Genomic DNA, 144,179 nt, shown 5'->3' with positions numbered 1-144,179 from the left:
CTTACTTCTCTGCCTCTCACTCATCCTGCTCTGGCCGCACTGGCCTCTTTACTAATTGGGGACCGTGCCAGACATGCTCCTGCCCCAGGACATTTGCACTGCCCATTCCTTCCACCTGGAGCATTCTCCCAGATAAACCCACAGTTTGGGAGGCCAGTGTGGCTGAAGTACAGCTGGTGAGGAGGGATATGGCACAGAAGGAAGTCAGAGAGGAACCCAGAGAAGCCAGATTATATAGCTGGGGAGAGAGGAGGTTAAAACTTTACAGAAATGGTTTTGCTCATCACAAAGATTGGGGGGAGGGGTGCTACAGCATTGAGTGCATGAGAACCTAGCACGCCAGACCCCTTGCTACGTGCAGACAGCCCCTCACACAGAGTTATCTCCCAAACACCAAGGTGAAAACCTAGTGACAATGTTTGGAGCCTAGAATCTAATTTTAGTTCCTATTTAACACCAAAGGTTTTTATCTTTTGCACAGTTTTATTAAATACTGAACTTTCTAGGATGGCTGCCTGTGTCTAAATCAAGGGGAAGTCATGCTCTATTCTGCTAGGCTCTTTAGCAGGAGTTAGTCACTTTTGGGGCGACTACACCACCAAAAGCCATGCCCCGGGGGGAGCTCGAGTTACTGAAAGAGCATTTATCTGCATCTGCAGCCTCACATTCACAGAATCCACCTGCCAGTGTGCGAACTCTGACACCCTCCCTGTGTCTTGCAGGAAGAGTTGGGCTGGAGTATTTACATCCTCAGATAACTGCTATTTTATTATAAATTAGTTTCCTTTTAATTCTCCTCCAGGGTATAGTTAGGGCATTATATGACTTACATGGATTTATTTAAATTACATGTATAGATAGGTTGTATTATCTATGAACTACATTTCAGCACAGTGTAAGGATTATTTCAATGTGTGCAAGATTTTATTTTATTTTTTTAAAAGATTTTATTTATTTATTTGACAGAGACAGCCAGTGAGAGAGGGAACACAAGCAGGGGGAGTGGGAGAGGAAGAAGCAGGCTCCCAGCGGAAGAGCCTGATGTGGGGCTCGATCCCAGAACGCTGGGATCACGCCCTGAGCCGAAGGCAGACGCTTAACGACTGCACCACCCAGGCGCCCCATAGATTTTAAAAAGAAAAAGAAGAAAAGGAGGCCAGGCCTGAAATGTCCAAGTGCCCTGGATGGAGAACCTTGCAGGACACAGGAAGGGACTGGAGCTGTTCCTTAGCCAATCTGGGAGCCCTGGATGGGCCCTGTAGGGAGCCAAGGGCAGAAGCAGGGACACCATGTAGGGAACGTCAGCCTTCCAGGAGAAATAACAGGAACAGAGGCGGAGGAGGTGATGAGACGTGGAGCTAAGGGCTTTGCTCATGGATCGGATGTGGGATGTGGGAGAAAACCCCAAGGTGTGACTCTGAGTTGCTGCAGGAAAGAAAAGTGGGTAATTTCTGAGATGGGGAAACCTGAGTCTTCGTATGGGGGTCAGTATGTGCCCAAGGAGTAGAAAAAGTCTGGCTAACCCTGGGAGCCGACCCCCACCCTGCCACCCTATCCCTGCTACCCAACAAACCACCCTGACTTCACCCCTGCCAGCTGCTGGTCACACTGAGGAGCAAGCTTGAGATTTAGAGTCCAACACTGCTTCAAGTCCTGGCTCCGGCACTGACATGCTGTGTGACTCAGAGAAAGTCACTTAACTTCTCTGAGACTTGGTTTCTTCGCCCTGAAGAATAAGGTTGATAATAAGACCTTCCTTGGGGTGTTGTGGAGACAAACTAGATGTGGGCAAAGAGGGGCACCTCGAAGCAACGATCTCCTTTACCACTCGCTGCTCCATTGTTCTCCATCTTCTCTGCTTCCTTGCACCCCTTAAGCTGTCTTCGAGAATTTAAGGGACATTCAGGCCAAGTCTCTGCACGTTTTTAACTGGTTATCTGCTCCCTGCTCCTTTCCTAAAGATGTCTTTTAAAAAGGCACAGGTGTGCACACACACACAAAAGAATAAAAAGGGACGCGAAGAGAATTAAGAAGAGAAAACAATATAAACGGAGCCCAAGAATGAACAGAGTTTCCTTGCCTGAGCATTGCACTGGGCATGAACTCCCCAACAGATGGGTCAGGACAGGGAAGTCTACTATCGCTAACCAGCTAACCAGTCCAACGCCAAGGAGCTTAAAGCACCCCTTGTTATTCTTCACAGATGGATGGGTCAGCTGGACGGCTCTGCTGCTCTGGGCTGGGCTCACTCATGCATCTGGGGTCAGATGGCATGTTACCGGTAGGGTCCTGAGATGACCTCGACTGGGACACCACGGCCCATGAGGTCTCCCATTCTCCAGCTGGCCAGCCTGGTCTTGTTCACGTGGCGGTGTCGTGATCTCAATTCTTCGACTGTATGGAGACTTGTGTAAGGCCAAGCACACAGTCTAAGACCCAAGAGAATGGAAGATACAAGTCCTCTTGGAACGCCTCTTCCTCTAAGATTGCCATTGGCACTGGCTTGCCACCACACCTGCCACACATCCTTGACCAAAGCAGGTCACGAGGCCAGAGCAGATTTAAGAGGCGGGAAATAGACCCCACCTCTTCCTGGGAGGAGTAAAGGGTTGTCGCCATTTTTGCAATTTACCACGATGACTGATCGCGTCGCTGTAATGATCAGAGAGGAAGAAATATGGCAGTTTGGGGAGCCAGATCGTTCCCCCTGACCAATTCAGAGGAATGGTCCCAAGGGGCAGATGCCACATTGACTTCATTCTCTTCCGAGCGGAGATCATCTATCGAGTACTTATTACGTGCCGGACCTGCACACATCCGTGTGCTTGGAAAAATACAGGCGGCACAGCGTGGCTCTCATGAAGGTCTCAGCGGGTATGTGTAGGAACAGGTATCTCATGGCCTTTGGGGTTTGATCTTTTTGCTTTGCTTCTGTGATAGGTGAGAATCAACTTTCCTCCTGTGTGAATAATATAAAAATCTCCTTTTGAAATAGGTCCATCTAAGGCTTTCAAAGATAGGTGAATGCACAGAAAAAAAAATAATTAAATAAACAAATTGTTATTAAAACAGACTGAACAATCTGTATAAAAATGACTGTATAGGGGCGCCTGGGTGGCACAGTCGTTAAGCGTCTGCCTTCGGCTCAGGGCATGATCCCGGCGTTCTGGGATGGGGCCCCACATCAGGCTCCTCCGCTGGGAGCCTGCTTCTTCCTCTCCCACTCCCCCTGCTGTGTTCCCTCTCTCGCTGGCTGTCTCTCTCTGTGTCAAGTAAATAAATAAAATCTTTAAAAAAATGACTGTATAAATAATAATTAGTACTAAATAACTACAGTACAGATAGTAAGTATGTGGTCGTAGAAAAACTCATGAAGATTCAGGTAAAGGACTGAAATCAGAGAAACACATGAAAGCCTCTCTTCATCCCAGAGATAGAACTACCGTGATTTCCATTCCACAGATGGGGAAACTGAGGTCAGATGGGGCCCACAGGGGCTGAGATCCAAGATGCTGCCAGATGCACGGCTCTGCCTGGAAAGACCCTGGCTGAGAGCTCTCGTGTGGCTTGTGATAGGACGTGCGACACACAGCAGAGGTCTGTGGCAGCATCTGTTACCTAATGAGACCCCTGGGACTTCCCGGGTGTCCCCCTTGCCCCCCTTCCCCCAGCCATTCCTGGCTTCTAAGCGTAACAGGACTGCAGACCAGGGTCCCAGCAAGACACACTCTCAGAATTTGAATCAAATGGAATCTGAACCAGAAAGTTCCCTGGAGACGGGAATGAGGCACGGGGCCAGAATCTGCAGGAGGGGAAGGTGAACACATGACACATGCACACAGAAGGCACTTGGCCCCCGAGGGGCTGAGCACACACAGAGGCGCTGGAGAAATCAGGAGAAATAGCAGGCTTGTGGGAAAGGAGACAGGAGAACTTAGCCCTGCCTGCTGTCACTGAGCCTCCAAGCCTCCCATGGGGGCAGTTCTGGGGGCGGAGGGACCTCGCCCAGGGCAGAAGTGGTTAGAGGGATGTGGCAAAGCTCTTTCTGACCCCACACCCCCGGCTCCGGGCCTCACAGGCATCCAGCTGCTCATTGAGCACCACCCCCCCCGCCCCGCTTTCATAGCTCTTGGAAGTTCTTCCTGACGTCTAGCTGTTTTTCTCTCCTTTCTTCAAATAGGTTCTGGCCAAGGAGGAAAGGAGACCAGCGTCTTACGGTGCCCCACCTTGCCGAAGTACCCCCTAAGCAAGAGCCCACACAGAGTGCCCCATGATGCCCCCAAAACTAACAGGTAGCCAGGGAGAGCCTGATGTGTGTGGGGGGGGTGGAGCCAGGAGGCCAGTGGGAAGGCGGTTTCTGCCTCAGTGGGCCAGACCCTTATTCTGTTCGTTCATGTATTTATTCATGTCCCGTTCATTCACTTGGGGGCACAGCCCTGGTTCCACCTTTGAGGAGTTAGGGGAAACCTGGGTTCACTTCCCAACCCCACCCAGCATGGTGGTGGCTCTGGGGACAGAGAAGAACAGAGCTGAGTGAGGCCGGAGGGTCAAGAGCCTGGGCTTGAAGCTGGACCCTGCCTTCCCGGGCTGTATGGCCTGGGCAAACGCCACGACATCCAGTGCCTTGGTTTCCTCACCTACGAGAGAACAGTCATCCATTCCACCTCACAGAGGGTATTTGAGGATTAAAGGTGATGATCGGAGTAAAGTGCTTAGAAAACATCCGGCTCAGGGTCGGCTCTGGAAAACAAGGGAGCTGCTCCTCGTGTGTACTGCTGCTTCCACTTCCCCTCCCACGTCCCCAGGCTGCCCAGGCCCCTCTTCACTCAGTTCATGCCCCAGGACCCTTGCTCAGGCTTTCTCCATCCACCTGGAGTGCCTCCCAATGCCGCCCCTCAATCCAGCCTGGGCCAGCCCACTGCCCACCTCCTCCAGGCAGCTCTGGGCACAGCCAGAGCCTGCCCCACCATCCAGGCAGCCAGGTTCGGGCATTCACAGTGGCTGCCCCTTACCACTTTGGGGGGGGGGGCGCTCATCTCCTCTGCCAAGTGGTGAAGTGCTCTTTAGTTAAAGCTAATCCTTCCCTTTTTTTCATGGCCGTGCCCAGGTGTGCTTTCTGGATGTCGGATGGGATTTGCTCCAGGAAACAGCTCCTCTAGGGCAGTGGCTCTCACGCGGGTGTGATTTTGCCCCCCCCCCCCCCCCCCCCCCCCGCCGTAAAGACTTATCCGGCTCGAAATGTCCTCAGTGCAGAGGGAAGAAGCCATGCTTTGAGGAGACACCTGTTCCTTGGGGAGCTTGAGCTCTGCGGTTCCGGCTAATTTGGTTCTGAGGACAGCACAGATCACGGCTGGCCGGCGGCCCCCCTTTGCAGCCTCCAGCACCCGGACCTGCGTCCGCACCCGCAGCGGAGCCCTCACACACCCCGCCCCTCGTCCGCGCATCCGTGAGTCCCTGTGGATTTGTATGAAGCAATTGACCTGTGACTAAGGCCAGCTGAGCTCGCCTTGCTCCCGCCGGGCAGGGACAATATACCATTAACGGGGGGGGGGGGGGGCTGCAGGGGGGGAGGGCGGGAAACAGGGCGGGGCCAGAGCCGTCCTGGGAGGGGAGGGGGGGCGTCCCCGGCACTAATTGTTATAATTAAGACAACACGAACGTAAGGACCTCCATCTAGATGCCCAGTCCGTGAGCATAATTCTTTACTCGCAACCCTGATGAGAGGCCCCCTCCTGCCAATGTCGGTGGTATCGCCGATTATTCTGGCGTCACAGATGCAGAAACTGAGGCTAAGAGAAATCCGGGGATTTGCCCACGTCACCCAGCTGGTAGATGGGGAAGCAGAGGCAGGAACCCAGATTATCTGAAGTATGGTTCTCACTAATTTCCTACTCCAAGCGAAGTGCAGGGGAAGTACCAGATGGGGAGTTGGTAACCTCAGGGAGTCCCAGCCCCCTGAAGAACCTGCTGGAACCCACGGCCACGCCCCTCCTGCCAGCGTTGCTGCTTACTTACCACGGGTCTCCAGCCACCACTGATTGGACAAGGAGAGGAGCTGAAGATGAGTCAATCAGAACCTCTCTCCAAGGAACTGGACATTCGGACAGAAAGTGTGCCATCCGATAGTGGTGAGCCGGGTCTTTGGGGAGCTGCACCCTGGTCTGACCTGGTGCTCAAAGCCAAGGGCATTCGGAAGTGAGGGAAGCCCTGCATACTTCGAGAGGATTCAGTCTAGGTCGAGACAGGGAGTCCCTGACCTACCATGTAGCCCTGGAGGAAGAGATGGTCTCTGCACCCACTGGTCCTCCGAGCGCCTTAGTCCCTGCGTCTTCATTCCAAAGGAGTCCCCGAATCTGAGTTCGATGATGGTTTTGCTCTCTGCATCTAAATCTGAAGTTGGCAAGCTTTTCCCATAAAAGGCCTGATAATCAATGTTTTGCGTTTTGAGGGCTACACAGACTGCACCCCAACAGCTGGACTCTACCTCTGCACCAGGAAAGCAGTGTAGACAAAAGGAGATGAAGGGGTAGGACTGGGTCCCGTAACGCTTGAAATACTGTAATACACAGAAGAAACTGACCGCTGATTCAAATAAACCCTCTTTCCCCCAAGTCCCCAGCAGGAATAAGTTCGAGACGCCCCCAACGGTCACTTCTTTGTGTTTACACCTATAGCGAGTGCCTCGCTGACTCACTTCTCTCCGCTGTGGGTGCTTCCAGGGAGAGCCTCTCAGATAAAGCCCGGACACCAGAATCCTGCTCTCAGGATCTCCTGAACCAAACCAAGACACTCAGGAGTCAGGGATGCTTCTCTCTTTCTCTCTCACCCCACACCCCAACTGGGGGCAGACTGGCCTCTCTTTCAAAATATGCAGGGGATCCAGCTACTTCTCACCACTGCACTGCCTTCCCCGTGCCCGAAGCCACAGCCATCTCTGGGGCCCTCACACTCCTTTCTCCACACACAGGAACCAAACACAACCAAATCAACCAAGTTCTGTCCCTGTTCGAAACCCTCTTGGAGCTTCGCACTTAGAATAAAAAACCAAGTCCTTCACTGGGTCTGTAAGGCCTTACAGGACCTGACACTTGACCCCTCCTCTGCTCTCTTCTTGAAACAAGCCCCCTTTCACTGACTCTGCTCCATCACTGTGGCCTCTTGGCTGTTTTTTGAACACTGCTTACGTGGCCATGCCTCAGGGCCTTTGCACTGGCTGTGACGCTTGCTTAGACCACTGTTCCCGGAAAGATCTACACGGCTCCTCCTCTCAGTACATTCAAGCCTCGATTCACATTTGACATGATTAGTGAGGTCTTCACTGTCTATTCTCCTTAGAATAGATCCCTTCTTCTCTACCCCCTCCTTCCCGTCCATCCCCTCGTCCTGCTGTCTTGCTATCTATCCTGCTACTGACGGTATTATACATTCATCTGCTTATATGATTTTTGTTTGGTCTTCCCCAAATAGAATGTCATCCGCTTTGACCTGTGCCTGGCATCTGCTAGTGATTTAATAGGTGTTGATGAGGGAAGCAAAACAGGCGTTAGGCTGCCTGGCTTCAGAGCTTGGCTCTGTCATGTAACAGCTGTCTGACCTGGAACGAACACTTTTCCCTTCCCACGTCTCAGATTCCCATCTATAGAGTAGATATAAATAAGAAAACCATAATAATAATACCTATCTGATGAGACTGTCGTGGGGATCAGGTGAGATAATCCACGTACAGGTGTGCTGTGCTTTGGGATGACCGAGGGGCCTCAATTCTTCCATCTGTGAAATGAGGTTGTGGCAAGAATTAAATGAGATGATAAATATAAACATAGAGGGCTTGGCACGTAGCCCTCTATAAAGAATTAGTGATTTTTTTTTTATAGATACGCACACCAACACATCCATGTGTCCAGTCCACGGACTATTATCCGTTTCCGCCTTCCCGGACCCGGGTCCCCCAGGACCTGGAATTACCAGGAGCCTGAGACCTTGAAGTTGAAGGCTGAGGAAGGACGGCTCCGGATGAGTCTCTTCCACACTCATTGTGTCCGAGCTGATGCCAGCACATTCTTGCTGGGAGTTTTCTCTTCCTGCACACCCTGCAGCCCCAGGTCGCCGGGAGACAGGCAGCCTGGCGTCCCTGGAAAGCAGCCGCACACAGGCCTCAGAGCCCCAGCCGCCCCCCTCCGGAGCCCAGACCACCAGGCTGAGCAGCCCCCCGCCTCGCTGTGATGTTGCTCCTTATTAGGCATCATTAGGCACACAGTAATTATAATAATTATGTGCACCGCTTAGGCGACCATCCTCGGTAACAACCACTGCTATTCAGAAGTCATCATTGCTGCATCGAGACTTAAAATGAAGGCTAATTTGATGTCAGGGGCTCCCCCCTCCAACTCCCGGCCCCCCATCCCCAAAATGCCCCCATGACCACCGGCCATCCTTGATTAATCTGCAGAACCCGAAACAAAAGATTCGGTCCACAGGAGAGGGTGCCTGGGCCTCCGGATTAAGAGGAAACATGTGAACCCTTGGAGGACAACTCACAGGGTGTCGGATCATTTAAAAAGGATTGGAGGGCACAGGGTGGCTGAAGAACCGGGGCTGGGCGTCAGGAGATGGGGTCCGAATCCTGGTTACGTCAAGGGCTTGCTGTACTTTGGGGCAGGTCCCCTCCTTCCCCGTCTGTGCGGTTGGAGGGGTTCACTTCCAGAAGTGCTGGGCGGTGGGGGCTTTCCTTCGAGTGACAGGTTATAGGAGAGCAGCAGAGATGCTTTGATGAAGCCCCTGCCCTATCCCCCCTCTCCAGCACCTCTGTGAGCCCTCGAGTTTCCTGGTTGTGCCTCAAGTTCAGCCCCACATGGGATTCACTGGGGAGACTTTAAAACAGCCGATACATGAGTCCTACTCCAGAAACCAGAAACTTCTGGTTTCATCGGTCCAGGATGCAGCCTGGACACCAGGATTTGTTTCACATTTCCCAGGGTGGTGCTAAAGAGTAGCCATATTTGAAAAGGGCTTTTCTATGGGCTTCTCTCTGAACATTGAAAGGGTCTAAGATTCTGCCCAGCCAGGTGCAACGGCTTCTTCTTTCTGGGCCTCAGTTTCCCCATTTTCCAAAATGAAAACAGTGAAAGCCATGGCTTCCAAGGACCTCCCAGTTCTCTGTTTCCTTTGGACTGGAATCACTCCAGAGCTTGGCACGCCGACAGTGTCGGAAGCATGAGCGAAAGCAAGGCTGCAGATACCCTTTTTCTCTCTGCCAAATGAGGTTTGTATCCGCTCCTATGTGTGCAGGCCTGGCCCCAGTGCTACAGAATAAAAAGCATAAGAGGAAGACAACGAACTGCTCTTTGTCCTCAAAGTACTTTAGGAACCAACAGGGAACCATTTATTGGAAATAAAAGGGTTTAAGAGCAATACACGCACTCACATGCACACAGAAGCCGCCAACATTCAACTTTGCCAAAGGGAAATGGTTCTTGTTACTGTTGTGTTCAAATCCAGCCTTTTTCCAGGTGGGTTGGGCAGAACACTAATCCCATGGAAAGATGCTCAGTGAAACTACGGACATGCCGGAGAACACCAGTTCCTGCCTTTTGGAGAGTTACAGGGCAAGCGAGCAGAGTAACCGTAATCCTGTCATAAATAATCCCTGCGATCCATAACCCTGTCTTACTCCGTTGAACTCCCAAGCCTCTTTGATCACAGAACTCCACCGGGAGTCTTTGGAACTAGTGCTCGACTGAGCACAGGTTGGAACAGACGAAGGTGCAGATACAGACCCCTCGTTAATGAGGTCTAGGGAATCAGAGGTCTAACTTGGAGCAGATTTAGCAGAACCCTGGTGAAATGGCCCCGAGTCTGTTGACTTCAGCTTCAGGAAAGACAACGTTCTAAAGTTGTCCTGCAAGAAATGAAGCTGATTCTTGGGTGCGTTTCAGGGAACAGGGGGACAGCACACACCAGCAAAGCCCTGTCCACGTGGATGCAAAATGTGCATTCAGCAGGAAAAGAAGGTGACCCAGATGGGATTCAAGCAGAAGCTCCTACTCTATCCCCTTGAGAAGGGATGGGGAGTTGACAGCTTTTGTTTTGCTTTGATAGGTCAATTATTTGCAGTGCATTCTTTTATTGTCTTTATTATATTCTAGGTTTTAAAAGAAGACTCTCCGGACAAGGAATGGGCTGGACATCAGTAGCCCCTCGTGAAGAGGAAGCCCTCGAGGCAACAGTGGCTGCCAAGGACCCCAAAGCACCTAGACTCCTCACTTCTCCACTCTGGGTAGCCACCACCTATCTGAAGTCATTCCTGGGTTGATGAAATCGTGGAGGGCTTCACAGAACCAGTGTCAGTGAGTAAGGTATTTGCAAATGGTGGTATTTCTCTCTAAAAGGCAATCCCCTAGCTGGTTCCTTGGACGAATGCATCTATGCAACAGGATTCTTCTAGAATGTGATTACCCTTCTGACCTCTGGCAAAGGGGAACAGAATGACCCTCTCTCACCATGAAGCCCCATCTTCCAAGTGCTGCCAACCTGGGAATAAGCCACATACCAACTCAATGGAGCCAGGAGGAAAAATAGCAGATAATTCTTATATAAACCCACCACATAGCAGGCACTGTTTGAAGCACTTTACATGTTATTACCTCATTTAATCCTCAATATAACCCTATGGGTTGGAAACTGCTATTATCCCCATTTTGCAGATGATGAAACTGAGGCAGGGGAAATTAAGCAAGTTGCTCTGACCACACAGCTGGAAAGTAGTAAGGAATACACTGTAGAAGTCTTTTCTCACGTTCTTCCCTTTGACACTTTACCAGCCCGAACTCCTCCAGGTTTTCAAGGAAGGGTAGTAGAGTAGAGGGGATTGCTTAAAAGCTGGGCCCAGAAATTTCTGTTGGGATCCCCTGAAGATCTTTGGCCGATTGATGTGTTATGCACATGCAGAGCAAGATTCCGCAAGGTTAGTTGGGAGCTGCTGCTGAAGGTTGATTGCTGAATAACAGAGGTTATGCTATATAGGGAGTTCTGGTCCAGTCAGAATGAAAAGACCCTCACTGAGCACCTCAGGCATTCAACTAACAGGAAAAAAAAGAAAGTTTATGCATTAAAAGAAAGGACGATAACCTAGAGTGAGGGTAATGTCCTCAGACTAAAGACAAAAACTTAATAAACCTACTTCTCCAAAAAAAAATACAATCCAGCCCAGTAGACTCAAGAGAATTCACCAGTAATTAACCTGTCTGCCAGAACAAAGATCAACACCACTTAAAAGAAGACAGAAATATCCAGAATATCTAGAATATGATAAAAAAAATTCCTAAACATGCAAAAACAAACAAACAACAAAACTCAAGAAGAGGTTACTCAATATCAAGGAGGAAAGGAGATAATAGAAACAGACTTGAGAAGTTCACAAGTTGAAATTAACAACCGAGGACTTTAAAACAGCATTCACGAACATGTTAAAGAACTTTAAAGGCAAACATGAACATGGTGAATGAAAAAATGGATACTTTCAAATACAAAGCACAAAAAAGAACCAAATGGAAAGTCTGGAACTGACAAGCATCATCACTGAAATAAAATATTTTCTAGATGGCCTTAAAATCGGATTGGAGGTACCAGGAAAAAGCCAGTGAACTTGAAGACAGATCAGTAGAAATTACCCAATTCTAAGAACAGAGAGGGAGAAAAGACAAAAAATTTACAAAGCCTCAGCAACCGTGGCACAATATTAAACGATCTAAGTACTACTGGAGTCCCAGAGGGATGAGAGAAAGAGAATGGAAGCGGAAAAAGATATTTGAAGGCATATTTCCATAATTTGATGAAAAGCATCCGCTGAGAGACCAAGTTGCTCATCAGACACCAAGATAACTGTGATAAATATTTAAAAAAACCACTTGTAGGCATTTCATAGTCAAAATGCTAAAAAAAAAGGGGGGGCACCTGGGTGGCTCAGCCATTAAACATCTGCCTTCGGCTCAGGTCATGATGCCAGGGTCCTGGGATTGAGCCCCACATCGGGCTCCCTGCTTGACAGGAAGCCTGCTTCTCCCTCTCCCACTCCCCTTGCTTGTGTTCCCTCTCTTGCTGTCTCTCTGTCAACTAAATAAATAAAATCTTTTTTTAAAAATGCTAAAAAAAAAAAAAGTAAAAGATGTATCTAAAAACTAGTCAGAGAAAAAGACGCAATATATACAAGGGAATAATGATATAAAAACGATGGATTATCTCATCAGAAAATATGGAGATGAGAGAAAAAAAAAAGAATGATGTCTTTAAGATGCTGAAAGGCGGGGGGGGGGGGGGGGTAACAATCCAGAATTATATATCTAGCAAAAATACCCTTTAAAAACGAAGGTGAGAAGACATCTTTAGGTAAAACAAAAGTTTACAAAATTAATTGCCAGCAGCCCTAGAAACCCCACAAAGGAATGCTTTTAGACATTCTTTAGGCTAAGGGCTAATTAAGTAAGACAGCAACTCAGATCTGGAAAAAGAAATGAAGAGGACTGGAAATGGTAAACATGTGAATAACTACAAGAGATTACTTTTTTCTTCTCTTTGGCTTTGTAACAGACAATTGGCTATTCAGAGAGAAAATGATAACAGTATTTTGTGGAGTTTATAACATATGTAGAAGATAGGTAGATAAGAGCAAATTAAGCTCCAAATAAGTAGAAGGTAGGAAATAATAGAAATGAGAAGTTTGTGAAATAGAAAACAAATAATAAAGCAAAACAAAAGGGTGGCACTTTGAAAAGATTAATAATAAAATTGATAAAATCTAGCAAGAATGATTAAGGAAAAAAAAGATAAAACAGAAAGAACTAATATCAAGAGTGAAAAGGCAACATTACTACAGATCCTACTGACATTAAAAGACTAATAAGGGAATAAACAACCATACAAAATAAATTTGACAACTTACGTGAAATGAAAACATTTCTTTAAAAACAAAAGTCATCCAGGTGCTTGGTGGCTCAGTTTGTTAAGCATCTGCCTTCAGCTCAGGTCATGATCCCAGAGTTCTGGGGTCAAGTCCCACATAGGACTACCTTCTCAGCAGGGAGTCTGCTGCTCTGCCCCTCCCCTGGCTCATGCACATTCTCTCTCTCTCTCTCTCTCTCTCTCTCTCTCTCCCCTCCCTCTCTCTCAAATAAACAAAATCATTTTTAAAAATAATTAAAAAATTAAAACAAAACTCATCCAAATGGACACAAAATGAAATAGAAAAAATGTGAACAGCCTATTACCTATTAAATAAATTAAATTCATTACCAAAACCTTCCCACAAAGAAAACTCTAAGCCTAGATGGTGTCAATGAAAAATGCTATTAAACATTTGGGGGAGGGGGGATGCCAATATAAGACAAAATCTGCCAGAATATATAGGTAGAGGAAAAACTTCTCCACATGTTTTATGAGGTCAAGATTATTGTAATATCAAAACCAGACATAAAAGGAGTGACGTTACTGAAAATGGTGGAGTAGGGAATTCCAAAATTCCATCCTTCCACTAAAGCAACAATTAAGGGGGCAAAAATCACCAGAATCAACTTTCTCAGAATTCTGAAATCCAAAACTTAGCAGAGGAATGCTTAATGAAGAGGCAGATTGCTAAATTTTGATAAGAGAAATTATGGCAGTTTCACTTACCAACCTACTACCCCCCAGTCACCAACTTAGCAGTGGACATGGGGACACCAGCCCACATTCTGATGTGGCTTTCTGGTACCAGAAAGGGAAATACAGACTATGTTTTCAAAGAATTGTTGTTATGTGTGTTGACCTATCCTGTGACTCCCTGAGGAATCAGTTCAAGGGCTCACCTTTGTTATGTCCAACTCAAAACGTTCTCAGGGTGGCACCATCAAAAACACTTAAAGGCAAATACATTCCATGCAGTCATCTAGGGCAAAGGATACCAACAGGGAAGATGGCAGACAAACCAAACAGCCTGGGAACAAAAAGGTTGAGGGAAGATATACATGGGGGAATAAAAGCTTTATACTGGGGCATTTAGAAGGTTACACATATGTCCAGGGCTGGATGCATGTTAGAAAACACCTGATAAGACTCCAAGCTTTTAATTCTGGCTGACGTTTAAGCTCCATAGAAGCCTGAAGTGAAAGCTACAGCAGAGTTAGAAATGAACAGAGAGAGAGGAAAAGACTTGACCAGGGTATGAAGAAATGCCCCCACACAGAGCCAATCTGTGAAGACAGGAAGAAGTTTGGTTTGGGGTGTGTGTGTGTGTGTGTGTGTGTGTGTGTGTGTGTGTGTGTTTATTCCAGGCATTTAAGGAACTCTTTGTCAAATCACTACCTGACTACTAATCTCACAGAACAAAGATTTCAGGGACCACAGGGGACAAGGAGTATAATCTTTATAGAAATAGTTTAGAAAAGTTACTAAACAAACAGCTACAACACAAGCAGCAACAATAAACTCAAGAGAACAGGAGGGACTGATTTCCAGAGGTACGCATTTTAATGTTCAAAATGTCCAGTTTCAACAACAACAAAATATGTGTGCAAAGAAACAAGAATGTTTGGCTGATTGATAGAAAAAAAGAAGAAAAAATTCATAGAATTTCTCCCTGAGGAAGAAAAGACACGGCCTTAATAGACAAAGACTTTAAATCAACTGTCTTAAATATGCTCAAAGAGCTAAAGAAATCCAAGAGAATAATTTTTAACATATCAACAAAGAGATTAAAATTATTGAAAAAAGGAACCAAACAGAAATTCTGAAGTTGAAAAGTACAACTGAAAGGAAAAATTCACTAGAGGGATTCAACAACAGGTTTGAGCAGGTAAAAGAAAAACACAGTGAACTTGAAGATCGGTCTATTGAGATTATCCAGTCTGCGGGGCAGAAAGGAAAAAGAACGAAGAAAAATGACACGGACTAAGACTACTGTAGGTCACCACCAAGCACACCAACATACACATAATGGGGGTTTCAGAAAAAGAAAGAAAGGAAGGAATAGGAAGAACATTTGAAGAAATAATGGCCCAAAACTTCTCAAACTTGATGACGCTACCTGAATCTACACATCCGAGAATCTTAATAAACCCCAAGTAAGATAGACTCCAAAAGATCCACCAACACATATTATAATCAAACTGTCAAAAGACTAAAAGACTTGAAAGCAGTAAGAAAGAAGGGACTTATCACATACAAAAGTCTTCGACAAGATTAGCAGATTTCTTTCCGAAACCATGGAGGTTAGAAAGCAGTGGGATAACATATTTAAAGTGCTGAAGAATAAAAAACCTGTCAACCAAGAATTCTCTATCTGGCAAAGGGTACCTTTCAAAAATGAAATAGCAATTGAGATATTCTCAGATAAACAAAAGTTACTGGAGTTTGTCATTTATAAACCCGACTTACAAGAAATCCTAAACGGATTTCTTCAGGTTGAAATGAAAGGACACTAGACAGTAACTTGAAGCCATTTGAAAAAAATAAAGAACACCAGTAAAGGTAACTACATAGGAAAATATAAAAGCCAATATTATTGTATATTTAGCTCGTGCTTCTTCTTTTTCTTTTTCTTTCCTATATGACTTAAAAGATAAATGTATAAAACAATAGCTATAAATTTATGGTAACAGGCACATGATGCATAAAGATATATTTCTGACAATAATAGAGTACAGGAGGGAGGTGATGGAGCTGTGTAAGAGCGGAGGTTTGTACACCATTGAAGCTGGGGCAGTATCTGTTCAAGTTAGACTGTTAATCGCAATCCCCATGGTAACCACTAAGAAAATAACTGCAAAATTTACAGAAAAGGCAATGAGAAGGAAATCAAAGGTATACACTAAGAAAAAAAAAAACAGGAAGGAAAGCATTAAGGAGGAATTGAGGAACACACAAAAATCAAATAGCAAGTTGGTGGAAGTAAGTCCTTCCTTATCAGTAATCACTGTAAATGTAAATGGATTAAATCTTCCTATTAAAAAGAAGAGATTGACATAATCAATTAAGAAAACATGATCCAACTCTATGCTGTGTACATGACACTGATTTTAGATCAAAGGCTCAAATAGGTGAAAGTGAAAGGATGAAAATCATGCAAATAATAACCAAACAAGAGCTGAGATGACTAAACTAGTATCAGACAAAATAGACTTCAAGTCAAAAATTTTTACATGAGACAAAAAAGGCCATTATATATTAGTAAAAAGCTCCATCCATTAAGAAGAATGAAACAACAAATCTGTAACAAAGGAGAAGTGGAAAACCCACAACCATCTCACAGTGAATCAACACACTCAAATAACTAATAAATCAAAGAGTAAATCACAGAGAGATTAGAAAATATCCCGACACGCGTGAAAATAAAAACACAGCATACAAAAAATTATGGGATGTGGCAAAAGCAGCCTGGAGAGAAATGTGTAGGTTTCAATGCCCACATTTTCTTTTCTTTTCTTTTTTTTAAGGGGTTGGGGGAAGAGGGAGAAAGAATCTTAAGCAAACTACACACCCAGTTCATGAGCCCAATGTGGGGTTCAATCTCACAATGCTGAGCTAGCTGAAGAAAGAAAATAATAAAAATTAGAGTCAGCAAAATTAAATAGGAAATAAAAATGCAATAGAATCAGTAAGAACAAAAGTTGGTTCTTTGAAAAGATAACAAAATTGACAAACTTTCAGTTAGAATGACAGAAAAAAGAGAGAAAAGATATAAATAATTTAGATTAAAAATGAAAATTGGACATTACTACTGAAATTATGACTTACAGAAATAAAAAGAATTAAAAGAGGATGCTATGAATAATCGCATATCAACAAATCTAGATGAAATGTGTAAATCTTTAGAAACATACAAAATATCTAAACTGACTCAAGAGGAAATAGAAATCTCAGTAGACTTATGACAAATAAAGATAATGAATCAGTAATTAGAATCTCTGGACAAAGAAAAGTCTAACACCAAATAGATTCACTATTTGTAAAGTATACAAAACAAAGAAGAATTAATAACAAATCTTCTTAAATTCTTTCAAAAATGTGAAGAAGGAATACTTCCTTATGCATTTTATGAAGTCAGTGTTACCCTGATACGAAAGCTAGAAAAAACAATCCAAGAAACTGTAGACTAATACACCTTATGAACATAGATGCAAAAATCCTTAACAAAACACTAGCAAATGAAACCCATCAGTACATTTAAAGGATTATACACCATGACCATGTGAAATTTAACACAGAAATGCAAGAATGATTCAATCTTTAAAAAACAATGGATATAATGCACCTTATTGATAGAATGATACAGAAAAGAGTATTTGACACACTCCAACACACTTTCAGGATACAAACTAGCATGAGAAGGGAACTTCTTCAACATGGTAAATGGCATTTATGAAAAACCCACAGCCAACATCACAATCAATGGTGAAAGACAGAGCTTTTCCCCTAAGGAACAAGATAAGGATTCTGCTTTCACCACTTCTATTCAACACTGAAACAGTTCTAGCCAGTGCAATTAGGCAAGAAAAAGAAATGAAGTGTTCAAAATTGGAAAGAAGAAGTAAAACTATATCTACCTACAGATGAGATGAACTTATATATGGAAAACCCTAAAGAATCCACAAAAAAGACACTTTAATGCATCAAAGAACACTAGAAAGAGAGTGAAAAAGATAACCTACAAAATAAAAGAAAATATTTACAAATTATATATCTGATAAGGATCTGGTTTCCAATATCGATTATCTTACAATTCAACAACCAAGAGATAAACAGCCCAATTCCAATGTTTGATATTTCTCCAAAGATCTGAAAATTACCAATAATCACATGAAGTTAGGCTCAGTGCCATTAGCCTAAGGAAAATGCAAATCAAAATCACAAAAGAGAGCCCTGCACATCTACTAGCTTGACTAGAATTTTTTTTGTAACTGGACAATAACAAGTGGTGGGGTTGGTGTAAAGAATTCGGAGCCTTCACACATCACTGGTGAGAACGTAATGAGGGCCACTTTGAAAGCCACGGGGCAGTTCCTCAGCAAGTGAAACCTCAAATAACCATATGATGCAGAAATTTCATTCCTAAGTATATACTCAGAGGATCGAAAACAGGTTTTCATACAAAAGCTTGTACCTGTATGTTCATAGCAGCGCTATTCATGATAGCCAAAGTGTAGAAATAGCCAAATGTCCATTAACTAATGAATGGATAAACAAAATAGAGCATATTCCTACAATACTGGATATCCATACAATATGGATATTACTCAGCCATAACACAGAATGAAGTACTTAGTCACACTACAATATAGATGAACTTTGAAAATGTTATGCTAAGTAGGAAAAGAGAGGCACAAAATGTCATGAGTTGTGTAATTGATTTATATGAAATATCCAGAATAGGCAAATCCCTAGAGATGTAAAAGAGACTACTGGTTGTCAGGGGCCAGGGGGCAGGAGGGCATAGGAAGTGGCTCTTTAATGGATATGAATTTTCTTTGGGGGCAATTAAAATACTTTGGAACTGGATCATTGTGATGGTCACACAACCTTGTGTATGTACAAAGTGCCACTGAATTGTGTGCTTCAAAATGGTTAAAATGGTGAAATTTATGTTATGCATATTTTAACAGTTAAAAAAATAAGATGCCACCAGAAAACCCACAGACACAGATATTACAATAAAAGAAAAATACGCAATATTACACTCTCCTTCTTATACACTGAAATAATTAACAGATGCTAGCAAATGGAATTCAGCAATATTTTAAAAGAACAATACATCATGGCCAAAAAGTAAGACTTATCTCTGTTTGCTAGATTGATTTAATATTTAAAAGGCATACCACATTAACAAAATAAAGGAGAAAAACCATAGATTCACAAGAAGCACTTGACAAGATTTAATAACACTCAAGAGCTTTGCAGCAAACTAGCAAACTACAAAAATGAAGTAATGTCCTCTGGTAAAGGGAAACATTGAAAAAACTCTACAACATGCATCATACTTAATAGTGAAGTATTGAATTCTTCGTCCCTGAGATCAAGAATAAGGCAAATATGTCTGCTCTCAGTTTTTCTATTCGACATTTTATTGGAGATCCTAGTCAGTGCAATAGGGTAAGAAAAAGAATTGGAGAGCATACATATTGGAAACAAAAAGCCGCACTTATTTACAGATTGCATAATTGTTCATATAGAGATATCCTGAGGAAGCTATGAAAAACTCCATTAGAAGGGATAAGGGAGGGGTGCCTGGGTGGCACAGCGGTTAAGCGTCTGCCTTCAGCTCAGGGCGTGATTCCGGCGTTACGGGATCGAGCCCCACATCAGGCTCCTCCGTTATGAGCCTGCTTCTTCCTCTCCCACACCCCCTGCTTGTGTTCCCTCTCTCGCTGGCTGTCTCTCTCTCTGTCGAATGAATAAATAAAATCTTTTAAAAAAAAAATAGTTCCTTTAAAAAAAAAAAAGAAGGGATAAGGGAATTTAGTAAGGCTGAAGATGTAGATCAATATATAAAAACCAATTATATTTTTATATAGTAGCAAATAAAACACTGCAGTTGTAAAATAAAAATTTTAAATCGTATTTTTGCAATAATGTAAAAACATGATACAATTAGAAATAAATGTAACAAAATATGGACAAAAACTCTGAAATGAAAAAAGCAAAATTGTTGAGAGAAATGAAAGGAGACCTAAATAAATGGAGAGATACAGCACGTTCTGGTGTGGAAAAATCAATATTGATCAGATGTCTGTCATCTCCAAATTAATGCAAAGATCCAACATGATAGCAATCAAAATTATAGGCAGTTTATTTTTGTATAAATGCATGAGTTGATTCAGAAATTAAATGGAAATTCAAAAGACCTCGAGTGGCCTAAACGACCTTGAGGAAAAAGGATCAAAATTGAGAAACTCATACTATTTCAAGGTTTACTATAAATCTGCAATAATCAAGACAATATGGTCATGAAAAGCATATCCAAATAGATCAATAGAACAGACTAGAGAGCACAGAAATGGACTCACAGATATACCATCCTTTGATTCTTAATAAAGTTATCAAGGCAACTCAATGAAGAAAGGAAAATGTTTTCAACAAATAGTGCTGAGACAATTGGATAAACATATAGGATAAACCAAACTTCAAACCCTACCTCACACCATACACAAAAACTCAGAACATGGTCCTAAATGTAAAAGCAAAACTATAAAAATGTAGAAGAAAGCATAGGAGAATATCTTCACTAACTTGGGGTAGGCAAAGTTTTCTTAGAAAAGACCCAGAAAGTAATAGCATTAGAAGAAAGGAATAATAACTTAAACTCCATCGCATAAAAAATCTGGTCATCAAAAGGCATCACTAAGAATATCAATAGGCAATCATGGACTGGGAAACAATATTTGGAAAGGATCCCTGATGAAGGACTGGTAGCCATGATACACAAAGAACTACAACTCAATAATAAAAATACAAACAATTCCGTAAATAACAGACTCGGGATTTGAATAGATACTCTGCAAAAGATCATATAGGAATAGCCAATATGCACAGAAAGAAATGCTTAACATCACTGACTTACAGGGAAATACAAACTAAAAGCACAATGAGATACCACTACACACCCATTACAACGGCTAAAATTAAAGAATGACAACATCAAATATTGGCAAAAATCTGAAACAATTAGAAGTGTCACACCTTATTGGTGGGGAGCGTAAATCGGTACAACCATTCTAGATGAATGTCTGAAGTAAGCATACACTACCCCATAACCAAGAAATTCCACTCCAGGGGAGTGTTTAACCAAGATAGATGAAGATACACACGCCCCCAAAATCCATATACAAGAATGTTCATAGACGTTTCAGTCATAATAGCCCCAAATCAGAAACCATCTAAATGTCCATTAACAGGTGAATTATAAACATATTGTGGGATACGTAGCAAGTAAAGCCAAGAAAATGTCATGAAACATGCATGGATTCAAACAAAATGCTGGGCCAAGAAAGCCAGAACAAAAGACTGCATATATAGGTGATGGCATTTATATGAAGTTCAGAAGCAGGCAAAACCAATCTGTGTTGCTAAGAATGAAAACTGTGACTCCTATGGGGGGGGGGGAGCAAAAGGGATTAACGGGGAGGGGGCATCAGGAAATTTTCCGAGGTGATGTTCTGTCTTGATTGGGGTATTAGTTACACTCTTGTCAAAATTCATCAAGTCGTAGACTTCAGAGCTATGCATTCCAGTATCTGAAATGTCATCTCCAAGTTTTAGAAGCATTGATCAAACACACATGCACCCCAGGGGTATAAGCTGCTACAGAGAGAGAGTAAAATACAGTCATCTGGGGGCGCCTGGGTGGCTCAGGCTGAGCACCCGACTCTTCGTTTTGGCTCATGTCACGATCTCCTGGGTGGTGAGAGGGAGCCCCATGTCAACTCCATGCCCGGCAGGGAGTCTGCTTGAGATTCCCTCTCTCCCTCTCCCTCTGCCCCTCCCCTGTTCTCTCCTTCTCTCTCTCTAAAATAAATAAATCTTAAAAAACTAAAATAAATAATATATAGCCATCTGTGCATTATTTTATCTTATTCATGTCTTGTGCTGGAACTGGCACACATTAGCTTCCAAGAGTCAATTATTGAATTTTGCCCCCCAAATGTGAGCAGATTGTTAAACACAGTCATGATTACAATGAAATTAATATAATTTATAATGAAAAATGTATACGAAATTAAATATGTTAAAATATAAACTATATTATATATATTACATGTAAATTAAAAACAAATTAATACTCAGAATTTATCACTTCGAATGATTTTACTGTTGTCTGTGCTTTTGAGGTTATTTACGTCTGTTGCAGCTTTATGGTGGAAATACTATACACGTGTGCCACTGGGCATCGCTTCCCAAGTCATGTTGGTAGCTTGAAATTGGCCATGGTGGGAGTACTTATACCATGGGAATCGGCAAACACTACAAAGCAGGGGCCAATCTGTCCTTTTGCTGATTGTCTAAGCTTAAGGAACTGAGGAAGAAAATGTTGATAATGCACATTAAATTTAAAAGCGTACCGTATCTGCAGCCTCTATATTTCTAGTAGCACAAAACACCGAGGACATACTCTTCAAATATTCAAAAACTGTTACTCATCGCAGCAAGAAGTCACTCATAACACTGACAAAGGAGTAAAGTTTTGATACACATTTTAGTTGTTTCAGCTTTCCAGAACTACACTTGTCAATTGCAAGCATGGGTTATTTATGCATGGGAGAGTTTGGTAAAAACCAACAAAAGCATCCTGGGAGAATCAATTGTCTATCTGGAATTTACAATACAAGGTACCATATGCTCTATTATTATTTGTGAATTGTGTGCTGCAGTCCTTCATAAAATTTTATTTTACATACGTATGCAGATACACACACACACACACAATTGTTTTCATCAAGCTAGTTGTTGAACGCCAGTTACTGATCTCATTTGGTCTCAACACAAATATGTCAGATGGAAATATTGTATCTTTTTCAAGGAAAGAAAAAAGAGGCTCAGAAAAGTTAAGTAACTTGCTCAAGGTCAGAGGTGAGGGTCTCCAAAGCCTGGACTTGTATCCATCACACAGTAAGACCACTCTGCTGAGAAACAGAGTTCATAATCTCTTAAAGCCGTGGCATTCCATTGCTAGAAAGATCTCAGAAATCACATTAGTCAATGTCTCCCTCATTCCCATTTTATAGCTGGGAAAACTGAGTCTCAGAGAGGGGAGAGTCTCGGCCAAAGTAGATGACCCCTTGGTGGCACAGCTGAACATGTCCGGCCCTGGTAGACAGGCAGGGAGAGGTTCAGTGTCCTCCTTCCCTCCCAGCCCACTAGCTCCCAAGCACGGGCCACGCGGCCTGGCACAGAGGGACACTGGAGTCATATTTCACAGTGAAGTCAGAATGAGTCTTACTGCACAGACTCGGGTTAGCAACGAATCAATCCAAATCAAATCAGACTCCTCCTCCTAACCACCATCCACGAGGCCTGGCCAGAAAATCAGTCTCAACCATTCTTTTTTTTTTTTTTTAATGTTTTTTTATTATATTATGTTAGTCACCATACAGTACATCCCTGGTTTTTGATGTAAAGTTCGATGATTCATTAGTTGTGTATAACACCCAGTGCACCATGCAACACGTGCCCTCCTTACTACCCATCACCAGTCTATCCCATTCCCCCCCCTCCCCTCTGAGGCCCTCAGTTTGTTTCTCATAGTCCATAGTCTCTCATGTTTCATTACCCCTTCTGATTACCCCCCCTTTCTTTATCCCTTTCTTCCCCTACCGATCTTCCCAGTTCTTATGTTCCATAGATGAGAGAAATCATATGATAATTGTCTTTCTCTGCTTGACTTATTTCACTTAGCATTATCTCCTCCAGTGCCGTCCATGTTGCAGCAAGTGTTGAGAACTCGTTTTGATAGCTGAGTAATATTCCATTGTATATATGGACCACAGCTTCTTAATCCAGTCATCTGTGGAAGGGCATCTCGGTTCCTTCCACAATTTAGTTATTGTGGACAATGCTGCTATGAACATTGGGGTGCATATGGCCCTTCTCTTCACTACGTCTGTCTCTTTGGGGTAAACACCCAGTAGTGCAATGGCTGGGTCATAGGGTAGCTCAATTTTTAACTTTTTAAGGGACCTCCACACTGTTTTCCAGAGTGGCTGTACCAACTTGCATTCCCACCAACAATGTAGGAGGGACAGTCTCAACCATTCTTGATGCTTGGCACCCGGAAAATGGGGAGAGGCATCCTGTCGTCCCCTCCTCCTCCTAGTTTCCCTGTGGCTTCATTGTGAGCCACTCCGGTGCCCATCCTTCAATGAGCCACCATTCCCAGGCCACCGGGTTTCCCAGGAAAGCTGGAAGTTCCCAGACACGTGGCCAGGCACGTATGCCCACGTTCCCACACCGCTAGACAGTCCCGGAAATTCACACACTGGCACAGACACAGAGAGACACACCTGGCGGCCCCACTCACACTGATGCATGCAGCCAGCACACTAGAGATACACCACGCACATCCCAGACACACACCTACAGACACGCACTGCTACACCCGGACCCATGCACAAACGTACTGATGTCTATACCGCATGCTCACACACAGATTTTTGCGGAAGTCCCCGTTCTGATATGTACACTCATAAGCAAAGAGACACACCTAGGGACTCAGACGCACGTCCTTAGCCAGACATCAAAGACATACACCCTCACCCCGGCCACAAGACTGACACAGGCGCGCACACTCCACAAGCAGACAGACCTACACAGAGAGGCATTCACTAGACAGCACAAAAACGCACACCCACGGGCTCAGCCCCACCAGCCCTGCGCACCAATGCAGACGTGCTTGCACACCCAGTCTTGAGCACCACACGCGCGGAGAAGCAGCGTGCTCGGCCACGCACGTGCGCGAGCGCGGGCGCGCACACACAGACACACACACACAGACACACACACACACACACACACACACACACACACCCCCAGGCAGCAGCGGGAGCCGCCGTTCCCGGGCCCATGCTGCCACACAGTGGAGACGCGGCGTCCTCCCGGGCGCCCCCTCCCGCCCACCCCACCAGGCCGGGCGGTCACGTGGGTGAGAAGACAAAAATATGGATGGGGCCGGGGAGGTGGGCAGCGAGGAAGGGAAGGGGCAGAAGATGAAATAATAATACTGCGGGTTTGTTCATTTCGGTGATAATTAGCGGTGCCTTCCCGCCGCCTCACCGGCCGCTCCCGGCTGATCCCCTGTGATGGATGCCTGGTGGTGCTGAATGCAAATTAGCATAATTTCATTACCGAGGGACCCGTGAAAAGGTTCAATTATAGAGCAATCTCATTAATACCAGGGCTTGTTAAACTAATAGAAAGAGACAGGCCCCGCAGCTCGGAGAGGTACACATGTGCTCAGAATGCAATTAATGCTGGAACCCCTGGTACCTGGGCCACACCTGGCTCCCTAGGACCTGCCCCCGGCGCCCTGCAGACTCGTACTCCCAAAGGACGGGGGCCCTGACCTCGGTGGTCCAGAGCCTGATAAGCAGACGCCCCTCGGAGAAGCAGAGCGTCTGGGCGGAATCAGCCTTTACTAATTATCTAAGTCCGAGGTTACAGATGGGGAGACTGAGGCCCACAGAGGGGAAGTGACTTCTTTTTTTTTTTTTTTTAATTTTATTTATTTATTCGACAGAGATAGAGACAGCCAGCGAGAGAGGGAACACAAGCAGGGGGAGTGGGAGAGGAAGAAGCAGACTCCCAGCGGAGGAGCCTGACGCGGGGCTCGATCCCATAACGCCGGGATCACGCCCTGAGCCAGAGGCAGACGCTTAACCACTGTGCCACCCAGGCGCCCCGGCAAGTGACTTCTTTAAGGTCAGTGGCACGAAAGAGGTGGGATGGCAGCAGGAAAGACATGCAGGAGGAGGGAGGTGATGCTTATCCCTGTGTCAGGTGCTGGCCCCATGACACCTCTCAGGAGCCTCCTACACTGTGACTCCGTTTCTCCACTATTGCAGAGGCCAGTGGGTCCACTTAGCATCGTTTCCTGTCCTTTGACAGAAGAGGGCTCCCTCAAGGCACACTGCAAGTTGAAGCCTTGGCCCGTTGGAGGAAGCAGAACCTTAGTTCCAGCCCCCCACTCCCCCTCCAGCCAACCCCGCCCACCCCCAACACCCCAGTCTAAAAACTAGAGAATTTTGAAGGCACAGCTCGCACTGAGAGAACGTTTCCTTCCGCCCTAGACCCTCAGGGACTGAATCAAGAGGCTGGCACCTTCTGTCTTTGGCACAAGATTTCTTAGGATATCATACTCAGCTTCTTATCTGACTTCAGCAAAAAGGGGTCATGCTTGGTGTTCAATCTTACCCCCCCCCCCCCCCCCCCCGCAAAGAACCCTTCGCAATGACTTCATGCCACAGCTTCCTTCCCAGCCCCGGGATTGTACACACACTGAGTTGGGTCATATGAATTTGCTGTATTTTTTATCACCTCTGTAATATTTGATTTTTCTGCAATTGTAAGGAAAACAACACAAGTCCCAAAATACCCCCAAGCTGGAGAATGACTCACCCTGTATATTACTGAACACATAAAAATATGCAGTGACTCAGAAGGGCCCAGCAGAAGCAACAACCCCCACAAAAGGCCCATTGTTCATATTTTAAAGGTAAGGGGTGGGTGCTAAGCAGTTGCCAAACTCAGAGAGCAGGTCCAGGCTCTGGCTTCTGACACTTGTCGTTCACCCGTCTGTCCTGGGTGTGTTTTGGTTCTCTCTTTTTCTACTGACATAATGAAGCCAGATAATTTCATAATCAGAGAAAGCCCCCTGCAAACCCTCATTTGTTTCTAAGTGCTGATAGGGGAGGCACAGGACCCCAAGAAGCTGAATGTCCCCAGGAAGGCTGCAGGACTCCTGGCTAGGCTGACACCCCCACTCCTCGCAGGGGACTATGGCAGAGCTGGGACCAAGGGAAAGAACGCAAGAGGAAGACCGGAGTGATAGGAAAAGGACCCCAAGACCCAGGATCCTATGACATCTGTGACCCACGGGTCCCTGCAGACATGAGCTTGGAACATCAGGAGGGGGTGTCCGTGGAGCTGCAGGGGAGCCTCGCCTAACCAAGAAGGGCTTTGGGAGCGCAGGAGGTATGGCCCAGCATTGGGGGACCAAAAAACAGGGGGAGGTAGAGTCCTCAAAGTCGGAAAGGGAACTAGCGGAAGCTCTGAGCATGAATAAGGGGAGGCCGTGGTGAGCGGAGGCGGTGCGAGTGCGAGGGGAATCCTCATCTATCACAGCAGAAAGTCAATAGATAACGTCAAAAACCGACCAATCGGGAAATCGTGGCAGACGCGCATTATTCAGAGATCGGGCTGTGGTCAGGGAGCCGGGCGGCTCTGGGGAGCAGGCAAGGAGGCCGCGCTTTGCATGGGAAGCCACGCGGCACCATTTTATTGTTTTAAATACCTTTTTTTTTTTTTAAGATTTTTTTAAAAATTTATTTATGTGACAGAGAGACAGCCAGCGAGAAAGGGAACACACAAGCAGGGGGAGTGGGAGAGGAAGAAGCAGGCTCCCAGCGGAAGAACCTGATGTGGGGCTCAATCCCAGAACGCCGGGATCACGCCCCAAGCCGAAGGCAGATGCTTTAGGACTGCGCTACCCAGGCGCCCCTAAATACCTTCTTAAGGAGCTGTTGTTGATGCCCCTAATCGGCCTCGGCTTTACCCAGCCCCACCGCCCGGAACGGTTTTAGTCACCTCTGAGCACACCCCTGAGAAGGGTGTGCCCTGTGTGCACGCGCGTGCACCTGGGCCCTGCATCTCCCAATCCCCCACTCTCCGGGGGAGAAAAGGACCCCGCGTCTCTCCCATCTGGGCCCCGGGTTTTCTTATCTGCATATCTGGAAGCCTGGGTGAGGGCCTTTCCCTTCTGACATCTGAGATTTCGAGAGGATGAAGTTTAAAGCTAAAAGACCCATATTCTAGCCCCGGTTCTGCCACTTCCTAGCTGTGTGACCTTGACCGAGTCACTTGCCCTGTCTGCTTCAGCGTTCCTCCTCTCTAAAATAAATAGGCTAAGGACAGGGACACCACGGGGACCCAGCGGAGGACAATAGGCATCAGCGTGGCCCGTCCGCTAAGCAGCTGTGGGAATCCGTGCGGTCCCTGCGGTCAGAGCCTCCGTTCTCAGGCTCCCTTGCCTGGAACGGCACGTCTTTGCTTCCCCACTGTGCCTCCCTTTCCCTCCCCACCTCTTTCCCCCCAATCTCCCCCCCCCCACACACACACACAAGGCGACCCCTGGAGAGAAGTAGATTAAAAGCCTGAACTATGGTGAGGAGCAAGGTTAGGCAGGGAGATGGCCAGGAGAGGATGGGCAGACGGATGGTGGGAAAGCGGCAGCAAGTGCGACACCAGGTTAGGCAGAACTCTTTGGGCTGAGTCCCAGAACACAATTCAAACTGGCTCAAGCGAAAAAGAGCATTTACGGGCTCACTGAACTGAGAGCCCAATCCCACCTTCAGGCACAGCTGGATCCAGAAGTTTCACGTCCTCAAGAACCTGTCTCTCTCTGCAGGTCTCAGTTCTGCTCGCCTCTGTGTCCGTTAAAATATCAAGCAGGTTTGTTCCAAACGACCGGCAGCACGTCCTCTCTCCAGCTTCAGCTTCTGATTTAGGAAAACCCTCTCTCCCAGTGCCATTCACCAACTCCCGCAAAGGAAATCTGACTGGTCCTTCTTGAATCACATGCCCAGTTCTGGACCAATCACTGCTTCCAGGCAGGTGAGGTCTCCTGATTGGCCAGCTGGAGTGACGTGACCTGCCTTGAGTCAGCAAGGCAGGATCTTTGATTGGCTGTCCAAGCAGAATCACGTGGAAGAGGGAAAAGGCAGCCCCCAAAGAGAGAAAGGGGAGGGGGCAGTGAGGGGCCTAAAGGCCACTTCCGGTGCTAAGGTTCTTAACCTGGGGGTGAGGTTTGGGGAAAGAGGGTAAGGCCATCACTGATGCTCCAACAAGACTCTTCCCACCACCCTGTCCTCCGCTGACCGAGGGGCTGCCGCTCTTTCTGCCCTTGACCCAAGGGTGCAAGAGGAGTCCAGCCGGCTTGGTTATTGAACATGATCTGCTAGATGCTTTAGCTGCATGGTCTCGTCTGATCCTTATTCCAACTCTGACTTAACCCTATTTTGCAGGTAAGGAAAATGAATTCTGTACACTAACTTCCCCAAAGCCCTGAAGTCAACTTCTTTAAGTGGTCTCTCTCAGTGCCTCCGTTTCTTCATCTGTGAAAGGGGCTCAGACTTGGGGCAGAAGAAAAAAAGGGATGAAAGCCATAAAGGAAGACAGAGACCCAGAGAGAGAGCACCACACAGTACCTGGATGGACACCCAGCCCTGCTGCCATCCCCAGAGCACAGCGAGGCAGGTGTCTCCCAGCTGAGCAGGGGAGGGAGGAAACTCAAGGTTGGATCTCAACAGCCCTGCTCACTGTGCCTTCCCCACTGGCCCACTGCCCAGCTGGCCTTCAGCAGGTCCCTGTGGGGGAACTCTAGGGGTCTAAAGCTCTTTTCTTTAACCAGACAGAGGAGAAGATAGCGGGGAGAGGGGAGTTGCTTGGAGATAAAGACAAGACTTCAGGCCAGCCAACTCCAAGCAGCTGCTGTCCCTTCCGCTAATTCAGTCCTGCAGAATGGAAAAGCCTTTTCTGCCATCCTCCCTGCTCTCACACCTCCCATAGCTCCCCAGTCTCCAGCAGAAATCTGCATGTCCCAGCTGACTTCAGGCCCTCCCCACCTTTCCCCAACATCCCATCAACCCCCTCTCCTCCAGGCAAAAGAACCCACACTCCCCTGTCACCACCAGACGGCTGGCCTCCACGCCTCTGCTTAGCCTGTGCCCCAAACATAGAACATCCTTCCCCCCAGCACTACTGCTGTGGACCTAGCCATCCTTCAAAGCCTGGCTCAAGTGTGGGGCCGCCAGGGTGACCCAGTGCTCTCACCCCAGACCCTCCCAGCAGGTTTTCTTCCCTCTACTTCCCAAGCGCAGCTTCCAGCGTCCATTCTACCTCTTCGGAAGTCCGGTCCCCAAACCTGTCTATTGCCTGAGCTCTCTCGAGTTCCCCATCTGTGCCTCAGTTTCTCCTGAAGTCACATTTCAGTTTCCATCTGTAAATGTGAATGATGAGAGTATATGTCACGGGGTGCTTGTGATGATTAAAATGACATAATGCAGGGAAAATGCTTAGAATGCAACCCAGCGCTTTGTAAGAATTCAATAAATACTACCACTACCGGTATTATTATTATTATTATCATTATTATTATTACCGTCATTGCTACTACTGCTAACTAAGAGGGTTTGGCAGACCGGGTTTTCCAAAATATTTTCAGTCCCATGTGCTTTTGAAGAACCTTGTCACTTCCTATCAAAGGATGGGGACAGAGAAGTGATGTCATGTGGCTGTTACAACGAGATCACAAAAATGATATGGCTCCTCTGTCTCTCTCTCCCTCCCTTCTCTCCTCTCCTCCCTCTCTCTTTCCCTGCCCCCCCCCCCCACTGTTCTCTCTCTCCTCACTCACCCTTGGGACGCAGGCACCATGCTGTAAGGAAGCCCAGGTCACCTGGGGGACCATGGTGGGGGGGGGGTCCCAGCTGACTGCCCCCAGAAGGTCTCTGCCAACAGACCACATCCACCAGCAGACACGTGTAAGTGAGCCTTCCAATGAGTCTGCTCCGCAGCAGAATGATGGCCCCCAAAGAGCTCCACATGCTAATCCCTGGAACCTGTGAAGACGTTCCATCGCATGGCATGAAGGGCTGCAGGTGGGGCTCAGGGCGCGAGCTTTAAACGGAGGGCAGCCTGGACTACACAGGCTGGCCCGCTGCGACCACGTGCGCCTGTACAAGCCAAGAACTTTCCCCCATGGCCAGAGAGAGGGCAGAGAGAGACAGCAGGGGAAGAGGCAGGAGAGAGTGCAAGCATGGGGCTGGCTCTGGAAACACAGGAACAGAGCTACGAGCCAAGGAATGCAGGCTGGCCCTGGAAGCTGAGGAGCCCAGCAGGGAAAGGGGACCGCCGTCCTGGAATCGCAGGGAACTGAATTCTGCCAACGACCTGGTTAAGCAAGAAAATAGACTCTCCCCTGCGGTCTCCCAAGACGATCACGGACAGCACTGCGGGTCCCTGGATTTCAGCCTCGTGACACTGTAAGCACGGATCCAGCCTCGCCCAGGGGACTTCCGACCTGTAAGAACGGTAAGATCGTAAATGCGTGTGATTTTAAACCTTGCAGTTTGTGATCATGTGTTACCATAGCAGTAGAAAATATAGCAGCCTTCGAGTCGTCCTTCCGAGGCCCCGGTCGTCACGGAGCAGGGACGAAGTGTCCCATCCCTGAGGCACAGAAGCCTTGGGAGAGTGGCTGTTCCAGGGCACTCCGCCGGCGCCGTTCGCGTGCAGCCCCCGTAGCTGCACCGGGAGGCTTCTGCAGCCCTTTCCCAGAGGCATCCGCCGTCCTCTCTGAAGTCACCAGACTCTGGTTTTTCATCTGTGACGTAAGAATAGTGACCACGAAAGAAGCGGCTGGTAGGTGCCCCATAAAAGGTGCCATGCTGTTTTTAAGGGAAACTGTGATGACTGATTTGCATTGTGAGATATCACTTTTATGAAATCAAAACCTTATATGTTCCATAATGCAGTATCGCTTCACACCCAGTAGGGTGGCTATCATCCAAAAAGAGGAGGAGGAGCACGAGGGGGAGCAGGGGAGGAGGAGGAGCAGGAGGAGCAAGAGGAGGAGGGGGAGCAGGAGGAGGAGGAGCAGGAGGGGGAGGAGGAGCAGGAGGAGGAGCAGGAGGAGGAGGAGCAGGAGGAGGAGGAGGAACAGGAGGAGGAGCAGGAGGGGGAGGAGCAGGAGGGGAGGAGGAGCAGGAGGGGAGGAGGAGCAGAAGGAGGAACAGGAGGATGAGGAGCAGGAGGAGCAGGAGGAGGAGCAGAAGGGGAGGAGGAGCAGGAGGGGAGGAGGAGCAGGAGGAGGAACAGGAGGAGGAGGAGGAACAGGAGGAGGAGCAGGAGGGGAGGAGGAGCAGGGGGAGGAGCAGGAGGAGGAGGAGCAGAAGGGGAGGAGGAGCAGAAGGAGGAACAGGAGGATGAGGAGCAGGAGGAGGAGCAGAAGGGGAGGAGGAGCAGGAGGAGGAACAGGAGGAGGAGCAGAAGGGGAGGAGGAGCAGAAAGAGGAACAGGAGGATGAGGAGCAGGAGGAGCAGGAGGAGGAGCAGAAGGGGAGGAGGAGCAGGAGGAGGAACAGGAGGAGGAGGAGCAGGAGGAGGAGCAGGAGGAGGAGGAGCAGAAGGGGAGGAGGAGGAGGAGGAACAGGAGGAGGAGGAGCAGGAGGAGGAGCAGGAGGGGAGCAGGAGGAGAAAGAGGAGGAACAGGAAGACAAGCAGGAGCAGGAGCAGCAGGAGGAACAGGAGGAGCAGGAGTTAGCAAGGATGTGGAGAAATTAGAACATTCGGGCACTGATCACGGGTGTGTAAAATTGTGCCGCCGCCGTGGAAAATGGTAGTTCCCCCCAAAATGAAACGTCGAACTGCCATATGATTCATCAGTTGCTCTCCCGGGTATATGCCCAAGAGACTTGAAAGCAGGGGTTTGAGCAGACAGCTGTAGACCCTCGCTCATGGCAGCGTGACTCACAGTAGCCAAAGCAGAGAAGCCACCCACGTGTCCACCCACAGATGAGCCGATAAATAAAATGCCATCGGTCCATCCAAGGGAAAGCCTTCAGCCTTCAGAAGGAAGGTGGCCCTGACACCTGCCACGCCATGGATGAACGTGCAGGACAGGATAGTCGGTGAGACGAGCCAGCCACAAGGACAGATACCATGTGATGCCTCTTAGGCGAGGTTTTTGGAGGAGTCAGATCTCTCTTCTAGAGACAGAAAGTAGAAGACTCGTCGCCGGGGGTGGGGGGAGGGGCGTGTGCCATGGGGACGGAGCTTCAGTCTGGGAAGATGAAAAAGTTCTGGAAATGGGTGGTGGCAGGGATGGTCGCACAACAGTGTGAACGTCCTTAATGCCGCTGAACTGCACACTTAAAAATGGCAAAGATGGTGAAGTTTGTGTGAGATAGATTGTACCAAAAAATGTGTTAACCCCGACGTGTGTGTGCTTGTCCCTGTATTACACAAAGTTTAAAAGGATGCTTCTGCATTGTCAAGGATGGGAAGATAGGGGGGAACGGACGGGGGATTTCACCTTTCACTTGATATGCCTTTCTGTTGTTTGACCATCTTCCAAAGAATAGCAGTAAATTTGCAATAATAACAACACAAATGTTGGGGTTTTTTAAAGCTTTATTTATTTTGGTGAAAGAGAGTGCGTGAGTGGAGGGGAGGGAGGGGGCGAGGCAGCGGGAGAGAGAAAGAGAGAGAGAGAAGAGAAAGAAGCAGACTCCCCATTGAGTGCAGAGCCCGCCATGGGGCTCTATCTCACGACCCTGAGATCGTGACTGGAGCTGAAATCAAGAATCGAAGGCTTAACCCACTGAGCCACCCAGGTGCCCCAAATGTATGTTTTTTAAATAGGGACAGCAGCACCTACCTCAAAGAGGACGTGAGGATTAACAGCCTCGCTGAAGGAAAAGCACCTATCCTGGGCCGGGAACACTCGAGAAGCAGATAATCCCTTCCCTCCCTTGTCCCTGTCCTGAGAGTCTCGAAGCTCTCCCAGAGGGTTGATATCAGAGACAAAAGACAGAGGCCCTCTGCAGCCCCATGTCCATCCCAGTGTCCACAGCAGCTGAAGACTAAGGAAGGGTCTGCTCCAGGAGGCCCACCCAAGCCTGGTGATCTCACACAATCATACCCTGGGAACCGCTCAGCATCTCTGGAATCTAGTGGAAGTGTTCAGTCTTGACCATTGGGATGAAAACATGGTCCTTTCTAGAGGGCCACAGTTTGGGCAACAACTGTGCCTTCTGGGTCCTTCTTGAACACCCAGAAAAGCTCTGGAAAGCTTTCTTCTGCCCTTTTGTCTCAATGCCATGTCCTCAAGGAAACAGAACGCCTTTTTTACCCTTCCCCTTAGCACCTTTCACCTTCTGGCAGTTCTTCACACGTCTAGTCCGAATCTCTCATGCTGCTGCCAGAGAAAAAGTCTTTGCCTCTCGAAACCAGCAGCCTCTGCCCAGCAGAGAAGACTTCGCACATGCTCTCCCCTTCAAACTAGAGACTGTTCCCCTGCATACTGTGTAAGGAGCATGGCAAATACTTTCAATCTCGCTGTCTATCAGTCAGGGTCTCCAGAGGAACAGGACCAAAAGGACAGGCGTACATACGCAGAAAATAGTTGATCATAAGGAATCAGCTCATATGATGATGGGGACCGAGAGACCGGATCTGCAGTGTGGACCACCAGGCGCAGCCCAGGTCCAGATGAAGTCCTTAGGTATTCTGCTGGAGAATCATGCCTTCCTTGGGGAATGGTCTGCCTTTTTGTTCTGTTCAGGCCTTCAGCTGATTGAACGTGGCCCACCCACATTCTAGAGGGCAATCTGCTTTACTCTACCAATGACAATGTTCATGTCATTTAATAAATAAATAAATAAACAAACAAACAAATAAATAAATAAATAAGTAAATAAATCCTCATAGAAATACCCAGAATCACTTATGGCCAAATATCTGGCCACCCCATTACCCCATTCAAGCTGACACGTGACATTAACCAGCACAAGCAAATTCAGTGTGGGTGGCTAGCGACCCAGCCAACAGCTACCACTGGGCCATTGAGTTGTATGGACATATGTCCAGGCCTCAGATGGAGTGCCCCCAACTACCCCTCTTGCCTCTGTGGCCCATGGCATGGGGTAAGGGCCCATCTGGGCTTAGAGGTACCTGTCCTAGGTACAGCTTGCCTCCTCGGTAAGGACAGGCTTCTTGATGACTCCACACTGGCCATCCTCTGACTACCTGTGCCCTCCGCAGACCTGTTTTCTACCAGAGGCTGTTTCTGATCCTGTGCAAACCCTACTTCCCTCTGTAGCAACGTGCCCAGGGGTCATGAGCATGGGCCCCAGAGTAGGGGGGCAAGGATCCAGAAGCCAGCTCTGCCATGTACCTGCTGTGTAATCTTGGGAAAGATACTTAACTTCTCTGTGCCTCAGTTTCTTTATGTCTAAGTTGGAAATAAAAATGGCACCCACCTCCCAGAGTGTTTTGAGGGTCAGTGAAATAATGCATGTATGATTCTACGGAACCTGATAAATATGGTAAGGCCCGGGTAAATATTAACCAACACTATGATTAGTGTTATTCTTATTATTTTTGAATTGACCCCAACACATCAAAGTGGATTGGTAACTATTAACAGCTTTACCTTACAAACCCAGCAGTACACGACTCATTTGGGCTTTTTAACCACTGCAAACATAAATACAGGTGATTTTCTTAAATTGAAAAACCCCAAAGCCAAAAAAAAAAATAAATAAATTTTTATCTTCAAAAATGTTTTGATCTTACACAAATTAAAACTTACTTCTGGCTCAGATAACATGATCAATTTAGACAAGTAATCGATATAGGGAAATATTTGCAATCCAGAGCACAGAGGCTTAGTATTTACAATATACTACTACTAATAATAATATACTAAGCCGTTAAAAAGAGAAGAAATGATTTTTTAATATTAAATGGGGATAAGGACATGAATAAGCAAACACAGAAAAGCAAATCCAAAAGGTTAATATACATATGAAAAAATGCTCAAACGTAGGGCTACGCAAATGGAAATAACCATGAGATATTTTTCAATCGTCAAACTTGCAAAAATTTTAAGGGAGGTGATATCTGCTGCCAGGGAAGAGGTGGGGAAGTGGTTATTCTTCTTCAAATCCAAAAGAAATAGGAATTATTTGAGGCTTTTTAGGGTGCATTTGAGAAACAGTCATTTTAATTAAAAAATATATAAATATATATATATATATATATATATATATACTCTTTGACCTGGGACTCTCTCTCCTGGAAATGTATCTTACAAAAATAAAAACACTGTTACCTAAGAATACGTATGTGCTTGTCACGCAATTGGTCACTGTGACAGGACACTAGATGCCCATCAAAAGGCTAACGGATGGATAATATCCCTGCTGTGCAGCCATTAAAAAGAATGAATTAGAGCCACGCCAGAATTAGAGAGATTTCCTTAAGATGATGATGAATAAGGAAAGGAAAAAGCAGGAAAGCATGTATAAAATGATCCCATTTCTGTAAAATAAAGAATGGCCTAAAAACTCCAAATTCATGCTGCTATGTAAATAATTGAGTGTTTGAAATAAAAATATTAAAAACATATGTGCAAAAAGGTATATGTAATTTTCAGATACATGTTTACACATAAAGAAGTACTAAATTGGTCTCTCTAAAAGATTAACCACCAAAACTAGGGTGAGTCGTGGTCTCTGTGGAGTTGGGGAGAGGTGGTTAAATGGGCTTTAGTTGAATTTCTAATGCCTTATTTCTTTGAGGAAAAGCCAACTGGAAGCAAATATGAAAAATAGCAACAGCAGAGCAGTGGGAGTAGGGATATTTGTTCCATTACCCTTTGAAATAAAAACAAGAACGTGAATTAAATCTGACTATATATTTTGTCCTAGTCCATTCAGGCTGCTCCAACCGAACACCATAGACCTGGAAATTTATTTCTCACAGTTCTAGGCGTTGGAAGTCTGAGATCAAGTCATCAGCGGATTCGGTGCCCAGAAAGAGCCTGCTTCCTGGATCATTGACAGCCGTTCTTGTATAGTGTCTTCACATGAAAGAAGGGGCAAGGGAGTTCTCTGAGAACTCTTTTATAATCCCATTCCCGAGGGCTCCACCCCCATGAGTGCCTCCCAAAGGCCCCAACTCCTAATATCCTCACCTTGGGAGTTAGAATTTCAACATACGGATCTGCAGGAGGACATAAACATGCAATCTATTGCACATTCAAGATGTCAACAAAAGCATCTGTTCTAGCGGAAGCCAAGCCCATAGATCTACCAGGAACAGTTCCCCATCTGTGCAACGGGCATAAATGATAGCACTCACAACATTTTGTTGAGAAGGTCAAAGGAGAGAATACACGTACAAAGGCTCAGCACACAGCCAGTGTCAGTGGGTCTTAATTCCCCAGGCACTTGTGTAGATGTTTGTAAAGATGTGCTTTGGTGCCCTTCCCAGGAGGTAGCCAATAATTTGGCCCAAGCGTGGGAGCGTGGATGGCTGATCCAAACTCTGAGGGATCTTCAGAAGGCTAGAGGCAGAGAGAACATCACGAGAAAAGAAACCTGCAAACCAATATCTCTTAGGAATATAGATGTAAAATTTCTCAACAAAAATATTAGCAAACTGAACACAGCAACATATAAAAAGAATTGTACAGCATGATGAAGTAGGATTTATCCCAGGAATGCAAGGTTGGGTCAGCATCTGAATATCAATTAATTTAATTCATTATATCAATAGAATAAAGAAGAAAAATCACATAATCATCTCAATTAACCAGAATAAGCATTTGTCAAAATCCAACATCCTTTCATGATACAAACACTCAAGAAGAGAAGAAAACTTCCTCAATCTGCTAAGGGACATCTATAAAAACTCCACTGCTAACATCTAAAAATGGTGTTAAAACACAATACTTAAAAACATACTTAAAATGATGAAAGATTGGTTATGTTCCCCCTAAAATTAAGAACAAAACAAAGACATGTGTTTTCACCACTTCTACTCGATATTGTACTAGAGATTCTAGCCAGGGCAATTAGGCAAGAAAAAGGAAAGGAGAGGGGAGGAGAGGAGAGGAGAGGAGAGGAGAGGAGAGGAGAGGAGAGGAGAGGAGAGGAGAGGAGAGGAGAGGAGAGGAGAGGAAGGAAAGGAAAGGAAAGGAAAGGAAAGGAAAGGAAAGGAAAGGAAAGGAAAGGAAAGGAAAGGAGAAATAAAGAGAAGAAAGAAAGAAAGAAAGAGAGAAAGAAAGAAAGAAAGAAAGAAAGAGAGAGAGAGAGAGAGAGAGAGAAAGAAAGAAAGAAAGAAAGAAAGAAAGAAAGAAAGAAAGAAAGAAAGAAAGAAAGAAGGAAAGAAAGAAGGAAGGAAAGAAAGAAAGAAAAGAAAGAACAAAAAATGTATTCAGACTAGAAAAAAAGTAGTAAAATTATCTCTATTTACAGATGACATGATCTTGCACATAGAAAATCCTAAGGAATCCACTAAAAAGTTTAGAACTAACAAAGTTCAGCAAGGTCGTGGGAGACAAGATCAACATATAAATATCAATTGTGCTGCTATACACTTGCGATGAAAATCTGAACATGAAATTTTAAAAACAGTTATATTAATAATAGCACTAAAAAGTAAAATAGAAATAAATTTAACAAAAGAAACGCAAGACTTGTGCATCGAAAACTACAAAATATATTGAAAGGAATTAAAGATCTACATAATTGGGAGAACATCCCACATTCGTGGATTGGAAGACATAACATTGCTAAGGTGGTAATATTCCCCAAACTTTTCTACAGATTCCATGCAATTCCCATCAGAACCGCAGATGACTTTTTTATAGAAGTTGATGAACCAATTCCAAAATTCATATAGAATTTCAAGAGAGCAAGATGGATAGCCAAAACAGTCTTGAAAAAGAACTAAGTAGGCAGACTCACATTTCCTTGTTTCAAGCTTACTACAAAGCAAAAGCAATCTGGACAGCATGGTACTGGCACAAGGATAGACATATAAATCAATGAAATAGAATTGAGAGTCCAGAAATACCAACATATCTATGGTCAACTGATTTTTAACAAGGGTGCCAAGACCATCCAAAGGGGAAAGAGTAATCTTTTCAACAAATGATGTTGGACAACTAGATAGCCACAATGCAAAAGAATGAAATTGGACCCTTACCTCACACCATATGTAAAAATTAATTCAAAATGGATCAAAGACCTCAATGTAAGAGCTAACACTATAAAACTCTTAGAAGAAAACAAGGGGTAAATACCAATGACCTTAGATTTGGCACTTCCTGACCTTTCTCACGATCTCATTATTTCTGATAGCCGCACTCCAGCATGGTGCATGATATGGTATAAGTACCAAGAGGATTAATGTTGAATGAACAGAATTTTCCTTCCAGGAGGAAGATCAGTGAATAGAACCTACAGTATGCATCTACCTGCCCCCAACATAGGATCTGCATGTATGAACTCAGCTAACACAATAGCCCCTAAGATAGGTGCTCCCATTGGACCCATTTCACTGAGGACACTGAGGTTCGGAGGAGTTCAGTAACTTGCCCCGAGTTGCACAGCTCTAAATGACAACTGGAATTTATTTATTTATTTATTTTTTAAAGATTTTATTTATTTATTTGATAGAGAGACAGCCAGCGAGAGAGGGAACACAAACAGGGGGAGTGGGAGAAGAAGAAGCAGGCTCCCAGCGGAGGAGCCTGATGTGGGACTCGATCCCAGGACTCTGGGATCACGCCCTGGGCTGAAGGCAGACGCTTAACGACTGAGCCACCCAGGCGCCCCGACAACTGGAATTTAACTCCAGGCCATCTAACTCTGGAGCCCATGCTCTCAATCATTATACTCTAACTGCTTCTTACAAAAATATTAATCTGGACAGCCTGCCTAGATGCTTGTCCTAGGAGGAATCTGAGCAAAGAGAAGAGATCTAGGTTCCAGTCCCAGGCTGCCCTTAACATGCTATGCATTCAGAGGAAGTCCTGTTTGGAACTTGGTTTCTCCATCCCTACAGCAAGCAGGCTGGACTGGATGGTCTCACGGGGGCTTTCCCACTTTGACCTTCTGTGAGGTATATATGAGCCCACCTGAGCCACGGGGACCCTGCAGTCCCTGTTAGCAGTGCTGTTCCCACCTTGACCTGTAAGGAACAAGGATGAGTTGGCAGCACGACCCACAGGGAAATGAAGAGGCACAGGGCGGGTGAGGTTTGGGCAAACAGCTCCTCTGAGTGGCAATGCAGTACCATTTTGCAGCATGTATCAAAATGGAAGACCCACTTATGCTGGCACCCACAGATACCCCTTTTAGCAGCCTACCAAAATGCTCTCATGTGCCCACCGCGACACAGCCGACGTGTTCACTACCACAGCAATCATCATCCGTGATCTCAGCAAGCTGAAAACACACGGGAGGTCCATCGGTGGGGAACTGGTTAAATCAGTAGCAGAAGGCCCCTGCTCTGAAACCCTCTGCAGCATTTCCCAAGGAAGGGGTGGGTGTGTATGTCCGGAAAGGAGGTCCTCACAATATTGTCGCATTAAAAATAAAGAAGAAGAACAATACATTAGGCATAATCGCATTTGTGTTGGAAGAATAGGGACGTAGGTACACATGAGAGATAGATGATAGATAGATAGATTCAATACAAATGCACAGAGAATAGAGAACAAACTGATATTGACCAGAGGGGAGGGAGGTGGGGGTGGGGAAAGAGGTGATGGTGCTGAAGGGGGCACTTGTGATGAGCCCCGGCTGACGTAGGGAAGCGTTGAATCACAATATTGCAGTAACATAACCCTGCATGTCCACGAACTGGAATTAAAATAAAAGCTCAAATACATATATTTGAGAAGAGACCTTTCCAGAAAAAGGTCTGGAAACATAGACACCTAAGCTTGGGCAGAGTGTGGGCTGGAGCAGGGATGGTGAAGGGGTTTTCTTTGAGTGGGCTCTATGCTATTTCTGTATTGTATGATTTCCTTCCAGTGCAAATGTATTCTTTTTCTTTCCTGTATGATTCTTTTAACAAACTGAAATGCAAAGAAGAAACCAAAGTGAGGAGTGGGAGCATGGCGGGGGACTGCTTCCTTTTCTTGGTGCACCTTTCATCGCTCAACATGCTCTATGCTGAATGTTTTTTATTCATTTCAGAGGTAGAGTTTAGTGATCCGTCAGTAGCAGGTGACACCCAGGGCTCATCGCGCCACGTGCCCTCCTTAGTGCCTGTCATCACCCAGTGACCCCATCCCCCACCCCCCTCCAGCAACCCTCAGTGTGCTTCCTAGAGTTCAGCGTCTCTTACAGTTTGCCTCCCTCTCAATTTTCATCTTATTCTATTTTTCCTTCCCTTCCCCTATGTTCACCAGCTTCGTTTCTTAAATTCCACATACGAGTGAAGTCGTATGGTATTTGTCTTTCTCTGACTGACTTATTTCACTTACCTATGCTGAATTTTTATTGCCTTAGTGTCCGTCCCCCACGAGAACGTCAGCCTCACAGGGGCTGGAATGTTCGCCTAGGATAAAGCCAAGTACATATTAGCCACTCCGCTGACAGGTACTGAATGAATGAATGAATGATCTCTCGATTCAAACCCATGTGGAACTGCAGCCAAGACACACACACACACACACACACACACACACACACACACACACATCTCTACTGTGGGCTGAACAAAGCTCCTACTGACAATCCCTTTTTGTCATCATCCTCCTTCCCGCCCCATTCCCTAGACTCCACCAGACAAGACTCAGTACCCAGGGCCCCTCTTTCCAGAAGCCTTCTCATATCCATCAAGGATCCACTCCACAATCTATCTTGAACCTCTGCTCTAGGCCAGGCGAGGAGCTGGGTGCTGGGGACACAGTAAAAAGCAGGACAGACACGGGCCCTGTGCTCAGAGCACTCACAGTGGCCGGGGCATGCTCTGCTCTCGGCTTCCAGGGCGTGACACAGCACCGACCACTGGGGTGATGGGCAAGGAGCCATGAAGTGGCCCATTCGCCATTTGGACGCGTCACCCGGCAGGCAGTGCAGGAGGGGGCCGAGTGAGCGGCAGGCACCCCCAGGACACTTGCATTTACCCTTAAGATCATGCTCCTGAAAAGATCAGAGCTTGTTTCTCCATGACCAAGAGTCCCAAGAAAAGAAGCCTACCGCGAATGCGGGGAGAGAGCGCGAGTCCCAGTCTCAGAAAGTAAAGAATTGGATACTTTAAAAGGCGCAACCAACGTTACATTAATCTGGGGGCATGGAGGCCCCCGTGGCTCCAAATGGGAGCACGGAAAAGCAAATCCCAAGACCGTTTCCGTGAAGGGCTCAAAAGACAGGAAGATGACTCATCGGATGAGAAGGAAAACTTTAGGCCAAGTTTAAAAGTGGCAGAACTTATTTTAATACCATTATTCACTCATTTAGCAACCGAAGCAATGGCTTAAGTCCCTCTGTTTTATTTTTCTTATTGTGGTGGAGGGGGCAGCGTAATGTTGTACTCGAATGGGGGGTCCGAATGGATCTTGAGGTGCCTCCCTCCTGGGGTTGTAGCAGGGAAGAGGGAATAGCGCCAGGGACAAGACGTTCACTCAGCGTTGGCTGAACCAGCAAAGTATTGGAAGATGTTTAAATGGCCATAAAATCAAAGCCTTTCTAAGTAAGCCACGGGGGCTCACCCACCCCATGGAATACAGGCAAACTCTAGAATAAAGGTCTCATAAATTCTATGCAGGGGCACCTAGGTGGCTCAGTCGGTTGAGTGTCCGACTCTTGATTTTGGCTCAGGTCATGATCTCTCAGTCCTGGGATCGAGCCCCACATTGGGCTCCAGTCTCAGCTCAGAGTCTGCTTGAGATTTTCTCTCCCTCTCCCTCTCCTCCTCCCCCTACGTGGTCTCTCTCTCTCTCTCAAAATAAAGATATAAAATCTTTTAAAAAAATTCTATGGAAATATGACCCCTGACAGTAGGATTTTAAGTGGGGGAAAAGCAAACAATGCTATCTGGCTGAAAATGTCACTACAAAACCCATACGTCCATGGGGACAGACGAGAGAAGCGTGGACAAGCCCTTCAATTTAGAGGGATTGTAAATGACTTTTTTTTTTTTTTGCTTTTTATTTTTATGGTTGTGCTACAATATTGTTTGTAGAATTAAAAACACTGAAATCGAAGCCAAGCTGTTGAAGGCTACATACAAACTCGGATTTCTCCAGTGACATTTAAACAATCGTTTGCCAAACACAGAGCACCAAGTCTGTGACTAGCCCTGGGCTTGAATTTTAGGGTCCCGGAGACAGAAAAATATGAAGACTGTGCTCGAGAAACTCATAATCAGGGGTGAGAAGAGAGGGCTAGAATCTAAATAGATCATCACAATGGGATAGGAAAGCTTGGAGCGAGAGGCACACAAGAAATACTAACGATAATATGAAGAATAATAATGACGCTGATGTCCAGCAGTCACGTACCAGTGTATTCGTCAGGATACGCCAGGTTTTGCTGCAGTGACAAAGAAGCCCACGATCTCGATGGCTTAAAACGGCCCAGGTTTATTACCTGAGCATGCTGCTGGTCATTGTGGGTTGGCATGGAGGCAGGGGGAGAAAGAGATGCTGCTTATACTAGTACTAAAAGACCCTGGCAAGGGAAGCAGCCAGCGTCTCCAAAGTTGCCGCTCAGTGTGCCAGAGAGAGTTCTGGGGAGTCTTACACCTGCTGTCCAATACTCTGGCCCAGAAAGTGACACCATCATTTCTGTAAACACGTCACTGGCCACGGCTAGTTCCGTACACCCACCTTCAAGTGGGCAGGACACGCAATTCTCCCACGCTTCTGTAAGGCAGGGCGCCAAAACCACGTGGGAAGCTGCATCAGTCCCCGCTATAAACTCTATTCCGGGTACTGTCCAAACGCATTCCGTACATCCCCTTGTTAATTCAGATAAGAGGTAGGGATTATTATTATTATTATTATTATTATTATTCTGATATATGTAATTGAGGAAAGCGAGGCCCAGAGAGGTTGAATAATGCACCCAAGGTCACAGAGTAAGTGTTGGAACTGGAGTTTTCCTGGACTCTGCCTCTGGACATTGGTCTCTTATTAATCTCATCTCTCCACTGAATGAACTCAAAGGAAGAAATCCTCTTGGGGACCTGGGGGGTGGGCGCTGGAGGGCACTTTGGAGGGGTCATGTCTGAGCTGGTGGTCGAAAAGCCTGACCTCTGTCAAGACACACATTCTGTAATCCTAAATGATGCTGAGCGTGCCACCCAAACGCTAAACGTTATCCGGAGGAAACGGTCATGCAAACCCAGATGGCGGCCATTCTCTAGAACTTCCCTGAATGACCCAATAGCACCCGTGTTGTAAGAGACAAAAGGGGGAGACAGAGCAGGGGCCTGAGACACTATCCCTGATTAAAGGGGACAGGACATGGAAATGCAACCCCTGATTCTGGATACTATTTGGTGCACGGGGTTGGGATGCTTTAAAGGCCTTTACTGAGGCAATCGGTGAACTTTGAATGGAGACTGTATGTTAGATAACAATATTGGGGCGCCTGGGTGGCTCAGTTGGTTAAGCATCTGCCTTCGGCTCAGGTCATGATCCCAGGGTCCTGGGACCGAGCCCTGCATCAGTCTCCCTGTTCAGCAGGGAGTCTCCTTCTCCCTCTCCCTCTTCCCTTCTCCCCTGCTTGTGCTCTCTCTCTCTCTAATAAATAAAAATCTTTATTAAAAAAAAGATAACAGTATCGTGTCAGTGTTAACTTTCCTAAATGTGATTACTATACGTCAAGATGTAAGGGAAAATGCCTATTTTTCGTCTCTCTGAAATGCATGGGCGTGTGAAGGGTTATCATATGTGTACTTTCTCTCAAAGGGGGCAGCAGTCATCCTAGCAACACTACTTGCATAGAGGAAGAGAGATTAAGCCGACATGGGCCCAGGGCCGGCAGGACAGGAGTCAAGGGCAACACACTCCACACATTTCTTCTTTTTTTTTTTTTTAAAGATTTTATTTATTTATTTGACAGAGATAGAGTCAGCCAGCGAGAGAGGGAACACAAGCAGGGGGAGTGGGAGAGGAAGAAGCAAGCTCATAGCGGAGGAGCCTGATGTGGGGCTCGATCCCATAACGCCGGGATCACGCCCTGAGCCGAAGGCAGATGCTTAACCACTGTGCCACCCAGGCGCCCCCCACACATTTCTTCTTAGAAGAGCAAGCACAGGGCTGAGATCCAGCCTCCCTCCACTCCTCCGGCCCCGTTCTCTGCCCACACCATCCACCGGGGGTCCGAGAGGGTTCGGTAAGGACGCACAAACATGTGGCCATTTGCCTCTGTGCGAGCCATTGCCTGGTTAAGTGTATTGATTACCCATTGCCATGATACTGATTTACAACAAACTACCCCAAAATGCAGCGGCTTATCTAATAGCCGTTTATTACTGTTCACCATTCTACAGGTCAAAGGGCAGCTCTGATCGAAGCCAGGCAGAGCAGGCCTCACGGACGCATCTGTGGTCCCCTGGCTTGCCTCACCTGGGCTGCCCCCCGGGGATCTCCCCTGGAAGAGCTCTGCTGACTCTCCTGGCCAATCGCCTTCCAGCCCACCAGCCCAGGATTGTTCTCTTGTAGACACCACGTCCAAGAAGGTCAGAATCCAAACCAGCACGGGCCACTTCCACTGTATTCCGCTGGCCAGAGCAACTCACAGGTTCAAGGGATGGGGGAATAAACACACTCCACTTTGTAACGGGAGGACTGCAAACTCGCAGCGCCCTGGATAGAGGGAAGGGGGGAGAACCGGGCCAATGTTGCAAGTCATGTCCCCCCAAAATGTAGGATATTTAAAAATACATCTATATTAAAATGCATGCCCCTGGGTCTGTCCGCGTGTGCCTGTCTGCACACATGGGCTTGTGGAGGGTGCATGCCCGTGAGAAACAACGAAACCATGTTTACCACCTAGCGGGCTTCTCTCACTCGGGGATGGCTCGCGCCCGGCCCTCTGTCCTCCCAAACGCCTCTGAGAGGCGCACCGCCCCTCACTGGTAGCAGTATGACCTATAAACTGCCTGCAAAGTCCCTGCCCAGACCCCATGCCTAGCACCTCTCGAATGAATTAAGCTCTGGTAACTTGCCAGTGGAGCTGACCCCATCATTCGGGCGACCCAGGGCAAACTGAAAATGCAGAATCCCTTATTCTAAGGTGATGATGACTTTCAGGACAGTCACAGCAGACCATCAAACCATGCACGGAGCCCTGCTAAGCATGGGGCCCTGAACAGGTCCCAGACTCATGAAGCCGGCCCTGCCCGCCGGGCCTCCTCACCTCCACCGACCCTAGCTACCCCAGCGGGGTGGTGGGATGCACCACGCAGCCACTGCAGGGCCTGCCTTCATTCATTCACTCAATACCGATTTCTTGTGTGTCTACTGCCCCCCAGGGACTGTTCCGAGTGCTGGGGGAAGCAGCAGGGAGCAGACAAGTCCCAGACCTCATGGAGCTTACATTCCAGAGTGAAAAGACAAACAATAACCAAGAAAAATATGCCATGTGTCAAAGCCTGAGCAGAACTATAAAGAAGAACAAAGCAGGAAGAGACATACTAAGTGTGGGGCAGAGGCCCAGGGAACCGGTAAGGAGGCAGAATAATGACTAGAGTGGGCAGAGAAAGCTTCCCTGAGAAGGTGACCTCTGATTTAGGATCTGAAGGAAGTGAGGGACTGAGCCGTGCCCCTGGCCAGCTGGGGAATGGTGGGGAGGGACCATTCCAGGCAAAGAAGACAGTTGGTGCAAAGGCCCTGAGGCAGGAGCACAGCTGGTGTACTCATGGAACAACAGAAAGCCCTTGTGGCTGCAGAAGGAGCCAGGGGGAGAGACTGGGAGGCAGGACCGATGTGCAGGGCCTTGTTGGTCCTGGCATGGAGTTCGTTTGCTTTCTCCGAAGAGACAGGAGGAGCCGGGGCAGGGTTTGAGCAGAATGATCTGGCCTGACTTCTGCTTCCAAAGGATTGGCCTGGCTGCTGAGTGGAGGGTAGACAGAGGTTGGGGAGGCAAAGGCAGGAGCAGGGACGCTGGTTAGGAGACACTGACCCCCCCGCCCCACACACCACTCTAGTCCAGGCCGCTCGGCCCAGTGGCGACACCTGCGAGAGCAGGTGCTCCGGGTTAGTCGGGAGAAGCAGCCCTCAGCCAGTGACAAATGAAGTTGAAAATGACGTGCACCAGCTTCCTCCCCTCTGGGTAGAACAATCCCAAAGTTGCCCTACAGTATCGCCCCAGGTGTCAGGCAGGATTGCGCCCCACCTGCTTGCCGACGTACTTCTGCGGTCTTCCATCCCTTCTCTACCATTACTTGCCGGGATCACTTCCTAAAGAAACCATTTGCCCTCAGACCCTTGTCTCAGATGTGGGAGAACCTTCCGGAAGGCAGAAGGATGGCAGGACCCTCGTGAGAGTGGGAGGTGGCTGGGAGGGGCATCACAGATGGAAAGCAGGGGTCACGTTCTGGCCACAAGGGAGAGGGATTTCAGACAAACAGAATATGGGTCTAGAAACTCAAGGCATCTGCCTTCACCCCTGCCCATGTCTTTGCCCACCCCCAAACAGGTGCCCCCACCTGAGGGGGGTTCAGCCTCCTGAGGATCAAGCAGAACTGTGGCCTGGACCCAGGCCCTTGGTGCCCAGAGCCGCCAGCCCGTGTCGCGCGGGGCGGAGGGGCTGAGGCTCCGGGAGTTAATGAGGTCCCCGGGGGAAGCGCACCCTGCTGAAAATGACAAACGAAGGCATTACAGTCCGTTCCCACAATTACTATCAGTTGGCTGTAATATAAATATGCAAATTCCCTGGGCTTGAACTTTAACACCTTCTGTAGAGACCATTCATCTCTTTAAAGTATTAATTTAAGTTGTAAAAGGGCCCATACATCACCGCGTGTCATTTTGAAAACAAATATTAATCAATTTTACCCTCGGAATTGCTCGGGCGGAGGCGGGCCCCCATTACTGCAGAACAAGGAGGCGGTGGCGAGAGATTTACATATTCATCCGAGCTTAAGGAAGCCCGTGATAATGCAAGTACAACCCCGAAACTTGGGCTGCAGACCTTATCTGCGCGCCCCGCCGGCAGGCCCTGCTTGGGCATTCGTACCGCGCCGCCATGCAAATGAGGCCCGCAGCGCTATCTGGATAACCTTGAACGCGGGACGGTAGGCAGAGGCCGGCTCCCAACTTCTCCCAGAAGTGACAGAGCACTGGGAAAGGTGGGGCTCGCCCTCCCCAAACGGTGGAGGGACTGCTCTGGCTTGTGGGGTCCCCAGCTGGCCAGGCTGGTGACTGAGCTAAATTTTCTTCTCTGCCGGCCTTAGGCACCAGGAAACAGGAATGGACGGCCCTGGAGGGGCAGCTCCAGCCTTCAGGGGTGGGGAGCGTGGTAACTGGTGTCCTTGTGGGGACAAAAAGGGGCTCTGGAATCATTTAGTCCCGGGTTTATAAGCCACTCTGCATGAACATTTCTGAGCCTCAGTTATAACTTCTGAGAAATGGGCCTAGATAGCAAAGCTATCAACCCACAGAGTCATTGTCAGGATTAGAAATCATCTGTGAAAAGCACCTAGCACAGAAATGGGTATGTAGTAAGTGCTCGGGCTGCCTTATCATTATCCTCAGTTACTCTCCCCTCCTCATCAGCCCCTCCTTCCATTTCTCCACCCTTGCATTTGAGTCCCTCCACCCCCGCCCTGTGAACTTGCATGGTCCCAGTCTAACAGAATCCTGCCTGAACATTCACCACTTCTCCAGGGAAGGACAAGTCCTTCACAAGGTCTCTGGAATGAAACGTGAGTCCGAGTCTGGGTGAAGGGTGAATGCCTCCATTCCAGAAGCCTCTGACCATCCTCGGCCCTCCCATCTCCCCCAGGGAGAGAACACCATTCCTGAGGGTTTACAGGAACAGGGTGGACCTGGGTCAGCAGAAGGCTGCCGCCGTTCCCCGGTCAAGCCAGCAGAGGGCACACTGCACCTGGACAGGTGCAGGAGAGGGACCCTCGTTCCTTCCTGAGGCATCCCATCACGGCCTGCACACACGCGTGAGCACCCACTGCAATGTGTGCAAAGGACACTCGCTGTGCATTACACCCCAGAAAACCACCTCCCTTTATCACCCCACCTGCAAGGGCGGGACAGGTCTTCCCCGATGGGCTCACTGGGTGGAGCTGCGCACAGCCAGAGGGTTCTCTGGGGAATGTGACGCTGACCAGTGAACATTGTCCGTTACCTCCTGAGAACGCTGGGCATCAGCCCATGTCAGACATGCACTGGGCAGGGCAGTCGCGGATCGTGGCTCAGGCGAGAAACAGGAATAGACCCTTATCCTTCTCCCCGAGGCTGGGGCACGGGAAACATACTACGGCGCTTCTAAGCCTGGGCGGGACTCAGGCTCACTCAGAGACACAGTGCGGCTCCCACCCCACAGGAGTGTCTGAACCACATGAAGCATGTGTGTGCGTGGACGTCGAACCACGTGTAAGTGTGTGCAGCATTGTGCTGGACTACACGTAAGTGTGCGCACGGATGTATGTTGGGCCACAGGCAAGCATTGCACGTACACAGGTGTGTGTTGAACCCCAGGAAAGTGTATGCACGTGTGTGTTTGTCCGTGAGAGTCTGTGAAAATGACAACCAGAGATAATGACAGGAAAAAACTAAGCACATTTGAAGGGAAAGAAAGAAAGGAAAGAAGGAAGGGAGGGACGAAGGGAGGGGGGGAGAAAGAAAGAAGCCATTATTCAGAACACCTTACTCTCAAGTTTTCAATTCACCAAACATTCATCTCACAAATGTTTATTAAGGAGCTACTAAGTTTCAGGTAAATGTCCCGTCTGGAGGCCCGAGGGCTGAGTTGTAGGGAGTGGAGGACACAGAGTGGGTTTTCACACATTTCTTGGAACCTAAGACAGAGCTCTAGGCTGCGTATGAAGGAAGTTACATTGTGGTAAAGTCAGGAAACCCAAGCACGTCCTTTACCCCCGCCCTATAGATAAGACGGGAACATGGTTATTCCCCACTACTTAAGGAAAACCCAGCATTTTGAAGGACAGCAACAACATAGAGGTGGAAGATTCCAGAAAAAGATATCTTTTTTAAGGGCAGCATAGCTTTTTTTCTAAACGGAAAGTTGAAAGACGTTGGCCTTTGCCAGCAAATCTGTCTTCAGACACGAGCCACATTTCCCACACGGGCCCAGAGCCCCTTGTCAGTAGACGTCCAAGGTCCTGGAAGCAAATCACCTGGTCAGCCGATAGCAAGAGTAGTGACCTTGGGCAAGTAACTTACGGGGCTTCCACTTCTTTACCTGTAAAACAGGGATAATATCAGGTCTTGTCTTATTGCATCGTTGTGAGGATAGAGCCTGCCCCTGGTCCATGACAAGCACTCAGCAATGTTAGTTATCATTAGCCATCATCATCGCCGTCATCGTCACCATCCCCATCATCACCGTCATCATCATTAATCAAAGTCAGAAGACATGTTACTGTATCAACAGAGTAGGGTTTTAAAATTTAATTCCATGCCAACACTAAAAATTAACACAATTGACGCACAAATTCGGAATTCCAGTTTCTCTTTAAAGATCCAAACGTCTGGGTCTGCCGGGCTGGCTCTCACCCATGGCAGCATTCGGCGCAGGTGAGCGGTGGTGGCCTCTGTAGCCCCCACCCGGCCCACTTGCTCCTCTCTCTTGCTGCCCCACCCCAGCGGGAAACTGAGCTCGAAAGCCTGGACCTCCTGCCAGCTCCCTTCAGCAAGTGGATGGGAAGACTGAAGCCCAGGGAGGGAAGGATGCTGCCATCGCTGTGCCCCAGCAGCCAACTGCCCCCTCCCCCTGGCCCAGAACCCTTTCCAGCCTCCCCGACTAAACTCTCTGGGTCCACGAGACCACAGGGAGGCCGAAGTCTCGGCTCCAATTTTTCCAAGCTCTAGGAGACGGATTCCCCTGCCTTACCCGGTATAATGGGATTTCCAAAGGCAGATGGAGACACTAGTGTAGGATGGGCCCGGGGTTGTCGCAGGAGTGTGTGGCTTGCCTGAAGCTTATTATTTTAGTCTCTCTTCCACGTTCTTTTACATTTAACATATTGCCGATATGAAGGTAAAGTGGATGTATTAGACAATTGCACAAGGGAGCTCAGCTGCGGCCATAAAGCCAATGAAGTTATGACAGCAGGGCCCAGGAGGAATCAGAACTGAGTAAAACCTGTCCAGGCTGCTGACAAATGATGATAAAGTGATCGCTCGTGCCAGCGCCCGATGGAAATTGACAAGGTGAGCCTCCCCACCTAATGAACAGAAGCAACCCTTGCTCCCAACGAAATGCACGGCAAGTTTAATCTTAATAAGCATCAAGATAAATTTGCTCCCGTGTTCCGAAAGGGCATGGACGCACGGGCAGGGAGTGTGTCCTTCATCGAAGGGACCCCAGTGGGTGGTGCGGCGGCCGACAGCAAAGGTGCTGGGGACTTCCCCGTATACGGTAACCCCAGTGCACCTGTCCAAAAATACCTCCATTGTCCACCCGTCCAGCCCTCAGAACGGAAACGGAGGTTCAGATGCACCGATGTCCCAGGGACCCGAGCTGTTCCGAGACCACTTGTCTCCATGACTCCTATTAAATGTACGTAGCTCTGGGTTCTTATAAAGTAACGTCAGTTACAGAACAATGCCAGCCTGCCAGACAAGACACATTATAAGAACAAGGCGGGTGGCGTGGGGGTGGGGGAAGACACTCCCCCCACCAAGCCTCGGAATACAATGCACCAGCTGCACATTAATAAATATGTAATGTTTGATTAGAAATATGTATAGTATTTTTCCCTCCCCAAATGCCGGCTCGCCCTCAGGCGGAAGACGGGATCTGGCCCACACTGACGGGTTTCTTTCTTGCTTGCTTTGAAAATACAAACTCAAATGTTTTCCTGTCCCAGCTGTTTCCCATTGTTGCTGTTTATCAGCTTGAAGGATGAACAGTGGGATAAAAAAACACGCTTGCATTTCAAATGTGCCAGTCAGTCAGTGCATTGTTCAAAGAAGAAAGCTTAATTGTCTGTGCTGGCAAACTTCTTTTTGGTGAATGTCCAGGTTTTAAGAAAAGCTATTCAGCTGTGCAATTTGTTTAATACATGCAGAGAAAAGCATATAAAATCACACGTTTTCTGAAAAAAAATTAAATAAGGGGGGAAAGAGGAATTTTGGAAAAGAACGAGTCGCACTCTGAAGTTCTCCAACTTGCTCGCACTGGGGTACAGGTTTCTCACTTCTCTGCCGAAGCCCCAGCTTTCGTGGGACGCTCCCGGAGTCCTGCCCCGTGGTCCGGCTTGGTGCAGACGATCGGCACCAGCTCGGAGACAGCCAGATGAGCTGTGGCTTGTGCCGCCCGAAGCCTGGTTCCCCTGCCGGTGACAACAGCTGTTCGAACAGCTCTCGCTTCTCTGAGGGTAGGTACACAGGTACGCAGCCAGAACCTGTCTGGTGGGCGCACAGGGGCACAGCTCTGCTCCCTGCACAGCCCCCCGCCCAGCTGGGGACAGGTGGCATCTGCGGTTGTCCCGTCAGCCTGTGCGGAGAACCCTCCCTGCCTTGAACAGAAATGCATGATAACCTCCCATCTGTCCTACCTCACTGAGAACACCGAAGGACCAAAGGGGGACACAGTTCATGCTCCAGCACGAACACACCTACCCCCGAGCCTGCCCTTGATGTGGCCGCCTGTCTACAGCCAGCCCTCCCACCACTGACCTTTGAGCCTAGCCCCTCGTGCTCCCTCTGGAGGCACTGCGCCCCCATCTCTTAGCACCTCTTCCCTTTACCCTTTAATTTTGCCCTGCACTCCTGCGGAAACGTATCTAAGAGTCTCCTGCTTAAGAAATATGAACACCCAAAACATTGCTCCCTGTCCTCCTGCCCCAGGGCCCTGGAAAGAAAAGCCTTAATTAAGAGAGACAGAGTGAATCTGTAACTATGCTGGAGAAGTTGTCCGCAGTTCCTGGAAGATGGGGAGCAGATGGGAGGGGATTGGCAGGAGCCGAAGAAATCAGGGAAAACCACCAGAGCCAGAGCTACTGAGAAAGAAAGAGGAGACCCAAAGTCACCTTGTGTTCAGCGTGACCAGCAGAGGGACTAGTCTCATAACCGTGTTCGGCATCGGGTTTCACAGGCTCCGATGGAGCCCACCTGCCCCCCGTACAACAGACAGGAGGCTGCGACTGCATTCGAGCCCAAATCAGAGCCCAAGGACTGACCGCACGCTGAAGAAAGCAGACCCACCTCTGTGGTCAGTTTTACCTTCTGACCTGTCAAGTGAAAGTACAGCCACCCTCACTCAGGAGCTGGAAACATTTCTTTCCATTCAAGCCTCAAGAATCCTGCCATGATGTAAGTACAATCCCAGAAACCCTCCAGGCTCATTCACAGTGAACACCAAAAACTATATATATATATATATATATATATATATTACCTGGGAATAAACCTACCAAGAAATGCTCAGGATCTATGAGAAGAAAACTATAAAACTTTACAGGGGGACATAAAAGAAGACCTGAATGAATGGGAAGACACAACCATAGACCTGGATGGAAACACTCCATATTGTAAAGATGTCAAATCTCCTCAAATTAAACTATAAATTCAATACCACCCCAGTCACGATCCCGGCAGGATTTTTTATGGAACCAGACAAGACAAGGCCAAATATCACCTGAAAGAGAAAATGCAAGAGAATAGCCAAGAAAAAAACTGTGAAAAGAAAAACAATTCTTTGGGCGTCTGTTCGACCAAATATTAAAACAGACCACGAAGTATTTAAAATCACGTTTAGTGGATAGGATTAGGCAAAGAAACCAGAGAAGCAGAATAGAAATTCCAGAAATAGACGTGTGTGTGTAGGGAAAATCAGGGAAATGATGGAGTTTTCCATATATGAGATTGTGACATCGGGCCCTCCATTTGGGTAAAAAACAACGACGACAACAAAAACCAATCCCTACCTCACATCATGTATAAAAATAAACTCTCACCTGCTCAAAAGGCTAAATATAAAAGACAAATCTAGAAAAGTGTTGGAAGACACCAAGTGTTGTATTTGATGGGAAGTTGAATGAAGTGATTTTGAAATCACGTAACGTAAGAATAATAATATCTCCATGTGACATGCGAAATTTGAAATCCCCTCCCCCCAGAGTAAAACAACGCCCCAGGAATCGTGTAATTTCCAGGCTAGCAGGCCACGTGAGCTGAGACCACATTTCTGTCACTGCAGCATGGCGATGCCTCTCCAGCCAGTGGAAAGAAGGGGCCGCCGTCCTTTGTCATGACCAGGTGACCCATGCAGTCCCTCCCTCATCACGGATTGTTTGGTGGTCATCGGCATTATCGTTGCCTGATCGTATGCTTCAAAATATATTTTAATCTTTTAACAACATTATGCAAGCATGTATTAAAGGGTGGTAGTAATGCTAGAATTTGTGTTCAAACACACACACACACACACACACACACACTCACACCTAAGCATCAGTAACTCCAGGCCAGAGAATGCAGGGAGTAAAGTTATTTTGAAGAAGACCAAACAAGCACCATGTTTGCACCAGGAGCACGATTAACCGAGAAGGTTCTCTCTTAGGGGAAAGGATCAAGCAGGGTAGGAGAGACAAAAGAGCAGGTCATGACCGTCACCTCAGGAGAGCGCAGTCCTGTCTGAAGCAGAAACCACATTGCAGCTGTCCGCCCTGAGGCCAGGGTCTTTCGGACTGCTCCCCCACCCCCCATCAGCCCGTCTTTGGCTGCGGCCTGTCCTTGCTGTGCCCTGGGGTTTAACTTCCAGGGTGAAGTCCCTCCTCCCAGCAGCTGAGGGCAGTACTCCAGAGAAGGGGCAGCTGGGGGCCGCGACCAGCCGACTGCACAGCAGAGGTCCAGGAAGGAGCATGGGAGGGGACGACAGCGCCCTAAAGACCCCACAAAACTCAAAGCTAACAGAATTCGAGACTAATTATTCCATGAGATGGTGTGTCTTATATTCTTGGAGCGCACAGCTCCATGGTGATGGTGAATTTTTGTCAGCAATGTATTTTCCAGAACACGCACTCCTCTGTCTCTAGGGAAGCTGAGCTAATAGACTTGGTATCAGGAGTGGTCCTAAGAACAGACTCGGGGATGGCATGCTGAAGTCACTAGCTGGCTAGAAGCCCGTCCGTGGGGGGAGCGGAGAAATGTCTGTGGCATGCCGTAGGGAGCGGTGAGGGGTGCTAAGGCGGCCGCCTGTGGTCCACCTGTGGCCTGGGATACAGGTGGAAGGGGGCGCCGCCTTGTGCCAGAGCCCTGACGTTTGAGCTGACCGCCAGGAACAGAGCCGCAGAGGAATCTAAACCCTTGGCGTCGGCAAGGTTTCTATACCCAGGTGGGGCCCCTGATGAGGAAGGTGTAGGACTCTGAACTTGGAGCCAGCAGCGTCTGTGCCCTTGAGGACTCCGACTTCTCCGGGTCCGCAGATGCGGCCCTCTGCCCCTTGCAAAAAGACCATCCAAGAAGCCTCAGCTGGGGCTTCTGAGACAGTGTTGGGCCCTCCTCAGGATCTGCGGCCACCTCTCCTCCTGGCCACCAGGCGAAGTTCAGATCTCCGCGTGAGTCAGCTGTTCTAGGCCCGCTAAGGGCCTGGGGGTTTATAAGCCACGGGAGCCACAGGAGCCACAGGACCTGGTGGACACGTCCCAGCAGGCCTGGGAGAGTCTGCCCAGGGGTGGATCCTGACGGTGTTGGGCCAAGGTGGACAGAATGAGATGCTGGCTAAGGCGACACTTGTTGACACAGGATTTAAGTCCCTGGAAATGGCTCCTAGCAGCTGGGAAAAAATGATGGCTCACCTTCAATGAAATAGAGACGCCCAAGCCAGGGTTGCAGACGGTGGAGGAAAGGTTCAGCCAAGCAACAGCCGGATGGGGTCCCTGTGCCAAACGTGGTACATTGACTAGAGCAGATCGACCCAGGCACAGGTGTGTGGCTTGAGATTTCTGATCGGGCAAAGGCATCCTTGCCCATGCTGTGTTCGTTCCCCGAGGCTGCCGTGATGTATGACCACACACTGGGTGCTTATAACAACAGAAACGTGTTCTCTCTGTTCTGGAAGCCGGAAGTCTGAAATCGAGGTGCCGGCAGGGCCATGCTGCCTCTGAAGATTCTGGGGGACAATCTTTCCCTGTCGCTTCAGGGTCTGGTGGCTGCCAGCCAGCCTGGGCTTGTGGACGTATGCCTCCAGCCTCTGGTCTTTGCAATAATATGAGTGAATCTCCAAAGCATTACAGTAAGTAAAAGAAGACTCCATTTGCAGGATTTTATTTATATGATTTTCATGGAAGGACCAAAGTGTAAGAAGAGAAGTCAAATCCGTGGTGGCCAGGAACTGGGGATGGGGAGGAAATTGATGAGGGAAGGTTTCTGGCGGGAGCAAATGTTCCATACCCGGGCGATGGCTGATACATGACTGTATATTGTCCAAACTACTCGTGGAACTGTTCGCTTTTTAAAGTGGTTTTCACCATATATTCTACCTCAATAAACCTGACAAAAATAAAAGATTTAAGGAGCTCCAAGTACATGCTAAGCACTGAGCTGACGCTGTTCCCATGAAGCTTGCAGTCACTTAGCGATTTCCTCCACCACGTGGAAGTTCGGGGAGGTCTCAGCCGGTCACAAGCTCACTTCTGCTTCTGCCCCCCGGTTTGGGTTGGGTGATGACTGACAATTCCTTGTGTCCGCTCTCAAACCCATTATGTCAATGTTCCCATAACAGGACTTAAATAGTATTCGACCCATGAAATACGAGTGGGGAAAAAATGTGAACAGAATTTGAGGGTATCTAATGCGAAGACCCCGTCGCGGCAATTTGCTTTAAACACTGTTACGGGGATGGGTGCAGGCAAGGCAACTATGAAAGACGAAGAGAAAATCTCGTGGAAATCTAGGTGTGTGTATTCAGAGCACTCCTCAAGCAACTCCATTGTCACTCTGCTTTTAGAAAACCGAAGTCAGATGTCGCCAACCATCCATCGTGGGTGCCACTTACAAAAGGAGGACAGGACCTGCGGTGTAACTGCAGTGGGACTCACCCCTCCCAGCTCCTCCGAGGACTCGGCGGTGGGATTCTAGGGTCTGTGGCCCACCCAGAGGATTCCCCATCCAACCAGTCTCAGAGCAGCACTCTTCTCAGATCTTCTCTGGGCCCCACACCCCACCCAACAAGATCGGCAGCCTCCTTTTGGGGAGCCCCAGGCTTCAGAGCTCCAGCCCCCTTTACTCTTTCCAACCATCACTCCACCGCTCCCTGTCAACTCCCCGCACCGCCCCCCACCCCACAGCCTCCCACCAAACGGGTGTGCTTTTGTGCCCCCTCCCAGAGGCCCTCAGACTGGGGCCACACCAGGGTCTGACATGCTGGGTGGCAGACCCAGAGAAGACTTGGCGCAAGATGGGGTCCAGGTCTTCTTGGGAAGCTGTGAAGGGACACAAAGGACAATGTGCCACCCTTTAGAGACGTCTGCTATGAACCTCGTACTCTGCCTCCCTGAAAGCAGCAGAAATGGAGGCCATTCTGGAGACCAGAGTCCTAAGGGAGGTACCAGCAGGGCCACGCTCCCTCCGAAGCTGAGGGAGAACGCTTTCCTGAGTCTCCCAGCTTCCTCCAGCAGCCCCGCTCCTTGGCTTATGAACGCTTTCCTCTCATCTTGGCCTCCACCTCCACATGGCCTTCTCCCTGTGTGACTCTGTGTGTCTTCCTCTTTTCTGTCCCTTTTCAGGACACTCCTCACAGGATTTAGGCCCCTCTCTAACCCAAAACAGTATCATCTCAAAAGCCTTACCTTGACTACGTCTGCAAAGACCCTCTTTCCAGATAAGGTCACATTCTGAGGTTCAGGGTGGAAAAACTCTTTGGGGAGCCACTACTGAGCTACTTCTGGTGAGTGAGTTTGGAGGGATCTGCCCCCTCCCTCCTGTTCTCCACTCCTCCTCCGCAGAGCCACTGAGGAAGAATCCACCAGATGCTGAAGCCTCGAGCCCAAATCATGAGCAAGCCAAAACTCAGATCCCCCATTTCTTCATAGCAGGGAGGAACCAGGTCTTAAAAAATATCCCCGCTGGATCTGCAACCCCTGAGGGAAGGCCCACCCTCCCCTCAGACCGCGCCAGGAACAGGCCGCGGGCTTCCTTCAAAGGCAAAACAGGTTGACTTGTCACTTGCCGTCTGACAGGGGTTCTCATCAACCGCACAGGCAAACAGATCCTTGTCGAGACACAACAAATGAGGTAAATGAGGTAGGAGTCAGGGTCGTGGGCCCTCCCTGCATCCCCATCCACCCCTCTGCCTTACCTTGAGGTAAACAATAGAGCTTCTCTGACTCCTGAGAAAAGTTGGTACAAATCCATCCCCAGGTCTCTTCCTTTCAACAAGAGCCTTTCCTACAGGGAAAATTCCCGAACTTCTCCCATGTGCTCCTCGGGCACATGGGAGAAGAGATACTCTTCACACAGATGATGAGGGAAAGCTTCACAGAAGGAGAAAGCAGACACCTACACGGGCCTTGAGGGCGTCCAAGCAGAGGAGAGAGAATTGAACGGAACAGAAAGAAGGCCTAGGTCAGACTAGATGACTAGAGCAGAAGCAGGCATCAGGAGAACCGGGTCTAGGATCCTGAGACCACAGCCAGGCTCAAGAAGTTCTCTGACCAACAGAGCAGGAAACGGGGACAGTGACAAACAAGTCATCTCTGAACCAGGTTGTCAACAGTCGCGTGGCACTGCGGAGAGAGCCAGGTAACAGGAACTCGTTTGGCCAAATGAAGTTGAGTCCTAAAGCTACCTGTGGGGAGTGGAATCGTGCCTTCCAGAAAACAATTTGGGAGAGTCCTCACCCCCTCGCATCTTAGAATGTGGCCTTATCTGGAGACGGCACCTTCCAGAAGTAATCAAGTTAGGGCGGGCCTCATCCAGTATAGCCGGTGTCCTTACAAAAAGCGGACATTTGGACACAGAGACAGACATGCACTCAGGGAAGGTCACAGGACGAGACGTGTCCAACTGTCACACAATCCGCGAACTCAAATATTCCTTCATTTGTCATCTTGAGAAGCTTGCAGAAGGCCTGCGGGGGGCCAGGCCCGGCGCCACGTGTCAGGGATAGAAACAGCCTTAGCCTCTCTGAGCCTTTGTTTTCCCATCTGTGAAATGGAACTAAGAACCCTCCAACAGAGGCGTTGGGAGAATAGGTGGTGTGTCTGTGATGTGCCTTGTACGGTGCCTGGCGCACAGTCAGTAGCCAGGAAATGCTACTTACTGCGCTCTTCTCTTCCTATTTGCGTGTGAGGCAGTGGGATTTCCTTCCGCTTAAAATAAGACAACCTTGACCTTCCCAGAAGGTAGGATCCGTGGACCCCGGGGGCCCCTCTCTTTATGCCTGGGGTGGCAAACTCAGTTATCTCTGGTGTCCCGGCCTCGGACACGGTGGCCAGGTGGGGACTTGGAGAACTACAGTGTGCAGGACTTGTCCCCAGAGTCCTCTGCGGTCAGCTCCAGCCCCTGGGCGCCCTTCTAGAAAACAGGCCCCAACATGCCTACTCTTCCAGTTTTTCAAGAAAAGCTGGATATCCGGATTTTATGTGACATCTTCCTTTTTTTTTTTAAACACTGGCAACCTTTCCCAATTGTTTCCAAACACCCCTCGGACTGCAAGTTTGTAGCCTCCACAGTGTGGAGACAAGGCTGCCTCCCCCAGCAGGGGTCGAGCTTTCGGAGTCGCAGAGCAAGCCCACCTCCCCACCGCGGCCCAGGCCCACTGTGCACACCCTCCAGAGCGCCTTCGGTTCTCAAATGCCCGCTCTCACACCCGCCACCGCTCCGCACGCCTCCCTCCTATGGAATGAAATGTCAGACTCCAACTTTTCCGCCTCTGGAGTTTGTGGGTCAAAGTGCCCTTCCTTTGCCAGAGACACAGATCAACACAGGGCCACCAGGCGCCTGCCACACGCAAGAGCTGCTGACAACAAATGTGATCGCCCCTCCCTGAGGCCTCCTGCCCTGCCGGCCACCCACCTGCCCAGGACCCTGCGCCCAGCCACGCTCCCACCCACCACAGCCACCTCTGCTAGAAGCGACATGCGGGTCCCTCCAATGACAGAGGGGTGGGGGCACAGGGACTCGGAGCCATAAGGAAAAGCTCTCTTCCCTCGGTGACCACTTGGCATCTGGCTAGGTCCTCAAGACAGCCTGGAGAGAGCTTATTACACGATAGAAGCACCTAGAAAGTTTCTCTCATCCTACACCAATCCTCATTTTTTAAAAAGAAGAAAAACAAAACCCTACAGTTTGGAAGCAACCTCAAAGTCGAAATCAATGCTAGACAACCGAACAATGGAACCCATTGCAGCTGTGTGCAGAGACGAGGTGCTCGGTTATGGGGTTCAGTGAAGGGAGCAAAGTGGGGGACCAAGTGCAGACTGTGTCCCATTTGTGCCCCGAAGAGGCAGGTGGATATTTACTTGCTTGTGTCTCTTCATGAAAAGATTTCTGGAAGGAAATAAGAAACTGGTAAAAAATGTCTAACTCTGGGGAAAGAAATTGGGAACTAAGGAGCACAGGTGGGAGGAAGGCTCACTTTCCACTTGCAGACTATTGGACATCCTTTTTAACCATATGGTTATATCAGTAATTTCCTATTTGTTAAGATTTTATTTATTTTTTTGAGAGAGAGAGCCAGAGAGAAAGATCATGAGCAGAGGGAGGGGTAGAAGGAGAAGCAGGCTCCCCAGTGAGCAGGGATCCCCCTGTAGGGCTCGATCCCAGGACCCCCAGGGTCATGACCTGAGCAGAAGGCAGACGCTTAACCGACCAAGCCACCCGGGGGTCCTGTATCAGTAATTTCTTAATGAACTTTTTTGGTTTGGGAATATTTTTAGAATTACAAAAGATTGGCAAAGATAATACAGTTCCCATGCGCCCTCCATCCCATATCCCTCAATGTTAACGTAACTAGGGTACATCTGTCAGAGCGAAAACATTAACCCTGGCACAATCCTCTTAAGTCAACTGGAGAGACTTTATCAGGAGATCACCAGGGGCCCCACAAATGTCCTCTTTCTGCTCCAGGTCCCCACCCAGGATCCCCCAGGGCGTTGAATCAGTGCGTTTCCTAAGCGTGTGACAGTTTCTCAGAATTTCCTTGGTTTTCGTGACTTGACCACTTTTGAAGAGTAGCAGTCCAGTGTTTGGGATTCTAGTGTCTTCCTGTGATCAGACGAGGCTACACGTTTGGGGGAAGAACAGCACAGAGGTGACGTGCCTTCCCGTCACACCATGTCGGGTACCTGAGGGCCGCAGGACTTGACGCGAGTGATGTCACCCGGTCACCTGGTCGGCAGCGTCTGCTGGCTTCCCGCTGGGAACACGCTGTTCTCTCCCGTCTACACTCTGCTCTTCAGAAGCCAATCCCTGAGGCCGGTCCCGACTGGAAGAAAGGGAGGCCCCGCCTCCCAAATGTAGGTCATTGGTCATTTTTGGGAAAGGGTCGATGACCTGTCCCTTCTTTTGAATTTATTCAATCATTTACGTGTATCAGTGTGGACTCCTGGGTATTGACTTTATCCTTTGGGTTATAATCCAACCCCGAAGCTCATTATTTTGTTGCCAGAGTTATTCCAGCTCGGGTTGTAGTTGCTTTTTAAAAAAGGTTTTTAATGAGAAAAACCTATAGCCATTTAAGAAAGCTGTGATCAAAGATGAGGTTGCTGGAGGTCCTCAGAAATGATTCCGGGCCCTCCTCCGTCTTCCTGACCAAGGAGAAAGAGGGCTGACGAGCGTGGGCCCCAGAGCGAGACCACGGTTCAAATCCCATCTCTGCCACTTACGAGCTGTGCCGCTTTGGACAAGGTGTTAACCAGTCGGTGCCTCAGTGGAAACATCCCCCAAATGGGATGATTATGATAAAAATACTTCCTACTTCCTAATTTCTGTGAGAATTAATTACAACAGTATCTGGAAAGCATTTAGAAAACACTGCTTTGGCCCAAGGAGAGCACTGGTACCCGTCCGCTGTGGCTGTCACTGGCTCAACGTGCCTTGCTGGGGGCCTTGCACACTCGTATCTGTCACCAGTCTGGTCAGCAGCAAGCGTGGGCAGGGGGTCGGCCACACCCTGGAGGAAAGCAGAACCCGGCAGTGTTCGGAAGATCGGAGGCAGGAGGCTGGCTGACCTCTGGCACAGCCCACCCCTGGCTTTGCTGTGGAGGGAACAAGCTGTGGGGCTGCTCTTGGCCCGAGTTTTCTCGTTTGGGGGGAAGGGCTCAGGAAGCTGCCGCATTCGTGCTGGGGACGTAAGAGCTTTGGGAATGGCCGGGTTCAGAGGGCACGACAAAGCTGCATCTGGCTGATTCTCAAAGCTGTCTCCCCAGGCAGGGAGCCCGGATGCTTTTGCTCCCTTGGGCACCCCTGTGTGTGCAAGGGTCTCTGGTCTCTCTCGGGCTGTAGCAGGCTCAAAAGATCCCAGCCTGCCTGCCTCCTGCACTCTGCCCCGGGATCCCAAGCAGAAGCCGAATGAAGTGGGAGATCCCCACCCTTGCAACCAGTCGGCTTGGCCTGCGGTTGGCGTCTGCATGACCAGGGAGGCTGAAGCCGGGCTGCTCTCCAGGCCCTTCCTCCAAGCCGTGAGCGGCCGGAAGCCCATGTCACAGCCCTGGAAACTGAGGCCAGAGTGAACCGCCCAAGTCAACACTTTGAATAAGTTTCTGCTCAGGGATTCAAGCCAGGTCTAGACGTCCCCCTAGAAACTCCAGGCTGCGCACCATCCCACCGCACACACCAACCCTCTGAGCTGGGCAAGTAAGCAGGTGGCTGCTGGAATAAGCCATGTCTTTCCTCTCCTCCACCTCTGCTCTTTCCACCTCGATCTTGTTCCCTCGGGAGTGAGCCTAGAGCACCCCCCCTTCCCCTTCAGGAACTCCAAACCCTCCCGCAAGGCTCCCCACACTGCCTCCTGCAGGCAGCCCTCCTGATTGGACGGAGGCCCCAGAAAGGGCTCTGGATTCTCTGGGACCTGAGACAGAGTTCTGGCCGAGACAATGTGGGTGACTTACTTTGTACAAGGTGGTACCAGCGCCCACCTAACGAAAGCCTTTGTAAAGCCCTTGGCCTTGGTAAACGTTCAGGGAGTGCTAGATGGCACCCTTCTCCTTCCAGCCAGGACATGCAGAGCGGCAGGCCAGCGTCCTGTGTCACTCATTCCTTCATTCATTCAGTGAGTCTTCACGGAGCACCTGTTAGCCGTCCGCATATGGAAGCCCCCGCTAGGGAAAGCCACACGGCGGCTCCTGCAGACCTCGCAACCTGGTGCGGGGGCCGGATGGCCATCGGAGAGTCACCGAGTCTGACAGCTAAGGTGGGGACCCACACTGCCCTGAGAGCCCATATTTGGGGGACATGATGAAGTCTGTGGGGTCAAGTGAGGCTTCCCTGCAGCTATGACGCTTATGTGAATCCTGAGGGCTAAGGAGGGGGGAGAGTTGCGGTCCAGGCCAAGGACAGCATCCTAGCTCCCGGAGGAAGACCAGAGTGTCTGCAGAGTGGCAGATGGAGGGGACAGAGCAGCCCCCAGGGCCAGGCAACCGCTGGGGAATGGGCCAGTGAGGGAGCTGGTGAGCCCTGCGCTGAGGTTGGGGGACAGGGAAGCCATCAGGAGGGGAGCAGCCGCTTGTGTCCGGAACATTCTACCCCCCTCCACCCCAGCTGCCAGAGGGGAGTCCCCATGCTTCCTATTCATTACCTGACATAACTAATTGTCTGGTGACATTTCCCATATTATAGACAAATGTGAATTATGGGCCCAGCTGTTCCCCTTCTCGTCACCGGGAATCGGTTGATAAATATGTTTATTCGAGGTCAGCCTGGCCTCATCCATTAGAAATATTGTTTTTCTAAACATTACATTGATTTAATTTAACTCTAATCAATTTAAAATGGTTCTGACAATTAACAAAAGCTTCAAATATGACCTTAAAGTAATAGGATTCATTAGCTATGTTTAGGATTAAACTTACCCTAATAGGGCAATTTTTCTTCCGAGGGTATTTGGTAACCGACTAGTGGTCAGTCAAAATGAAATCAATTATTATAAATTATACAGTTAAAGTTGATTATGTATCCCCTGCTAATTTGTATAAATAAGGGTCTCTGACAATGGGAGTAATTTATTAATAACTATCTCTACCCCAGCCCGGTATCACCCTGCATGTCACAGCTGCCAGGCATCTGTAACCCATGAAGTATGATTTTCCAGGGCTGTTCCCGCCGTATGCTAATTAAACCCATAATTAATTGGAACAGTTATAGTTAGGACACAATGCTGGAGCCCTTTGCCCTGTTATTCATGACCGTCAACTCATTCAAAAGGCAATCTGATCAAAATTTCATATGCCAGCTCGGACGCCCTGAAAGGAAGGTGATCCTGCCACGGGGATGCTATGACGTGACAGCTGGCATGCCGGGGGGCGGGGGTGGGGGGGAGAGAGAGACAGTCGGAATGCCAGCCCCCAGCCTCTGGGTTCTGCAGCCCGCCACCGCCTGCCAGTGCCCCGTACAGAAGGAATGTGGATTCAGAGGGGCTGGGACCCAGTGTCTGGGCCAGCCCTCACACATGGGAGGCCCGTATAGTGTTTAAAAACAAACCCAAACGCTCCATTTTTTTTAAAAGATTTTATTTATTTATTTGACACAGAGACAGCCAGTGAGAGAGGGAACACAAGCAGGGGGAGTGGGAGAGGAAGAAGCAGGCTCCCAGCGGAGGAGCCTGATGTGGGGCTCGATCCCAGAACGCCGGGATCACGCCCTGAGCTGAAGGCAGACGCTTAACGTCTGAGCCACCCAGGCGCCCCCAAAACACTCCATTTTTGCCAGCGATTTACAAACTGGGAGAGCTCACTGCTTTTGGAAATTCCTGCCTTTGTTTGAAAAATCCGACTACCCTGGCCTGCTTCTCCCACTCCCTGTATGGCACCAACCCGCTTCCCTTCCTTCTGTTACCTGCCTGGTCCCTGAGGAGCCCTGGTCTAGGACACCTCCTCGTTGTATAGGTGGGGAAACCGAGGCCCATCGAGGCGCATATGGTGAACAGGCCCCGAGAAGCCTGAGGGTGGCTGGTTTCCCAGAGCATGTAGGCCCCAGGGGAGGTGGCCTGTCCACGAGGGGACACTCTCCCTGCTGTAGCCCAGATGAGGCCTGGCAGGAGGAGACTGTGTGCAATGAATCAAGGGCCATGGAGCCCTGAAATGTCAGGGTGATGATGGACCCACACCCTGGGGTTGGATGTTTGCCGTTGAAAATAACAGGCTGAAGCCTGCTAACTCCAGATTCTTCGGGTTGGGCTGGAGAAGGGTGGGGAAAATTCTTCCCTACCCCACATGGGCCCTCTGAAGCCTGTGGATGAAGCGGCACCAGGGAAGAAAGTTCTGACACTCAAAACAGCGTGAGCACAGAAGAACCTTCGGCTGGGAAATGCTCATGAAGGGACTTTATGTGGCTCAGTCAGGCTTCCAGGGAACAGAGACGGCCCCCACTTGGGGCGTCCTGTGAGGGGTGCAGAGGAGACGGGGACGACATAGCTTTCGCTGGTGGCCCCACTCCTGGAGCCGACCGAGAAGCATAAAGCGTTGTGGCAGTTCAAGGAGTCTGGGGGTGTCCAGGGGCGTGATCACCTCGGGGATAAGGGCAGGCCGCTGGGCCTTCCTCTACACTCAGGAAAGTGAGAACAGCATCTTTTCAGGAGAAGTCTTGAATCCTTCCCGCCTGTGTTAACCTGAGGCAGGAAGCAGGCGGGCTGGTGAGGAAGGGGGGTGGAGCTGGTCTGCAGCCCGGAGGCCTTGTTACTGAGGACACCGGAGAGCTAAGGATGACGGACGATGTGATCAAACCAGGAGCTAGAGACAGACGGCCTGGCCGCACAGGGAGCACCTGAGGCCCCTCCGTCAGGCTGAGCAATCCTGACAGCCCCAGAATCCCAGGGAAGGTCAGCACTGGGGCCACCCCAGCCGCTCTCACTTAGGGAAGTCTAGCTTGCATCCAGGAGCAGACCCGCCTCCACTGCCCTAAGCCTGTGGCTCGGGATCGAGCACGGGCCCCACTCCAGTTTCTCCCACCACTTGGCGCAAACAGAACATCCCAGGTCAAAGGGCCCGGCCCACATCTAGGTTCGAATCCAGCTTTTCTCTAGGTCACCGCATGAACTGGATGCCCCGGGAGCACTGGGAGGCCCCGTGGTGTAGACTGTAGGCTCCCCAACTTGAAAACGAAGGGTTGGACCCAATCTCAACCGCTCGGAAGGCCCAGGCCCCCAATGTTAATGGTATTGAAGACAAGGCCGGCTTGCCAACTTGAATTTCTGGAGAGTTTTCTCATTCTGCGCTGGGCCTGGGTTTAGAAAAAGGGGGAACACACACACACACACACACACACACACACACACACACACACACCTGTTGTGCTGGAGGTAAATGAACAAAGTAATTGAACTTAACACAAAGAGAAAGTTTGTCAAAACTCATCTGTTTCCTTAAAATACAGTATGTAAACAACAACTCCGTGAAGTTGGTGCGCAGGGGTAAACTGAGGCACATAACAATTCTGAAGGGTTTATTGGCGCGCCCAGCCATTCGGATCAGGCAGCGCCAAAACAGAAGTGGTTAGGGGCGCTCTAGCCTAGGAGAGAGGTTTCGTAGAGATAAGGCAGAGGCGAAGGGGGGACCTGCTGTGACTGGCCAGGGCTTAGCTTGGGCAGCTCCCTGGTTTGGGGGAGCCTCACTGGCTGTTTGTGATTGGCGGGTCTTGGGTCTCACGTCCTCCAAGCCCAGCACATGGACCCGGCTTGGGCTCTGGCTGGCTCACTGGGGCCGCCAGGGCTTCGAGCCGTCCTGGTCTAGTGGCCTCCTTGTTTCATCACCATAACGTTGGCTGAGAAAAATAAGGAAAGGAGGGCGTGCAAATTGGAAAGCCGCCTTGAGAATCGGTGTGCCAAGAACTGCTAGTTCAACATGCACCTGTCTCCCGTGACCAGCCGACCAACCACCAGGCATTCACAGCTGGGCTTATGTGAGCGCCCCCAAAAAAACATGTTCAGGAAGGTTCCTGGCCACATAGCCATGATAGCCCCAACCTGGAAACAGCCCGACTCTCCATCCGCAGGAGACCCGATAAACAAATTACGGGGTATTTATCTACCAGGGTACTCGGCAGCCACGAAGGAAAGAGGATGAAAATCCCAGACACTATGAAGCAGACAGGAGCTGTGTCTCCCTTCACGGGAACGCTGAAACCTGGCCAAATGAAGTCAGGGCGACCAAAGCAAAATAGTGGTTGTCGCCGGGGTCAGGAGGAGGAACGGGGGGGAGCAGAGGGAGGCCTCCCGGCGCTGGAAGGGTCCCTGAAGCGACCTGAAGGGTGCACGGGCACGTGACCGTCACAGAGCCCATGCAGATGCACCCAGCGGAGCAGGGGCAGGGTGGGGGGGCAGCAGAGTGTCCCCAGGCCCGGCACAGGCCTGGGGGCCCGGGCTCCTGCTCTCGGCTGCCACACGGAGCCTTGCCTGCAGCAGGTGGCCTGGGGACCCCTAAATACCCCCCAGCTCAGCGCTGTTCCAGACACCAGGCCACACCCGTGGAGAAGGGGATCGGGCCCTTCCCTGGCAGGCAGGGGCGCCCTGTCGGAGGGGCAGCTGGGTGGAGCACAGACCCGCAGGCCTGCTGCAGGAGCAGGCGGGAGCCGAGGGAACGGTCTTGGGACTCCGTCCCCAGCACTACCCCATGTTAGAGCCAGTGCCAGGTCTCGGAGCCAGGCAGCCCCGAGCTCAAGTCCCATTGGTTCTGCTGGGGCCTCGAGGTCCTCAACTGGGATCTGGGGAGGAGGTTCTGGGAAGCACGAGAGAGCACCTAATCTGCGGCCCGATGCTCACAAGCGGGGACACCAAGGCCCAGGGCGCAGGGGCACCTCGCTCAGGGCAAAGCTGAGCCTTTTTGCATCAGGACCCGTGGCTGCAGAGTCCTATGCTGCTCCTCATGCTCCCCAGCTCCCACCCCCAACACCCCCCATCCCTTCACCCTCACTGGGCCACCAACAAGAATGCAGTCGGCCCCACGCTTCCTTCCTGGTCCCCTGCTCTATGTCCAAGACACACTGTCCCGCCCGCCGCTGCCCTGTGCGTCGCCTCTCGCAGCTCCCGCAGGAGGGCCCCCGGTCCCAAGCCCTGAGCACACAAGGCTGGGAAGCGGTTCCGTGCTCTGCCACGAAGCAGGCAGCAGGCTCTGTGCTCACGGCCCCGGGGAGGGCCCCCCGGGAGAGGCTGGCTCACACTCCCAGAGCCCACGCAGCCACCGGGGAGCAGCACAGCAGAGCCGGTTGGCTTCAGTTTCCCCGCCTGTAAAATGAACATCTCTCTCTGCGTTCTGGCCACTCGGAGGGGGAGTTTTCTAGGTGGCCACGGAGAGGATGGAACACGCAGCCGAGAGTGGAGCAGATGAGGCCCGAGGGCCGTCACCTGTCTGCCTTACACCAACACGCCCAGAGCACAGTGATTCTCTTCGCTCATCACCGGACACCGGACACCCGCTCAGCTGCCTCAGTCTCCCCAGGCTGATCCTGGAGGTTTATGCCGCCCCACCCAGAACCCTCACCCAGCCTCGCTGGTCTGGGAAGACCAGCTTCTGTCTGGATCCAGCTGTGGGCAGCACCCCCAGCACACCCCCAGCCACACCTCTGCCGTGGGGAGGTCTTGGTGGCCTCACCCTCGGGTGCCAGCTGCCGTCCACTCCCTCCCTGGGGTCAGAAAAGCCCTCTGGTCTCCATGGGCCCCTCCAGCCTTCCTTGCCATTTCCCATGCACTCCCAGTGGCCTTCCTCCCAGGGCTGCCCGGAGGTGGGGTCATCTGCTTGCAAAACAGAGGTGGCAACGCACCTGGGTCTTCATCACACTAAATGACCTCCCAAATGACCACCCCCAACCCCCAAACATCCCCACGGTGTTTGATTCACAGCTCCCCAAGTTTCCCACATCCAGTATCTCCGTCTGATGAACGGCCCCTGCCCAGCCACCCTCCCTGCACGTCCTGTCAGTCAGCCACTGCGGTCCTACTGCCAAGGGGGAAACACGGAAACATAAAACTCATTGGCGGCCACTATAATCTGTGCGGTCAGTGGGGTCCCTACTCGCAAACTTTTCAGGACATTCACACAAATCTTTTTATAAGCAAAGTCGGATGTGTTACGTACGTTTTTATAACCCGCTTTTTTGCAACTAATACGTTGTAGACCTTTGCTCATGTCATAAAAAAAAAATGACGTTCTAGAAGAATCTTGGATGGCTGCAGAGTACTGCATACACAGTCCAGCCATACTCTGAATTGATCAAGGTCCCGCATGTTTAAGTTTGTCCATTATAGACAATGTTGCCTAGACTCTTAGAGCTAATCTCGGCCACTCCTGTGAGCATCATGTCCTTAGAAAAACGTCCTGGGTGGCTCAGTCAGTTAAGCGTCTGCCTTCAGCTCAGGTCATGATCCCAGGGTCCTGGGATGGAGCCCCATGTTGGGCTCTCTGCTCAGCGGGGAGCCTGCTTCTCCCTCTGCCCTTTCCCCTTGCTAGTGTTCTCTCTCTCTTGCAAAAATAAGAAAATAAAAATCTAAAAAAACATGTTAAAAAAAAAAGAAAAAGAAAAATGTCCTAGCAATAGAATTGCTGAGTATAAGGCATACAAAACATTAAGTCTTAAAAAAAAAAAAAAAAAGCTTCTGTGTCTTGAGCGCCTATGTCCTTCACGACCTGTGTGTAAGTGTTTAGGATGGGGGCTGAGGAAGAACCAAACAAGAGAAGTCAGCAGTTCAAGGAGGCGTCTGTACCCACACGGGACCCAACCGCCATCGTGGGTGCACCATGGAGAGGGAGCTTAAAAAGCAGCAGACAGAATCCCTAAATGTCAGAGCTGGAAAGGACAGGAGACTCGAGTCCCGTCCCCCTGTATTACAGATGGAGAAACTGAGGCTCAGAGAGAAACCACCCAGGAAGGTGGTGACCACCAGTTCCAGAATCTTTCCAACACAACCCCGTGCTGAGCCCGGGTACAGGTGTGTGGCCTGGCCTTACCCCACCTGTGGAGCAGAGCGGGCGTGGGAGAGGGTGCGTGGGACGTGGCAGGAGGAGCACCTGCCATGTGCCAGACGCTGGCCCAGGGGTGCTGGGCTCTGTTAACAACCCACCGCCCAGAATGAGCGAAGGGGGGAGCCATGGCTTTGTAAGAGATGCGTGCTCTCATGAGCACACAAAGCAGTTTACTAAAGCCTTAATCCAAGTGCAAGTTCTTTCCAGATCTTGCTGAAAGAAAACAGTCTTTTCTACAAACTTCAGTGTGTGTAAGATTCACTTGGTGGGGAAAAGGGGGGAGGTGCTCAAAATGCAGATTCCAGAGCCCTGCTCTGAGAGCATCATTCTGCACGGTTTAGGGTGGCGTGTGTGTGTGGACTCAGAGCCTGCCTTCTTCACCTCCTTACCTTCTTAAGGCCCTGGATGACCCGGACGCAGGTGGTCTGCAGACCACTCTTTAGGAAAACTTGGTGAGAGTGTGACCGGTTTTCACCCAGAGACCCTGACAACTGTAGGCGTACTAACGTCGGGACCGTAGCCACTAGGCTCACACTAATAGTCCTTCCCCGCGCCTCCTTCCCTCATAGAAGAGTGTTTCTAGTGAAGAGAGAAATGTGCAACAGTTCAGGGGCTTGACATCAGGATCCTTTTATTTGCCTATGTTCTTCCCATAAAGCCATGGGTTTGTAATTCCTCCCTCCGCAGATCCCTGAGCTTAGACCTCGCGTCCGACCTTGCGGCCCTTGCCCAGTAGATGGCACTAACTCGTTTGAAATAAGCAGAAATCCACCTGAAAGCTCAAGGTAGACAGAGAGACAGAGGACAAGACGGAGAGAGCGGGAGAGGACAGGCACAAGCAGAAATGCCCCCACACTAGCCAGCTGTTCTGAAATGACACAGACGAAGCCCAAACCCTCCTGGATGTAATTTGTAACCTGGTGTGTAAGCCCTGACTCATTGCCACATTTGCTTTCAACAATCACCTGCTGCTTCCCAAACCCGGGACCTGCCTGCTGGCGGAGCTGGGAGTGAAGGTCCGGGACGTTGCCATAACCCACCATGACCACACGATGGCGGTGCTGCGCCAAGAGGACAAGTTTGCATAAGAAACTGGAAATCTGGAAAAGCAATCTAAGACTTGAGAGCATGACCTGAAAATAAGACGGGGAGGGAGAAGCGGGATTAGACTGGCAACCTGCCTCTCAAATTCATAATTATACTACCAAGACTGCTGGCAGCTGCTAGTAGAGACCATTTCCTTGCTTGCTGAGTACCAGGCTGTGCTAAGCACTGTACACGCGTGGGTTCATCTCAAGTTCACGAAGACTTAGGAGGGAAAATCTACGACATCTCCACTTCTCAAAGGACACAGTATGTGGGGAACCAGAGGCGGAACCTCTTGTATTATCTCAAAAGATGAAGGGACAGTGATCTAATTCTGGCCGTAGCCACAAGAGTGAACGGGCTGGCTTCCACGCATTCAAGGCTAAAATTTCCTTCTTTCACTCTGCAAATGTTTGAGCACCTACTTTGTGCGGGGCACTGCTCAAGGTGCTAAGGAAAGGGAACCGAGGGACCTAGAGAAAGTCCCTGCTTCTAGTGCCAAGAGACCACAATAAACCATTAGGTCGGGCACCGGAGATGCAGTGGAGGGAACGAACAGTGCTGGGCGCACACGGTGCGGGCAGGTGCACCTTCAATGACGTCACTGGTAACCCGGAGCTGGCTCTCAGGAGCCCGTCGCTGCATTTTCAGGGATTTCGAGAGCCAGTTCTTTTTTTTTTTTTAAGATTTTATTTATTTATTTGACAGAGATAGAGACAGTCAGTGAGAGAGGGAACACAAGCAGGGGGAGTGGGAGAGGAAGAAGCAGGCTCACAGCAGAGGAGCCTGATGTGGGGCTCGATCCCATAACGCCGGAATCACGCCCTGAGCCGAAGGCAGGCGCTTAACCGCTGTGCCACCCAGGCGCCCCTCGAGAGCCAGTTCTTAAACACATCTATTCTTAAACTACACAAGCTTACAGTTAATAAGTTATATTTAAAAGTAATCATTAAATTTAATTAAGTTCTATTTAAAACTCATCACTTCTGAATTGTCTTACATTTTACAATGATCTATGTTGGGGGTGAGCAAACCTTTTCTGTAGAGGACGGGACAGTAAATATCTTTGGCTGAGCGGGGGATACAGATTCCGCCGTAACCACTGCGCAAAAGCAGCCATAAGTACATTAATGTGAACGGACAGGACTGAGTTCCAATAAAATATTTCCAAAAACAGGCGGTGAGCTAGGTCTGGTCTAAGGGCTGTGGCTGCCGCCCCGGTCTGTACTCAAGCATTTAGGCCTCTCTATCCTCAGTGGAAATGCTACCTACCTACATGCAATCCTACTTGCACCTCTTTCCAAGTCCACCTTGCAGAGATGGCCAGAGAGAGTAAAACACACACTCGTTTACAATATGTAGAACGGAGATGGCGAGATCGTAACCCCACCTTGCCACAGTCCGGGGAGCAGCTTTGCCTCTCTAGCTATTTCAAATGGGCAGCTAAGAAGCCACGCATCATGGTCCAAGGCCTGACCTCATTTGTTCCACGGGCTGATGGGACTGTGCCTGCCACTGTTCGGCCCCCGCAAGGTTAGACCTCCAAGGTCCCATTCAACACCTCGCAAAGTGGGGAGGAGTGGGGAGGAGGAGCTCAAGAAGGCAGCCCAGGCAAAATCGGCTTCCAATCCGACTCTTCAAACCCAGGTGCGACCGCAAGCTACTGTGGAAAAGGCAGTATTTAACACAGACACGGGGGTTGTTTGTAAGGGAATGGCTTGATGTATGAAATTCAAGAGTCCAAGCAGCAGGGGCGCCTGGGTAGCGCAGTCGTTAAGCGTCTGCCTTCGGCTCAGGGCGTGATCCCGGCGTTCCAGGATCGAGCCCCACATCAGGCTCCTCTGCTGGGAGCCTGCTTCTTCCTCTCCCACTCCCCTGCTGTGTTCCCTCTCTCGCTGTCTGTCTCTCTGTCACATAAATAAATAAAATCTTCAAAAAAAAAAAAAAAGAGTCCAAGCAGCAGATACAATCTGCGTCTGTGATGAAGGTCACTGCTGGACGGATTCCTCTCTGTTCATGCTGTCCAGATCAGTCTTCACTCACCTGACTCTTTGCCTAGACCTCAGAAGCTACTTCCCCCTCCAGTGACATTCGGCACTGCGAAACAGCCCTCCAAAGCTGGCAACTCACACAGACGTGATTGTCCACAGTTCAGCGTGACGGCTGCCCCCCAAACTCCGAGTCTCTTCCCCAGAACTCCTCTACCTCTTACCTAACCAGCCTGGTGGGTTTTCTTGTTTACGACATCTAAGTTTACACACCATCTGGAATATTCCCTGCATGGAGAGACGAGCATCTTCATCATGCCCAAGGGTATCTCTTTTCAAGTCCTCTTCAGCAGTAGCGAAATTCGTCCTGCTTCCTAATGCTTTCTCCGGCCTCCAGAGCACGTCCCACATACATTTCCAAGGCTCTTTCTCAAGTGTCGAGGCCAGGAGCTCCACAAGAGAGTTTCTACTTCCCCTTGGGAGCTTGTCCAAGTCCACGATCCTCTTTTTCCGGAGCAGAAAGTTCCACCGGGGAATGACAAGTAGATGACATCTCTCAGAAAACCCCAGTCCTCCCGACAAGGGGTTCCCAATCTTGCTGCACGTTGGACAGATGTAAAGAGCTTTGAAAAATACCCGGTGCTTGGCTGGCCCTGTCTGCCGAGTCCAATCCCTTGGGTGGGCCCAGGCATTCTAGGGCTGATGTCTCTGTGCTCAAATTCAACGTAGAGCCGGGATTGAGAGCAGCTGCTCTAGTCAGTTCGCCCACCGTGCAGCCTTTCGTGGGGGGCAACTTGCCTCCGAGAGTCAGAAGAGCACCCAGCCTGGCCCCGGGAAGGGAGGGTGGGTAGTCCGCCAGGCCGCTCAGGGACTCGTTTTCACTGGGTGGTCCCCATCCGCAGGCCGGCACGTGCGCCTATACCCTCACTGCCACACTAGCATACCCGGACTCCCTGAGGATGGCATCCGGGACAAAGCAGGCAAACCCTGGAGTCTGACCGAAGGATGCCAAGATAGCAAGGTTGCTTTATCACCGATGTGCTCCATCAGCTGTAGGTTTTTGAAACAAGAAGGTTCTTGAATGTACTTTATTATCAGTATCACTTAGAGCATTCTGGCTTCCCTACCTTGACATCAAGGGACCTGAACTCCAAGGAATTCTCAAGGAAGACTTGTTCTACCATTACCTAGAAGAAGATGAGAGTGTCCGTCCGTGTGGCATCCTGTGATCACGTCTCTGGGTCAGACAGAAGAGCGGAGCGTTGAACCGCTTCCTTGGCAGCTGTGCGGGACCCGGACACACTATTCTAGTCGACGGCTCTGTGCCCATGTGTAGAGACGATGGGGCACACGAGGGCAGCTGCTAGATGGAGCGGTTTAGAGACCGGCAGGGCCACAGCCTGGAAATGCCCAGTTACTTCAAGAAACTACAGGGAACCGTGATGCCAGGAGGCAACCCACTGGCACATTGCCCAGAGCAGAAGAAGTCTTCGAGGTTTTCTAGAACGGTCCTAATGAGGGCAGAGGCTACACTTCCAGGAGGAGCTTTTCCCCCAAAGGAACCTTCTTCCCTGGAGCCTGCAACAATGTAAGAGGTCGTACTCAATCCCAGTTTTCCTGTAACCCAAAACTCTTCCCCAAAGAAATCCAAGGAAAAGGAACCATAAAAATTTAATTTTAATGATACAGAAATAGTATATAGTACATTGCTTTCCACAGCAGCACTTCATTCATCTCTAAAAAATTTAACAAAATTAAGGCTAAATCAGAGCAATCTGATAGTAAAGGGATATTTTATGGGGTGTTATTTTTAAAGAATATCTTCATAAATACAGGATGTTCTTCGGGCCAAAAAAAAGAATGCTGAACAAGATACCAGATATGCAAAATGCAGTACAACATGTGCTCCTTTATACCAATTTATGAGTAACCACAACTTCCTTGCAAGTTTCAAATGGGATTGAAAAAAAAAGTGAATGTTTGTGACAGGACATTAGAGTCTCTGGAGTTAAAATTCGACAGTACTCTAGGCCGTTTCACAGAACCAAACCAAAGACAGTGGAGTCTCCAACATAATCTCTCCGGAAAAGTACAAGGCAGGAGCGGACAGCGTGCAAGACTGCAAGAGAGGTCAGCAGCGTGCGGTGCCTGGAAGGACCACCCTCTCCCGTAACAGGCCTCCCCCCACCCCCGACCTATGTGAGAGAATGAGACTCAGACATGTGGGCAAACAACCATGGCCAAGCCTGAGGGTCCGGAAATCAAGCGGGGCTCCGGAGTGACCCCTTGCAAACGCCGCTGTTGACCAGCATCAGGAAGAAGAAATAGCTCCTTCCCTGCGTCTCCGTTATCTTTGGCCACGTTTGCTGGTTGGCTGTTCAGCGCTGCTCCCTGACTCAAGAGAGACCCTGCAGCTGCCCCGGGATGTAGAATAAGATGAAGAGTCCTTCCTTCTCTTCTCCCTCCAGTGAAACTTCTGGAAGGAGCATAGACAAGTGCAACGGAAACCCCCGCAGGGAGCCTCACGCCCGACAAGTCTAGTCTCTGACAAGTGACAGGACCGCAGGGGGCGCGCAGAGACCCTGCCTTCGTGGGACCCCACGCACCACATCCGCTTGGAGGGGGTTACCTTCCGTCGTCCTCCACCCTCCCATGTGCACACTGGTTTCCATTTTAATACGCTCTCCTCCTCCACTCCCCCCACATGCCTTGGGGGACTCAAGTATTATTTTCATTGAAGGGGAATCGTGGGTGTGTTGTTAACATCACTAACTGCCAGAGAAGGAGATCTTATTTTTACTTTGAAACATTATACTCCACCTACTTTCACAAGGACATTTTGCTTCATGATAAGAGGACCTGTTACCCCAGAGAAAAATCTTCTCATGTGACGTTAAAATTTTCATCAAGTAGCAGATAGTACGAAATAACGTTTTCTTTAATTGTGCACAGGAGTTGCTATTCCATTTCTTTGGTACCCAGAGAGAGCCTCCGTGTCCCCTAAAGAAATAAAATGGAAGACAAATGGCCACGTAACTAATATCAAATATTCTCTTAAGATGTGCGTGTGTTCCCAAGGTTGCTAACAGCTCCACGAACAGTGGGTTGAGGTATATATACTCAAATGCATTTCTTCTATAAATTCATATGTAAACAGGTAAACAATGTGACGAACATGTAATTACTCACATGTGCGTAGAGCACTGAATGCCGTAACATTGTACAATCACGCAATCCCATGAAGGAAAGGTATTTTTTGAGATCTGTTAGCTCAGGAGTTTTCAAAGCTGGCTGGTCCTCAGGCCCGCCCGCTGAAGCCCTTCACTAACAAAGTCCCCACGTTCCACTCAGGAAGGGTCCGATCCAGCCGGCATGGCCTGGGACCCAGAAGTTTGTACTTTGTCTGTAAAATTTGATATTCCAACCCCCTTGTTATCCAGAGGACACAAAGGTCCAAAGTAGTGAAGCAGTCATTTAAGGCTAATAGAAAAAGAAAGGGGAGGAACCGGGTCACGAGTTTTTCTGTTACCTAGTCCCAGAGCTTCCCCGAGACCTGGTGCCTTACAATGAAGACACCAGGAGTAGGGATTCTGTTGTCAGAAGCAGGCGCTAAGCTGTTCGGAGGCAGAGGCCCTGTTCCCTATTCCTTCGGGCACAGTCCTCAGGAATAAATGTCCAAGAAATACTGGCTGGTGGGAGCTGCTCAGCTAAGGCCTAATACTGTATCCTCGGCTCCCCTCTGTCTCCGATCAGCCAGCAGGTGCAACGTTATCTAGCTCGATGTGGGCATCTGCCCGAGGAGGGAAGTAAAGCCTGAACTTAGGAAGACGCCAAGTTCAAACAGCAGGACTCGTCATGACAATATAAGTTACATAAGATTAATTATGGTGTCTTCCTCTTGTTCCTGAATCATGTTAGGTGAAAAAAAATCAATGAATCCAAGGGATAGAAAGAAGCCATTTACCTATAACATTTAGGCAGATGTGAATTACAAAAATCCTAAACTGTTCTAAGGAGATCACCCTTAGCAATTGTAACAACTGTATGTTACTGACTGTTGTTACTGTTTCTCTTGGCTTTCCATGTGTTTTCTCAGTCTTACAAAACATTCTTTCAGGGATGGAGTCAAACTATAACTCCTTTATAAAGCTGATTGTGAGAGACAAACACACTTAGCCTCTCTCTCATGACATGGTTCCTCTCCCTCCCTTCCTCCCTTTTGGTCTCCCTCCCTTCCCCTACACACACACACACACACACACACACACACACACACACACACACACACACTTACAAGTGTGAATTTAGTTGGGAGGTGGGCGAACAGGACTTGTTACATTTTCTATTTGTAGCTATGAATCATAAACCATGTTATAAATAATTCTACTCTATTGCCATCTTGATTTTAGATAGGATATGGAAAAAGGGATAACCAAAACATTTTAGAAGCCAACAGGAAAATATTAAAGAAAATTTAAGGCTAAAAATTAAATAAATCACCAGGTCCATGAGCCACCGGAGCCATACAGCCTGGCCCTGAGAGTGCCCACTTGCCACAAGGGCTCTACTGGGACAGGGACAAGGAGGAGCCACCCAGACGGACCGACCATCCAGGGCCAGGGGAAGAGCCTCACGCCCCCACAGAGAGCACGACGGCGGGCCCTGGCATCCCCTTACTGAGTGCTCCCCCCCCAGGTAACAGTGAAAGGACATAAGGTTCTACTTGAAAGAAATATCCTTAGAAATAATTTATGGATGTGGCCCCTCCCCCTGGAAAGAGCCTTCACATCCTGGGGGAAACCCGTACATGCATCCGGATGGCTCTGCTTCAAGCCTCCTGCCACAAGAGGCCGGGCAGGACAGACCTTCTTGAACGTGTATTTTGTTTGTTTCAAAGAAAAGGAACTGTCTCCTCTTTTTTAACTGTTAAATCCATTCTCACCTAGATAGAGATTCCCGGCCATCCCTCCAGCTAATCTTTTTAAAAATTACAGAGATAAGCTCATTCATGCATTCATTTACTCAATACCCCTTTACTAAAGGGTGACTGGTCTTGAAGAAGGTGGGGGCCGGAAGAGACTGCAAATATCATGCACCCTGGGCCCCTCCCTTGTTACCCGAGGGGGACAGGAGTGGTGCCAGCCCCAGAGCCGGGGTTCCTCACCCCCAACCCAACCCAGTATCCAGCCCCCTGCCCCACCCAAGCATTTAGCAAAACCTCATGCAAAAGGTATGTGCTTTTTCATTTCAAAAATGAAAAGATTACAAGATGAAAGAGTTTTTGTACCTTGCTACAATTTATAAAGCTAATCAATATTCGCAAAATGGAACGACCAAACCAAAAGTAAACGTGACTTTTAAAAAACTAATGGCAGGGTTTGTAAGGACTCCTTCCACTTTTTTGGACATTAAATGTTTCATGAAGTCATATGCTATATACACACGACAAGTCTTCTTTCTGCACGGTTAGGAAAACAATACCACAAAAGGACAGTCGGAGAAAACACAGACCACAGCACGTTCCACGGCACTGACGTTTGTTATCTGTGGTTCTAGTCTACAACAGCCACTTGTGGCCTAGACACGCGCTGTGGACATGGGATAAGAACACATCTGTGTTCTACTTGTTTCGTCAGAAGGAGGACGAAGCTGCTGCAAACGTTTCAGGAACATGTCTGACTCGTAACTGCCACGATCTCCCGTGAATTAAGCTGGATTTAGCGAGCAGACTGGGACCTCACTTACGTTCTGCAAGGTCTTCCTCACAACAGGAAAGGTTTAGAAAGCCAACACATCTCTTCAGGGAGATTTTAATGAGTATTCCAGATTCAAATTTATTTTCTGAGGGGCCATATATTGGTGTAGAAATCTATTCATCATCCCAACCTTTAATAAAATTCATTGTGCCCTGTTCCATAAAATAGAGAGCCTTAACAAAAAAACAACAAAACAAAACAAAACAAAAAAAAACCCCCAAAACAAACAAACAAACAAACAAGCAAAAACCAACTCTCAGCTGACAGTTACTGGTGTAAATGAAGAGCTTCAATTGCTGTATATTCGAATCCCCCAGGAAAATTACATCAAAAATAGACGTTTTATGACAAAAATCACTGAGATATCTCAAAACCAGAACAAATAGAAAACCACACCATTAAAGGGATTTAAGTACTTTTCTGGCCACTAAGGGGGAGACACAGAAGCTCAGCGGGGTGCGGGCATGCAGGGCTCAGCACTATAGAGGTTAACAAATCAAACTTGGTACAATTCTCGTAACTGGATTGAAAGTAGACTCTTAATAAAACCAACATATTTGTTCCTCAAGGCAACCATTAGCTAAAAGGAAAAATGCTTTCATATCCTTGGTCCATAAAGAAGACACATTTATTTACATTCTCAATGGACTAAAAGAGGTTTTAAACTGTCACAATTAAAATTTTATGCTTCCAAAAATATCATATGATCAATGCACTTAACTTAAAGCTTCAGGTATTAATAACTTCATTTAGACTTCTTAAAAAACCAACACAAACGTACTTTCTAGAGTGCAAAATGCTTCTTATTAAATACTTCAGTAACACAAAAGCAATTTGTTTTTTAAACACAGGAATCCTTTTCGGCAGGATCACCACCAGACAGACGTCCATTGCCGGCAACGGACGCGGAACAGAACCGCCAGCTCGGGTAAGATGCGACAGACGCTACGGTCTTGCCTTCGGCCGCCGCCCCCGCCCGGACGACCCCGGTTACTTGTACAGACTCATGGTCGGGCTCTGGTACATGCACATGTATGCGTCACAGAGCAGTCTTCGTGCGCAGCCCTGGATTCTTCTAGAGTCCAAGGAGTGCAGGTCCTCTGGAGACATTTTCAGGTACTCTCCCACCTCCGGGCACGGGGTGACCTGAGGAATGTTGAAGCCGTTCTGGCCGCCTGCGGGAAAGAGGGAGAGCTCTGTTTAGGGCGGTCGAGTTCTAACCCCTTTGGCCACCCTGACCCACCGAGGCGACTTTACAACTCTCGGTGTAGCGGAGGCCGATTTCCAAGATCGGAAGGACCTTATTTTACTTCTGATTCCTAGACGTTCAAGCCTCCTTTTAAGTCCTGACAGTGTTCTCACTTCTTGATTTCTGGAAGGATTCCGGAGCCAATGGAATAAAATTGGTAAAAGGAAGCATATCCTGAGCAAAGTCCAAACCCACTTGAGAGGCTTCTCTGTACTCAGTGAGGGCACAGTGTCCCCTCTCCGTAATCACACAACACCCAACTGCTCACGTGCCGTGGCCCTCCCAGACAGAAGGACCCCCGCACGCTCCCCCCCGAGATCGCCCAGTTTGGAGCATATCTAGCCAAATGAAGACCACTGCACTCCCCTAAGTTGTAAATACGTCTTTGTGCCAGTCTTGCAAGGCTTTGCTTCAAGCATCATCAGACTGAATGAGGCGCTGGGGTGGTTTTAGGGGCTCCCGGAAAGACTCCCCTGGCCCAGCCTCTCAAAGGCTTTTCCAAATGTCCGACCCCCGGCTGCTTTTCAGTTACACGAGAGCCCCTGGTACCGCACACGTGCTGGTTACGTACTTGTTGAATAACGCCTAAGCGTCATCAAACATGGCCTAGAAGGTGCAGCATTTCAGGAAGAAACACATTACATGCAGAATAGGCTTACTTTGCCAAAGAAGGTATTTATTTCTCTTCTTTGCTTCGTCGTTTAGAAGACAATGAATGTAGTAAAAAAGACATAAGCTATGAGGTCAGAAAGATGGAGTTAAATACAAGCTATGTGACCTCAGGCACCTTAACTTCAGCTTTAGTAACGGAAAAAGAGGAGTAATCCCCATCTCGCAGGGATTTCCGTATAATGACTCAACGTACTTCCCAGCGAGCTCGTGCGTGGGCACTTCAGAAATGGTGACTGTGGCGTGTATAGAAAAGGAGAGGAGCCTGCGAGTAAAAGCAGACGAAGCTGGAAGGAAAACCTCTCAGCCCTAAAATAAGAATTTTAGGATTCTTCTTTTAATAAAAACCACGTGTGTGTCAAATAATATCACAACGATATTATTCCTTAATTTAGTAACATGGCTGCATATGCATTTCAAAATATAAAGACTACATCACCAAAATACTCCTGAGAGGCTTTCCACGTACACTGTTCTATGACTCAGAACAGACTATCCGCTATGAACTATCCCACTACAAACTCAAACAGTGCCACATGGAGAAGAAAAGTTCTTCAAATACCATCCCGGGGGCACGTGAGGGGCTCAGTCGGTTAAACATCTGACTTCAGCTCAGGTTACGATCCCAGGGTCCTGGGATCGAGCCCCACATCAGGTTCCCTGCTCGGTGGGGAGTCTGCTTCTCCCTCTCGCTCTGCCCCTCCCCTCACTAGCGCACATGCACGCGCGCGCTCTCTCTCTCCTCCCCCCCAAATAAATAAATAAAATCTTAAAAACAAAACAAAGCAAAACAAAATAAAATACCATCCCGATCAGCCATGCTGTCAAAGAAGAGCCAGGCAGAGTCGTCCTTCCCATACTTCACGAAAGCGACATAGTGGCTTGTTTCTATGCAGAGAACAGCGAACAATTCCATCTTCTGGCAGGGGATGCAGCCGTGCCTCCAGTCCCAGTCAGGTAAATCTTTGGGAAGTGACACCGGGTTGTATTTATGGTTCAGTCTCTTGGGATGAAGGTGGACCTGAAATGGAGCATGAAGAGAATGTCCCTCATGAGCCACACTCAGTGTTTCCAGCAAATGGGCCCCCCTCACTATGACTGAATTCAAGCCTATGAACAGCAACTGAGTACTTTTCAACAGTCCACCACGGAAACAGAAGACACGTGAGCAATACCACTTAATAATGAATTCAAGTGAATAACGGTTTTGAAAACTTTTCAAACCTGAAACGTTTCCAACAAGAAATAATTTCCATTAAGTGATGTCAAGCTTACTTGAGTGTTGCAGGTTTTACAAAACTGCTTGATGTTTCCAGCGGAGATGTCAGGGTCGTCATAACACTCTCTACACTCGTACATTGCGAGCCCCCCGCATATCCGGCACTGCCTCGGGGCTAAAACGGTAGGGGTGGGAGAGAGGTTATGGGGCCTTTAAACATGCATTCTTCCATTAAAAAAACTAAAAGGAAAAGGTAAGCTTTATTGAAGACAGACTCAACAAGTCCACCCCTCCCTGTCCCCATAAATGTTATGTTGTATTTCCTTGGACTCGGGATATCTTTAAAAAGATATTTTCTCTGATCAAGTGACAATTTTTTTAAAGATTTATTTGAGAGAGAGAGAGAGCATGTGAGAGAGAGCAGGGGGCGGGGAGAGGGAGAGGGAGAAGCAGGCTTCCCGCTGAGCAGGGCACCATCCCAGCACCCTGGGATCATGACCTGAGCCGAAGGCAGACACTTAATCAACTGAGCCACCCAGGCGCCCCAAGTGACAATTTTTTAAAAACAGTGTATTCTAGAGTGTTTTCACACAATTATGAAATGTCTACTGATGAAAATTCAAAGAATCAAAAAAATATAAAAAAGAAAACTGTAAGCATCTACAATTTCAATTAGCAAGAGATAACCACTTCACTTCTGTGAATTTTCTCCAATAATTCTCTATCTACGGATTTACGTAACCCTGTGTGTGTGCGCGCGCGTGTGTGTTGGGGGGCTCCTCCTATAGAAAGGACCAACTTACCTCTGCACTTAAGTCATAACCACCTTCGTACAGTTCGGTCTTCGCAAACATGAATTTTAGCGGCAGGAGTTTCATTGTACAGATACACCATAATTCATTTAACTACTCTTCTCTCATACAGACTGTGCCTAATTTCTTAATCATGTGCCAATAAATACATTTGCATATAGAATATTTATTTGCATCTCTGATTCTTTTCTCAGAATACCTAGAACTGAAAGTACCACCTTACTATTTCCAGGCTCTTCAGAGACCGAATTGCCTTTTAGAAGAACCATATATCCTGTTAGACTCTGACTCATAATTAATGAGACTGGCCTATTTGCGAAAAACAAACAAAACCAACTAAAAAATCGTATACTTACTGTCTTCAAGCAAATCTGTTATATTTAACTCCAGAGAAGGAAAAATTTTTTTAAAGAGTTTAAAGTCTTTTCCAAATCGAGGCATCTGAATAATCAGACATGAGGGTGCCTAAAAACAAGACATATGTATTTTTAGAATCAAAGTGCTGAAAAAAATCTTCCCTATGAAACCGAGGCAGCCATGGTCGTCACGGCAAGCAGCGGTTCTGCCGTAATACCGACGGCTGTACGTAGGATCCGGGCGTGAAAGCGGAGTGGGGAGGCAGAGCACCGATGAGCCACGAGTTTTCAAGTGGTCCAGGATCCACTCCATGGACACCCGGAGGTCAGGCAGGTCAACAGCCCTGGGTCTCTAACAATATGGTGACAATCGAGACTAACGCTCCACTGTGGGTTTATGTTTAAAATCAACATCTTAGAAAAACTGTTTTGGCAAGTATAATAAAGGAACTGTGGCCACTGAAGGACACCATTCCTTCTATTTCAACAAATAACTGTGGCCGTTAAAAGCTTTACCAGAACATTCTTTAGGAAATAAATTCAATAAAAATAAACCACAAGCATGTACCACTAAGATCATGAAGACACAGTAAAAAGTAAAAGAAAAAATAATTTCTATCACTTTTTCACTAACAAACCAACATAAGTGAATTTATTTTGTCTCTTGCTGGAGGAAAAAGTAAACATTCTTTTTTGATATGTTTGGCTAAGACGCGTAGGTAAAATGTTAAACTGGGTAAAGTGACAGTTTAAAAAAAAAAACACACAATTCTTCCTCTTGCGTCAAATACTACTTAAAAGTTCTCAACTTACAAATTAGCTTTATATTTTCTTTGCACCAAAAATCCAAAAAGTCCAATCTTAATTCTAAGGCATTTTCTACGAGGACACAACTGAAACACTGAACTTTTTTTTTTTTTAATTTGCGTTTCGTTAACAGTTACTGTGTCCTCAGCGGGGTAAAATTAACAATTATTAAACCTAATAGTAGTCTCAAGATTACTAAAAACTGTCACATAAAATATAATAATCACTAACCTCTGCAAATTTCAGGTTACTGTTGATAAAAGACCACTCTAATAACTGCTGAATTGTAGGAACTCCAACTTTCTCATTTTTCTCCATAAAAATTTGATAGAAGTAACAATCTTGTACTTTTTGACCTGCTGATCTAAAAACATGCAGAAAGACACATATGATTTTGCTACAAAATGCTTAAGTCAGAACGTGAAGCTGTCCCAACAGTATTTGAGGACAGAAAAACCGAGGACGTAGACAGCGCCCCCTGGGTCATCAGAACAATGGGTGGAAGACAATAATGCCGATTAATTGATTAAATGTACTTTGCATAAAACCTTAAAAATGAGTTCTTATTTTAGTTTTCATATCCAAAAGTCCCCTTAGTGATCAGCAGAAAAACGATGGAATAGCAACTGCAGTCGAGAAGCACCATGTGAACAATAACCACTTGGTTCAACTTAACTGTCCAAATCTAAAACGTATTTTTCATCAACAATCCATTAAACTACTGATTGTTTAAAATCTAAAATGCACTTCATGCTTGAAACAGGAAAATAAACTCACTTCCAGAGACCTTCCAGACCCAATGTTTCACTTCTAAAATGAAGCCCAGAGTTCTAAGAAAGAATAATTATCGCTTCCCAGAAAGTTAAAGCAGAGCCAGGTGTAGAAACCAGGTGTCCTATCAACCACTGACTATTCTTTCCATGAAAGCATGCTGTCTCTTTAAATGGTCACTCGATTATTCAACAAATACCAAGGAAGCTCCTACTGTATGCCTGTCACAGTGTTACCAATATATTACACATTTTCCCTTCTAAATATTTTACTACAGGGGCGCCTGGGCGGCTCAGTCCGTTGAGAATCCAACTCTTGATTTCAGCTCAGGTCATGGTCTCAGGGTTGGGAGATCGAGCCCCATGTCAGTCAGCACTCAGCGTGGAGTCTGCTTGAGATCTCTCTCCCTCTCCCTGCCCCTTCCCCTGCTCATACGTGCTCTCTCTCTCCTCTTTAAATAACTAAATAAAATCTTAACGTAACCAAATATTTTACTACAGAATGCCATTAATCTTTAACTCTACCAAAAGGATTAATAATCTTTAAGTGTACTATTTACCTTTCCAGCAGAATTTCTGGGTATAGAATCAACCTATTTATAGCTAAATTTCAAGATTTTTATGGAAATTTATTAACACAGTTTTCATAATGAAAAAGCTGTTGAGACCAACCTTCAGAAGCCCTCAGCTTTCCAAAGCAACTTATATCCTGAAATAAACAAAACTTACTTGTTAACAAAACCAGGAGATTCGTGAGAACCCACAACAAATAAAAACAAATGATAACCAAAAAACCTGAAGGTTATGCTATTATGCTATATCAATATTTTGCTTGGTTGCTGATGACTATAAAAGACCAGCATTCTTCCATGAAAGTCAAAAGCATAAAAAAAATTTAACAGGTAACAGGGGTTAAAAATAGGACAGGAAACTAAGAAAGCATAAAGTGGTAGAGGTCAATAGTTGCAACAATTAGAAATAATAATGGTGACGGGGGAAGGGGAATCGTGGTTGATGGCAACCGAAGAGGCAGGCACCGAGAGAAAGGAACCAGAAGTGAGAATGAAGACCAACAGCTTTGCAATATCGAGGCAGATGGATTAGAAGCCTGGGTGGATGGGGTGGGGAGAAAAAAAAAGAAAACAAGTACTCAAATCTCATTACCAGTTTTAGAAGGCTAAAACCCTAGAGTAATTAGCCGGTCATTAAGGCACACATACACAAGAATCACAACAAAGCTGGTGCGATGGTACAAAACTGTACAATTTAGATTGCCGTTTTCCACTAAGAAAACCTGAAAGCAGAAGGGTACAAATGTTGCATTAAACTTAAAAGAAAACATATATCTATGGAGAAGATAAAAACATTCATGGAATTGTATAATATTGGTCTGCCTACCTTCGTAACACAGACCTTAATGGGTAGCCCCTAAAATCCCTTACAGCTTCGGGGCTAGCTAGCACTGTGGAATAGAATATATCCGTGTAGTAAGAATACCCAGACCGTGTTCTATAATGAGAAGTACTCAGTAACACAACCTGGAAACTGCCCTGTACCTTTGCTTCTTGATTGCCGGTTTTATTCCATTATTTTTCTTGCAATTTTTCTTTCTTTGCTTCCGTGCACTATCCTCTCTTACTAGTGGCTAGGACTTTAGCTTCACTTCTCTTTAACACCCCACACGAGTCATCATTACCAGTACTATTGTTATTGTTGTTTTTTGAATACGAAGGCTTAATTTACCTATGTTTATGGCCTCGGTTCTTCCTTGTTTCTAGCATACTATTCCTTGGTTCTAAATTCAGCTTTGTCTTTCTGAAGTACACGCTGAGGTAGGTGATTTAGTCCTGGTTCTTCCTGCTCAGGAATTCTGTGCACCTTTCTTCTTACACACAACTTAAGTGTGCCAAAAATTCTGGAAAATATTCAGCTATTATCTATCAAAATATTGCTTCTTCCCTATTCTCTCCAGTGTCTCCTAGACCTGCACTTAGAATCTGTCTTCCATGTCTCTTACCCTCTCTTGTTTTCCAACTTCTTTCCCCTGGGGCTACGTTCCAGGTACTTTCTTCAGATCTATCTTCCAAATGAGCAATTCTCTCTTCAGCTGTACATCCCGTATCCAGAGACGCGCACCCCCTCCCAGACGTAAAGCACATATACGGAGAGAGACATTTTTAATCTCTATTTCTGGGAATTCTATTTTTGTTTATTAGATTTTGTTTGTTATCAAATCCGCATTCAGCCTCCTAGGTGGCTAAGTCCTTTGTCTCATCAGTCCTGTGAGACCTCTGTGCAGTCTCTCCGACTGTTTCACTATTTTGGAGTTTCCAGGACTCCTCTTCCTAGTTGTTACATCAGTGGACTCTCCCTCAGAAATAAAGGCTTGTGCAGGTGAAGAATGACACTTGGGAAAGAAAAGCTAACATCTGAAGTATCTTTTTGTATCTTCTTATAATCTTTGAACGAGTGACTCCCCATATGAAGAGGCCCCTGAAAGGGGAGGGGAGCTGTGACCCCTTCGAGGGGTGATGGAACTTCCCAGGGCCCTCTCCAAACCCCACGAGACCTTCAAGAACTGAGATGCACTCCTACACGTATCCAGCCCTCCTCACCCCCTGAGAATCACAGCTGTTTTCATCTTTGTTATTACTAAGAGTCTATGACATTCCCAAACGGTGTTGGGCTATGGGGGGGGGGGAGGGGGGAGAAGACAATTGTTTTAATCACCTGAAATTTATCTCTTCTAGAGGAAAACAAAAGTGACTTTTTTCTCCCAAACTGCCTGTTAAATTTCCTACATTATGTATTAAACACAGATTTCTTTCCTCATTTGTGTCTGAAAGCTGACTTATAAGATACTGAGATTCTATTTTTGAGCTTTCTATTCAGGTCTGTTGGTCCACTTTTATATAGTATCACACTGTTTAATGTCTATTGCTTTGCCTTATAGCTTATAATAGAACTCTTTTTTTAAAAAACCTTCAAACTTCAACATTTTCATCCATTTCATCCTGTAAAGAACTCTAAAATCACTTTATTGAATTAAAAAAAAAGTTAAGATCTTGTTTATGTACAAATCATACTGTAAAAATTTAACACCTTTAAGTAATTTACTATTCTTACCTGGGACACAATCTTTCTCACTAATTAATCAAATCACCTTTAAGCTCTGGGAAAGTCTTTCAAAAAACCCATCTCAATAAAATGGATTTCTTGGCATCTTATACCTTCATGAAGTATGAAAACATCCCTTTTTCATATTTGCTAAAAGGTATATAGAAGTGCTATTGATTTCTCCATGATTATTGTCTACATGGTCAAATTACAAATTCTTGGGTTAATTCCAGTAGTTTCTGAACAATTCTCTAAGATTTTCTAGATGTACATATAGCTATTACCATCTCTGAATAGAGAATAAATATGGATTCTTGATGTTTATGTATTATGTCTTATTTCATTAATTAACACTTTCAAAATAATATCAAACTGTAATTGTGGTACTGTCCTCCTTTCCCTTCCTTCTGTCCATCGATTCAACACTGGCATCAAACTATCACTTACAACACAAAGACGAGTAAGAGTATTTGTCTGCGATCAGATCTTAGGGAAGTAAATAGTAAATCAGCAAGATTTTCAACAGAGTAACCCAACTTAAAGTATAAAAGGGTCCAGCATTTAGACCGTGAACATTAAACCACCTGGAAAGTTAACCCATTTAGAATATCTCACTAAGAAATTCAGTGCATTAGATTTGAGACTTTCATTCAAGACGGAGGTGGAAAAAAGGCTAAGTTACAAAACTGGGAACAAGAAAGCTAATATGAAGCTAAACTAATTCTCTGAGTGAAGGATAGTCAAAAACAGTGTTCTCATGGTATTCGACTGGGTTAGAATAGGTTCTCTCTCTCTCTTTTTTTTTTTAAGATTAACCTATCTACTTTAGAGAGTGAGCAAGCATGAGTGGGGGGAGGGGCAGACCGAGAGAATCTCAGGTAGACTCCCCACTGAGTGCAGAGCCACCTCGGGGCTCCGTCCCTGGAGCCTGAGATCATGACCTGAGCTGAAATCAAGAACTGGATGCTCAACTGACTGAGCCACCCAGGTGCTCCTAGAATAATGTTCTCTTAGAATCTTAATTTCCCTTAGAATCGTTCATTAATTAAATTATAAAAATATTCATGTACAGTTTTATAAGAAAATGATTTGCAATAATACTTATTACTAGGGTTAAAATTACAAGCACAAATTTAACCGGAATCACTCCTCCAATTAAGTCTGATACTTTGGGGAGGACAATAATTTAATTAATCACATAATTAAATAGTTAAATTAACTTGCATTGCAGGAACCTAGCATATTAAGATTCCTAAACAAATACAATATTACATAATCACTAAAGAAATAATTTCTATGGTATGATGGCAGAGAAAATGAAGATTGCCCATTTTTTCCAATGCTTCTGTAACAATTTAAAAGTTACCTTATTTTTAACAATGGCTCTACCCTTAAAATATGATGAAACAGGATATTCAAAAATTCTTCAGGATCTAGGAGAAAATAAAAAAATAAGTCACAGACAAGATTTTTAAATCATTCTATTTTTTATTTATAATAGTTATATTCTGATTCTAAATTCACTTTCATAATTGATACTTTTTCAATTAAAAGCATAGTTCTCAAGTATTCCTGCTTAATGAAAACTATAAAGGATATTTAATAATTATGACAAAGGACAGCCCAGTTTTGTTATAACTTTACTGTAAATGACAAGGTATAATAATTCATGTATATTGAAATAATTTTAATTTCTTCTGGGGGGTTCAGTAGAATAAAACTGGGAATACAATCTTGTTTTTTCCTGTTATCTGAATAATTACCAAGTCTCTAAACATCATAGCGGGTTACAATTAGCTGCTAAGATGTTCACAGTCAGGAGCTGAATCTCTTGAGTAAATCCATTAGCTAAGGAAAGATTAAAACATGGTCTCTGACCATAAACTTAATTCTACTTCACCACGTTAACTCCCTTTATAACAAGGAAAACTAACTGGAAAAATGGGGATGAGCCCAGTGCCACCCTTCACCCCTAAAGGGAAACAATGACGAATACCATGGCTGGAAGGAAACGTAATGTATTACAACCAGACAGCTTCTTAAAGGGGCTCATTTTCCCACACATCACTCACTTTTAGAAGAGATAAAGCATTTGCAAAAAGGGAACAAATCAAAACTGTCCATTACACAGAAACTAATATTATACTGTATGTCAACTAACTAGAATTTATATAAAAACTTTAAAATTTAAAAAAGAACTTAAAAAATTGTGATCACACAGAAAGGAATTCCTAGTTTAAAATAAAATCCCCAAAACTACATAGACACACATTTCTGCCAATAATTTAGCATATGCTTTCAAGTTATTTTTAATGCATATCCTATAAATTAAGAGCCACCTTTTTCTTCAGAAGTAAATCCTGATGCAGCCTCAACTTTTTCAAGTATCTTCCTCAGTTTCATAATCTTTGTTGCACACACATATCCATATCTACGTTAGTAAAAAACAATTAATTAATATTGGCATATATATTAAGTTAGTATAACCCATTTTGGTAATCACACAGTTCTTACAGAATTCCAATATGTCATACATAAATTCTTAGGCTAGACAGTTATTTTGAAAATCACAGTTATAGGCTGATTCTTGAAGTTTACAAATTAAAAATCTAGCATCAGAATTACCCTAGACACTACCACGCCTAAGTAATAGCTGCCATATACTAAATTAAGAAAAAGCATTTTTAAATTACCATGACTTGTCTTCTGATTCTATCTGCTTAAGAAATCAAAGCATTTACTTAAAAAAAAAAAAAAAACTTTGAGAGCAAGTCCTTTTAATATTAAAGGCTGAAAAAGCCACCAAAGGGAATGGTAAAGGGCCCTGATAAGAAACTGAAAACGGAAAATGTGAAATCAAGCCGGTCACCATGTGCATGACAGTGTCTCTCATCTTTGTCTGAACAAAGGACACATTCAGTACATTCCATGGAGATCCCCGACAAAACGCTAATGCTAAAGTTGCCTTCGGAAGAAACCTGAAAGGCCACCACAAGTCTAACGAGAGCAAGTCAAACCCAGCTAATCGAATATCCATTTTGTATAGGGACTGCTCATTCACTCATTAACTCTCTGCAACGAACGTACACTGGGGATCCATCACTCACACATGATCTAACCTGTCAGCCACTGTGGATACAAAAATGAGTGAGGGGATAAAACAGGGTCTCTGCCTTTGAGGAGCTTGAAACGGAGAAAGCAGAGGTTTCAGTACCAAATAAAACCAGCCCACTATAATAGAGACAGGAACGCTGCAGACACAGGGAATCTTGATCACAACAAGGCATCTGCCAAGGTCCTTGCTGTGGACAGGGCGACAGAGTCTGGTTAATCATGATTCTTACCTGGTTGGAAAACAGTATCCAAATAATGTCTGTTAATGGACTTAAGGTGTTTGGGAAGGAAAGAAGGAAGTAATCACATGACCTAGAGTTTCAGATTTGATCTGTCTTGTTCCATTATCAATTACTTGGGAGAAGAAATGGACAGTAAACTTAAAAATTTGCATCAGATAAAATAACTGATGTCGAAATCAAGATTCATAATTATCTTAAAGGGTGAAAACTAGAGTCATTTTCATCATTACAGAATGTAAAGCAAAGATATAAGGAGGGAGATTTATTCGCTTATAATTTACTTTCCTAGCCATGTTATACAGTAGGTCATTCTGCGTGCCCTTTGTTATTTAATCTTCTGCATTTTGTCACCAAAATCTTCTATCAAACTATTTTTAAAATTTAATTGTTAAATAAGAAAAGGGTCCCAAGATTTAAATTAATATGGACTTACTATGGACTTTAAATTACATAGTTTGCTCTCTATATTCCTGAGTGAACAGGTTTCTTTCATAGTCTAGGGCCTTAACTCTTCACAGTTTAAATTTTATAATGTGACATTATCACACATCACTACTACCATGTATCAAATGTCTTTACTAGACATCTCATCACTTGAGCTTGTATCAACACAAATTGCTTCCTGTGACCAAAGAAAGACAAATTTATAACTCATAAACTAAGAAATGACCAAAAATACCACTACTAAGGGATGTGCAGGGAGGTCTAAATATATTCCTGTAACCAAGAAATGTGTTAATAAAATACATCTCATCTGTTGCTAATACAAGAGTACTAAATACTAGCAATTCTACAAATTAAAATTTTCCTTTGCTCCTTTTTTTTTCAGATAAAATTCAGTTTAAGAAGCCCGGACCAGAGAGCATAATCATTGTTACCCAGCAGAAGAAGGAGCTCTAACAGAAGATAAGAGTACCACGTACTTCGTAACAGCTTTTCTAAACCTACTGCAATTACTAAATTGGACTATGCTGAACCAAAACAGTTTCATCATTTTCTGGCATATACTATGTGCTACACCGTAACCAGATTTAAGAAATTAAGTAAGTAAAGGCAGTAAAGGTTAAAACGCAAGGGCAGCAAAGGCTCGATCATCATACTTCATCAAGAGAACAAATTTTCACCCATTCCTTAATAAATGAAAGCAGGTATAAATTAATTACTATACCAACAAACAGCAAATAGGACACCATCTACAGGCAAAGGAACTACAGATCTTCTACTTACATTCTCAGGGGATTAACAATTTCTGTCCTCAGGAGCTCCTGAGTTTCGCTATAATATTCTACATCATTCTTTTCTTTCGGTCTAAGTAACACAGTGTCCAGAACAGAACTAAAAGCAAACAAGCTGTAAAATAAAAGGAGTATGTTTCCTCATGCTGTACACATATTACAGATACTAAACAGAACACTAAAAAGATACTAAACAGATAGATGCTAAAACGATACTTTTTGGGAAACAGAGACTAAAAAGAATGTGAAGAGAAAACATGCCAAGTCTGGAGAACAAGGCACATACGAATTAGTGCTTCCTGTTAACACAGGTACCAGAGACACCCTTTAAGGTTCCCACCGTTTAATCCTCAGGGTCTAGAAATCCTTCCAGGTTAAAAATACCAATAGTGAGAAAGCCAACTATTGACTGACAGTGTTAAAGGATAAAAACATGCCTCAAGAATATTAAGAGAACTTCTTTGCAAAAGCTGAAAAGGGGCCTACAAATCTGACGGACAACAGAGGAGGGAGTTTGAAACTGCTTCCCAAGGCCTACACATGCGCAGTATATAACCCGACTCCGGATATTGTACTTCTCTCCCACACACCCCTCTGAAGAGATAGAAATCTCTTTTAAATGCCAAAATCGCTTGTGCCAAAATCACTTGAGTGCCTAACAGCGAGCGGTGACTTGCTGGGACCAAAGAAAAGGAAATGCGGCTAATACAAATTTTTATCAGGAAATCTACAAAATCTTCTATCAATTCTGTAGGGCTTGTTTTTGTCCATACACCTAAGAGATGTCAAGTATTCTGCCAAAAAGGATGGCCCACCACGTTTGTTCTCTCCCCACTTTTAAAATGTTAACACCCCACTGACTTCCTACTTCTTACAACGTGGCTGTATATACACTCAACTCAAATGAAGGGGTACCTGGTTCGATCTCCGTGTAAAACTTCTTGCCATGTTAAGTTGCTCAATTTCGGAATAAACTACATATATGAGGGCAACTGTGCTTCTACTGAACATAATTCTCTGAAATAAATTCTCTTCATTCTCCTCAGTCACATGATTTCCCAGACACCATCAGAGTATCTGTCCCCCCGTGACACTATCACTCTTACTCCTCAATCACAGCATTATTTTTATATTAATTTTCTGGATATGAGCCCATGAGACTATGTTCGGCACCTTCCAAAGGGTATAACGAAATGTAAATCGCCCTTTCTTTCCTGTGGCCCAGCCACCCAGTTTCTTTACTCAAAGGCAGTTAAGCAGTTTCTTTCACGCACATGCAACATGCATACATGCACACACACACACACACACACACACACGCGCGCGCACGTGCCTCTGCCCCCGTAGAACTATATCCCTGTTGCATTAATTTGAAACTTACCAGAATAAGGTTGAGTCTAAGTAACAAGAATTGTAATGACCCTGGATGCCCTTCTTCTTTCCAATCATTATCTCTAAACCTTCTTTTTCCATTTTGGGTGGGGTATTTTCTTCCACCACTTCACTCAAGTAGCCTCCAAATGCTGCAAACATAAAAATGAAAATGCAAAGTACCCTTTTTAACTATTACAATATGTACTCCCATATATTTCTTCATTTTAAAATACACTTTTGTATTCTGAGGCAAAATTTGTTTCATGACTTAAAACTAGGTTAAAGGTAGGTTTGGGTTCATTGTTTTCAGCTTGGCTTGTAACAGTGCTATTGTTCATTTCAATCTCTCTTCCTCCACCATTTAAAAAACACTTTAGAGTATTAGGTACTGTATGAAAAGCATCTGTCAAATAAAATATTTTGTTCCCCACCTATTTTATAATTTGCCTGAGATGTTTCACCTTCAAGTTGAAAAAGAAAACAAAAAACTCCACAGTACTACTTCAAGTGTAATAAAAAATGTTTTTCATAAAGGTGGCTTTCCTACTGATAGCTGCTTAACTGTCAAGATGCTTCACAGCTATTACTCAAACTGGAAAGGGATAGCATCAGGAAACTGTCACCTGTTATGAATAACGAGGGGATCTGTCCTCTATCAAGCAATCTAAAACTACTTCGTATAATAATGCTGACTCCTTCTCCTGACTTCGAGAGAGGGTAGTTAGTGCCAAAAGAAGACCACCATTTCAATTTCTACCTCTGTGTTTTTAAAAATTAAACGTTGGCAACTGGGGTGCCTGGGTGGCTCAGTCAGTTAAGTGTCTGCCTTCAGCTCAGGTCATGATCCCAGGGTCCTGGGATTGGGCCCTGCATCGGGGTCCCTGCTCAGGTGGGAGCCTGCTTCTCCCTCTCGTTCTGCCTGCCATTCCCCCTGCTTCTGCTCTCTCCCTCTCTCTGTCAAATACATATATAAAAGATTTTTAAAACATTTTTTTTAAATGCTGGCGACCAAAAGGAAGAGAAAAATAAGTCCTACTATTTTTCACTTTCCAAATCTCATTTTTTTCCTGACACTTTTTCAAAAGTCCCTTCTTGGGACAACTGTAACTTTCTTATACACCAAGTAGCAATTTTTACCGATTTACGAGCCCGGTGAACACCGGCAAGAAATATATTTAAACACTGTCACTGCCTGCTACTGCAAAATGGCCTGAGATCAGAACCATGGTCATTCCAGATTGGTAAGTAAATGAAAGGCCTCCAAATACCTAGAGAGTTACAGCGTTCGATCTGATTGGAAACTGGCTGCAGAGACGCGAACCTAGAGTCCGGCCTGCAGCTCTTCAGTTTAACAAACAGCGCCTTCTTCAGGGCACAGGTGAAGTACCGCGTGCCCCTGAAGGTTCCATCCGTACAGCCCGCACATTCATCTTCCTGAAAAAGAAATGCTTCGGTATGTGTTACTCTGCACCTTGCAACACAGCATACAAGGAAGGAAGGTTTCTAAGATTTGTTGCTGGCTCACCCCTTCTCAGAATTCCCTCACCACGCCTGCCCCGAGAACTCCATCAGAAAAAAGGCATCGACTAACCAGTGCTTCAGCCCACAACGACTCATTTAAGAAATTAATTCCTTAATCCAACATGAAGCCCTCAATGTATTTTCTTCCAGAGTGTATACTTAAGCCTTCCCTGGTTAACTGACTTTCCGGTATCATTTCCACAAGTTTAAAACCAAGGCACAGAGGCAATTTATTTTAAAAACTTCCCCCTCCCCAAAAGTAGCATTCACTAGCATGCAAACAAATTTTTTAAGAAATATATTTTATAAATCAAGTTAAATGTACTCAAATTATCCTTTCCAGATCATGAAAGGCCAAACAATATGCTTTCCTAATCTCCAAATGGGAAATCTTTCCATCTATAAAGATCTCAAAAAAATCTCTAAAAATGGCAATTAATCTTAAAACTGATGATATAAATATTAGAACCGACTGGGGGGAGGGAGACTGGGGAAGAGAAAGAAAGCTGTTAACAGAGTTGCTTTCCTTACTGTATTCTGTTTAATATAATGAGCCTAAACACATTAGTCTAAAAATCTGCTTTTGTTACTTGAACACAGATCAACTAACATCAGGAACAAGTGGATCGGATGCTTCATGGGTGGCAAAGAAGTCAGGTGACACGGTAATACAATTTTTCTCTAGTGACACCTTTTTTGACAAAACATTTTGATAAAAAAGCATAATGGGGAAAAAAAACTACACAAAACTCCAGACAGAGAAGAACTGCAATTTTTAAGCCAAATTAAATTACCAGTTCCAGTCCCGCTAGCACTTCGTTGAGTCCTGGTGGCTGGCCAATCCAACGGATTACCCCATAGAAAGGAGGATTCTCTTTAACCTCAGCCAGAGAGCCCACTTCCAGACCATGCGAGTTCCCAGAAGTCATGGCCAAGGGCGGACTCTCCTGGACAGGTGCATTGTTTAGTTCTCCCATCACGGACTGAACTGACAGAGACAGTGGACTGTGGCCAATACTTCCGTTGGTATTGGGCATCTTTGTCAGACTGAATGGTAAAGAGTGAAATCTGTTCTCGGTGGATAATGAGTTCATGGAAGGAGGCTGCAGTGGTGGTGAAGCGTGTCCAAAGTCTGGAGAGATCTCTGTAAGTGATTTTGCAGGGTCTTCAGCAACTACAAAAAATTATTCTTATTTAGAGAAATGTATTCAAGAATATTAAACACACCCACATCTCTAAAAATTAACATACACATCTAGTCCAACTGCCCATTTTTGACTCTAGAAGGATTTTGTAAGCATTGCACACTTAAGTTCTCCAAACAGTGTTCTAGATTCTCCTCCCACCTCCAGACTTTTTTACCTCAGTAAATGGCACCCAATTGCTCAAACCAAAAAAATCCATTATTGATTGGTATTAAATAGTTTATTCTTTGTCCGTAATACAATTAAGTTAGAAAACAGTACCAAAAAAATATCAAAAAATTTAGAAAGATGCTTCTAAATTCTAAAGGATCAAAAAAGAAATGATTATGTAAATTTTTTAAAGTAAAGAAAAAAGAGAAAGAAGCGGCGCTGGGAAAATTGGACAGCTACATGCAAAAGAATGAAACTTGACCACTATCTCACACCATACACAAAAATAAACTCCAAATGGATGAAAGACCTCGATGTGAGACAGGAATCCATCAGAATCCTAGAGGAGAACATAGGCAACAACCTCTACGACATCGGCCAAAGCAACCTTTTTAATGACACATCTCCAAAGGCAAGAGAAACAAAAGATAAAATGAACATGTGGGACTACATCAAGATAAAAAGCTTCTGCACAGCCAAGGAAACAATCAAAAAAACTAAGAGGCAGCCCACAGAATGTTTGCAAATGATGCTACAGATAAAAGACTGGTATCCAAGATCTACAAAGAACTTCTCAAGCTCAATATGCAAGAAACAAATAAACAAATCATAAAATGGGCAGAGGATATGAACAGACACTTTTCCAATGAGGACAGACAAATGGCTAACAGACACGTGAAAAATGTTCAAAATCGTTAGCCATCAGGGAAATTCAAATCAAAGCCACACTAAGATACCACCTTATGCCAGTTAGAATGGCAAAAATCAACAAGGCAGGAAACAGCAATTGCTGGAGAGGATGTGGAGAAAGGGGATCCCTCCTACATTGTTGGTGGGAATGCAGGCTGGTGCAGCCACTCTGGAAAACAGTGTGGAGGTCCCTTAAAAAGTTAAAAATTGAGCTACCCTATGACCCAGCCATTACAATACTGGGTATTTACCCCAAAGATACAGACGTAGTGAAGAGAAGGGCCATGTGCACCTCAATGTTCATAGCAGCATTGTCCACAATAGCTAAATCATGGAAGGAACCGAGATGCCCTTCAACAGATGACTGGATTAAGAGGCTGCAGTCCATATATACAATGGAATATTACTCAGCCATCAGAAAGAACGAGTTCTCAACATTTACTGCAACATGGACGGCACTGGAGGAGATAATGCTGAGTGAAATAAGTCAAGCAGAGAAAGACAATTATATGATTTCTCTCATCTATGGAACATAAGAAGTAGGAAGATCGGTAGGGGAAGAAAGGGATAAAGAAAGGGGGGTAATCAGAAGGGGGAGTGAAGCATGGGAGACTATGGACTCTGAGAAACAAACTGAGGGCTTCAGAGGGGAGGGGGGTGGGGGAATGGGATAGACTGGTGATGGGTAGTAAGGAGGGCACATATTGCATGGTGCACTGGGTGTTACACGCAACTAATGAATCATCGAACCTTGCATCAGAAACCAGGGATGTACTGTATGGTGACTAACATAATGTAATAAAGAAACATTTAAAAAAAAAGAGAGAGAGGGGTTCCTGGGTGGCGCAGTCGTTAAGCGTCTGCCTTCGGCTCAGGGCGTGATCCTGGCGTTCCGGGATCGAGTCCCACATCAGGCTCCTCTGCTATGAGCCTGCTTCTTCCTCTCCCACTCCCCCTGCTTGTGTTCCCTCTCTCGCTGGCTGTCTGTCACATAAATAAATGTCTTTATTAAAAAAAAAAAAGAGAGAGAGAAAGAAGCAACAAACACTTGTGGAACACAGTTCAAGTTGTACTTACAAAGGAAATTTATAGACTTAATAGTTTATTTTAGGAAAAAAAGAGTATTAATGAACTATACTCAGAATATAACTTAGGAAGTTAGAAGAACAGATTAACCTCCCAAAAAACAGTCAAAAGGAAAGAGTAAATACAAAACAGAAATTAATGAAAGAGAAGACAAACATACAGTACAGAGAATCAAAACCAGATAAATTTACAAAAGCAGAAAATAATTTAAGAGAAAACAAACGTAGAAAAAGAGAACCAAAGACAAAGCTATTTCCTCAAGAGAACTAATACAGCTGCCAGGCAGGCGCTGCAGATCACAGGGTGGAGAATGAGCTGCTCAAAAAATAATAATACTGAGATCATCAGTTATCGGAACTTTAAAAAAAATTAAATTGAACTTGTACTGCATGCTCTACACAAAAACACTTCTGGGTGGTTTAAAGACAAATGGGAAAGGCAAAACCATAAGCTTCTGGAAGACAATATAGAAGAATGTTCTTTATGATTTTAGGGCCAAGAGAAATTTCTTGCACATAAGTATACTAGCCATAAAGGAAAAGACTGACAAATACGGCATTAAAATTGAGCTACTTGGTCATAAAAGGTCATAGCAAGAGTGAGAATATGAGCTGAGCAAGAAGAAAACACTTATAATACATATTTCTGACAAAGGATTAAAACTGGACAAAAGCCTGTAAATCAAAATTAAAAAAAAACAAAAAAACAAAAAACCTAGGAAAAAATGGACAAAGGGCTTGAAAGGCAACTCAGAAGATACCCAAATCACCAAACATAAGTGAAAAGATTCTTGCCCTCACTAGTAAGTAGATTAAAAAAGTCAAAAGCAGCATGAGATATCATTTCAAAAGTGCAAGGTCTTAGATATTAACTGTTGGTCAGGATAAAGAACAAATGACAGATACCCTCACACAATGCTTATGGGAGTGTACACTGGTACAACTACTCAAGGAACAGTGTGGTATGATTCAGTAAAGGAAAGATGTGCATATGACATGACCCAGTGAATCCATTTCTAGGTATACAGTCTAGACTCGTGTAAGATCGTTAATAGCGGAGCTGTTAATAACAGCAGAAAAATAAAAATTCCAATGTCCATCAGTGGTCGATTGGGGACATATACTGTGGTATATTTAGACATTTCACAGCAAAGCAATGAAATGGAATGGCATGCTATAAAGCAATGAACACATATAATTTATAATCATATACTACTACTACGGTGAATCTTTGGGACATAATATTGAGGGGAAATTACAGCAGACATACAATCAGCAGTCTGATTCCTTTATATGAAGCTCAGAAACATGCACAACTAACAGTATACTGTTTAGATATATTATAAGGCGATCATGAAAACCAAGAGAATGATAACACTAAATTAAAGATGGCAGGAGCTCAGAGGAAAGTGTGAAGGGAAGGGTTCTAGGAAGAGGCACCAGGGGGAATTTCAAAGGTAATGATAATGGTTTTTTTCTTAAAGTGAGTAGCGACTACACGGGTGTTCACTGTATTTTGTACCTTACTGTTCTATATATCTTCCCCATTTAAGATTCTTTAATAATGATATTTGACATAGGAATTTTATTTTTTTAAAGATTTTATTTATTTATTTATTTATTTGACAGAGAGAGTAAGCACAAGCAGGGGGAGCAGCAGGCAGAGGGAAAGGGAGAAGCAGACTCCCCACAGAGCAGGGAGCCTGACATGGGGCTCAATTCCAGGACCCTGGGATCATGACCTGAGCCAAAGGCAGATGCTTAACCGACTGAGCCACCCAGGCGCCCCTTTAACATAGGAATTTTAAAAGTTACTCTTTTCTTCCTCAAACCCTCAACTCCTCAGGCCCAAAACCCAAATCCATAAAGCATTTGGTTCTATCTCCAAAATATATTTCAAATTCATCCTCTTCTCTTCACCCCTATTATCTCCCTAATTCAAGCCACCATCATCTTTGACCCTGTAACCAGTCTCTTTCCTGGTCTGACCCTCTTCTTGTCCCTCTCCAAACAATTCACCATACAACTCTAAGAGATCTTTTTAAAATTTAAAGATCTTACATGATCTTCTACCATTCTCCTGCTTAAAAACTTCCAATGGCTTTCCAGTGCTCTTATAATAAATTTCTCACCGAGATCTACAAGGTCCTGTGTGATCTAGCTCCCACCTACCTAACCAAATTCCTTTTATACACCTATTTTCCTTGCTTCCCATGCTGTAGCCACGCCAGTCCTCAAATACTCTTTCTCACCTCAGGCCTTTGCCTTTCCTATCACCTCTGCCCAGAATGTTCTTCCCAAGCTCCTTCTCCGACGGGTTCACTCACGTCATCCAGATCTCAACCCAAATAGCCTTTCCTCAAAGAGAGCCCTCCACCACACTCTGCGGTAGCTGGCTTCCCACCGGATGCTGCCACACCTTGTTCATTTCTTTCACTGCACATGTCACCATCGATGACTACCTGGTCTGTCTATATATTTACTGTCAGCCATGGCAACCAGAATATAAGCTCCATAAGAACAGGAATTCTGTTAGTCTTTTTCATGGTTTTTCATGAGGCTTCATGGTTGAATCCACAGCACTTGGTATAGCCACTAACACAAGAAAATACTTGACATTTAAGAAAAAAGTGAATATACAAATCAAATGTTGTAGGAATAAAAAACGTTTTAAATATATAAGTGAAATTAATGATAAACAAGAAATGTTCTTTTACACTGAGTTACTTCTGTTTTCTAATTTAAGGATGAAGGCCTACTCCATACAGATTTCATGACTTTATATACCCCGTTTAGGGTCCACATTCTTACATACACTTAGTATACAACATTAGACTAGAATCAAGAAGTTAAAAATATTTTACCACACTACAGAAACTGTGTAAGAATAAAATCATAGCATAAACTTAGAGAATTAATGTCACCTAGGTTATGACAAACCCATGGTTTTACTAAGTTTCCTTTCCTTAGAAAGAAAGCAGCTCATAGGAAAAGCATTCCCAAAGCTACCCAGTACCAACAGGGGGAGAAAGTGGGGCTGCGCCATAACCACCGTGGACAGTTCCCGTGCACGTGCAGAAGCCAGGAGGGCTGTGACTCACCACAGGACCCTGCCAGGCCCTTGCTGTCTCAGCGCTCCCAAGATATTTGAGAGAGCTGGTAACTGCTAACACATGGGCCAAAACTTAACAGAAATAGTCTACTGGGAGACAGAACTTCCTGGAGAGGCATCACCCTAGCTCTATGGCTAGGAAGAATTTGGGGGATGAGGCCCTGTGCCTGCCTATCTTCACAGTACCCTACCCAAGTAGAAATGAAGACACAGAGAAGGCGAAATCAGAGAGCTCGCTCAAATCATTTCCTGTGAGTATCTAAGGGAATATGTTAAGTATCGAAGCCCAAGTGAGTATCTGAGCTCACGTGATGTAACAGTAGACTTGGACTGTTACGTTTGTTTATGTATAATATAAATAATCCATACGATAGTTAAAAAGTCACTATAGAGTTCTACAGTACTCTTCAATTCTTATTTTGATTTAATTTGCAAACAATTACTAAATGTAGTCCATGCCAAGCCCTGTGCGAGGCACTTGGAACTCCAGTTTGGCAGAAGAGACAGGCGACAAACAATTATGATGGCACCTCACCTAACCCAGGAGAGACAGGAAAGGCTTCCAGGAGAAAATAATACCCAAGCTGAGATTGAACAGATGGATAGAAGTAAGCCTGAGCATAGAGTGGGAGGAACAGGAAGAAGGATTTCCAGGCAAGAGGAACAACAGGAGCCAAGAAAAGAGAAAAGTATGGCACGTTCCAAAATGGCCCCACTCCAAGCATGCCTAGAGCAGGAATCCAGGACAAATGACAGAGACACGTAAGAAGCCATACCGTAAAAGAGTCCAGCAGGCCAAAGTAAGGAATCCGGATTTTTATCTTCAAGGGCTAGGAGCAAATTAATAGATAGACAGCAAAGAAGAGACACGAGAGGATATATCTTCAGAAAAATCAACCCGAGAGTAACGTGAAGAGAAACACAGTGTAACGATCAAAAGAGGCAGCTCTGGTGTTAAGGAGACTCGGGTTGGAATACTGGCAGCACTCATACTAGCTGTGTGGCCTTGGGCAAGGTATTTAACCACTGTAACAAAAGAAGAAGTAAAAATATCTACCTCATAAAGTTGCTATGAGGACAAAGTAATGCATATAAAGCGTGTAACACAGTGCCTGGTGCAGTAAGCTGTCGAGAAGCGTCAGCCACAGTGATGATGGTGGCGATGATAAAGACGCTGGTGAGGGCGGTTATTATTGTTGTTCAGAGCAAATTCAGAAGGGACAAGGCTGAGGCAGACGAACCAGCTGGAAGGCCATTATATGAACTAGACAGCAACAAAGGAACTAAGGCAGTGGTTGCAGAAATGAAGAAGATGGGAAAGATTCTAGTGATACTGAAGAGGACGAATGCCAGAAAACCTGGTGGGTGACGACTGGATGCGAGTAATGAGAGAGAGAAGTCCAGGATGAAGCCCCAACTTCCATTTTAGCCAACTGGACTCATGTCTCCATTTCCTCACTCCACAAAAGCATAACCAGCTGAGGTCATTGATGGCTTCCAATGGCTAAATCCAGCAGGTTAATCACGTGGTCTTCATCCTACTTGCCCTCCCAGGAGCATTCAACACTGCTGTCCTCTAGCTCCTCAGCTTCTTGCCCCAACAACCTCCTGGTTTTCCTCACTTCCCTCCTGTTGCTTTTTCTCTGTCTCCTCTGTCTCCCAGCCGCTAAGTTCCTCAGGGCTCAGTCTTATCCTTCACCCTCCATCTCCTTCACTCTCAACTCAGGTGCTATTATTCACAGAACTTTAATCACCAAATATGTGGGGGCAACTTGCAAACGTACTTCTCCAGCTCTTAACTCTCTTCTAAGCTCCACACCTGTATATCCAACTATTTGGCAAATCACCTCTGGGAAGTTCAAAAGGCCCCTGGAGCTCAACATATTCAAAATCAAATTCATCACCTTCCTCTACAATCGTTGAAGGATACAAGCCAGAAAACCTGGAGTATCACTGATACCTCTTTCTTCCTCAGCTCTCGCTTTCAGTCTATCTGTGAGTCTTATCAATTCATTTCCTAAATATCTCCTACACCATCCACCTCCTCCCATCCCTTCCCCCAACAAGTCTCGCCCTAGCTGCTATAATCTATTTCTGAGCCTTGCAACAACCTTCAATGGTGCCCTCGTATCCACACGGTCCCTGCTTCAATCCACCGTCCACCGTGCAGCCAGGATGATCTTCAAAAGGCAAACTTGGTCATGTCACCCCTTGCTGAAAATCCTTCAGCGGCCTCCCATTTCCTTTAAATAGGGCACACCAGGCCCCACATGCCCAGGCCTGTAAGCCTTTTTCATAAAATGTTTTGCCTCTCTCTTTGTTCTAGCTAGTCTGGCTCTTTTTAGTCCTTGGCAACACAAGCTCCATTTTTCCACGAGGCCTTTACATATGCTATTCCCCCTGCCTAAAAGATTCTTTGTCCCGTTCCCTGTGATATCTCGCACTCCTCTGGTAAATTTAAGCTCACGCTGCTTCTGCAGAAAAACATCCCTGAGCCCCCATAAGTAAAATCCACCTTTAATATGCTTTCCAGCATCCCGTGCCTTCGCTGCCCTCGCCATGACTGCAATTCTAGAACTGTTTCTGTGATGGTCTGATTAATGTCCATTTTAATAACTTGATCATAAATTTAGAATGGGCAAGGACGCTGTCTATTTTTTGCTCACCATTGTAACCTCTGTGCCTAGATGAGTGTCTGGCACTTAGAAAGCACTCAATAAATATTTACTGAAGGGATGAACAAAGAAAATAATAAACCAGAAGAAAATTATGTCCCTGACCCAAAGAAAGGCAAAAAGGGAGTGTTTTAAAGAGGTAAAGAAAGACCCAGACAGGAAAGACTTTAAATGATTCAACTGATTCTAGAAATCTAACCTGAAGATCAGCTAAGAAAAGAAAACGAGCTACTAATACATTTTCCGAATGTTGTATTCATCTTAACAGGAGTGCAGTTCAAATTATATACGATATTTTAGTTCAGTCATATTACTAAAGAATGGCCTACTCATTCTGTTCCAAAAATGAGATATACTGGTGAAAAAGCCTTTTTTTCCCCCTGATGATCGAAAAGGAGAGGATCATTATAAAAGACACTAAAATTATGGATTACCTTCATCAATGTACCATGTGTTTTTTGATTTGGATTGTGGTTGTGAGTCAACAGAAGATCCATTTAAATTATAAAAGAATTCAGATCTGTTTCTATTTCCAGGGTCTGAGGTAGATCCTATGGATCAAGAAAAGTTCCTTTTAAAAATAAAGTCAATATGGTGCAAAAGCTTTTCCCTAAGAGAAATTAACATGCATACAGTGCTAACAATTGCTTAAGAAAGCAAAGGATGGATACAAACACAATGTATTTTATTAGCATTTTCAACCATTTTGGCAATGTCAAAAAATTCTTCCACCCAAGAATCAATAGAGGAGGGGAACAGGAGAAAGCTAAAAGAAAAGTCTGTTTTGTTTTTTTTTTTCTTAAGACAAAATGCTCTTAAAAATTATTTCATCTACTATGGCTTATTTCCAAGTGTCAACATCACCGTTCCCCAATTTCATGTGATGAACCTGTTGGCTCCCGAATTTAACCTGTTGTTTTAAAACCGTTCCTTTAAGAAGCAGGGAATCTTCAAATGTTGTGTACGTAAATCAGGGCACCAATTAAGTTTAAAAAATTTAAACACTTTGGAATTCTTGGTCATCAAATTCCTTGCTTCGTGTGTTCATGCTTTGAACACATGAAGCAGTATGATTTTTTTTTTGTATTAGATTAATTAAAGTAAGAAAGAATGCAGCCCTGTCACAGACATTTCAAGACCCTACCCTGCCTCAGTACTTAAGAGGACACGCTGTAGGTGACAGCAGGGGGTTTCTAGAACCTATACAAAATCTGGTGGGGTTTTTTTTCAATTTAAAGCTGATAGCTCTCTGTTTTATGCTTATAACTAAGATCTGCTACAACGCAAGTAACGCCCATGTCTTCAGAAAATCTGTAGGCTATTTATATGTGAGAATAACAAGTGTGAGCTAGCCTATCTAGGTCCATAAGTTAACATAAAAAATAACTATTACTTGTATATCCTACTTAATCCTAAGTCTCCCAGCGTCCAAAGTCACGGAAAATACTTCTTAAAATACAATTTCCTTTAAAACGAGCCAAAGTAGGTTTGTTCACCAGATAACTGAGGAAAAAATATTCTGCTCCTAACGCACATCTGAGTTAACAAACATTCTTACAGCTTTTTAAATGAGCTGTTTAGCTTGTATAACTACCATCCTTTAAAACTATGAAATATGGGGAAGCTAAAGAAAAAAAGCTAAGAATTCCACATGCATTGTGAGGGAGTTTCTGGAAGAGAGACAAAAATTTTTGCTTACCAGTTTGGAATTTATCTTGTGCCATATTTTGTTAGCAAAATCCACATAATTACTCTCTATATACTTTACCCTCTATAACATTAGCCTGATAAGGTGATTTTGTACAGTTACAACTCTAAACTTTACATACAAATGTTGCAAGTAGGGGGTTCCAAAAACCAGCTGATATAAACCAACAAAAGACACAGGTCCTCACGGAAAGCTGTTCATCAGCTAAAAAAGGTTGGGAACTCTTGGCTTACGCAAGAGCGTCTATAAATAACTTTTAGTGAAATACTGAAAATGTCTGGAAAAAGAAAACCTATATATGCATTGAGTAAAACCTTTCAACCTTCTTTCAGTGCTATGGCAAATCGGATACCATGTAAATATCTAAGAACTGTAGTCTGCTGACCCATACCTGTGGCCTTTGGTTTATTATGACTGGATGAACCTTTGTCCCCAACACCTCTTGACATAAAGGCAAGTTTGGGAGGCCTCCTTTCCTGTGTCACGCTATCTGAAATAGTAAACATATTTTTTAAGGATAAAAACAAATTCTTACGGAAGAGAAACAATCGAGCAATGACAACAGCAACCAAAAAAACCTCTTTCCTACAAAAAAGCAGCATTTTCACAGTTTTACAAATTTTTAACAGTCAACTCAAGTATTGAAAGAGGGTATGCTGGAAAAAAAAATCAATGCTGTATTTCAAAATGTAATTTCTATAAGAAAAGACAACCCAAATACAATTCACCTAAGTGTCCTAACTTCTTGGAAATTTAATCACTTTTAGTCAATATTATTTGATGTGTTAAAACACTACAGAGAAAACACCACTCGGTCTTTTGCAAGAGTTCCCCAGTGGGTATCCTCAGAACATCCAGGGTGTTATGAAGTGTTCTACACTCAAATATTTCTAGAAGATGCTGAGATCAACAAAGGTAAACAACTTTCTTTACTGCCTAACACCAGATCCTCTCCTATGCTAATGTGCATTGTGACTCTCTCAAAGAGGGATATAGTAAACATTTTATAATATTTTTTGTCCCATTCTCCTTAGCATCTCAGATTAATGTATTTCATGGAACAGAGTTTGGAAAAAATCCGGGTAGAAATATGTAGCAGTTTGAAAAATCATGTATGTTAAAAATAACACTGACAAGTATCCAAACATGTACACGTATAAACAGGGAAAATGCAGAGAACTATACACAGATCAATTGGTGAAGAAAACCAGAGAAAAAGATCAACATTTTTGAAGAAAGAACTCAAAACTTCTTTTTGGGGGGCGCCTGGCTGGCACAGCGGTTAAGCGTCTGCCTTCGGCTCAGGGCGTGATCCCGGCATTATGGGATCGAGCCCCACATCAGGCTCCTCCGCTATGAGCCTGCTTCTTCCTCTCCCACTCCCCCTGCTCGTGTTCCCTCTCTCGCTGGCTGTCTCTATCTCTGTCAAATAAATAAATAAAATCCTTAAAAAAAAACAAACTTCTTTTTGGAATATAGGTGTAATAAATTTGGCAAAGCTGTTTTTGATACATAGACCACTGTATACCTTAAAGGCCAATAATTTTCATAAGATATTCACGAATACTGATCAAGCAAATGTAGAAAGGCAATCTGGAAAGTTTTTCCCCTGGAACTTTCAACAACGTATCTATAAAGTCCAACATGACACTTAGGAATCATACCTGATAAAGCTGTGTATCAGCAAAAACGATAGCACCCACAGTAGATTTTTGAGAACAGAAAGAAAAAAAATAGGAAAATTTTTATATTTTAAACACAAAGAAAAGGCCACTTTTTTAGAAGAAGGAAATAATACTGATGAATTATATATAAATCATGCTTGGTAATGAATATAAATCATGGTTGGAGGGGGAAAAGATTTCAGTGTTAAACTGTACCTTAAATGTGTCAGAATATGATCAAATGAAAAATTATTTTAATTCAAAAATTCTACTAAATAGCCATGAGTTCAACCAAGTGATACAGTAAAAGCTATTTACTAATATTTTGATGATGATACCATTCAAGTGTCTCCAAGTCGATATGAGAGCTACTGTGGAAGGTAAAATTTCTCAGTCACTGGCAGAAGTTCCCAAATGATAGCATATAAATTGACTAAAGAAAACGAACTCCCACTATTAACTGTAACTAGTTACACGGAAGTCCATGTTCAAAAGATATGCACATGCCTATGATACTCTACACACGTGATGGAGTTAGTGGTGATTGTAACGAAGGCAGCAAATGGTCTTAACCGAGGCAGCCTCGCAGTACCGGAGGGCCATGTGGATGAGCACGGGGGACCGTTCTGCTGGTGACTGGGGTGGGGGCTCCAAAGACTGGGAACACAGCACTGGAGTTGTAAACGGTGGCTGTCTTCTGCCAAAGACTTCGTCTGAGAGAACGTCAAATACCAATTTTGAGGAATAGATATTTCCACAGAACTCTCCGCCAATGAAGGGTCACGTGCCACATCTAACTTGCCCTCCAGCAATGACATACCAAATACTGTTTCTTTGTCACTACTATGCTCATGATCCAAAACCAAAGCCTCCTACCTTATGAATTTTGAGAGATTACCACCTCGGGAAGAGGCAAGTGTGGGAAAGTGTATGTGACACCGAAGCGAGCACAGTGTGGGAAAGTAAACAAGGAATCAATCCAGCGGACGGTGTTGTGGGAGTAAAACAATTCTGGCTTAAGAAATATTAAAAGAGATGGCGTGATATGCCCACCAAATGACATGTACACAAGTGTGCACAGCAGCCTCATTCAGAACAACCAAACGCTGAAATAATCCATTCTAAGCAAAATAAACAAACTGTAATCCGTTCGTACAGTAGAATACTACATAGTAATAAAAAAAATAAACTACTGATATACCAACACGGACACTGGGTTGAATAAAAGCAACGAGATGAAGAGTATCCATTATATATACAGCAGGACTACACTCCAAATGATGAAAGTATACATGTATCCCTACAATAGCCAAGATACAGAAGCAACCTAAGTGTCCACCAACAGATGAAAGGATAAAGAAAACGTGTTACACACACACACACACACGAATATTACACAGCCATAAAAAAGAATGAAATCCCCGTGCGCAACAATATGAACAGACCTAGACAGTATTATGCTAAGTTAAATAACTTAGACACAGAAAGACAAATACTATATGATTTCACTTATGTGTAGCATCTAAAAAAACAAATAAAACAAATGAGAAACAGACTTCTAGATACAGAGAACAAACTGGTAATAACCAGGGGTAAGGGGGAGGTGGGCAGACAAAATAGGTAAAGAGCATTAAGAGGTACAAACTTCCAGTTATAAAAAAAAGAAATCGCAGAGATGTAGAGATGTAACGTACAGCATAGAGAATATAGTCAATAATATTGTGATAAATTTGTAGGGTGCAGATGGTAACGAGACCATGGCAATCATTTTTCTGTGATGCATAAAAACACTGAATCACTATCTTGTACAACTGAAACTAACATAATATTCTGTATCAATTATAATTCAATAAAAAGTTATAAAGTAGCAGCTCATCCATCACTCTTGTTAATTTAATCAGAAAACAAAAATCTCTCGGGGAATCTTGGGTTGAAAATCACGACAGTAAACTAGTGAACAATAACAATCAAACCACAAGAAATGTCTGTGAATTTGAATGACCCATTAAATTGAGAAAAATCACTTAATTGATGTACTGCTTAACATCATCAGCCACAAGAGCATAATTCAGACCCAAATGAGAGTTTAATATCCACAGAGAAAGCTACTAGCGAAAATAAAAGTTTACTTGAGCAAAATGAGGTATTATAAAACCCAATACCAACGTACTACACAGAGCAACTACACAAAGATGTCTACGAGGCAGGAGTGCTGATCAAAATACATGTTTTCCTTATATTTTAGACTATTTTACATGAAAACTTGTGGGAAAAAAAAAGCTGGAAGGTCCCATCAGATGACATTGGGGTTGTATACTCAGATCTAGCGCTCCAAATTAACCTTCTTTTGGGCTCTGTCTCGTATGAGCAGGAGTCCTGTCTATACAGACAACATTCAAGGTGATTCGGACTGACAATCAATCTCTGTGAAAGGCCATTTAGCATTCTCTGCCAGAATGTAAATACACATACCTTTGGACCCAGCAACTCTACTTTCAGGAAGTTACCTTTTTAAAAAATATCTTATGACTATTTTGTACGAATATGAGCAAAATATATCCCATTTAAGTAGTCAGATGAGTACAGATGGCATGGTGTTGAGAAAGAGAAACGATACATGCAAGGACAGAATTAGTATCCAAAATGATCTGAAAATGTTGGAAGACCGGATAGCTCTGATGACATAAAGTCTCACAGGGACAAATGCAAAGTCCAGCTGATGCCCTCCAAATCAACCGTACAAGCACAGATCAGAAGCAGACGTATCCATGAACAAAACTGGGAATTTAAGTCAAGAGTAAGCTCAGTATTTATTAATTTATTGATTTATAAATGCATTCATTCATCCATAATGCAAGGAAGGCATTACAATGGTCTCTGGGAATATAATTCGGACTGTGACAGGGCTGTCCCCAAAATTTTTGGTCAATTTTTTTGTCATCAGCAACCATTAGCCCACATATGGATTACAGTATTCCATTTCCCTCTAGATGCCCAAGGGTAAAAAAACATCTTCAACAAACCAGGTCTTATTCAGAGTATCTGGAATCATGCCACAAGAAAATGGCTAAAATGACTCAAACTTTTTAGGATGGAGAACAGAAGATGAAGGTTCCAAAGACACCAGCTTTGAGTACCTAAGGTTGTTGTAAGGAAGGGGAGCTGGATTTGTCCTATCTTCATCGCCAGCTCCGAACTAGACTCAATGTGTGAAGTTGTAGGAAAGCAGATCTAAGCACACGTCATACAAGGAGTGACTTTTTCACAATCAGACCCACCTAAAATGAAATACTCTCATTTCCGTTAGGCGACAGTGACTCTTCTATCAAAGGAATACACAGTTCTCTAAGATGATATGGATAGTAAGACAGGAAGCTATCTTTTAGCTATACTGGAACACATGCAAACTAATGCATATACAGGAAGTTATTCACTGAAGCACTGTTTATAAGAGCAAAAGACTGAAAACAACCTAAAGGCCCATCAGTAGGGGACTGGTTAAAAAAATTATGGTACATTCATAAAATGAAATACAATGCATAATTTAAACAAAAGATTAAGTATGCAATTCATATACTAGTTTGAAATGATGCCTAAGATCTATTACTGTTAACTTACAATAACAGGTGCAACTTCCACTTCTGGAAAGATGAGTAGACATACCTTTTCCTATTCCTCCTGGTAAGTACAACTAAAAATGCTAGGCATAACATGCAAAACAAAAACTAGAAGACCATGGAAGGTAGAGAGAAAAAGGCAGACCAGGTGGGGAGCTCCAGACCTAAGGAACAACACGGTGGAAAATTCCCTGGATTTTCTTCTTGCCTCATGTATCCCTCTTAGAGCTGGATAAGCCAGCAAACTGGAAACGCCAATGGGTACAGACAAAAGAAAGCCCCAACAAGTCAGCTCTCTCTAGTCAAAAGATGAGAAAAGAGGAAACCTAGTAAGACAGAAAAATATTAGATAATAATCACTCAACACCAGCCAAAGATCACAGAAAAAAACAGTGGCCCCACCCACTCCAACAAAGGCCAAACGGGGAGCCTAGAGTTCCACTCACGTGAGGGTGTTACAAAGTACTCCAACACCCCAGTTGCATGATGTCGGAGAAAGCCAAGTCTGGAGCCACCACCCCATAACCAAGCTCTCCCACCACCCCCCGCCCGCCGGTATCAGTAGAGACCACAGGGAGAGCCTAGACTTCCATCTCTGTCTACCCGCTGGGGTGGTACCAGAGGAGATCTAGTAAAGAGTCAGAACTTTTACCATAGCCCAGCAACAATAAGGCACATTCATCACAGTGTCACTGGAGACCAACGCACACCTCTACCCAGCAGGAATGAGGAGCTTCAGTGACCGGTATCGACAGAGGCCAAGGGAGGAACAGACTTCTGCCTCCACCTAGCAGTAATGAGGTGGCGTGTACCCTCCTCTTCCCTGGCCAAAGCCATGTCGAAGAAAGATGGCTAAAAGCTGGCTCTAGATCTAATAGGACCTAGAGTCTCAAAACATAATACCCAACTGTCCAGGTTTCAAACACATTCATTATACTGAGAACCAGGAAGATCCCAAGAAGAATTTTATTTTATTTTTTTTAAGATTTTATTTACTTATTTGACAGAGAAATAGAGAGAGCTAGAGAGTACACGCAGGGGGAATGGCAGAGGGAGAAGGAGAAGCAGGCTCCCCACTGAGCAGGGAACCCAACACAGGGCTCGATCCCAAGACCCCAGGATCATGACCTAAGCCGAAGGCAGACACTTAACTGACTGAGTCACCCGGGTGCCCATCAAGAAGGATTTTAAACAGTCAAAAAATGCCAACACTGAAATGACAGAAAGGTTAGAATTATCTGACAAAGATTTTAAACAGCCATGATAAAAATGCTTCAATAAGCAATTACAAACACAGTTGGGAAAAAATGACAGAACAGAAACCTCATCAAAGAAATAGAAAGTTTCAGCAAGGAAACGGAAGATATAAAGAAGAGTGAAATGGAAATCTTAGAACTGAAAAAAACAACAACCCAAATACAAAGCTCAGTGGATAGGCTCAATAGCAAAATGGAGGAAACGCAGGAAATCGTGAGTGAACTTGAAGATAGAACAATACAAATTACCCAATATGAACAACACAGAGAAAATTTAAAAAAAAGAAAAAGAAAAAAGAAAAGAAAGAAAAAGAAGAGAGACTCAAAGCCCTGTGGGACTTCACAAAAGATCTAACATTTATTTCATCAGAATCCTAAAAGGAGACGAGAAAGAGGGCAGGCCTGAAAAAGTACTCAAAGAAAGGCAGGCTGAACTGACAAATGTGGCAAGAGACATAAACTTACCAATCCAAGAAGCTGAGCAAACACCAAACAGGATAAACCCAAAGAAATTCTATGCCAAGACACATCATAATTAAACTTGAGAAAGTTAAAGGCAAAGAGAAACTCCCGAAAGCACCAGAGAAAAACAAAAAGCACAGGGAAAAAAAAAAAGAGCAATTCAAATGAGAGCGGATTCTCATCAGAAACCAGGGAGGCCCAAAGGAAGTAACACAATATTTTGCAGGTGCTGAGAGAAAAGAACTCTCCTATCCTTCACGAATGAAGGGGAAAGCAAGACATTCTCAGATGAGGGGCAACTAAAATAATTTGTCACCAGCAGATCTAAAGGGAGTTCTTAAAAGAAAAAAAATGATCAAAAAATAGGCCCATACAAATATACCCAACTGATTTTTGACAAAGGTACAAAAGCAATTCAATGGAAGGAAGTGGTCTTTTTCAACAAAATGGTGGTAGGACAATTAGACATTAAAAAGAAAAAAAAGAAAAATACCTGTACATAACAAGTCAACTCAAAATGAACTATGGACTTCAATGTAAAATGAAGAACTACTAAAACTTGAAAAAAAATTTGAAAGAACAAGAATGTGAAGAAATCAGAATTCTCATATATGGCTGGTGGGAAGGTAAAATGTGTAGTCACTTTGGAAAACAGGCTGACAGTTCTACTAACGATTAACTATACAGCTACCATATGACCTAGCAATTCCATTCCTAGGCATAGACCCAAGAGAACTGAAAAGTATGTACACACAAAAATTTATAACATGGAATGTTCATAGCAACATTTTTTAAATAGTCAAAAACTAGAAATACAAATGGTCATCAATGGATGAATGGATAAATAAAATACAATTGACCCTTGAACACCAGGAGGGTTTGGGGTATTGACTCTCATGCAGCTGAAAATCTGCATATAACTTTTGACTCCCCCAAAACTTTACTTAATAGCCTACTGCTGACCGGAAGCCTTACCGATAACATAAATAGTCAACATTAACAATGTAACACTTATTTTGTATGTTATATTATTATATGCTGCATTGTTACAGTGAAATAAGTTAGAGAAAGGAAAATATTAAGAAAATCGTAAGGAAGAGAAAAAATACATTTACACTACTGTCCTATAAAAAATCCATGAGCCCACACAGTTCAAACCCATGTTGTCCAAGAGTCAACTATGCACCACACCTATATAATGGAATATTGTGCGCCCATAAGAAGGACTCAAATACTGGTTCATTCTGCAGCATGGATGAACCTTGAAAAGATTAATGCTTAAGTGAAAGGAGCCAGACAAAAAAGGACATATTTTTTACTCCATTTCTATGAAATGTCCATATAAGCAGCATATGGTCCATATGTCCATAGGCAAATCATAGTGACAGAGAACAGACCAGTGTTTGCCAGGCACTGAGTATGAGTACAGAGTTTCCATTTGGGATGATAAAAAAAGTTCTGGAACTAGAGAGTAGTGATGGCTGCACAACATTGTGAATGTTCTTAACGCCACGGAATTGTACATTTTAAAGGGGTGAATATTCTGCTGTGTGAATTATATTTTGATTTTTAAAAAGTTAGCAGAAAATCAGAGGCAAATCCCACAAATTAAGGGCTCAGTCCCAGAGACTATTCTCATTGTGACACCAGTCACCAAGCTCCAGGTTGTCTGCGGTACTACTGACTGACCAGCCATAAATTGGGGTTCCCAGGCCCCCCTCCTTGGGTTCCATAATTTGCTAGAATGGTTCACAGAACTAAGGGCAACACTTACACTTACCATTTTATTAGGATATAACAGGATATAATAAATTATACAGATTAACCGGATAAAGAGAGACTTAGGTCAAGGTGTGGGGAAGCGGCATATAGAGCTTCTGTGTCCTCTCCATGAGCAAAACCCTCCCAGCATCTCCATGTGTTCGGCAACCTGAAAACTCTCCAAACCTTGTACTTTAGGGATTTTCATGGAGACTTCATCAAGTAGGCATGATCAATTACTGACTCCATTACCAGTTCCTCTCGCTTTTCCCCTCTCCAAAGGATAAGGACTAGAGCTGAAAGTTCAAGCTTCTAATCATGGCTTGGTCTTTCCAGGGACCACCCCCCATCCAGGAGCCCACCAAGAGCCTTCTCACTAGAACAGAAGACACTCCTATCACCCAGGAAATTCCAAGGGATTTAGGACCTTTGTGTCAGGAATCCAGGTCAAAGACTAAATATTAGCAAGAACTGAGGATATATATATATATAATATATTTAATATATAGTTCTAATATATTAATAAACATTAAATAATATAAACTATATATTAATATATTAAATAATATAAAACATATATAATTACATACTATCACAGGATGAAATAGTTCTCAGTAATAAAAAAGACACATGAGTGTGTCAAAATGAATTATACTGAGTGAAATAAGTCAGACAAAAAGAGTACATCCTGAGTTACTGCAAATATGTAAGATTCCAGAAAAGGTGGACAAATGTATACTGACACAAAGATGATCGATCAGTGGTTGTCTGGATTTTGGGGGGGATGGGGCAGGCAGAAGTGGGAGGAAACAATCACAAAGGGCATCGTTATGGGTGATAGACATGCTATCTTGATTGTGGTGAATTTAAGAATCAAAACACATGAGCAAAGGGAGGAAAAAAAAAAAAAAAAGAAAGAGAGAAGCAAACCAGGAAACAGACACTTAACTGTAGATGTAGAGAACAAACTGATGGTTGCAGGGGGTGCGGGTGGGGGGAGGTAAAATGGGTGATGGGGACTAAGGAGGGCACTTGTGATGAGCACCAGCAGATGTACGGAAGTGTGGAATCACTAAACTGTATACCTGAAACTAATATTACACTGTATGTTAACCGAAATTTAAATAAAAATTAAAAAAAAAAAAGATACAGAAGGCAAGCAGGTAATTGGGGGGTCAATGTTGGGAGGGAAAGATCTTACATACCCTTTTAAAAATTCTGCGTAAATATGCATGCACTGCATAATCTAAAAAGCCAAATTAGCATTACATTCCCAACGTCCAACACTAAAAAAAGAAGACGCAGGCTGGACTAGAAAAAGCAGAAATGTATCATTTCGGGGTGGCACTAAATGATCTGCTCCAGCACAAGAGCTCTAAGAACATGAACACGTCAAATGAGCTACGTTAGAGTTCTTAATATCTGAAGCAGAAATGAAGAGAGGAAACATTTTAAAACAGACTGAAGGCTCCTGCCTCTGGGAGTCAAAGGTACTCCTCCGAAGGCCACTGTAACAAGCAACTGATGGAGATAATTCTCGCCTCGTCTCCAGCTGTTGAACTGCTTCACAACAGTTTTAAATGCTGGGAATATTAATCTTGTCCTACAAACGAAGGTAATTGGGCAAGAAAAAGAAACTAAGGAACTAAAGGAGACGCCGTGACTCTTTTTCTCTCCAAAAAAGGGTGTTAATGATGACATGAGAGACAGACGAAGACGCATTCAAAAGCAACTAATTTTCATTTGGACAACTTTACTTTTTAAGTCTATTTGTGAGCTTTATTTTGTTGGCGAAAAGTATAATTTGTGTATTACATTATAAAAGCTGGTATCGTTCTCAATTATCTTCTATTCAAGGTTTATGAAATCAAGCTTTAAAAGGAGAAGAAAAAGCATTATTTTCCTTTCTTGTCACTGCTCGGAGAGCCAATGACAAGGACAATGAGAGCCACTGATCTAGAAGATCATAGTGTGCCTGACAGGTGATTCCCAAGAGATTCGTGTAACTAACTTTTATTATTTCAATCCTACATCACTATTTAAATAAAACAGAATGGTAAATGTTTTTGAAGATAAATAGTATTAAAGAATTCCTTTGTCAGGTCATATATAATTTCATCACAGGAAAAATAGAAACGGGAGCTTTTCCTTTCATTTTCTTTTTAAGTGCTAGTGTAGGACCCAAGACCATTTACATTTCAAACAAACTGCGACATGGCAAAAAATATACGGAAAGAAATACAGCTCTAGAGTTTGGGGGGGGGAAAGGCATTTCAAATCTTTATTCTACTGCAGACTAAGAAAAACACAATCAATTATACAAAAGCCAACTTCATAGTTCAGGTATCTTTTCCTTTCTTAAATTATAATACTAAACTAGTCTTCTCCCTAGTCTCCCAATTTACTCGATGTAATGAATTATATTCACTGGTAAAATGCAAAATTCAAAGAAGTTCAATGAAGGTAGGTAAAAAGGATGGTTACACTAATAAGGTTTTGAGTTTTCAAAAGCACCCTTTAGAAACTTTTTGTGTAGTTTCAAGTTTTTATTTCAATTCCAGTTAGTTAACATAGAGTGTGATATTGGTTTCAGGCGTAGAACTTATCGATTCAACGCTCACATACAACAGTCAGTGCTCATCACAAATGCCCTCCTTAATCCCCACCACCCATCTAGCCCATCCCCCTGCCCACCTCCCCTCCAGCATCTCTCAGTTTGCTCTTTACAGTCTGTTTTATGAAACCCACAAACATACCTGATTTGGTAAGACAAGTTAAATTACATTTATCCGTGTGATTTTGGAGAAACATTAGCACAGAATTGGTTACCCCTGTAAGAATACTTTAATAATGAAAGAAATTTTATTTTACAAGGGATTCTCCTTAGCCATCCAGCAATTTAACACTATAAAAGTAGCATAATTCACAGAATTTGCTTAGGACGGGATTTCTCAATCTCGGCAATACTGCCATCTTGGACCAGATCATGTTCTGTTGTGGGGGCTGCTCTGCTGCACTGTCAGATGTTTACTTCGTAGCATCTCTGTCTCTATCCACTAGATTCAAGTAGTACTCCCACCCCACATGTGATGATCAAAAATGTCTCCAGACATTGCAAAACATTCTGTGGGGTCAAAATCACCCAAGGTTGAGAACTGCTTGGCTCAGAAATAAAATGACCTTCTTATAAAGGTTTTGTACTAAAACTTAAAAACAATTTAAAAAAACTTAAAAATTCAATAGTTATAGTGTGAAACGATACTGTATTTCAAACAATCAGAAACTTAAATGGGTGATGGGTATTATTAAGGAGAGCACTTGTGATGAGCACTGGGTGTTGTATGGAGGTGATGAATCACTCGTTCTACACCTGAAACTAACAGTACGCTGTATGTTAACTAACTGGAACTTAAATAAAAACTTGAAAATAGGGGGAAAACACTACAAAAGAAAATCCATCACACCTACCCAGAGAAATCCCCTTTTTTCTTGAATATATGTTCGCCACACTCCAAAATATATATTTAAAAATAAAGCTGTAATGATGGAGTAAGCTCATCCCGGATCTCTTCTCCTGAAATAATAGATTTAAACTTTGACAAATTACATATAAACAACTACCTGCAGGCACTGGAGAGTAAAGAAAAAAAAGGAAAAAAAAAAAAGAAAAAAGAAAAAGAAAACCCAACAGTCAGATTATGAAGGAGACCCAAAATATTTTAAAAGGGCACAATGCAAATATATAATCCAAAATTGCTGAACATGTTTAAAAAAAAGAAAGAAAATTGTGACCCATTCTCAAAAGAAAAAACCACAATGGATACCAATCCATAGACTATTTTGATGTTGGAATTGGCAGAGAAGAAGAATTTTAAAGGAACTATTATAACTACGCTTAATGAGGAAAAAGAAAATATGCTCACAGTGAAGAAGATAGCAATATCTCACCAGAGAAATAAAAACTATTTAAAGAAACAAACGAGAAAGAACAAGATGGATGTCTTAAAAATACTTCTAAAAACTTAAAAGGCAATATCTGAAAAAATAATTCATTGGATGAATGAGTTTTAGCCTTAAAAACACAATATGGACAAGAGAAGGGGAAGTCAGTAAAATTCAAGATGAAACCGTAGAAATTATGTGAAGAACAGATACATAAAAGTATGAAAAAACAGAGCCTCAAGGACTGCAGGCACAATACCAAAAATTCTAACATGTATCCATCTGAAGTCACAGAGAGAGGGAAGACTGAAATGGAAAAAGAAGGCACTTGAAAAAAATAATGACCAGAATGTTTCCTACTTTGTTAAAAGATATAAATTTACAAATCCAAGAAGTTTAGTAAACTCCAAGCAGGATAAATATGAAGAAAACTATGCGAGGGACATCATAGTTAAACCATTGCAAGCCAAATGTAAGGAGAAATCATCAAAGCTCCAAAAGAAAAACAACATACTGCATTACATACAGAGGGATAATGATTTAAATGACAGCTAACGTTCAGCAGAAACTATGGAGGTTAGAAAATGCTAGAAAACCACGGAAAACAGAAAAGAAAAAAAAATCAAACCAGAATTCTATATACACTCAAAATCTCCTTTAAATATGAAGGCAAAATAGATACATTTTCAGATACAAGAAAATTAAGAGAAATTCATTTCTAGAAGAACCATACCTCAATAAACAAAAGTTCTTCAGGATGAAGGAAAATGTTAATAGGTGGATACTTGGATTTCTCAATTTCTTTAAAATATATACGATTTCAGCAAAAAATACAATATTTTCTTGTGGGTTTTTAATGTACATAGATGTAACACACATGACAATAGCATAAAGGATGGGGAAGAGGTAAAGACTTACATGGTAGCAAGACAGCTACATTTTACGTAAAGTTGTACAATATTAACACTAACTACACTAAAATATTAGGGATATATATTGTAATCCTTGGAGAAAGCACTAAAAGCAATAGGACAATGAAATGCAGCTAAAAAGCCAATAGATTAGCATAGAATTCTTAAAATTTTTCAAATAATCTGCAAAAAGGGTAGAAGAAGAGTATAAGAGGAAAGAAAAACAGGGACAAATAAAAAATAGATAATAAAATTACAGTTCTAAATTCAATAATACCAATAATTACATTAAATGTTAATAAATTTCACAATAATGAAAAGACAAAGATCATCAGAATAGATATTTTAAATTATATACTGTCTAAAAAAAAAAGCATGGGAAAATGAAATGAGGGAAGGGAGAGAGAACATCTCAATCCAATAATACAGTGGAGGTAAAGCAGAAAATTAGGACAAATAGAAAACAATGAGGCAGTAGAAATAAATCCAATTATCACTAATGATAAATATTGGTAGATTAAATCTTCAGTTAAAGTACAAAAATTGCCAAACTAGATTAAGAAAAAAAGATATCCCACTATATGCTGTTATAAGGGACATACCTAAAAAACATAAGTGGCTGAAAAGAGAAATACCTGGAAAATACTAACCAAAAGAAAATCTATCCACACCACACAAAATAGAATTTAAGGCAAAAAGAATTACTAGCAATGAAGATACTGCCTCTCTCCCTCTCCCTTTCTTTCTCTCTATATATAGACAGACTATATAACGATAAATAGTTCAAATCACCTGGAAGATCTAACAATTCCAAACTCTAGGTACTTAAAAATTCTAAACATGTATGCAGCAAATAACCATTTCAAAATTAAAGCAAACACTTATAGAATTAAGTAGAAATTAACAAATCCATCATTGTGTTAGGAAGTTTTAACATACCTTGTTCAGTAACTGACAGATCTAGCAATTAAAAACTCAGTAATGATACATAACATTTGAATAGCATAATAAAGCAGCTTGCTCTAAGAGACATATAAAATATGCATGCAATGCAAGCAGGCTACAATCGGAGCAAACACATTCTTTTCAAGTCCACACAGAACATCTCTGTAAACTGATCATGTACTAGGCCATAAAGTCAGCCTCAACAAATGTCAAAGGACTGGTATTATATTCTTTCACCATAAGGAAACTGAATTAAAAAGAATTAATAATGACCAAAAATGTCACCTAAAAATTTAAAATCATATTTTAAAATAGCTCATGGGTTACATAAAAAAAATCATGAAGGAAATTACAAAATGCTTCAAATTTAATAAGATAACTCCATAATAAATTTTGTGGAGTAGATGAATACATAGAATCTATAGTCTTAGATGCTTTATGCTAGAAAAACTAAAAATTAATTAAAGTAGTTAGAAAAACAACAAAACCAAAAAAAGCCAAAGGAAAAAAAATAATTAAAAAACAGAAATTACTAAAATAGAAAACAAAAGTCTAGAAAGGATTAAGAAAACCAAAAGATAATTTTTTTTAATAAATGAAAGCAAGAAACCTCTAGTAAAACTGTTGGAAGAAAACAGAGAGACACGAACAACTGTTTGAATGAAAACAAGGACAAAACCGCAGATACCGCTGAGATTTAATAGCAAATAAGAGATCTTAAGAATGTTCTGTCAAAAACTTTAAAAACAAAGATTAAATGGAAAAATTCATTAAAAAATAACACTTTCTGGGGCGCCTGGGTGGCTCAGTCAGTTAAACGTCTGCCTTTGGCTCAGGTCATGATCTCAGGGTCCTGGGATCAAGTACCTCATCAGGTGCTTGTGTGTGCTCTCTCTCTCGCTCTCTCTCAAATAAATAAATAAAATCTTTTTAAAAAATAACACTTTTACAAAAGACTTTGAATAGCCAAAGCAATCCTAAGGAAGAAAAGCAAAGGCAGAAGCATTACACTTCCCGATTACAAACGACACTACAAAACTACTGTTTTGTAATCAAAACAGTATGGTACTGTCATAAAATCAACACATAGACCAATGGAACAAACGTGAGAGCCCAGAAATAAACCCATGTTTATATGGTCAATTAATATTTGCCAAGGAGCCAAGAATACTCAATGGGGGAAAGGGTAGTCTCTTCAATAAGTGGTAATGGGGAATCTGGAAAACCACATATGGAAGAATGAAACTGCATCCCTATCTTACACAAAAGTGTACTTAAGTTCACAAAAGTGAACTTAAATTAAAGACTTAAGTGTAAGACCTGAAACTGTAAAACTCCTAGAAGAAAACATAGGGAAAAGCTCCTTGACATTGATCTTGGCAATGATTTCCTGGACGGCACAAAAGAAGCACAAGCTACAAAAGCAAAAATAAATAAATGAGACTACACCAAACTAAAAAGCTTCTGCACAGCAAAAAAGAAACAACTGATAAAAAAATAAAATAAAAAGGCAACCTACAGAATGGGGAAAAAATATTTGCAAATAATATAACTACTAAGGGGTTAATATCCAAAACATGTAAGATTTCGTACAACTCAACAGCAAAAAACATCATGATTTAAAAATGAGCAGAGGAACTGAACAGTTTTCAAGAGAATACATACAAATGGCCAACAGGTGATACGAAAAGGTGTTCAAGATCAATAATTATCAGGGAGATGCATATTAAGAATGTAAGGGACCTGTGGAACACCATGAAGCAGATCAACATGCACATTGTGGGAATCCCTAAAAAAGAGAGAGACAGAGACAGAGAATATCTAAAGAAACTTCCCGAATTTGATGAGAGCAATGAATATAAACACCCAAGATGCTCAACAAACACCAAGTAGGATGAATTAAAGAGACTCCCACACCAACACATCAGAATCAACCTTTCAAGACAGAATCTTAAAAGCAGCAAGAGAAAACCAACTTGGCACATACAAGGGATGCTCAAAAAAGACATATACAGATTTCTCATCAAAAACTTTGCAGGCCAGTAGACAATGGGCCAATGTATTCAAAGGGCTAAAAGAAAAATACTGTGAACCAAGAATCCTGTATCTGGTAAAACTGTCCTTCAGAAGTGAGGGAGAAATTAAGATATTCCCAGATAAAGAAAAACTGAGGGAGTCTGTTTCCACTAGACCTGTCCTACAAGAGATACTCAAGGGAGTCATGCAGGGTGAAATCAAAGGACATTAGACAGTAACCTTAAGGCACATGAAGAAATAAAGATCTCAATAAAGGTAAATACATTGGCAATTATAAAAGCCAGTACTATTGTAACAACAGTTTGTAACACTACTTTTTCTTTTTTTACATGCTTTAAGAGACTCAACTATTTTTTAAAAAAACAATTAGCCTAAAATCTAGTATTATTGTAACTTTGGTTGGTAACTCTACATTTTGTTTTCTACGTAATTTAAGAAATCAATGCATTTATAATACTTAACCAGTTTATGCTTTACGGTGTACAACGCACAGATATGTAATTTTGTAGCATCAATAACTGAAAGGGGTGGGGTAGAGCTGTAAAGAAGAAGAGTTGTTTTTATGTTGTTGAAGTTAAGCCAGTACTAACTCAAACTAGAGCATTAAAAATTCATGCTGTTAAATGTAATCCTTGTGGTGAACACAAAAAAAATAGCTATAATATATACAAAAGAAATGAAAAAGGAACATTTCACTACAAAATCAACTAAACACAAAAGACAACAGTAATGCAGGAAATGAGAGTGAAAAAAACTAGAAGGCATATAGAAAACAAATAGCAAAATGATGGAAATAAGTTCCTCCTTATCAATAATTACTTTAAGTATAAATTGATTAAATTCTCCAATCAAAAGACAGAAATTTGAAGACTGGATAAAAACGCATGATCCAACTATATGTTGTCTATAACAGACCACTTTAGATCCAAAGACACAGAGATTAAAGATGAAAGGACAGATATAGATATCCAAAGCAAACAGTAAGCAAAAGAGAGCAGTGATGGCTATACTGGTATCAGACAAAATAGACTTTAAGTCAAAAAAGATTACGAGAGACAAAGAAGAACATTTCCATGTTAATGAAAGGTTCAATGCAGCAAGAAGATATAACAATTATAAACATTTACATATCAAATAACAAATCAGCAAAATCTATGAAGTAAAAACTGAGAGAACTGAAGGGAAAAATAGTTCTACGATAATAGTTGGAGACTTCAATCCCCCACTCTCAATAATGGATAGAACCAGACAGAAATAAGCAAATGGAGGACTTAAACAACACAACAAACCAACTAGATATAACAGATACACACAAAACACTCTACCCAACACCAGTATACACATTCTTCTCAAGTTCACTTGGAACATTTTTCAGGATACACCATATGTTAGGCCACAAATTCTCAACAGATTTAAAAAGACAGATCTCATATGAAGTATCTTCTCAAGAGGATGAAATTATCAACAACAGAAGTAAAATTGGAAAAGCCAGTAATTTGTGGGAATTAAAAAAACACTTTTAAACAACCAATGAATCAAAGAAATCACAGGGAAATTAGAAAATTCTTAGAAATAAATGAAAACAAAAACACAACATACTAGAACTTAGGGGATGCAGTGAAAGCAGAGGGAAATTTATAGCTATAAATGAAAAACAAGAGAAATCTCAAATCGACAACCTAACTTTACAAGTAGCTTAACAAAGCTAGTTTGTAACAACTTTACAAAGCTAGCAGAAGGAAAGAAATAAGATTAGATCAGAGATTAACAAAATACAAAATACACAACAGAGAAAATCAATGAAATCAAAAGTTGGATTTTTTAAATTATCAACAAAATTGAGAAAACTTTAGCTAGACGGACTAAGAGAAAAGAGAGAAGACTCAAATTACTAAAATCAGAAATGAAAGTAGGATCATTACTACTGATTCCACTAGACCTGTCCTACAAGAATAAACCATAATAAAAAGGATTATAAGAGAGTACTATGAACAAAAGGGAAATCCAAAGAATGGGAGAAAATACTTGAAAATTACGTATCTGGTAATGGATTAATACACAGAATATATAAAGAATGACTAAAATGACAGCACAAAAAAACACACGCATATACATATATATATATGTTAAAAAATGGGCAAAGGACTTGAACAGACATTATCTGCAAAGAAGATATACAAATGGCCAATACATGAAAAGGTATTCAACATAACTAATCATTTGGAAAATGCAAATCAAAATTACAATGAGATACCACCCTCACACCCATTAAAACGGCCACTATCAGGAAACCAGAATAAATGTTAGCAAAGATGTGGAGAAACTGGAAAACTTGTGCGTTGCTGGTGGGAATGCAAAATGGTTCAGGCACTGTGGAAAACTCTGTGGTAGTTACTCAAAATTTAAAAATCTATTTACCATATAATCCAGCAATTCCACTTCTGGGTATATCCCCAAAAGAACTGAAGACAGGATCTCAAAGAGGTATTTTTAAACCCATGTTCAGAGCAGCATTATTCTTAATAGCTAAAACGTGGAAGAAACTCAAGTGTCCATCAAGGGATAAACAGATAAACAAACATGGTATGTACATATATAATGGACAATTATGTAGCATGAAAATGAAGGAAATTCTGAGTCATGTAACAACATAGATGAACCTTGAGGATATTATGCTAAGTGAAAAAAGCCAGTCATAAAAAGGCAAATACTGTATGATTCCATTTATATGAGGTTTTCAGAATAGTCAAAATCATAGAGACAAAGAGTAGAATAAGAAGCTGCCAGAGGCTGAGGGTGGGGACCGGGAAGTTATTGTTGAATGGGTATAGAGTTTCAGTTTTACAAGATGAAAACTCTTGCAGAGATGAATGGTAACAAGGGTTGCATAACAAGATGAATGTGCTTAACGCCACTGCACTGTATACTTAAAAACGGCTAAGATAATAATGTTATGTGCACTTTACCACTATAAAAAAATCTAAATTTAAATACAGGTTATTTTTACGACTTGTTTTTAAAAACTTTAAAACACGTGCAGATGACAAACTGGACCGAGCAATGTATGAATATGATGAAGTCAGATTTATATCAGAAAAGTAAGGCTGATTTAATATTAGGAAATTAGATTAAAAGAAAAGAAATACAGGATTATGTCAATGGACAAGGAAGTCTGATAAACTTCAACATCCATTCGTGATAAAACTCTGAGAAAACAGGGAACAGTAGGTCACCTCTCAAACCTGATAAACGAGGGCCGCAACAATAAAATCCTAGGGCAAAGATCACACTTAACAGTGAAATGCTGAAAGCACTCCCTTTGAGAGCAGGAGCAAGACCAAGACAGCTGATATGACCACTTCTATTCACTATGTATTAAAAGGTTCTTAGAGCTAGGACAGTAAGATAAGAAACCATATTTTAAAAATAAAAGATACAATGATTAGAAGGACGAGTTAAACTATTAGTATTTGCAGATGATACTGGCTGGATACTAAAAAAGTAATCTATGGATAAATTGAGAATTTAATACGATTTTAATAAGATTGCTTGCAACAAAATTCAGCAGACAAAAGTCAACTGAGATAACACACTCACTAGGATGGGCAGAACAAAAAACTCAGATAATAATAAACGTTGGCAAGGATGTGAAGAAGTCAGAACCCTTACACAGTGCTGTAAGAATGTAAAGTGATGCAAACCGCTTTGGAAAACAGTCTGACAGTTCCACTAATGATTAAACACAGAGTTACCAAATGAGCCAGCAATTCCACTCCCAGATATATGCCCAGAAAACTGAAAGCATATATCCACATGAAAACTTGTACGTGAATGTTGTGGCAGCACTGTATATGGCAAAAGGTGTTAGGAACTCAGGTGTCCATCAACAAATGGATACATAAAATGTGGTACATCCATATGATGGGATACGACGCAGGCATAAAAAGGAGTCAAGTACTGAAACGTGCTACAACGTAGATGAACCCTGAAAACGTTGGGCTAAGCGAAGGAATCCAGTCACAAAAGACCATATATTGCATGATTCTATTTCTATGAAATGTCCAGAATAGACAAACATACAGAGACAGAAAGTGGATTAGTGGTCAGTTAGGATTAAGGAGCAGGAAGGGATCATGAAGGAATAGCTAAAAAAGGACAGGGTTTCTTCGTGAGGTGATGGGAATGTTGTACAACTGACTATAGTGATGACTGCATGTATCCGTAAATACACTAAAATACACTAAATGGTATACCTTAAATGAAGGGATTATATGGTATGTGAATTAGATTTCAATACAACTGTTTTTTGAAGTTGACTGTATCTCTATGTATCACAAAAAATTGTTAGAAAATATGTTTTACTTTACAACGTATCAGAATGCATGCAAGAAATGGAGAAACATACAATTTTACTAAAAAGAGATTAAATAAATGAAAGGTAATGCAATGTTCACATATTAGAAATTTCAATACGATAAGAATGTCAGTTCTCCTCAAATGATTCTATAGGTTAACTACAGTTCGAATCAAAATCCCAATGGAACTCTCCCCATCACATTTTAGAAGTCGATTGTCAAACCGACAATGAAGAGGCATGGGCCAACAACAGCCAAGACACTCACTACGAGAAAGAACAAGAGAGGAAATGTACTCTTACAGCTAGAAGGCTTCTTGTCAAACTAGGATAATGAAGGCCTAGTGGTCTTAGTGTAGGGGAAGAGTAGAGCCCAGAAAGAGATCCATGTATTGTATGCTGAAACTGGACTTATACACAGCAAGCATGGTAGATCAAATTGGGTATGTGTCCCTCACATCCTACACAAAATCAAATCTAGGTGGATTATAGACTTAAATGTGCCTATTAACCTTTTAAGAAGACAATGTGGACTAGCAGGAAAATTCAGAAGAGCAATGAGGCAGGACTAGTGCTCCCACAAAAACATAAAGAATCGTTAAAAACAAGGTGGTACTGAATGAAGCATGAGCAGACAGAATAGAAAGTCCATAAATACATCATAGTATATGTGGGAATTGAGTATGGTAAAAGTGGCATCTCAAAGGAGTAGGAAAAGATGAACTATTTTAAAAATTTTATTTATTTATTTGAGAGAGAGAGAACAAAAGAGAAAGCATGAGTGGGGAGAGGGAGAAGCAGGCTCTCTGCTGAGCAGGGAGCCCAATGCGGGGCTTGATCCCAGGACCCTGGGATCATGACCTGAGTGGAAGGCAGACGCTTAACCGACTGAGCCACTAAAGATAAACTTTTTAATCAAAAATGTTGGGATAACCGGGTAGCTATCTGGGGGAGGGACTAAACTGGATCCATAGACCACATTATACACCACGTGAAATAAAAATATGATAAAACCACAAGAGTATTGGAAGAAAACATGGGGAAATTACTTTATAACCTTAGAGTAACTCGAAATATACATGCCATTAAACAAATCTGATAATTCAACTATGTAAAAATTTTTAAATTCTGCACGGAAAAAACACCTAAAGCCAAGTAAGACATTTACAAAGGGCAAATACTATATGATTCCACTTATATGAAGTATCGAGAATAAGCAAATTCATAAAGACATAAAGTAGAGAATAGAAGTTACCAGAGGCTGAGGGAAGGGAGGAAGGCGGAGTGTTTCTTAATAGGTATAGAGTTTCTGTTTGAGATGATGAAAAAGGTCTTGAAATAGATAGTGGTGATGGTTTCACATCACAGTAAATGTATTTAATGTCACTGAATTGTACACCTACAAATGGTTAAAATGGTAAATATTGTTACGTTTTTCTTACCACAACTTTTAAAAATGAGGGCAACCAGATAAAAAGGACTAATGATAAATGAGAGTTCCAAGTAGGGAACATTTACATCTCATATCACAAAAGAGTTCACTTCCCTAACACATAAAAAAGAAACTGGTAAGAAAAAAGACCGATAATGGAATTTTTAAAAAGACAAGGTATGAATATACAGCTCACAGAAAGAAAAATACAAACTGCCCTTATTCATATGAAAAGATGCTTAACCACATTCATAAGAAAAATGGAAATTAAAACTATACTGAAATATATGTTTCACCTCTCAAACTAGAAGAAAAATTTAACAACATATTCTCATGGTAAGTATATAAAAAACATCACCCTCCTATTCTTCTGGTAAGAATATAAACTGTTATATACACTGCTTAAGGCAATTTAGTAATATCTAGAACAAAACAGACACACGGACCTTTTCACCAAACAACCCTACTTCTGGGAATCTGTCCTATCGATTTGCTAGCACATGTGGGAAACATACATAGACAAGGTTATCACAGCACTGTTTGTAATGGTAAAAAGTTAGAAACAATCCAAATATACATCAGTAGGAATCTGGTTAAATAAACACGATGGAAAATAATACACTGTAAAAAAAAAAAAAACAAGAACTTTTCTACTCAGATAAACAAAGAGCTACAAGCTATAAATTTAAGAGAATAAAGCAAGGTGCAGGATAGTGTAAATACTATATTTTTTAATATAAAAAGGGAAGGGAAAATATGTATTTATATTGTATAAAAAAATTCTAGAAAGATACACAAGAAACTACTAAAAATAGTTAGCAGTGGGAGGCAAGGGATGGAGTATGGAGGCAACTGAAGTGGAGGGACAGAATGGAAATGAGATATTTCACTGTACTTTTTTTATTATTTTGATTTGAGATATATAAATATTTTTCTTATTAGAAGTTATTTTAGTGATTTCATAAGGGTTTCTAAGTCAAGGGTATATGCATTAGTCAAAACTCAAATGACACAACATGCATTTCATTACATATATGTCTTTTATCTCAAAAGGAAAAAACCCCCAAACTCCTCTCTAGTTTTTAAAGAGGAAGTATACTGATGTCTGTAACTTACTCTGAAATGCATACAAAAATAAAATGGATTAGGGCATGGATAGAGGGATGGATATATGAGAAAGCAAGTACAATAAAATGTCCATTGTAGAATCTAGGTCATAGGTATAGGAATGTTCAGTCTAAAATTCAAGGAAAGCCACGTATGTCAGACTTTTACAAAGCAAAATCGAAATACAGCTATTATTTGAATCCCATACTTCCAATTACATTAACGTACTCTTGCTATAAAACTAAGAGCTAAAGTAGAAAGCATTTCCTCACTCAGCAAAACAAGCATCTATTACTTGCCAAGCCAACAGGGAACAAGAAGGGCTAACAGTGCAGGCTAGAAGGAATCCTAAGGACCATCTAGCATTAGCCCCTTCATTTTTACAAAAAAAGATACCGAGGACCTGAAATGACCTGTGGGGAACTCAAAAGTGTTCTGTGTCAAATTTAGGAAGAAGGGAAAAACACTGGAAGCAGAAAAATCACTTTGTTTGGTTATGATCCCAGCTATAGTAAAATTCAGCTTTTATAGAAGTAGAGACAAAATACATCTCCATGGAAACAATATTCCCAAGTATCCATCTGAGGCTGAGAAGTGTGCTTTTCTATGCAAGTCTTCACATCCGAAGTGTACACACAGGATGTGGGGTGAGGAGGTACTAAAAAGAACAGAGCTTTATAATCAGACAGGTCTGGATTTGAATTCCGGCTCTACCACTTACTGGATCCTAGCCCACCTCAGCCCTAGCTAAGCCCCAGTTTTTTTTATCAGCAAAATGGGAACAATTAAGACCTAATAAATTTGTCAGGAATGTAAAGAAGTACAAGTCCTCTAATTCATGGATTCATACATTGGTGGCTACTGAACGTAGGCTTTCTGACATTTATTCATAGTTGCGTAATGCTCAATAAAAAGCACCACCTCTGAATGCCTGTCAGTTTCATATTAACATACCAACAACTGACTAGCCTGTGAATGGAATTCTACTAAGAGCAGGGGAAAGATGCTGTTGATTTCACCATCAATAGGAATTTATTAACTAGTAGATAGCAGCTATTAGGTGCCACGTGTTTGAGGTAAAAATAAAAGGCTGCTTGATGGATTGGGTTTTGGTTTTTTTTTTTTTTTAAGATTTACTTATTTATTTGAGAGCGAGAGAGAAAGCACGCGCAGGAGGGGCAGAGGGAGAGGGAGGGAGAATCTCAAGCAGATTCATGCTGAGCGCAGAGCCCAACGTAGGGCTGCATCTCACGACTGTGAGATCATGGCCTGAGCCGAAACCAAGAGTCAGACACAATCGACTGTGCCATCCAGGAGCTCCTTAAAGTTTGGTTTTTTTACAGTGTAAGGATGAGTGATCTATTTCTGACTATAGAGCCATGAAGCCTGATCAATTACACTACCTCAAAACTGGAAGAAATCTCGTAGGGTATCCAGCAAGAATCCTCTCCACAGTAGATCAGATCACGTTACATGACCAACTTCTGCTTAAAGGCTTCTAGTCTAAACCAGCCTCTCACTCGTTGTATTATCCGACCCTTCTAATGATCAGAAAGGGCTTTCTTCTCCCACTCAGAACAACCAGGTGATGAAAAGTCAATGATGTCAAAAGTCAAAAATGTCACCCCACACTCACCGACTTTGGGAAATAAAAATCTTTAAGTGTTGTTTTCACTTGGGGGTAAGAAAGGATATTGTATTTAATAACAATCCCATAATATAAAAAGTCCAGTTCCAAAAAATGCATCTTGAAGCTTGTATTTACATCCTCATAACAGAATACAGCTTAGAAACTCTGCCTTATGTTAATACAAACATAATATATATAACACAAAGAAAACATACCTGGGATGATATCATTGATGTGCAAGAGAATTGTACTTTCAACACTTGCAAAACTACAAAGCTGCACTCCATCAAATCTGCCATCCCAATTGCCAATAGGATTATCCTAGAAATCAAGTAATAGAATGAAGTTTTAAACCCTGCTCGATAAAACATGAGTATGAAAATCTGTATTTTCCAGAAAAGGATCTTCCAAAAGATTTTACACTGGCCAATTATTTTTCCTAAAAGAAAAAAGAATATATCAGAAATATATTCACAGTAATTAAGTAATAAAGTTTTTGTTTGTTTTTGTTTATTTGGTTTTTGTTTCTGTTTTGGTAAAAAATGAGACCCAAGAATAACCAAGTTATTCTTATTCATAGATGAGCAAGAAATTGAAAGTATTCGTCATACTTTACAGGACAATGAATGCTAGTCTACATGGTAACACCCATCTACATAGGAAGATTTATTAATAATACATTGTTTCACCCAGAAATCTGCCCCCAATTAAGCCTAGCTTGTTCTAATTACTCCTATACTCTCTGAGCACTGAAATATTCCCTTTGAACGCCTATATGCCCTTCTGTACATAGAAAATCTATTTTTTATTGTTCTTTTGACATTGTATGGATAGGTAAAAATTCCCACCGAAATACATTTTTACATTTAATTCTTTCATATTCCAATGTAGCACGAAGTAGTACAGTGCTGCTCACAGCGCTACATCAAGAGATGAGCCAGTCAGACAACTGCCCTGACACCAATGTGTACAACATGCTATCATCAGAAATAGACGGAGATGAAGAATATTGCGTTTGCCAGAACTTTCCTTTCAAAGAGCACATGAGAGGGGTGTGGACTGTACACTTGCACTGGCCAACTGAAGGATAGACAGAGGCAGGGGGAGAAGCTGGTGGGGCAAAGCTCCAGGCAGCCTGCTCCGAGGAAACAAGATGACCCTCAGGACTGCCATCTAAGGAGGGGGAAGGCCTACAGGGCTCTTACCAAGTATGAGGCCCAAATGACCAGAAGCAAAGGAAACTAACCCCAGACTTCTTTCTCCAACCCTCCCTCCACCCAGCTCACTGTCTCTCCTCTAAGTAAACATTAAAGGTGTGCTTTATTATTAGGTATCCTGAGGGACCCACACATTTTACTCGGGCTCTAACTTTTCACGTGGCAAATGTTCAATAAATGTTTGCCTAAACAATATAGTACTGTTTGTCTAACTAATAGGTATCAAATAGAATTTCCTAGAATTTCTAAACACAAGATAAATTGATGCTAGAACATTCATACTCCACCAAAAAGTATGCCTGAGTAGATAAAAATAATCACTAAAAACATCGTGAGTACAAGAGTCTCTTAGTCACGATCTCTCCCAACTCATTCTAGTGATTAATAATGCTGTGTGAGTTACTTCTTTCTACCTAACAAACTCTTGTCCATAGTTCCAATCTGTGATAAAAATGTTCTCAGGCTCTTTCTTCTCCTTCTCTTGATGCCCACAGGTAACATTCATTTTGCCATATTGGAATATTTCCATTATGAACAAATATGATTGGAAGGTAACATTAAAAATGGCACAAAACAGTGAACAAAAGGACAAATACTGTAGGATTCCACCTATAGGAAGTACCTAGAAAAGGCAAATTCACAGAGACAGAAAGTGGAATACTGGCTACCAGTAGAATACTAGCTAAGAATGGGAGTTAGCATTTAATGTGGACAGAGTTCCAGTTTGGGAAGATGAAAAGCTCTGGAGATACGGGATGTACAACAATGTGAATGTAATTAAATGCCATGTAACTATACACTTAAAAATGGTTAAAATGGTAAATTTTATGTAACATATATTTTACTACAATGAAAAGAAATTTTTTTGAGTGAATTACATCTTAAAGAGATACTCTAATCATCTTTTCCTCTAAAGCAATACGTTCTTCCTCCATGTAGGTATTTTCCATAAATGATGTTCACACTACTCATTAAAATTAGATCAGCCAAGAAGATTTTACAAAATATTATAAAAAAAGAATCACAGACTAGGGGAAAAAAGAAACCTTTGTAAAATAAAGAAAAATAAGACGTCATGTAATGCATTCCGGTGTTTTTTTTTCTGTTTATTGGTCAGCTATGGTAGAGCAAATTTAAGGATTGAAACATTATTCCAGTTTATTCAAATTGGAAAAAGTGTAAGTGTTACTCCATATCTAGACTCCTGTCCCATATCAATGTTCCTTTACCAAAGATAAATTAGAAGGTTTTTTTTAATTACTCCAAATTAGTCCATTTTAAATATTCAAAGTGCTTAATGTGTACCAAAAATTGGTCATAAAACTAACAGATATACCCACAAAGGTAATATACTCCAAAAGTTTCTTACCATGTCCACACCAACAAAATATCCTAAGCTTTCTTTTCCTGGCAAGACATCACAGAATATAACTGTGCCAGACTCTATAGTTTCTCCAAGCTTCAAAGAAACTCTGGAGTTTATTTCCAGAGGGGGAAGTTCCATCTGCATTGTGTCCCCTGGACCTGCAAAATCACTTTCCAATCCATTGTCATCATCTTCTAGGATTTCTAGCTTGTCCAACGCAACAAATACTCCACAGTCTTCATCACACTGAAAAAGCTGTTTCCCTTGATATATCCCATCAGTGAAACCTTGGCCACGACCTTCTTCCTAGTTTTCAAATGAGAGGGGAAAAAAAAATGATTGATAGATAAAGAGATGGAGAAAGATGACCCACAAGTAAAAAGATCCACTCTGGGGATTTTGGGGAAATCACTGGGAAAATTCTAAATGACACATACAAGAAATATAATTATTCACAGCTGTTGTTGAACTTCGAGTGTCTAAAAAAGAATAAAGAAGAAGCTATATCTGATGCTGAAATATAATTAATTAATTAATTAATTAAATTTAAAATCATAATTCCACTGTGAGAAAGCCTGGCTAGATTCTACACTGTGATTTGAATAATAATTTTGTCATAAAAAAAATTCACTTTAAAATAACGATAACATTAGGTCCATTTACTGAGTACTTACTATGTGCCAGCCACCGTGCTAACTCTTGAATCAGCATATCACAAAAACACTTCAAGGTATGTACTGGTTTCACTATTTTACAGATGAGGAAGCAGATTTAGAGAAGTAGCTTGGTTAAGTCACCTGGCGACCTAGCTAGTAAATAGCATAACTGGGATTCAAATCTCCAACTGTTTTACAATCACTGCTTTAAAAACTTTAATCACTAAATAAGGCATGAAATTCTATATGCAAGAATGTAAACATGTAACTGACATTTAAGTTCTTGAGAATTAATATTAATTTTGGAAATATATCACAGAGTTCTTGGTTCTCTCTTTAGTGGAAATAAATTCCAAGATGATTTTCACATATATTATGAGGGGCGACCATATTCACACATATTATGAGGAACGTTTAAATTGCTGCACCTTACTTTTCTAAAATCTTACAGCTACATTTCATTACTTAGTAGCACACACTGAGAAAAACTGAGAAACCTACAGATGCTAATGTCACAAGATAATTAACAATTTTTGAGGTGAGTAATTCAATTATAACTGGTAGAGTTCATTTTTAACATAGACAAGGTTAAAATTTCTAAGATTTGAAAGCCCTGAATAATTACACAACCTATGTGTATTTCCTACCACAGTAGGTTGTTTTTTAAGAAGTTTTCAATGTATCATCTTTGCATCATCTCAATTTATCATTAGAAAGTAAATCCTAAGAATTACGAATATTAAAAATTATAGAAGATATCTGGAAAAACTTTTTTGTTGTATTTAAAGTGGAAAAAAAAATACCTGTGGGCATACAAATATACACAGAAACACACACACATACACAGCCCACTAAAACGGTTTATCAAACTTACCAGTAATTCTACTCCAAAGAATATTCCCGACACTGTCCTCTCTGCTAATAAGGGTCCTCTGAAGCGCACAACTCCAGGAAATTTTTCTTCCCCAGATCTCAGCTGTACTTTCACAGGGCAGCCCACATCTATCTGGAGGCCTTTACTTAGTCTGTTTCTGTTCTTAAACAGGCTGAACCTCTCTTCACAATTGGTAATTGCCAAAAGCAACTCTGTGAACTTTTCATTTATTTCTACAACATCCTTTTCATCAACAAAGAGAACTGCGTGTGGTTGCTCTAAAATTTTTAATCCAATCTGATTTTTCTTGCCTTTTGCAGAAGGAATCCTCGAGTGCCCCACAGAACGATCTTGGATATACTGTCCTATACTCCCCTTTGGTACTTTAAGGAGCTTTTGTGTTTGTTTGTCTGTAACACTGCATTCTTGAAGAAGCAAATAAAAAATCCGCTCTTCCCAGTAGGGTGAAGTAACTTTTTCTTGGCTCCATAAGCCTGAACTCATTGTGACATTAACTCCAAAATATTAACTCAAAAAAAAGGGAACTACTAAGTTTGTAGTAAAACCGCAAAAGATAAATTCACTGGCAGTCCCAAAGCATGTTTTTAGCAATTTGGTGTCCATGCTGTAAAAAGACAGCAAAGCAAAATGCCTGGAGGACAAGCAAAAAAAAAAACTTTACACTTTATTCTACATGAGCTAAAATTAAGATTAAAGACTTCTTAAGATCTCATTCGATTAGTAAAAACACACACATAAATGAAATACTTCCAAAAGTACCTAAAAAGGTTAAAAGACATATATTACTTGTATCCACTGTAATTTTGCATCTTTAATTAAGGAGATCCAGTTGTAAAATATCTTCAAAGACAATACGATAATGTTTGTTTCCAAGGCAATGAAATTTACAAAATCAAATTTGAGTAACAGATAACATTATATGCATATTTAAGTATACATATACATTTTATAACTTTAAAAAATAGCATTTTTAATAGACTCCACTTAAATGAATTAGTTGCTGTATTTGGGCAAAACACACATAAATCAAAAAGGCTGTTATTTCTGTACACGCAGTTTAAGTAAAATGTTACCCACCATAATTATTATAATAAACAACTTTTATCAAAAAAAATGATGAATCATATTTTGCAACTTTAACCATGATTCATTTATCTGCGTTCCATATTTGGAGAGTGGATCATTTATTTGCTCTCTGATCCAGTTTCACTTCCTTCATCATGTACGTTTTGTCCTTAGATAGGCAAATGTTCATCTTTTAATCAGAGCCATCATTTAATTTCCCAAAATCTCAATCAGATACTGTAAATCTGATTATAGTTAAAGATGTCTTTAAAAATCAATTTTGTAGCCACTAAAACTTGGACTATATAACAAGGAATAGAACTGTAATACAGTAACAAATGTAAAACTTTTTATACCACAATTTTAACTATGTCATCCTAGAAACGAATACATAAAGATTTCTTTTTCAATTTCAAATTTTCATCTAAAATTTTTATAATACTAATCTTCCACAATTAAAATAGCCTTCTCAACCCTACTTTGATGGTTAAAAACAACGCAATTTCATCAAATCAAATTAAGATTTAGTTCATTATCTTTAATTAGCTTACTGAAAAAAAAAGGTCTTATGTATTCTCTGTCACATGAGTGTGGCCATTTGGTTTCTAAATACAGTTATTTATTCCATCCTTCTTTTTGGGGAGGGAGTAGGGTGGGGCACAGGGAGAGGGACAGAGAGAGAGAGAATCTTAAGCAGGCTCCATGCCTAGTGCAGAGCCCAACGCAGGGCTCGATCTCACAACCCTGAGATCATGACCTGAACCAAAATCAAGAGTCAGAAGCTTAACCGACTGAGCCACCCAGGCGAGCTTCCATCCTCCTTTGAGGCAGAGGTATCCATTTCCATTCCATTTCACAGAAGCAGTTGAGAGCACTATCATATTTATCTATTTTATTCTTGGAATTTAGAAAGAGATACTCCTAAAACTAAAGAACCAAATTTTAAGTTTAATAATGTAACTGAATGATTACATAATCTGTCAAATCTGTACATGGAATGCATCATTAGATAATGAGGCGCTCTAGAACTGGTCAAGTTGTTTTAAAAGTCTGTCCCTCTACAACCCAGAATGAGACCCGTAAGTTACCCGAGACAGGATAAAAAGTTTGGCATTCCTTTAAACCAACATTATTGAAATAATGTGCAACACTTAGTAAAGGAAGAGGCAGAGCTGGTATAAAGTGGTTCTCTCTCTCTCTCTCTCTTTTTTTCCCCTTTCCTTATACTGTGTTTGTCTTAATTCCACTTGAGGGCACTGTCTACTTCGGCAGGAACAGAATCAATTTATACTTGCCACTTACATAAGACACCTGTGGAAACCCCTATCTTGGCACCGTTATAAACAAAATCCCTCCTGAAGGCTACCCAACCAGAGACCTAAACCCTTAATGTGGCTGTATTCCTTTAAAGTACCAAAATGAAGTATTTGTTATTTCTGGCTAAAATTCTTCTCAAATGTCAACAAGGAAATATTCTTTTCTGAATCATCGAATTATTAATATGAATATAAACTCTCATGTGACTCTCAAGACGCAAAGATGTTTGTGACTTTGTTAAAAGGCTTGGCGTTATGCTTTCTGAGTTCCTGTGTCTGCTTTCTATAGATTTACCGTCCCTGATTTTCCCTTGCACTCAGCCATTTTCTGTGGTCTCCTACAGGGTGCATTTGACTCATTTCATGGCCTTGTTGCTTTCCACCTTACTGCTTCTAATCAGTTCTGAGAAGCCAGGGGATGAAATATGTCTGTGTGTTTAGAACAATAACAACAATAACTAAAAGAGGGATACATAAATTCTGAACAGCCTTTTAGGGGTGAAGCGCAGAGGCTTTACTGCATGGACACTGACTGGGTTACTCCCAGAAGGTTGAGACCGTCACAAAGCAACTTCTAAAGAAGTGAGTTGCGTTGTTCTTTTTATAAATGTATTTAAATATTTTTGGCCAAAAATTGCTTTTCAAGTATGGTAATTCTATTTGGAGAAGAAATTACTTTTTTAAAGTCCTAAAAATTACACCTTCAAATATTAAGAACATCCTTGCATCTTAATATTATATGCCCATGGTTTCTACTCCATTGGTTCCCCAGCTTAAACAAGTCATGTCATGATTTAAAACAAAGCCCACCAGTGGGTCATGAAATATTACCAAGACAAAATAAAACTACTGTCCGTAATGCATTAGGATGCTATGTTTTAAATGAATTTGGTTACAAAAGTGTTTTTTTTTGCTAATCATTTAAGAGACAGTCCACAGTAAAATTTCATATAACTCCTTTGGGTTATAAAAAAGGTGGAAAGCAATTTAACCATCATTATTAAGAACCATATTTTACAGCGAACACCCAGGAACAGCTTTGCTCTAACCTGCGTTAGCACAAGCAGGAGTGAGCCTCACCTTGATAAAAGCAGGGGTCGTGTTAGACCTCTAGAACAGCCAGAGCAAAAGTTTCTAAAACATTTCAAAAGCATTATCCCAAAATAAAAAGGCTGTGGCCTTTCCTCTTTTAGAAAGCACACATTAAGGAAGAATTAAGTTTGGAATTACCATGTTAAACACTGATTCTCTTCATTGCAACTGAGAGTTCGAGAAAAGTGAATGGGGAACTTTATGACTCCAGAGCTATGCAAGATAATAAATTAAATGATCGTGACTATCTCAATATACTGCCATTACAGCAGAAATAGGTTAATAAAGAGACTTTCCTCCACTGTAGAAATGAACAGAACGACAACGTTCTTCCTTCACTGCAATAGGCACAACCGTTAGATTAAGTCTTAAGAACCCTAAGCAATAAAAACTAAAGAGTACACGGGAAAGATTTAAATGACATTGTCAATGAGTTCTTTATAAATCAAGGTTTGTTAGTTTGGTTAGTATTTTTGTGCACTCAGCACACTGTTAGGTGCTGAGAAGTATGGCAGATTTAAGATACGATAACTGCCCTACTTTATGTTCTCTTACTACCTTTCAGGTCTAATTGGTTTAAAATTGCCTCTAATAGTATACTTCACTTTGAGTGTAAATATATCACAAATGATTCATCTAAATGCCTTCGCACTTACTTCAGGCTGGAAAATTGAGTGATTATGAATATCCTGATCATTACTCTAAGTACTGAATGAAAATTACCAAAGAGGTGGAATGCTATGATACTTTGAACCCTAAACCCTATTGAACAGAAAAAGGCCTTTCCTTTGACAGCATTCGAGATGAGAGAATGGTTCAGGTCACAAGATTTGAAAATATATCTGGTGATCTGAGCTTGCTGAGGGTCTGGATTCTGAACAAACGAGTTTAACTGTATTAAAATAAAGCCATTGAACCAAGACAAAGGTTGAAAGACGCAAATATTTATCAGTTTCTTATCAATGCAATGCAAAGATGGTCAAGAAATATGTTTTATACAAAAATATTAAAGGTCAGAATTACCACATGCTAAAAGATCATATATAGTACAAATGAACAGCATTAGTTACATACAATTGACAATGGTTGTCTAGAAAGTACAATGTCTTTTTAATTCTCAAGCTATCAGGTTATACTGCTCAAAGAACCTCACTAGAGAAAACAAAGATCTAATTCAAGAACGTTTTTGCATCTTCTCAAATATCCCAAGTTGTTCTAAAAACCACAGGAGGCTATCTAAATCAGAATAAAACTTAACAATACTAAAATACTGCCCCCAATTATAAATGGCAAAGAGACAGGAAGGTCAGCATGAATACCAAAGAAAGAAGACACACAAGACTTTTTCCAAAAGCTCTAAAAAGCTAGAACAATCACCATTTTAAGGAAGAATCTCTCTCACGGAAAGAGTAAGTTGTTATACCACCCAACAGCTAAAAACAAAAAAAATAGAGATTCCATGACTAGAAAAGAGAGTCAGCTCTATCTTTCCTCACATACTGTGTCTTTAGCACACAAGTATTCAGTCCCTAAAACAAGTGGGATTTACAAAGTTAAAAAAGAGCCTGGCTCCTGCATCTTGCATGTATCTGCATGGCAGAAGAACAAGGAACCCCGCAGGCTCCCTCCAGTTAAGCCCGACCACTACACTTCCAAACCGGGGACTCCCCAAGTCCTTCTTCTTGTATTTCCAGTGCCAAATCACTGCCTGACAGGTAATGGGCATTCGGTACGTGTGAAATGAACGAATGATTTGGTTAACTCAGGTGATAAAAGTGAAAGCCAAAATTCCATTTCCTCATCCTAACCGTTTAAGCGATTAAAAGCATATCTTCCGGGTTATAAATATATTTATATTTATATTTAAATATATACTCTACTACTTCTCAGAAGAAATGAAGTAATGGCTAATGTTTACCCTCACTGCATTGTTAACACACACAAGAAGAAACAAGACAAATTTCACAATTACAAAACCAAGCTGTTTTGAGGTTCATTTGAAACTGGTTTCCTAGATCTTCACACCATGTTTGATGCCTATAAATTTTGTGCAACCGATGAAAATACCTTGACAAATTTAAGAAGAAAGTATGGAAATCAGGAACAAAATACTAATCGTTTGATGAATAGGATAAATACTCCTTTCTTCTTATGCTAAGAACTTGCGTAAGTCAAGCAAAATCACGGTTCGGGCGTGCCAGACCACAAAAATCACTGCTGCTCAATATTTGTTTTATATAATAGTGCCCTGGTCTTATCAGCTCTTCACAAAAGTGACCGTCCACAGGAAGCCTTCTTCATGGGAATACTATAACATTTTGCAGCAGAACATTAGAGAATGTTCTGGGTGATATCAACATTCACAGTACACGAACTTCCACAAGAATTCCCAGCAAATCATTTTCTCCTAATACTGTTCTAGTTCAAGTCCACCCACTACCGAGTGGGGAATTGGCAGCCTCATCCTCAGGGCCATTCAGTCTACTTGGGGCGTGAGGGGGTGTGCAGAAAACCAACACTTGAATGAACACCCTCCCTCAAGGCCTGGATTTTTCTCCGGGAGCCAATGACTGCAAAAGAACAATCTTATTAAGATCTCTATTAGCCCGAATTCAAAAGCAAGGTAAGGAATGCTCCTTAGCTGAGCTAAGGATACAACTTTCCAGGGAGACCGGGGAGAAGATGGGGGCAGGGATGGTGGGGGCTGAGAGACTGAAAGGCTTGGTGGCTGTAAGATGACAACCATCCTAAAACATGCAAATGCCACAGGGTGGAATAGAAAAGATGCCAAGTACATGAATAACCGGGCAGCTGACCCAGCTGAGAAACAAATCCAGGAACACTATCTTCTGTCAAGACTTCCCGATTTCCCCATAGATCGTTAACATGATTATTAAAAAAAAAAAAAAAAAAAAAAGGAAGGAAAAAAATACCTTGTTTCAACAGAGCGCACCTTTCAACTAAAGAACTCCAGGTTGTAGAAAACCATCCTCACCCTGGAAAGGGGGAAACTGAAAGAAAAAGCAGAACACGCCATTAACGAGGCCAGAACCCCGCTGCTCTTCCTGGACAGGAGCCACAAACACCCCCAAACCGACCGATCGATATCCCCTCGGCTAGGAGAGAGGAGACACTACAGCCCAGGGTTCTCGAGGCCAATGTGGGCCGTCGGGAGCCGGCCAGCGGCCCGTGCCTCAGTTTCCCCATCTGTAAACGGGGGGGGCCGGCGGGGGAGACGGACTCCTGCGCCGCTCCCACCCCAAGTCTTCTCTCTTCCGAAGGTCCCGGCGGCGGCGACCAAGCTCCCACGGCTCGGGAGCCCTCTCAGGAAGCCTAGGGGAGTGGGGGGGAAGCCCCGGGGGTGGGGAAGCCCGGGCTGACGTCAGCGGGCTCAGCACCCCGCGGGCCTTGCCGGCTCCGGGCCAGGGCAACTAACGGGCCGGCGCCGAGGGCCCGACGGCCGCGGCGGCGGCTGGAGGCGCCCCAGGGCCGGGGAGGGACGCCCGAGGGGACCCAGCCGTCCGCTGCTCGCCGCCTCAGTCTTCCGCTCACTCACTCACCTCGGGCGGCGGGGCGTCGCCCCTTCCCCAGTCTCGCTACCCCGCTTCCCAGTCCGGCCCCGGCGCCCCACACCCACCGCCTTAATATTTACCTCCGACGCGCGGCCCGGGCGCAGCCGAACCTGCTACCTGGGCCCGCCCCCACCTGCCCCGCCTCCGAGCCGCCCAGCCGGGGGGGGAGAGAAAGAGAGCGGGGGCGACGGGGCAACCGCCACACTAACCAATCGCAGCCCGAGATGCGTTTCTGTGCACGCTCTGATTGGGCAGCCCTGCGACAGACCTTCCTCCAATGGCGGTCGGCCCGGAGCCGGCTGAAGGGACTTTCCGCTCCGTCAAGCTCGGTCGAGCCAAAGGGAAAGCGGAGGGGAGGGGAGGAGGAGCGGGAGGTGGGCGGGGACCTCTGGCTGATTGGACAGAAGACTGCTGGTGCCGCGTTACCATTGGCCGACACCGGAGCCGGGGCGGGGCGCTCTGCTGCTCCCCGCTCCACCTCCCAGGCCCGGGTCTTGATTCCAGGCTTAGCTGTCAAAACTCCTGGGCGAGTTTGGGGCTGGGGTGACACGAGCTGGGAATAGGATTTCAGGAGTCCATGAAAAAGCAAAGCTTTAGCATCAGACTTAAGTTTGAATCCTTTGCGCTTTCAGTTAGTAGCCTCGTGACGTGAGGATCTCACGACCACGCTAAGCCTCAATATTCTCATCTGTAAAATGGAGATAATCGTCATCACCTGCCCTACAGAACTGTTGTGAAACACCGTAGGTAAAGTTCCCGATACACAGCAGGAGCTCAGTCGTGTTGAACTCTTCTCCTCCCTCAGATTCGGCCCGGGACCTCTGCTGTTTCGAAACCTCTGTTGCCACCTATCCCAGTTTGGAGGGAGGTGTCCCTAGGGTGGCAAAGAAGGGATTTCCACACGCTGCCTCGCTCAGCTCTGTACCCCTGGCCACCAGCCAGGGCTTGGGGTGTAGTTAAGGATCTTTCAATTAGAAGGGAGGTTTCTGATTCCCAAAAGTGCTCAAAATATTTAAGGAAGTGCTTTTTATAATCGGTCCCAGGGCCTTGCAGCATAGCAGGCCTTGCTGCACTGTATGCTCCTGTTAATTAACTCCTTCTCCTTTGACATTTTAAGTACCAATTACAGGAGAAGGTGATTAATACTGAGGAAAGAGGAGGGGTGTGTGCATTTAATCATGAGAGGGAAAATTTCCCCAGTGGAAAGTGACATTTCTGACGATCTGGGCAGTTTAAACCAGTGAGTCCGTAAAAGAAGTCACATGAGTAATTACTAACCGCACTAGTAAACAGGCCACCTGCCTCCCTGGCCATAAGCGCCCTGGATGAAATGGACATCTTTTGAAAACCTAAGCCTCAATCCACTCTGGTCTCTCCTTTGCTCATCCTTATCCTGTTTCCCAAGCTTCATGACCACACTGCGGTAGAAAGCAATAAAATGGAAATCAACAGCCCTGGCTCACAGTGCTGCCTTAGGCTACAGTGTTCCCTCCCAGGTCTAGATTCTACAGTAAAGTCCGGAGGACTCATAGGTCACCATCTGGCTGTCTGGGTGAGCAATTCAGCCGGAAGACTGTTTTTGCTTGACCTATACAGTGAGGAGGAGGAAAGAGGAAGGAGAAGAAGAAGTGGAGTGGGAGAGGAAGAGTTTGAATCCTTTAAGACAGGGCAGTCTCCCTTTCCCCCGTTTGCCACATGGCTCACCATTCCCTAGTTTGTTTTCCTGGCACATTTCTCTCCTTTACATTATCTACTGGCCCCCGAAGGTCAGTTTGCCACCACTGGACGAGGACCTCTTCAAGCCTTTTCTGATGATGGTGTTTGGTGCTGCTGAGCCCGCTACTTTCTGCCCTACCGGCAGCTGTCAGAACCCTTGCTCAGTCCTCCTGTGACCCATTCCTTGAATCAGACAGTGTCAAAGCCTGACTTCATCCAAGAGATATTCTTCCAAGCCAGGCCTGATAAACAGGGCTTATCTCAATTACCATCTCCTATCAACTGGTAAGGACAGCCTAGAACATTGTGTTGAAAACAATTCTAAAACTGTGTTCAGGCTCTCGGGGGGGGGGGGGGGAGAGATGTCTGCCAGGGGATAAGATGGGGGAATAGTGTCATGGTACTATTATTTGCAATCCTTGCTAAGCCAGCCTCTCCTTTTACAGAGAGGAGATTAAGGTCCAGAGAGGGAATATAACTTGTCCCAGGTCACCCAGCAGATGAGCTGAGACCCTGATTCTCCCGATTTCAAGTCAGGGCTCTTTCCAGCTCTGTCGAGATGGATTCTCCAACTGAAATATCTATCTTCTCTCCTTTCCAATCTTCCCTTCATTTCAGTCCTAACCAAAGTCCACACTCTTC

At 44.0% G+C, this 144,179-nt stretch overlaps 1 protein-coding gene across 9 annotated transcripts; it reads right to left on the bottom strand.

Moving 5' to 3' along the window:
• Nucleotides 1–74,318: 74,318 nt before the first annotated feature.
• Nucleotides 74,319–141,981, bottom strand: CYLD (CYLD lysine 63 deubiquitinase). 9 transcript variants are annotated; one of them, XM_045806762.2, is made up of 18 exons: nt 141,902–141,981; nt 141,183–141,260; nt 134,756–135,407; nt 133,229–133,531; nt 130,858–130,963; nt 105,916–106,014; nt 104,251–104,367; nt 95,694–96,073; nt 94,647–94,812; nt 93,386–93,527; nt 91,997–92,119; nt 89,753–89,844; nt 88,780–88,846; nt 83,758–83,890; nt 82,720–82,828; nt 81,608–81,726; nt 81,137–81,353; nt 74,319–79,589 (listed from the first exon to the last, which is right to left on the bottom strand). In XM_045806762.2, exons 3-18 carry the CDS (start codon nt 135,257–135,259, stop codon nt 79,405–79,407), a joined length of 2,862 nt encoding a protein of 953 aa, XP_045662718.1. In that variant the 5' UTR covers nt 135,260–135,407; nt 141,183–141,260; nt 141,902–141,981; the 3' UTR covers nt 74,319–79,404. The 9 variants fall into 9 exon arrangements, with proteins under 9 accessions (XP_045662718.1, XP_045662721.1, XP_045662717.1 ...); XM_045806765.2 differs by having other exon boundaries at nt 141,203–141,260; XM_045806761.2 differs by having other exon boundaries at nt 141,810–141,902.
• Between the last annotated feature and the right edge of the window lie 2,198 nt (nt 141,982–144,179).

Source organism: Ursus americanus, chromosome 21 (assembly GCF_024610735.1).
Source record: "Ursus americanus isolate L20-20 chromosome 21, mUrsAme1.1.p, whole genome shotgun sequence".
NCBI lineage: Eukaryota > Metazoa > Chordata > Mammalia > Carnivora > Ursidae > Ursus > Ursus americanus.
Note: the sequence above shows the minus strand (reverse complement) of the source record. Positions and strands in the feature narration are given on the sequence as shown.

Excerpts from the sequence above, each read along its gene's own strand:
- CYLD (XM_045806762.2), bottom strand. The coding sequence starts at position 135,259 with ATGAGTTCAGGCTTATGGAGCCAAGAAAAAGTTACTTCACCCTACTGG. Across the intron at positions 130,964-133,228 it reads ATTTTGTTGGTGTGGACATG|GATAATCCTATTGGCAATTG; the intron begins GTAAGAAACTTT and ends CTTGATTTCTAG. Across the intron at positions 89,845-91,996 it reads ATTGTTAATCCCCTGAGAAT|ATATGGATATGTGTGTGCAA; the intron begins GTAAGTAGAAGA and ends TTACTAACGTAG.